The 143418-nt window shown below is 49.6% G+C and overlaps 1 long non-coding RNA gene and 1 other non-coding gene across 5 annotated transcripts; one reads left to right on the top strand and one right to left on the bottom strand.

Annotated features, from left to right (window-relative positions):
* The first annotated feature begins 41293 nt into the window (after positions 1–41293).
* On the top strand, positions 41294–142844 carry LOC132665262 (uncharacterized). Of its 4 annotated transcripts, none has more exons than XR_009604036.2 (4): positions 41294–41390; positions 44104–44425; positions 132788–133026; positions 142734–142842. It is a non-coding gene; the product is annotated as an uncharacterized LOC132665262 (long non-coding RNA). The 4 variants fall into 4 exon arrangements; XR_013551407.2 differs by lacking the exon at positions 142734–142842 and adding an exon at positions 134103–134742; XR_009604037.3 differs by lacking the exon at positions 132788–133026 and having other exon boundaries at positions 142734–142844.
* TRNAP-UGG (transfer RNA proline (anticodon UGG)) lies at positions 80155–80239 on the bottom strand. The gene has a single exon. It is a non-coding gene; the product is annotated as a tRNA-Pro (tRNA).
* Positions 142845–143418: the final 574 nt, after the last annotated feature.

Below are 143418 nucleotides of genomic sequence, written 5' to 3'. Positions count from 1 at the left end.
AGCAGACCACGCTGGCGCAGAAATTGCTTTGTCCCGAAACCCGACGACAGTAGCGACACAGAAGGTAGTTACCAACATGCTGCCTTCCTAAAAACCAACGATCCTTGTAAAGTCGGCCATTAGCTGATTGATTTATTGCAACGAAGGAGACCTTGTCAACAGGCTTTATCTCTGTACCTCCCGATTAAGAAACAGAAGACAATAATTCCGCATCGTTCCGGATAATTTGCTCGAATCCGGTAGCTACCGTGGTAGTTTACAGTTAACTCTACTTAGGTTTGGGGGAAAGCATCTTAGTGCAGGGGGGCATCACAGCTTTGTCACCCTGCACTGGCGGGCGGGGGGTGGGGGGTGGGGTGCGGTGAGACTCAGAAGCCAGAGGACCTGTGTTCAAATTCTGGCTCTGTCACTTAGGGGGCACCTGGGTGGCTCTGTCAGTTGAGCGTCGAGTTCGATTCGAGCTCAGGTCGTGATTCCAGGGTCGTGAGATCGAGCCCTGCGTCCAGTTATGTGCTGGTGTGGAGCCTGCTTGAGATTCTCTCTCTCTTTCTCTCTCTAAAATAAAATAGAAACAGAATATGAAGAACTTAGAATAATGCCCAGCACATGGCACATGCTACCCCGTGCTGGCTTTCATTATGCCCTAAGGACCAGCCTAGTATAAATCAAGTGGCCCCAAGTGCTTCTGTTTTCCACTAGCCCCCTTCCTCCATGAGGCCACGAACAAAGGGCTGACTCTGCTGGACAGGAAAATGAGACAAAAAGGGGGAGACAGGAGAAGATCATTGAAAAACGGTAGTATCTCAGGAAGCTATTTTAGCCACAAAATAATGTGATGAAATTCCAAGGGAATGTTCATACTCTGTGCTCGCCTTACTGTGACTTCAATGAACTTTTATGTGAAGAGTTACGTATGTGGCTTTTTTTTTTTTTTCCATATAAGAAAGGAAGTAAGCAAATTTTCGACTACTTGGGTGTCCAGAGGTTACGGGCCACTCTGAGGGCTTTCTGTCTTGCTCTTTCTTTTTTCCTTCTTTCCCCGCTCTTCCCTCGTCTCTCCCTTTCTTTGTTCTTCCTTTTGTCCCTCCTTTTCATCCTCCCTCCCTCCCTTCCTCCCTCCCTCCCTCCCTCCCTTCCTTTCCTTCTTCCTTCCTCCCTCTCTCCCTCCTCCCTCCCTCCCTCTTCCTTCCTTCCTTCCTTCCTTCCTTCCTTCCTTCCTTCCCTCCCTCCTTCCCTCCCTCTCTTCCTTCCTTCCTTCCTCCCTCCCTCCCTCCTCCCTCCCTCTTCCTTCCCTTCCTTCCCTTCTTCCTTCCTCCCTCCCTCCCTCCTCCCTCCCTCCCTCTTCCTTCCTTCCTTCCTTCCTTCCTTCCTTCCCTCCCTCCCTCCCTCCCTCCCTCTCTTCCTTCCTTCCTTCCTCCCTCCCTCCCTCCTCCCTCCCTCTTCCTTCCTTCCTTCCTTCCTTCCTTCCCTCCCTCCCTCCCTCCCTCCCTCCCTTCCTTCCTTCCTCCCTCCCTCCTCCCTCCCTCTTCCTTCCTTCCTTCCTTCCTTCCCTCCCTCCCTCCCTCCCTCCCTTCCTTCCTTCCTCCCTCCCTCCCTCCTCCCTCCCTCCTCCCTCCCTCTTCCTTCTTTCATTCCTTCCTTCCTTCCCTCCCTCCCTCCCTCTCTCCTTCCTTCTTTCCTTCCTTTCTTCCCTCCCTCCCTCCTCCCTTCCTCCCTCCATTCCTCCCTTCCTTCCCTCCTTCCTTCCTTCTTTCCTCCCTCCCTCCCACTATCATTATCTGATATTCATCAAGAACCAGCAGTCCTGTTTGGAATGTACCAAAATAGCTTCCTCCAAGTGGCTTTTTCCCCCTAAGGGATGATAGATTGCTTTTCTCCCCTCAGTACAAGCCAGAAATTGAAACAGATGAAGCATGGCTTCCACGGTGGCAGGCAAGGGAGTGTGGCCTGTGGAGAGTCTGAGCCCGGACATATCTGGCAAGCAGGGAGGGGAGAAGTGATCCCTGTCCACGACTGGGGGTGGGGCTGGGGGAGTCTGCTCTCTCCAGGGCTGCGAAAGATGCGGGCGCCTTCTCCCAACAGCATCCTCACTGCGCCATGTGCCTTTTTATGGATTTTGCACATTCTTCCCAAGATAGCGACAGTGTGACTGTTCAGCGGTAAATAAATCAATTAGGTGGATTTAGGAAATTTATTATCAATACTCGTGGCACATTCACAGTTACTCGAGGACACGTGTGGCGTGGAGAAAACATCGAAGTGGCCCATGTGGATGTTCCCAGCTGAGGGCGAGCAAGGCCACCCTCAGCCTTTGGCTTCAACTCTCGGACTGTCAACACCGTGCTCTTTCCACGATCTGCTTAGTGCCAAGCTTTGGTTCTGGTTTATTTATTTTTTTGTTTTTTGCCTTTTTATGCCGTTGGGGATGTCTTGTGCAGCTAGTGTTGACGTGTTGCCTAGTGACCCTGCACGCAAGAAAGCTGCCAGGCGCCTCCCAGAGAAGGTTCTCTAGAAAAACTCCCTCAAGTGCTAGCTTTAACGTTGGCCCTGAGTTCCGCGTTCATGAATCAGCAATATACATTAAATAACGCGTCTTTAATCATAAAGGAACATTAAAAAAAGGTCATTTTGATCAGCTAATAAAACTCAATAAGAGACACCCAGAAATCTCTATCTGTATTTCCCCTAGAAAAAATCGCTAAGTATTTGCTAATTCAGTGCTGGTCATGACTGCCTAGAACGTAACTACCGTGGACCATGAGAGTTGCCTTCGACTTGGGGAAATAGCAGTCTAGATTATTTTTCTTTCTCCATCCTTGTGTAACTTTTTTTCATGCCAAGAAACAGAATGTCATTTCAGGCTTAACGTTTGCCCCCACCTTCTATGGCGGACCCATCCTTTTCAAATACACTGACTTTTATTTCAGAGCTGGCTTAACTGAAACGATAACGATGAGGTTAGGAAAGGAAATGGTATTTCCAGGTCTGTGCATATGGTAACCTGCCTCGTTCTCGGCTGCTTGTGATATTTATTGTTCTTGGTCGGTTGGCACGTTTACGGTGCTGAGTCAAATTTTATAGCTGTTTTACTGGGCTAATTTTTCACACTGCGTTTGGTCAGCCCTTTCCAGACACCCAACGAGTTAACTCTGAATCACTTGCTGCTGTGGATTTCATCCCCCCCTCCCCACCCCCCAACCATCTAGAAAACCTCTAGTGCTCTGCGCTCTCCAGCAGCCTGGAAACAGGGGTCAAGGAGGAGAGAAAAAGGTACCGTAAAAAAGATCCCCTAAACCTTTCCTCGGATAACTGTTAGGTGATGAGGATCCTCCCTTTTCCCTGTAATATTTCTAAGGGTTGTTGACAGCTGTAAAGAACGGCCATGAAACGGATGGGGTCAACGTTGGATTGTGTACCAGATCTCCGCCACAATTAGTTAACATGGTTGAATTAATATTCTTCACTGTCTTGACAACAGTCCTCGGTGCAATCTCACTGCAATGTGGCTCAGATGGGGTACGATTTCATTTTCAGCTAGGGCAACGGCAAAAGGGCTGTGGTACGTAGTTCCAAAACTCACCTCTCGCCTGGAAGGCTGGTGACCACGTCTCCCTCAACGACCCCGACCCAACTGCCGTGGGCGCCTGTTTGCGTCGCAACAGTGGCTTTGCACAAAAGCAGGTCGGGCTCTGTCCTGCGAACATCTCACGTTCCATCCTCTTGGTCTTCCAGTCCTTCGGGAGGGGAATTGTAAGCAGGGAACATTACCTCTCTGTGTCCGGCTGTGTGAAAGCTGAAACAGAAGTATTCTAAACCTATGGGGACCGAGCACCCGGTGTGCTTGAGACCGTGGTGTTTCCCGGGGACACGGGGCCGTCGGTGCCAACCCTGGGAGGTCCCAGACAAACACAGGAGTTAGATCCTGGATGCAGCGAGATTATTTGCAAATCAGATGTGCCCTGCCTTCCTTTGGGTGTTTCCATAATAGAAGCCATCAAAGGAGCTCCAGACCATGGAGAGAAGGCCAAAGGGGAACACTGAACGGGGGGCCCTTGTGTCTGTGAACTCACTCAGAGCGATGTGTCAAAGAAGTCCTCCGCCTCAGCCATGGTTTATCGCCCCGGACACAGCGGCTGAGGGCAGCAAGGGACGTTGGATGGCCACTGCCCATCCAGTATTGAAGTCCCCCCACTGTAGAGGCTTCGAACAGAATTGGAAGAAATAAGAAATGCAAAAAAAAAAAAAAAAAAAGGGGGGGGGGTTGCATTTTAATCTATGTTCTTGGTTTTTTGTTTTTGTTTTTTTCGATTAAATTTATTGGGCATTTATACACACAAAAGAAGGCAAGGAGGACATCGGGGCTCCCAGCTGGGGGCTGCCCTCACTGGTCTCAAGGACTGTCCAGGCGCCGGCCACCCCATCCCCCCGCCAGGAAAGGAAGGTCTGCGCCAGAATTTCTGGCTGACGAGTTATTAATTCACGACTCGACACCTGCGAAGCCTGTTCTCATTAGTGGCCACATCTGAACAGACCCAGATCGGCACACTCTTATGATTATGCTTGCTCACATACACGGGTTTTAAATAATAGATGGTCTTGAACGTTTCCCAGGTAGTTTTATTTTGTATCATATATTTTATCCAAACGTCTTTGAATTATTTAGTTAGAATTTAAAAAGGCAGTAATCACGCCATTTACCTCGTCTGATGTCGCTAAGCAGGGTTTTGAAGGAGGGTCAGGAAATTAAGACACTACGACTGTTACTAATCATGTTGGTAATAGGAGTTCCGTTGGGTTGAAGACGATGGGGGCGGGGGGACTTCTTCCTGCCCCCAAATCTTGAGACTGTGAGATTCGACAGCCCCGAATGGGAGCACGAAAGTGGCATGAATGGAGAGATCCTCACTGTCAGTGAATCTCAGCATGCAGGGTAGATTTTTGTTTTACATGAGCTCCATTGCCTTGACCTCCATGGGTCAGTAGTTCAGACTTTAAGGATCATGGTTCATAGAAACTGCTGTCCGCTTTTATCTGTTGATTGAATTTCTTGTAAGTTTGACTGAAATAAAGCAAAACTTTCTGTCCACCAGCCCTGACAAGTGGAAGCTTCTCACCCTGTCGATGCCCAGGGTACACCTCACAGATTCTTATCGAATTGCACAGGGGTGGGGTCTGGGTATGGGGGAATTTTCCAAGTTCCTCAGATAGTTCTCACATATGCCCTGGGCTGAAAACCACTTCCAAAGAGAAAGACCCTGGGTGCTGACATGACTCGGTCAAGAAAATGACTGTGCCTTCTTTTCTAGCAGAAGGTTGATCCCCAGAGGGTGGGACGTGCGATTTTATTCCTTTCTCAAGGTAAAAAAGTTCACACTGTGGGCTTCTCTTCCTAGAGATCTACATTTTCCTGGGCTCAGAGAAGAGATAAGGAAGTTTGACTTTCTGGGGTGCCTGGGTGGCTCAGTCGGTTGAGCGTCCGACTTCGGCTCAGGTCATGATCTCCCGGTTTGTGAGTTCGAGCCCTGCCTCGGGCTCTGTGCTGACAGCTTGGAGCCTGGAGCCTGTTTCCGATTCTGTGTCTCCCTCTCTCTCTGCCCCTCTCCCACTTGTACTCTGTCTCTCTCTCTCTCTCTCTCTCTCTCTCAAAAACAAATAAACATTAAAAAAATTAAAAAAAAGAAAGTTTGACTTTCAAAAGTCTGGGTGTTTGGTGGTGGGCATTTTCAACTGGATTTTCCTGGTTGAAGGGTGTAGCCCAGTTAATGGGTTTCTAAAGTAAGTCACCCAATGTGGAGCAGAATGCAGGAGCTGTGGTTAGGTTGACCAGTTGTCCTGATTTACCCAGAACTAGAGGGTTGCTGGAAAGTGGGGCTTTCTGATGTTCTATGCTAAAATAGGAGTGTCCAAGGCAAACTGGGATGATTGGTCGTCCCATCTTGTCACTCAAGGATAGCACTCAAAAGGGCCAGAATGTCAAGCGGAGGCAGTTGGGAAACCTTCCCAGGCACGGCGAGCATCACATCTCCAGCCCCAGTGTGGCTCAAAGGTGGGAAGCTGACGTCTCTGAGTGGGTCGTATGGACATAGGTCGGGGGACCCCCAAGAGTGGCAGCCATGAGGGACGGAGGCCCAGAGGATTTCCTCAATTCTGGGTTGATCAAGCTCCAGGAATCTAGACAGTTCCATGACAGAAGGGGAAAGAGTCCCTTGAAAATGACCAGGATTGATTCCTGCCAAACCAGACAGATGGAGCAGAGCCCAGCCTGGACTCGAGCCCTCTGAAGACTCTGCTCTAATTTCCTACATATTTAAAAATTTTTTTAAATGTTTATTTATTTTTGAGAGAAAGAGAGACAGAGTGTGAGCAGGGGAGGGGCAGAGAGAGAGGGAGACACAGAATCCGAAGCAGGCTCCAGGCTCTGAGCCGTCAGCACAGAGCCCGACGTGGGGCTAGAGCCCAACTCGGGGCTTAAGCTCACGAACAGTGAGATCGTGACCTGAGCCAAAGTCAGACGTTTAACGAACTGAGCCACTCAGATGCCCTTTTCCATATATTTTTTTTTAATTTAAAATGTAAAATTTTTATTTGAGAGAGGGAGCACGCACGTGTGCGTGAGCTGGGGAGAGGGGCAGAGAGGAAGAGAGAGAGAGGGAGGGAAAGAGAATTTAAGCAGGTTCCACACTCAACATGGAGCCCAACGTGGGGCTGCATCTAACAACCCTGGGATCATGACCTGAGCTGAAATGGAGAGTTGGACACTCAACTGAATGAACTGCCCCCAGGAGTTCTAATTTCCCATTTTTTAATCCTACCAAGACCATCTAGATGCTGTCCTGGCTGCAAAATACTTAACTGCACTTGTCGACACATTTTTCTGTCAGTCCCGTCGTGTTGACATTGATAAACAAGGAAATCTTTCTCTGCTCCAAAGTCTTTAAAGGCTTGAGATCACATAATGCCAGTCCACAGAGAGGTTTTAAAAGAACACAAGGACAGTTGTCCTAAAGGAAGGAGGAGGAACAGGCAGACTCCTGGCATCTGGGATGTTTGGATTTTAATGACCATGAGGGTGGAAATCTATGACCACAAGTATAACCAGTAAAACCCAGTGAGATGGGAAATGATCGCCATTAACGTTCTCTTCACTTGGCTGGAAGTTGGGGAGAAAAAGAGTCCCATTGGACTCAACTGTTTCTTGGAAGACCTCGTTTCACTTTTGTAACTTCAAAAGAAGTTACAAAAATTAACCTTCATTTTGAGATAACATGACAAGGACATCTGTAAAGGGGAATTTACTGGGAATTATATAAGAACGTGGAAATCATTTCTTCTTGTAGTCAGGACCCGAGTTATTTTCTATTTATATGCAAATGTCAGATTCGTGAGCTTATTTTATTTTTTACAATGCTGAAATGGTATTTATTTCCTAAAATTTACATGAGTGGAGTCCTGATACGATAGCAGAGCCACTCTGATAGCAGATTTAGGAAATGCACAGGGAGTCAACATTGCTCATTTTAATTTTCCGATATGATAAATTATTCTATTTGTCACAAGAGCATAATGATTTATTGATTTTTAAAATCGGCACTGAATTTTGAAAAGAAGTACTCACCTCTTAGAAGCAAAGCCGATGACCAGAAACACCGGCTTTCTCTTTAATTACCTGCAACCCGCTCTCTGTATAATGACTTCTGGGTGGGGGGGGGGGACCCTTTCTTCATTGCTTTGTGTTTCCCTGGCAATCTGCGTATCTGAGTGCTTCCATTTTAACTGTATCTTAAGTCCTTTCTGGGAGAGCAACTTATAATTAAAATGATTGCTAATTGTGTGCTTTTAATTAGCTGACGCCTAATGAGAAGTGACAAAACAATTTGGTCCCTGCAGGGAGCTGAGTGACCAGAGAACAATTGCTATTTAGGGACAGTGTTCTTTGTGAGTAGCCTCCCTTCTGCGGACGAGAGCTCCAACGATTATAGCGTATTTAGAGCATGGTGGAGTATAAATAGGAGAGAAAACTAGGCAGTCAGACTTACCCTGCCTTTTCTCATAGTCTTTCACATGCACACAAGGCCAGGAAAATCAGGAGGGGTCTGAGACGTCTGCTTAGGACCAGCCCAAATTCAGCCTGGCCAGGCAACAGCTTCGAGAGGTTCTGCAGAACCAGAGCCCCCGCGGCCACCTGGTGATGATGTCAACACCAGCCTCAAAGGAAAGCTGACACTGGGAGGCGATGATCAGACCCTGTTGTTTTCTGGACTGTTAGTAGCAGGGCAAAGCACTTGCTTTATTCCCCCTCTCTTTCCCAGGCAGCCCCAGTCCTCATCAGCCAGGCTCCTTCCTACAAGATGAGAGATGAGAAGACAATCCACTTGCAATGAATGAACGTTATCAAGACAGGCGTGCCTAGCGACTTGCCTGCGACTGTCATGTCTGTGTGTGCAAGGGATTCACCAAAGCACCTGTGTCAACTTAGTCTGATCAATGCGGGGGACTCACCTTGACACACAAAAGCAGAAGGAGATCCCAGCTAGAGATAACAGTGCCCCTGACGTCACCAGAGTGTGATCACTCCCAAGGCTGCCATCTTGGAACTTGCATAGAGATGCTTTTGTGAAGGAGCAACCCATAACATGCTTTCAAGCATGCTGTTATTTTAACACCCCCCCCCCCCCTTGGGAAGGTATCGTAGGTCAGTGGTTACCAACATCAGAATTACCTGGAAGGGTTGTTTGTGCAAACAGACAGCTCGGCCCCCACCCCCGGAGTTTCTGACCGGGTGGGTCTGGGACCTGAGAATTTTTACTTCCAACAAGATGCTGGAAGTAAAGAGACCACTCTGAAAACAGCTGCCTGGGTTACGAAGGATGTGGCTGGAGACAGAATAATTCCATCTGGAAGATACGGGAAATTAACGTGGGGCTTGGAAACAAAAGAGGTGTTGCAGAAGAATGGAGTGAAGCCGACATAAGGAGGGAGGACACTAAGGGACATTTAATTATGGCAATCATGCTCACTCTTTTGACGGTGACTTGAAAAATAAATAAGCAGAATTAGAAACACATCAGCCTAGACGGGACAGTCGAATTATCTCAGGATCCTGGTGCCATGACTCAAGGGGCCCTGTAAACGTGGTCAAGGCTCTTTGGAAGTTTAAGCCATAGTTCTCTCTCTGTAAAATGGCATAACAATACCACTCACGTTGCGGAGGCATCATGGCGAGTGAGTGGAACACTGCTTAGCTCAGGTAAGCAGGTAATCTTGGGAATTAGGAAGCCTTTCTAATACCAGTAAGAGAAAACTGCTATCGATGGGAGGAAGTCTATTCTGGAATAGAAAGAAAAGTAGTGTCCGTGTAGGCTTTTACTCAGTTGTAAAATATGCTATTTATTTACTTATGATTTATTAACAATTATTTATTAATCAAATAATCATGCTAATGAGTGAATAAATATAAAAAGAGAGGTGTTTTCTGAAGGCAAAAGAAAGAACTGAGGTGGTTTGTGCAGTTATAACATGGGGAAAATGGCCCACACCAAGGGTTATAAAGTGGTATTTCATGACCTGGGAGTTAGGAGAGAAATCAGGAGAGTAGAAAAATAAATGACCACCCCACTATCCAAGGCTCCCGTAAGAGTGGGCTCCAACCTTCCTTTTGCCCCCGTCCGTATGCTTCTCACTCACCTGCATTAAAAAAGTTTGCTCGTTGGGGCGCCTGGGTGGCTCAGTCGGTTGAGCGTCCGACTTCGGCTCAGGTCACGGTCTCACGGTCTGTGAGTTCGAGCCCCGCGTCGGGCTCTGGGCTGATGGCTCGGAGCCTGGAGCCTGCTTCCGATTCTGTGTCTCCCTCTCTCTCTGCCCCTCCCCTGTTCATGCTCTGTCTCTCTCTGTCTCAAAAATAAATAAAAACGTTAAAAAAAAATTTTTTTTTAAATAAAAAAAAAAGTTTGCTCGTGGGGCGCCCGGGTGGCTCAGTCGGTGGAGCGTCTGACTCCGGCTCAGGTCATGATCTTGCGGTTCGTGGGTCTGAGCCCCGCGTCGGGCTCTGTGCTGACAGCTCAGAGCCTGGAGCACGCTTGGGAGTCTGTGTCTCCCTTCTCTCTCCGCCCCTCCCCTGCTCACGGTCTGTCTCTCTCTGTCTCTCAATAATAAATAAGCTTTAAAAAAAAAAAAAAGTTTGCTCATCTGGTCTCAAGCTCCCTGAATATCCTGATCTCAGCACCTTATTTTGTTCCACATCTTTCTAACTTGAACAATCTTTACTGTGCCTCGATTTGTTCATCTGTAACGTGCAGATAATAATACCTTCCCCAATAGAGTATTTGAACCGCCCTGGTTTTGCAGTCAGCGTGATATGAATGCTTCCTGCTGCTATTATCATTATTATTATTGTTACTTTCTCTGTGATTCTTCAAATGCCACTTCCTCGTGAGCTTTCCACAGTGGTCCCAGCTGAGTAGCCATCTCCTCTGTGGTCTGACGGGATCACTGACCAGAAGGACAATGGGCTGGATTGAAACAGAGGAAGTGTATTGTCACACAGAATGAACCTATAAAACGTGCTGGGTTATCATCTTTCTAAAAGTATAACTGAATAGAGGGCATTTCCAGTTTTGTTGTAAACTGAGGAGTGTTACATCAGGGGACACAGAAAACACACGTGCCCCACAAGAAGACGTGGGGAGGGGTCTGCAGAAGAAAACAGAGGGCTGGCATTGGTACATTCTCTCAACCCCAGAGCCAAGAGTCTGGGCTGAGACACAGCACGAAGCATCACGTGCATGGGGTTGTCCTGGCGACAGGCGTCTCCTGTTCTCACAGGGATGATGCTAGAAGGAGAAAGGAATACACAGAAGAAATGACAGTAATCAGAGACCACAGCAGTACGTGGTCTGTGAGCTCCTTTACAGGGATAATTTGAAAGGGAGTTCAAATTCGTTTTCAGAGATGATGAGAAGTAAAGTTTCTGCGGAACAATGAAAATGCTTCATGGCATTTCTGCACTGCCACCCGCTCCCCAGATCTCTGGACCACTGAGGGTGAGCCTTGCCGCTCCCCCGATCTTGCCTACACATCTGTAGAAGTAGGTACCTTTGGCTCTGAGTAATGACATTTGCGGAGGGCGTTTGAATTATGAAACCCAACCCTTTCTTGATGGGCACTACATAGCATAATGGAAAAGTTTTTAATTGTTCCATTGATTGCCTAGTTATTTAATTCTTTGGCTTCCTAATGGAGCCAGTGTAGAATTTTATTGCCTGCACTTCTGTATTAGATAATAAAAGGAGAGGAGCCTTTAATGACCACATTAGATTAAGTTAAAACAGATTGATTTCTCCATATCTATTAGCTCTTTTTAATGAAAGACTGAATGTCTGCACTCAACAGGTGACCGCCTTTCCACAGCTGAGCTCCAGGAGCTCAGCATAAACTTGTATGGATTAGATCAGTGGTCAATAAACTGGTCTATAAGCTGGTCACTAAAAGGGCCAATCTGGTCTGCTACCTAGTTTTGTATCACCCAGAAACCGAGAATGATTTTTACGTTATTAAATGGTTGAAAGTAAGTCAAAAGAAGGTATCTTGACATTTGAGTGTAATGTGACATTGACATTCTGGTGTTGTCCCTTCCCGTGTGGAACCTGTAGTCAACTGGGCAGTCCAGGGTTGCAAAATTGAGATAAGTAAACACAAGACCATTGGGCAATCAAGGGTTTAATCAGGTCTTTATAATGAGCAAGAAAAGTGTAAAACTCATGACTGAGCCACTAAGCGTTCACAAAATTAAAGAACTGTTAGATGGTTAAATGCTGCGGTCTCCTGAAGTAGCCATGATCTTTCCCTTCCCTACATGTGGACTGGGGCCCTAACTTCTCTGCCTGGACCATTTCTTCTCATTACAGGCATCACTTACCTAAGAATTTCCCCCTGACCAACACAGCCTGTGTTAAGACCCCCTTTTTCTTCAGGCTGTGCAGCCATTTCTGTATGAGACACATATCGCTTCATTGGAACTGATTATTTGCTGTATTTGTCTGTGGTTGACTCTTTTCTTTCAGGGAAAGAGCAAATTCCCTTCATTTCTTCATTTCTGGGGCTCAGCACCATAAGCTTGGGACATAATAGATGATTAAATATTGTTGATAAGTGAACACGAGAAGGGGTCGCACATGGAAAGGCTTTCAGGGACTAAGCCTGTCATGTACTGAGCAGTCTGGGCATGAGAGACAAGACGGGGTGTTGGGGCTGTTGAGTGGGGAACCCCATTGAGAGGGGCAACAGATCTTCTGTTCCAGGTGATTGCTGCCATGGGGGCAGGTGGGGGCCAGTAGGGTCAGACTTTCCAATTTTTCAAGGGAAACAGTAAATTTTCTTTGTATGTCAACAACTATTTCAAAAATTCCACAAACAAACCAACAAACAAACACAAAATTAGACACAGATCAGGCCAAGAATTCAAAGAAACTTTTCTGTGAGGTGTTTCTGGCCAATGAGAAGCCATATTGCTATCTCTGCCTTCAACCTGGGGCATGCCAGCTTTGAAATATACTCGGACAACGAGGAAAAAGCCTGGGTCCCTACTCGTTCACTGTAAGCCGTACGAGCTCCAGATGGCCTGGTTCTGGACTTCTTGTTGGAGGAGAAAAATGTGCCACTGCTGGTTTAAGCCAAGGTTATTTGGGTGCTGTAGGCAAATAATTTCTAACTGATCCATTGGAGTTCCCTGTATCTCTTCAAAATCGGAACCCCATGATACCCAGGGATCATTTTGTCAATGCCAGGCTTTTGTCAAGGAAAAAACAAAAACAGAACAATCTAATTTTTTTTGTTTCAAAAGGAAATATTCTTTCTCCCAATACCTTCCCATCCCTCTTCAGCACTCCTGTTTTGTGCAGACCCACCTGCCTAAAAGCTCATCTCTGGAATTGTCCCAATGGTGGGCTCTCGTGTTACATGAGTCTCTTGGTATAGATCTCCTAAGGGACAGTATACCTGGGAAATCAGTCCATCTTGGAACTGGTGATAACATACAGGATGGAATTGGGAAGGTCGATCACTAACCATCCTATTGTGGTCACTTCCTCCAGAAGAGCACAGAGAGAGGAGATACACCTTACCAGCATAGCATCTTGAGAAAAATTTCCCCTGACTCTTTTGAACTGAAGTTGTTGCCTCTAACCACACCTGACCTCTCTGTTCATGCCTCTGTGAAACTAGGAGTATAATTTATCACGTAAGAGTGTAATTAACTGCACATAAGGCAGCCTTACTAAGGAGCTCTTTGAGGTTAGGCTCATCCCACTATTTCCCAGAGAAGGCAAGTGACAAAGGCACTTGGAAGGGGACTGTTGGAATGATAAATGGATGTATGTATGTATGGATGGATGGATGGATGGATGAGTGGATGGATGGACAGATGGATAGATGATTGGGTGGGTGGATGGATGGATGGATAGATAAATGGATAAATGGATGGATGGATGCATGGAAGGATGGATGGATGGATGGATGGATAGATGGATATGTGGATGGATGGATAGATGGATGGATGGATGGATGGATGGATGGATGGGAGAGTGGATGGATGGACAGATGGATAGATAGTTGGGTGGGTGGATAGATGGATGGATAGATAAATGGATAAATGGATGGATGGATGGATGGATGGATGGGGGAGTGGATGGATGGACAGATGGATAGATGGTTGGGTGGGTGGATGGATGGATGGATAGATAAATGGATAAATGGATGGATGGATGGATAGATGCATGGATGGATGGATGGATTGTTGGATAAATGGATGGGTGGATGGATACAAAGAAGAATAAAAAATGAAAAAAGAATAAATTAAATGAAAACTCATAGTAGGTGTTAAAATATTTTTTGAAGTTAAATTTGAGCCATGAATAAGTTGACATTTAGCAAAAGGCAGGGGACCTCATAACTTAAGTAACAACATTGTAGCAGGAGCTCAAATGGATGAGTCTTAAATGTCAAATGAACCATTTAAACCAATCTGGTCACTGTTCTAAGTCCAATGACGCTTTTTCAGTGGTCACTCCCTGGTCTGGTTCCAGACAACTGAGCAACACTTGTGAGGATGTCACATACAAAATACCCAGCTGGCCAACCGGAGTGAAGTGCCCAAAATACTTCTAAAATAAAGGAAATGCTAATGGCCCCTTTGACGGGTGGCAATTGAGTCGTGTCATTTATCTTCCTGAGCTAATGGAAGGGGGATCTCACATTAAGCCATCTTCTTGACTACGCTTGCCCTTATCCATCTGCAGAGATATTAAGGTTCTGGTATGCTGAACTTCTAAAGGCCAAGATGTGCATTTGGCTTAATGGTGTGACACCAACCAAGGAAAACAAGGCCATAAAGATAAAGAGAGACACTGCTCCCCTAATTCATGTCCTGAGGGTCAGGAATTAACGGACTAGGAAAGAAGAGGGAGCAATTAGGATAATGCGGATGGACCCTAGCTTGGTCTTCCCTCTCTTGGCACAACTGGTTTGTGGTGGGTAACCAACCGCACAAGTGCCCCTGAGTCTGTGTGGATGGGACCCTCGCTCCACCTGAATAACAATGATAATAGTAATAAATACAAAAACGGCATTTGCACATGCCGATACCACCACAGGGGTTGTTCTCCATTCGTTAGCTCGTTTGATCCCCACACTGGCCCAATTTGGTAGAAAATACTATGATCGTCCCCATCTTCCAGACGGAAGAACTGAAATCTAGACAAGCTAAGCAACTCGCTCAAAGTCATCCAACCAGGAGGCGCTTGGACCCACCTCACCCCACCTGCTGAGGACGGTCCTCTCCTGGGACCAGAGAGGGACCTCGACCCACGGGGGCAGCACTGAGCTGTCAATATAATTGTCCTCGCCATCTCTCTACTCTCCATGTCCAAACAGAAAGTTCACATAGGTTCTGGGCAAACACAGTTATTTATTTGTATTGATTCATTTCACTTGCCTCAGAAGTGCTGTTAAAGTGACAGCCACTTTATAAAATCACCTTATAAAGCAAATGGGAAGCGGCACAAACCTGCAAGGACAAAGCAAAGGAAGTTGACAGATATCAGACTTGGAAGTGGAAAAACAGACGGATACCCCTTCTTTGCTCCAGTGGCTGAAGGTCACATGTGAATGACCAGAACATGACATTAAAGTCCTCAACGCATCCACTAAGTGGATTTCAGGAAATTAAAATGCATAATGAGAGAGAAAGGATCATTTTTCTAAGGACTCCAGTAACCCAAACATTACCTTTCACCTTTTCTGTTGTTCCGTATGAACAGCTCTTAGCCGTGGTCAGAGAGGATGAAGTTACAAGAAGGAAACACGCACACACACACGCGCACACACACACACACACACACACACACACACACACGGATTGCACTGGTTCTAGAAGCCTTGGGAACCATGCTGTTCATACACAGACAGCCCAAAGCATATAATGACATAAAGACATCTCTGCCACGATCTGCCACGAATGCTGATTGTTCAGCGAGACCAGTCTCATTAAGCATGCTGTGTTTCATTTGGATGTGCCTCTTGACTTGTTTCCTGGCAAAGAAAATTACCAGGGACTGGGCAGGAGAATATTAGTGTTAATAGAAAAGTTTATTCCATTGCCATCTGCTGACTTCAAAAAAGGAAGCTGGCGAATGACAACTACTTCCCTCGGTCAGGTGGAGAGGAATGAGCACAGTGGGTCATGGAGGGAACTTCAGATGCAGGCCAGCTGGACACATGCTTGCTTGTTTCTTGTTAAAACTCCTTCCAACCCAAGCGGCCGTATTTTCAGCAGAAGGTAGGCTGGCGTGGTCGATATCTGCTCTCTTTGCCTCCCCATCATCAATTTCTCTTCCTCTGTGGCACTCCTCTCCCAGGATATCCCCAACAGGAGAGGTGGGGACAGCAGTGAGGAAGGGAACGCGTGTCCCATCCAAAGGAGACAGCTGCTACTCAGTAGGCATGAGATCCCAGTGGTGCACGGCTCTGATTTTCCAAAGGAGAGATCCTGAGACGGAAGCCAAATCGTAGGAAGACAGAGCCAAGAGTTAATGAGAAAGAGAGATGCCAGTCTTTGAGTCCCTTGATCAAGCAGTGCCTAAACCAATACTCAGAAGTTTGCAGTCATATGGGCTGTTTAATGTCTTCATTATTTTTTTTTTTTATTAAGTTGATTGGAGTTGGCACTAGCAACAGAAAGGGGATCAAAGTCAACAAAGTCAACTCTGGTATCAAAAGGGTTGGGCAAGTTGAAGAACCAGACCAGACATCACTAGACCCACACCAACCGGGGACCAGGAGTCCTTATGAAAAGGGTGGTATTGGGCCTGGATGGGACATAATCACAGAAAGAGGAGAGGCATCCATGGAGAATGGATCGTAAGAGCTAAGGCGGGGGGGTTCAGAAACACTGCCGAGTAGGATGTCCACACATTTCGTTTTGCCCTGGACAGTCTTGACCCGTGCCCGCTGTCCTAAGATGGGGTCACACTCTCAGTGCTGTCCTGGATTGGCTGTAATTATATGGTCACCCTTTGTTTAGTGAACTCAAAGAACCCAGGTTTCTGATACCCTAACTCCCAGATGCCCCATATATCCGATTCAGCCTTCTCCACATAGCCACCAGTGCTGTGACCGTCCGCCCCATCCAGGGAAGCAACATGGAGTCAGAGAGAGAGCGCGGCATCCTTAAAGCGGGCCAGGAATGAGCTCATTTTGGAAGCAGATGAAGGAAGTTTGCCTTCCTGGAAACAGCGGTGCCTGGAGGACAGGCTGTCGGTGGGAAGGATGACTCAGTTGTGAGTTGATGCTTGCCAGAAGTCTGCCTCTTTGAACGAATTATTGTCTTCCCACAACTGACAGGCATTTTAAAATAATGAAAAAAAAACCCCTCGATTCAAGGACACATGTCAACTTGGGGCAATTAACATTCTGAAAGGTCCATTAGTGCAGGAGGCTTGGGAAACATCTTTTCTTATAAACTCCTAATCGTATTAGGCATTTCAGAAACAAGAGTTAGGAGGAAAGGAGTCGTATGTTGGTTAAATAGCACTTCCTGAATAAAGGGTGTCCCCGGAGACCAGGGTCAGAGCTGGGGAGAGTATTTGGTTTTGCAAAATATATGCTTTTCTCAACTTGCTGGTGTGTGTGTGTGTGTGTGTGTGTGTGTGTGTGTGTGTGTGAGAGACAGACAGATGGAGGCAAGGAGAATCATTATTTGTCTCCGTGTGTGGACATATGTCATTTCGTGCATGTGCTATCTCTTTCCTAAAGCTATGTTGTGCTGTGCAGGATAAATGTATGCAAGTTATTTTTTCAATCTAACGATGATGTTATATTTTAGTCTAGCATGTACTGGGAACACCCAGAAAGTAGGTTCTAAGGATTAGGAGGTGCTCCTGAGAATCTGGGAATATTTGCAGGCACGCTACACCCTGTGTAATTGAAGTGATTTATTTATTTTTTCTCCCCTGGGTTCCTATGCCCTGGTTCTGGAAATATCTCCCTGATTTTCCATGATCAGACCACCCCCATCTCAGTGACTGCAACCGCCCTCCAGGGTGGGAACCTGACCCCAGGTCCAGCCAACCAGTCGATTCTATCCAGCTGGCATCGGTGATTGGCTTGGCATGGTCATGTGACCCAGCAGCATCCCACGCTGCATCCTGCCGAGGGACAAAGGCAATGGGAAGTAAAACCTCTCTGCACACCCACGGGCTTCCACATGGTGATGTCAACCTGCCCTTGGCATTTGCCCCAGCCCAGCACTCGGGAGCCTAGCCTGTCTCAGGCTTTGAGATTTGGGTTAGAAGCCAGGTCCTGATGTGGTCGGTCGGGGAGGCTCCACGTCTGACGGCGTGCCGCCCTGTTTCCTCATGAAGGCTTAATTAATTGCACCAACATTTCCAGCATTGATTTTTTCCTATTCAGTTTTAGCTGTGAAGTAGCAATTCCTTCCCAGGCAGCCTGGAAGGCAATGTCTCAAGCAGTCACATGTCCAATCAAGCTGTTTACTCCGGTCCCTTCTGGTCCGAGCTCGCACCTGCATGTGCTCCTGTCTGATGGATGCTCGTTACATCTGGAAGAGGGAGGAGGCACCCTTGTCACTCTTACTGAAGCCCCTGTTTAGGGTCGTTCTGTGCTGGAGACTGGCTCAGTAGCCAGGGGGAGCTGATGAGGTCCCTCACAGTGGCCCTGAAAGGAACCTCAGCATCCAGAGGTGGCCTGGGGCTGCTTTCCCCCTTAAGGCAAGGCGAAGAGCCTTCAGCCCCGAGCTTTGGCTAGACTAGAGCAGTCGCCTATTCCTTGGGCACCCTGAGACAGGAAATGACTTCTGGGCATAGGGGCCCGGATCTTTGACAGGTCTCAGGTACATATACAGTGAATCAGCAGTGAACGCTTCAAATCTAAGTCTCCCACCTGAATGGTCCTAGAAAGCTCAGGACAGTGATAATTCACAAAAGGAGAGAAGAGAAGGTGGCTAGATCTGATGTGTGTCTAAACTATAAAATATTCCACTTCCAAATTCAGTGGCTGTTCTTTATCTTAGGTCTAAACGGGGGGTCAACTCTTAGCCATGACATTAATTTAAGGGACCTCATCTATCATTTTTTTAAATACGTGGGCCAGGATAAGAAAATATCAGGGTACATGCTTGGAACAAACTTACACATTCTTTTTTTTTTAAGTTTATTTATTTATTTTGAGGAAGAGAGAGAGTGAGCCAGCAGGGGAAGGGCAGAGAGAGAGGGGGGGAGAGAGAGAATCTCAAGCGGGCTCCGTGCTGTCAGCACAGAGCCCAACGTGGGGCTCGAACTCAAGAACCGTGAGATCGTGACCTGAGCGGAAATCAAGAGTGAGATGGTCAACCAACTGAACATATTCTTTCTAATGAAATTTGCATTTTTAAATTAAAAAAAATTTTTTTAATCCTTATTTATTTTTGAGACAGAGAGAGTGTAAGCATTGGGGCAGAGAGAGAGGGAGACACAGAATCCAAAGCAGGTTCCAGGCTCTGAGCTGTCAGCACAGGGCCCAACGCGGGGCTGGAACTCAAGAACCGTGAGATCATGACCTGAGCTGAAGTCAGACACTTCACCGACTGAGCCACCCAGGCGCCCCTAAGAAAATGTTCATTTAAACTGTGTATGCGTGTGTATGTGGAGTGTTCCAGCAAAGATGCCTTTCTGGTTGTGCCTTATGAAAAAGAAGCTGGGAAGGCACGAGACTAAGCCACTGCTCCCAACCCAGTCTTGCGGCTCCTTCGAGGCCATTTAGATAAAGTCTCACCATTTCCAGCAGGTTCCTCACTTGCCTCCAGCCTCCTCTGAACGTTCTCAACCGGCCGATTCCAAGCCTGATTTTATAGTTCCCTGTATTGACCTTTATTACTCTGCAAAAACCTTCCATCGACCGGTCAGCTGGTGTGCCTTCCCCCGCATAGCTGTTCCCCCTGACCTCATACAGCGCCTTCTAGCAGGAGCCCAGGCAGAAACCACTCAAGGCCAGGCTGGCGGGTGAGTGAGTAGAACAGAACACGCCTCTCGTGGCACAGACACCACGGGCACAGGGGACAGGAAGGAGGAGTTATCTGCTCCTTTCCGTTGCACCTGAAACGCAGGGGCCCCTCCCTTGTCTTATTCTCTCCTGAGGATAGGGCCATTGGCACAAGATGTATTTTAGCATTCTCGTAGCTCTGCCGTGCGGGAATAACAGCAATCGTAAATGGCCCGGATGCCCAGCTCCTGTGACAGGGACAGCGGGGAGAATTGCGGACAGCAGGGAGGCAGAGGGCGCACGACCGTTGCTATTCAGTGGGCTTGGAGGGCCACGGGAGCCACAACATCGGCTTTCCCGAGGGAATCCAGGAACCTCTGTGCAGAGGCCACCACGCTTGCGTGTGCCCTGGGGGAACTTCCCCGTGTTGGGGACACGAATGACAGATGCCGCTTGATGGGGCTGCACGACACTCAGGGACAGCCCGGGGGGTCAGGCAACCTCTGAGCTCTTGTCGGGGGTGAAAACTCTGGCTAAGGAGCCTCCGTGGATGAGGCACACACACCCACATTTTGCTACAGATATGAAACCGCACAAGAAAAGCAGACTCGCCGATTTGGGGCGGCGACCCTCCTGAGCATCCAGCTGTTTTCTCAGTGTTTTCTCCGTCTTCTGGGTACGTGGGCCCCTTTTATGGCGAACGTGACAATTCTCCCCCTCTCGTCTAGCTCTGTTCTAAGCAAGTCCTGGGAGGAACCTCAGCTCCCTTCCTGTGTGTGGTTAACCGGGGCTCGGCCCCTCTCTGTGGTCTTGGACCTCAATCCAAACTCTTCAGGCTGGATCAACACCACCGGGTTCTCAGCAGGTGCACCTGTCTCCCTCTGACGGGGGGAGGGGTTTGTGTCCGTGGAGTGTCCGTCCTGCAGGGAGCCCGCCCCGGGGTCCCCACCCCTCCTCTGGCGCCTGGTGGGTGTTGACATCATTCTTCCCAGCTGCTGCCTGCGTTTCTTCCCCCGTGGCATTCGTCACCGCTCACCCATCTCCGGCTCTCGCAGAAGCCGGAGGGGACATGCTGTTTCCTGGGCAGAATAACTGAGAAAATAACTATCATTTGGGGGGACGTCCTCGGAGCCCATCAGGGCCTCCTCCTGGAGAATCGATCTGGACGTCCGAGCTCCAGTGTGGGGAGCAGCTGGCAGGACCGCTTACGTGGGAGGCTGGTTGGGGTCATAACTGTGAAATATGGCCCAAGAGAGGGGTTTCCGGTGATCGCACTCGGAAACCAGGCGCTCTGCTTTTGCTGTCGGAGGAACAGCCCCCGGGACAGGCAGCACTCAAGAAGCAACGTGCGTTCTGTCCTGCTTCCTTCACCCTGAGTCCTCTCAGGGCTCCTGGCAGGCATCGGGGCTTGGGGCCTGCGGAGCAAAGGTCCCTGCAGGGCCAAAGTGGGTCACCTGAGGATCCGTATCTCCTCTGTTCTTTGCCACTTGTCACTTAGGCTGTGGTATCTCCTTTGATTAATTCAGTGGGCATTATAGTTAAATTGTAAAATCGTGGGGCGCCTGGGGGCTCAGTCGACGAAGCGTCCGACTTCAGCTCAGGTCATGATCTCGCATTTCGTGGGTTCGAGTCCCACGTAGGGCTGTGTGCTGACAGCTGGGAGCCTGGAGCCTGCTTCAGAGTCTGTGTCTCCCTCTCTCTCTCTGCCCCTCCCCTGCTCATGCTCTCTCTCTCTCTCAAAAATAAGTAATCATTAAAAAAATTTAAATTATAAAATTGTATCTACTCATTGTAAAAAGATAAAAACACCTAAAACTATACTACTTAAAGATAGCAGACTTGGGGCGCCTGGGTGGCTCGGTCGGTTAAGCGTCCGACTTCGGCTCAGGTCATGATCTCACAGTCTGTGGGTTCGAGCCCCGCGTCAGGCTCTGAGCTGACAGCTCAGAGCCTGGAGCCCGTTTCAGATTCTGTGTCTCCCTCTCTCTGTGACCCTCCCCCGTTCATGCTCTGTCTCTCTCTGTCTCAAAAATAAATAAACGTTAAAAAAAAAAATTATAAAAAAAAAAAAAAAAAAAAAGATAGCAGACTTATGTTTTAATTGACACACCCCAGGCCTGTCCTCTTTCTACACGCACACACACGTGCGCACACACACACACACACACACACACACACACACACACACATCCCCCTCAGCTAAAGTCAGTGTGACCCTCAGAACTTAGCTAGCTAACCAACATGCCCTTCCTCCTCCGCATCTTTGGGGGGGTGCCCTATGTTCACCCTGCATTTCTGCCGAGGGAATTAAAATTCGTTCTGGGAATTGTGCGGGTCCCATGCCCGGCCCCCGGGGTGCGCATGGCAGGCAGAAGGGCCCCTGCCCCGTGGGCTGCTGCTGCAGAGCAGACCCCCAGCTCTGTGTCTGGGTGGATTCGTGCCTTCTCCTCAAGCTTCTCCTGCTGTTTTCTGCTCCACCGATGCTCACGGGGACAGCCCCGTGCCGATCCCAAACGCATTTCCTCTCAGCTCTAAATTCACCTTTTTGGCCTGGTCTGTTTCATGGTTCCTTTTATGTGTCACCTTGACCGGGCTAAGGGACACCCAGATAGCCGGGGGACGTTACCTGTGATGTGTCTGTGAAGTGGTTTCTGGAGGAGATTAGGGTTTGATTCAGGAGACTGAGGGACGAAGATCATCGTCACCAGTGTGGACCGACATCGCCCAGTCCTCTGACGGCTCAAACGGGGCAGAGTGGAAGAAGAGTGAGCTCTGTGTCTCTGCTAGAGCTGGGGTGCCCATCCCCCGTCTTTGGACACCTGCTGGGGTGCCCATCCCCCAGTGTCTCTGTTAGAGCTGGGGTGCCCATCCCCCACCCTTGGACGCCTGCTGGGGTACCCATTCTCCGCCCTTAGACACCTGCTGGGGTGCCCATCCCCCGCCTTTGGACACCTGCTGGGGTGCCCATCCCCCACCCTTGGACACCTGCTGGGGTGCCCATCCCCTGCCCTTGGACACCTGCTGGGGCGCCCATCCCCTGCCCTTGGACACCTGCTGGGGCGCCCATCCCCCGCCCTTGGACACCTGCTGGGGTGCCCATCCCCCGCCCTTGGACACCTGCTGGGGTGCCCATCCCCCGCCCTTGGACACCTGCTGGGGCGCCCATCCCTTGCCCTTGGACACCTGCTGGGGCGCCCATCCCCTGCCCTTGGACACCTGCTGGGGCGCCCATCCCCCGCCCTTGGACACCTGCTGGGGTGCCCATACCCCGCCCTTGGACACCCCAGCGCCTGGCTCTCAAGCTTGTACCACCTGCTCTCTGGTTCTGCTGCTTACAGATTTCTCAGCGCCTGCGACCACCTCCATAACCAGGAGAGCCAGTTTATATACTAAATCTCCTAAAAAAGCAAGCAAGGGAGGGGCAGACAGAGGTGGTGTCAGAGGATCTGAAGCAGGCTCTGCTCTGACAGCACAGAGCCGGACGTGGGGCTCGAACTCACCAACCGTGAGATCATGACCTGAGCCGAAGTCGGACGCTTCCCCGACCGAGCCACCCAGGCGCCCCTAAATCTCCTCTTACGTATGTCCGCATGTCCAATAGGTTCTGTCTCTCCGGAGCCCCCGCTATAGCACAGCCTGTGAAAATGGATCTCAGCCCTTTGTGTTTTGCTTTGTTTTTTCCTTTATCAGCTGACACGGAAGCTTTTGCAGCAGAGGGCGCTAGAGGGACATTGAGGAAGAAATGTATGGGGCCAGGGTCCACTGAGTGCAGTTCATGGTGGCCGGCAGCGGCCCCGAAGCTCCTTCAGCCAGGTTTGCTGTGAGGCGCCTCTAACCCCTGAAGCAGCAGGCTCCCGGGGCGGCTGCTGGCCCATGGTCACCGTGGTGAAAGTTCCAGCAGCTTCCCTGTCCTGTGCTTTTGTAGGGGATCACCTCTGGTGAGTAGCTTTCCCTGGCATCCTAGAGGACAGTTTTCCCAAGAAATCCAGGGGGTAGATTTCCAGCAAATTCCACCAGCAGGATACCGTCTGGCTGTGCCCTCTCCAGCGAGACCTCATCTGCAGCAGTGGTGATGAGTGGGTTCTATCTCAGCCCTGAGGGTAGTGACGCTATTCTTACATTCCTCACAATTCCCTGTCCTCGTTCCTAGCCAACCCACCATGACCCCCATCTTCCCACCATTTCCCATCTCCTGTTATAGTTAAGAAATCTTTTTTTAGGTGTATTCATTGATTTTGAAAGAGAGGGAGAGAGAGAATCCCAAGCAGTCTCCAGAATGTCAGCACAGAGCCCGATGTGGGGCTTGAACCCACGAAACCTTGAGATCATGACCTGAGCCGAGACCGTGCCCTGAGCTGAAACCAAGAGTCGGATGCTTAACTGACAGAGCCACCCAGGCATCCCTATAGTTAATACATCTTTATATTAAACATTTCCTCTTCAAGGTTCCTTCCAGGTTGCAGCCGAACAGATACAAATTCTATTTAAGGCAAAGATGAAAAAGAAAGAAAAACAACTATCGTCATTTGTATGCATAGTATATTTCCCTGAGTATTTGGAGAGAAGTGGAATTTCCATCACATCATGGCCAACAAACCAACCTCGTCTTTCCTCCTTCCTCTCTAACCCAGCCCCTGCCTGCTGGCTGGCTACGTCTCCCTCTTGTTTCCCTCCCCCATTCCCCTCTTCTCTCCTCCTCCAAGGCCAATTTGTTTACAGAGCAATTAAACGGTTTCTTGGTTGCAAGTCACGGCTTCAAAACGTTCACATTCTACCTGAGAGAGGTCACTTTCCTAATGCATCCCTCACGCTCACAGAAGTGCATGCACACACACACGGACAGAAACACAGGCACAGGCACACACACATACACACACACACACACATCTGCTCACACCCATTCTGAGGGTACCTTTGGGTGTCCCTACCCCCTCCCCCGCCCCCCAACCCAGGACAAGAGCAGTGTGGAGCTGCGAGGTGACTGTCAGAGCCCTGGTGGTCCGCTGGCTCCTCACAGGGGGATGGGCACCTGCGCGGCCAAGGGGGATTATCTGCTTTGTGTGTTTCAAGGGTTTTCTTTAATGTTCTACTGGGTTTATTTGTCTTTGGGGGAAAGAGATGACCTGAGAGCTTGAAGCATACGAACGTTGCGTATGATGTTTATGTTTTGATCGTGAACATAGACTTAAATATATAATCACTCTAAAGTACTTAAAGAGATAATGGAGACAATTACAGAGTCATTATGGAAGGAAAAGTGCCTTGTGTTAACTGTTTATGGTAATCAGTAGCTACTAATTGTGGTATTTGGAATGGGTTCCAAAATCTTCCCATCGACATTAAGGGCACCTCGGTGTTTAACACACGGTCGTTGGAATAGCAGGGGTATTTCAGGAGAGTAACACACAGGTGAGGTAAGGTGGGGGGTCCTGGACTCTATGTATCTGGAGTTGCTTTCCAATGAATCTCGAGCACCCAGATTCAGGTCAGACATGTGGTAGATACTCAACGGATGTTTGTTGCATTAATTCGCTGCTGTTATTCATGCTTTTCTGGAGTTCCTTTATAGTCTCCACTCAACAGTGGGGAGGGAGTGAGATGGTCTTGGGGACTGGACCGCCTCAAAGGCAAAGGGAAGGCAGGTGGCTTTACCCTGAAAGCAGACTGTGAGCTGTTGAAGGGTTTCCGGCAAGAGAGCAAGCGATGGGATCTTGCTGTGTTCCTCCAGTCCCTCTTCCGTAATGTGAGGGGAATCGATGAACGGAAGCAGGAGTGGGTTTGGTTCCAGTAGCTGGGACTAGAGACAGTGAGGTGGGGAGATTTGAATGATGTCGTCAGGGTAGAGCCAGCAGGGTGTGGTTGGACTGGGCGAGGAAGGGGATCCGTGAGTGGATTCCAGAGTGATGGCTTGAGTGCTGAGTGGAGAGCGACGCAGTTAGCACCACAGGAAACCCTGGAGGAGGGGAAGGATGTGGAACCCAGGAAGAGATACTCTTAGATCAGCTCTTAGATCCTCTTATGACGTAATTCCCCTAAGAGATGTGCACTAAAACCAACGCGCATGGGCTCAAAGAACATTTCTGAAAACTTCCTGTGTCCAGAGAGCTCTCTCCCTGCTGCTTTTGGGAGATGCTAAGTCATGAAACTGGCCTTTAAGAAATACGAGGACAAATGAAACGCAAATGGCATTTATGTAATAAGGGAAATAATTATTTTCATGAAAACGAATAAGAGAATTATGAAAGAGAGAAATGAAGTCCATATAATCATTAAATAAATTTGTCTGTATTGCAAGAAAATCATTTGCCTTTCTATAATAGAAACACACTCGGATTGGGGAGCCTGGGGGGCTCAGTCGTGAAGCGTCCGACTTCGGCTCAGGTCATGATCTCACGGTTCGTGGGTTCGAGCCCCGCGTCAGGCTCTGTGCTGACAGCTCAGAGCCTGGAGCTGCTTCCAATTCTGTTTCTCCCTCTGCCCCTCCCCTGTTCGTGCTCTGTCTCTCAAAAGTAAATAAACGTTAAAAATTTAAAAAAAAAGAAACTCGGATTAATGATGACATGATACAGATGAGTCTAATTTATAAAAAAGAAATTTAATCTGACTTCAATGGTAATGGAGTATAAATATTTGCTTGCTTTTCCCTTTACTTATCTAAATAGTCACGTCCATAGCCTCGTAACGTTGCTTTCAGAGTTGTTAGAAATTGTTGTGATTTTGTCCGTAATTTTAACTAGGGCCGACTTAAGAAATCGGTGGTTAATTTATAATCCTTATTGTTGCGTCTACGTTTTGTCTTTGATCAACCCGATAATAAGAACTGGGATGCCCAGACGGTTAGAGATGAGGTTTGGGTCACTACCCGTACCCGTTTGATTTATAACTATTCCACAATCTTCCACCGTGTATGCCTCAAATAATAATGGAAGTTGCAGTGAGTTCTTGATCGAGTTAGTTTCCCCAAGATTCCATTCATTTTCTCCCTTGTTTTTTCTCTACTAATTGTCAGCAAAATATTCTTTTCTGCGGGCATGAGTCTAGCATTGGAATTTCATCAAGTTTGTTTTGTTTTCCTCTGTGTATTCTTCTGTTTTTGCCGAAATATTTGTTTTGTCTACATTAATCTGACAACCTGGGTGGGAATGGATTCAAATTTATATTTTTGCTGTTTTTGTTGCTTCACTTACCCTGACTGCAAATGCAGTATAGGAATTCACGCTACTGTCATTTATTTCATATGGTACCTTGCTTTCTGGCCACCGATATTCTATGAACTACCAGACTAGCATTTGTCCTCATAATAATAAAGATAAGGAATAGACCCAATTTATGAGCACATTTGTGGTATTTCTGGTGCCGTATTCCGGTTTATTCATTCACTGATGCCAATATATTTCTTTTGACTATGTGATTTTATAATTTCTCCGCACTAGCGGACTATTATTTCAAATCCAGAACTGTTCCCTTATATACGATATATAGCATATTGTATTTACATAAGCAACGCTGTACATTTCCCCTACAATCCCATTTTAAAATCATTTTCCATCCACGTGTGATATAAAATATATGGATTCCCCACCCCCCCCCCCCCCGTAAATATCTCCTTAAAGAAATACGACTGTGTTTTCTACTCTATTATGTCTTATAGACTAGGAAATAAACTTCCAGATTGTCCTGCAAGGGATACTAAATGGATGAAAAGAAACTAGCATTTACTAAGCACACATGTTTGTCAACTCCTTAGTTAACCCTCAGTAGGATTGTTAGGCACACTATAGCACACCTAGTTAAATTTGAATTTCATATAAACAACAAAGACTTTTGTTTAGTATAAGTATACCCCAAATGTCGCATGGGATATACTTACACTAAAATCATTTGTTGTTCCACTGAAACTCAAAATGATCTGAGTGCCTTGTATTATATTTTCTAAATCTGGCAACCCTCTCCTCAGACGACCCTGGACGGCTCCTACTTGCATAGCTTTGTCTACTCTCCTTTTATTTCCACGTCCCCCAGTCTAGAAGAGAGTTCTTTGGGAGTGTGTGGGAAACTTGAAATAGCTTCCACAATGGAGACTTGGATGCTTAACATTTTTAAATAAGGTTATTTTTATAGTCTTTCCTCCCGTGCCTGAATATATAGCAAAATGAAGACTATCCTCACTTCATACGGCATCAGATTACGGTTTAGAAGGGACAATCATGGCACGATCGTGCTGGAAGCCACGTTGGCGGTCCCCTTACCCGCTGAGTGTGTTGTGCCAATGGAGGGCACGTGCCCTCTTCGGGAGGCCTTTCGGTCATCTCCAGCATGGGGGACATTTCTACTACAGTGATTTTTGCTGACATGTGATTCGTGGACGATGTGTGAAATAATACGTAAATGGCATCCTGACCAAAGGAAAAGCGATACAGGTTGAGGATCAGACAGGGGGTCGGACTGAGGGAAGAGGGGAGAGGAGGCAAAAGGATGGAGGGGGAGGGGCTTGCGGAGCCACACCCTATATGCTGTCTGTGCTCCTAGACCCTTGTGGAAGGTTCCCCAGGCTCTCCACCCGTTTCTCCGTTTTGGGGGGTGGGCAACAACGAAAAATGCCCAGAGACAGACCTCCTTTGAATATCCTCCCAAAAAAAGCCCAAAGGCATGTTATGCCACAGACACAGCTCTGGGACATAATTCTGATAAATCCCATTCCTTTCTTTTCACGTTAGCAGACAATGTGGCCTCTGTCTTTGAATCTCCAACGCAAACTTAACACGTTAGCTTTGTATTTGCCATATGCTCCCACAACCTGGCTTTTAAATTCCATTCAGCACCACTTGAGCATCCGCATCGGGCCGGACTTTTGTAGCTCATGATCTGTAAGGAAATACAATGCTGCGGACCAGGAGGGCTCACCCTGAAAGAAAGAAAGGGAGTCTCTTTTGGAATGTGAATAAACCATCACCGTCTTTATTAATTCTCCGAATGCAAGCTTCCACGCTGAAAGTCTTTTCAAAGTTGGACCCAGCTGGGGACTCATTCATCTTACTGCGCATACGCTCATTCCAGACTAAAATGATATCTCTGATTCAAGGATAATTACAATTGGACACGGCACCAAATAGCTCCCTAACCGTGCGTGCTGAAATTCAGGAAAGGAGTATCTGAAGCCATGAGGGCTTTCTGAGTTGATGGAATAATTCTTTTTTGAAATAAATTAAAACTAGGGAGAATATGGGTGACCCAGAGTCTGATCCCTGCATTTATGAAAACATTTGGAGATTTCAAACTAGCTTCCCAGCCCATGCCCTGCTGATGCGAGTATTAGAGATCTCTCTTCTCATTGCTTTCAACAGGGACGTGGGCCTGATTATCAGTGTTTTTGTTGCAAACATCTCTTTTTTAAAGAGCGCTGTCTAGGAAAATGCTTTCTAATCAGGCATTTGTTTGATTTAGTCTGCTGAATTAAAACTCAAAACCCCAAGACATTCTGTAAAGAAACACTAAGCATAGAGAGGCCGGCATGCCATAGGTTTTGTCTTTCTTCCTTTCCTTCTTTCTTTCCTTCTTTTCTTTCTTTCTTTCTTTCTTTCTTTCTTTCTTTCTTTCTTCCTTTTCTTTCTTTCTTTCTTTCTTTCTTTCTTTCTTTCTTATGATTATTTTTTGAGAGAGAGAGACAGAAAGAGACAGAGCACAAGCAGGGGAGGGGCAGAGAGACAGAGAGAGAAAGAGAGAGAGAGTGCAACTAGGGGTGGGGCAGAGAGAGAGGGAGACACAGAATCCAAAGCGGGCTCCAGGCTCTGAGCTGTCAGCACAGAGCCCGACGTGGGGCTCGAACCCATGAACCCTGAGATCAGGACCTGAGCCGAGGTCAGAGGCTCAACCGACTGAGCCACCCAGGCGCCCTGTTCGTGTGTATTTTTTAAAGGCGTACACTAGATATTTCAAAATCCAGATTTGGGATCATAAAAAAGTATGACCAAAATACGTCAGTCAGAATAATTTAGGGAGGAAAGCAAAGATCGACCTTTTGGGAGTCATGTGATTTTTATTTTCCGAGTGTGTCTGGTGCAGGAGAGACGCGCTGAGGTGGAGGTGGGTCTGGGTGCAGGGGTATCACCTGACCCTGGACGACAGGGGGGCTCTGTTCTCTCCCCAGGAGCCCTGACTTCCAGCCATGCTCACGGCGAAGCTTGGATGGTTCCGCCTCTCATGCCAGTGAATGATGGCCAGGCCGCCGGGATTGGTGTCTCCAGTTTGCTCCGTTCAGGTCAAGGGGGGCATTCCGTGTCCCTCTACCAAAGGCCAGAGCTGCTGTCAGATGGCCTCACCCCTGCAGCCACCACTTCCTGGTTCTAGAAACTCCTCCTCCTCCCTCCTCCTCTTCTCGAGACACAGGAGGTACATACGCTCTCCACTCTCACTAGCCCTGTAGTCGGTATTTATTCGGTTGTAATAAACACTGCTCCTGGGGCGCCGGGGTGGCTCAGTCAGTTGAGCATCCGACTCTTGATTTCGGCTCAGGTCGTGATCTCAGTTTGTGAGTTCGAGCCCCAGGTCGGGCTCCGTGCTGACAACGCAGAGCCTGCTTGGGATTTTCTGTCTCCCTCTCTCTCTGCCCCTCCCCTGCTCTCTCTCTCTCTCTCTCTCTCTCTCTCAAAATAAATATGTAAACATAAAAAAGTAAGTAAACACTGCTCCTGCCTTGATTTAACTGTCTTCAAAGTAGCCGGTTGGATGGTGCACCTGTTTCCTACTAGGACCCCAGCTTATAACGTTTCTTTTATACTTCATGCATTTCTGCGATAGGGGAGCAGCCCGAGACTCTGGCCTGAGGGGCTCCAGTCCCTTGGAGGGGGACACCGGGACACTGGCAGGGAGGCCCCAATAACTCCATTGCTTCTGTTTCTCCCTGGTTCCAGTGTCATTTGATTGTTTTTCATCTGCTACGAAATCTCAGGCAACCACGCTTCCTTGCAGTGGCCAAGTGAACCCATCCTCCTCCGAGTGTGACCTTCCAGCTCTGTCTCGAGCCAAGTTTTAATTGTACATGGCTGTTGGCAAGTCCCTACCGGCTGTTGGCCAGAGACATCAGTGGCTTGCGACGGGAGCTTTATCCCTGGGCAGCTTAGGAACTGGAAGCTTGCTTTTTCTCAGAGCAGAACTCTAGCGAGAGAGCAGACCTTTCATCCAGTCCAGAGGTGATTGAATCCTGGACCGCGGCTTGATTACACCCTTGTCACAGACCTCAGTCACAGGCCACCAATTAAGCTGTCTCACAGAAATCAAGAGATGATAAATGGTTGCCATCTTAAGCTATTATAATTTGAGGTAATTTCCCTCCATCTTGATCCAAGTGTAATTAACAAAAATTGTACATATTTAAGCCGTACAACTTGATGTTTTGATATACACGTACATTGTGAAATAATCACCAGAATCCAGCTAACGAACGTATCCGTTCACCTCACATGGTTGTCATTTACTTTTCCTTTCCTCCTCTTGTTGTGTGTGTGTGTGTGTGTTGAGAACATTTAAGATCTACTCTCAGCAAATTTCAAGTGTACAATACAGTACCATTAACTATAGTCACACTGCGGGACGTCAGATCTCAGACACTGGTTCATCTTATAACTGAAATGCTGTACCCTTGACCAACATCTTCCTACTTCCTGCCCCCCCCCCCGGACCCCACACCCCATTCTGTGCTCTGCCTCTACGAAACAATCACGAAATGAATATTTTAGTACTTGTAAGTGTAGTACTGTCCCCACCGAAACCTACGAATTCAGGGGTGGGTTGGAGCCAGGCGGTGGGCAGGGTCTGTGAACATAAGAAGCCTGTCAGAGAAAGCTCACATCGCCTGAGTAGATGACCGCAGAAATCTGGTTCTGGATGCTGAGGACGATGGCAGGGAAGGTTCCCGCTGGGTGAGGAACATACTAAAAAACGAGAACAGAGAGGGTCTTGTTATGTAGAGGCAGAAGCCTCACGGCACCTGCAATACTCTGGAAAGTAGAGAGTGTGTCCGACGAACTTGGAGATTTAGCCTAGGACGTTCTCTAGCAAAACGCTGAAAGTACTGTTTATAGTATAGTGTGTGATGAAAAAGACTAATAACAAAAGAGACAGTCAGTGGTTTTGAAAATTCTCAGCTTCTCTCAATGGCAAACGACGCTAAAATTAAGAAATGATTCCCAAGCAAGGAAGAAATCCAGAGCACTAGCAGGAAAATGTTGTCTTGAAATGAAAGTGAGGGTTTGATCGTAAGATATTTGTTAAAATCTTAGGAAGTTCAAAGAGGGTGCCTTGGAGAATTATTCAATCGTTCAGAAAAGGCTCTGTAGAGAGACTTCACATCTGCCTCTAAATAGAACAATCAAAGTGTGTAAGATTATATCATATCAAAGAGGCTCACTGTTGTGGCTTTTATCAAATGGCGTGAGCCCCAGTGTGATTCACAGGAGGTCCACAAAGAGTTTGAGAGAATTTTATCAGCAGGAAAAACCACTCGCTTGAACTTAAAGAAATACAGACAATAATATGCAAGAAAGCATATGGATCCCCCAAATTCTACAGGTAGGAAACCAGCCAAGAAAAAAAAATTCAGCAGCAAATAACATGTCTGGTTTTTGTTTTGTTTTGTTTTGTTTTGTTTTGTTTTCATGTATTCTCCACTCAGAGAGTGAAACTGAGAGTCGTGAGAGAATTATTCCCAGGCCTTTGAGCTCTAATATCAAGAAACTTCCAGTGTTTTCCTGGCTCTATTTTTGAGTTACTACAGTAGATCAGGGACTCTCGGTTTCCTTCCTTTTGAAGAGAAGTGTCTACAGTGATCATCCTATGTCTGTTCACACTTTGTACAGTGGTCTGTGGGAGGGAGCAGGTAACTTGCCCCTTTAGTGTCAAAAGTCTCCATATGGAAGGAACACACAGCTGCCTGCCTTTATGGCATCGTTTTGTGGGGCTCTCTTAGACGACGGGCTTCTGGACTGAGAGCCGATGTCACAGGGTGGAAGGAGACGGGACTTGGGGGCAGCAATTTGTTATGAATCGGTGCTACCTCATAAAGTTGCCAAGGTCTCAGCATCAGACAAAAGAGAGAGTATTCACCACCCGCAACGCCAATTCAAAGACTAAGAATGGTCAAATCTATTTTCATGGCGGTTGTGTTTCCGTTTTGGGGAGCGGAGAAGGAATCTGCAGTCAGGCCAGAAAGTTACTCTGCCATTTTGGTTGTCTTTGACATTATTACCAGTGTCAAGAATGCTAATTCACCTGCTTGATTTCCCACCTTCCTTCTGCGCCTCTGGACCTCCCGGAGAGCCCACATCTGACAGCCCAGGATGATCACTGTCCTAGAATACTGATACACATTTTGAACCTTTTCCCGTTAATTAAAATTCTCATCCGGTAAGAATTACTTACCCAGATCCCAGGGATTACACACTGGAATCGTTATTTCTTGTACAACCGGAGGGTTTTCTAAAGACGGAGTAAGATTTTATGAAAGCCATTTGACCTACTTGAGTGAACAGGCTCTGTTTAGGATGAATTAATGGTGATTTGTAATCACTGTTCCCTAAAGTCAGCACGATCTTCTCAGAACCACTTCATCAACCTCTGTCGACAGTAAGGAAGAACCAGATTTTTTTTTTTAAGTTTATTTATTTTTGAGACAGAGAGAGAGAGAGAGAGAGAGAGAGAGAGAGAATCCCAAGCCGGTACCACACTGATAGTGAGGAGACCAATGTGGGGCTTGAACTCACCAACCATAAGATCATGACCTGAGCTGAAATCAAGAGCCAGAAGCTTAACTGACTAAGCCACCCAGGCAACCCGGAACCAGCTTTTTCTTTCTTTTTTCTTTTTTTAAATTTCCTTAATGGACACCTTCTGTTTGAACAGCACTTGTGACTTTTCTGTGAACTTTGGCTTTTCTCTTCCTTCAAAACCACCCTGTGACGATAACCGTGGTAACTGACATCGCCATTGTTCAGGGCAGGTGAAATCTCCCTGCAAAGTACACGTAACTGTGGAGGTGCCCCCCCGCCCTGTCCAGGCTCAGGTAAAATTTCCACTTTGGTCAGTGGGTGAGGTGTTTTTCTCTTCTCACCCCCAGCATGTCCCCAAGATTGCCCAGACCCTGCACTCTGTTTCCGGTGTCTGTTTGCGTCTGTGTGGGGTGACATCCACAGAAAGTCCCCTACTCAAGGGAAGTCCAGAATGGAACGGTCGATGTGCAGCAGATGACTTAGGGCTCATCCCCAGTGCCCCCCACCATCCCTCCCCTTCTAGTCTCAGCCCCTGTCCTTCCTTCTGACCCCCTTTCCTCCACCCAGTCTTTCCTAGTCTTTGGGATCAAAAACTGACTTCACAAGTAAGCACTGGGAGTTTTTGTGTCAAACGCCTGTGTTCTCGATCTACTTCCTCCTGGATGTGGGCTCCTGCAGAGGCAGGCTTGCTGCCCTCTGGCCCCTTCTACCTGCACGGGCCACGGGCGTCACCCCTGGAGGTGCAACAGCCACGTTGCCACCAGGATGCAACGGCCCTGATGGCGATGGGAACACAAAATGGACCGGCCCTGGGTCCTGCGATAAAACTGGGACACGACACACATCCTGGGCTCCCTACCTCCACCGCCCTTGTTATGTGAGTCGAGCAGCCCTTCTTTGTTCAAGCTAACTCTAGTGAACGGTTCTGCTCGTTCTGCCAAATCCCACCTGATACCCTGGATGTGGCTCTTTCCGATCTTCCACGGATGTTTTAATCCCTCCCAAGTGCACCCATGATTCCTCAATCGGAGGGAGACCAGGCAGCCAGAGGTGATTTCTCCTGGGCTCCAGGGTTCTCAGCATCGAAGGGCACAACCCAGGAGAAGTGAGAAGGAGGATGCCTTTCTCACCGGCGTCAGGGGCTCCAGCTTCACCACCCAGCTCCCTCTCGCCCGTGGTAATGATGCCTCTCCATGTCTCCTCTTCCGCTTCCCGCGTGCATGTGAATTCAGAGCACCGACCCTCACAGCAAAAGGCGTCACCTTATTCTGTCCCTTCGCCAGCGAGGAGCCTAATGAGATCGTACAGGTGATAGAGTTTCCTCCTGCCCCTGACCTGTCAGGGCAAGTTGAGTCTGATCTGATTCTCATTTCATTAAAGCAGGCTCCGGAGGGTGACGAGATCTAATGATTTCCCTTTGTGTTCGAGAAAGGGCCCTCGGGTTTTGTTTTGGTGGTGAAATTGAAGAGGCATCTCCGGACCTTTCTGCAGAACCTGGGACCTTCAACTCTGAAGTTTCTGCTGTATTCCGCAGTATTGGAGAAAACATCTTCTGAGTGGTCTATGGGTTCCTACTTCGTATCTATGCAAGTCGAAGCCAGATGTCCCGGATTCCCAGAACCGGAGCCAAAGGAGACATGACTCTCAGGATCCAGCTCACGTCTGTGATAAGGTTCCTGGCAAATGAGCGGGTGAATCGAAGAAGATGAAGTCATGACTTAGGAGTTCAAACACATATTTAAAATTACTTAGACACTTCTATCTGAGCCTTATACCTCTTTTTATTATGGAAAAGCCAAACACAATGGATCCCGCTTACAAAGGCACTGAGACAGTGTGATTTATTCACCGGATGAAATCAATCAAGTCCTGAGTCACCTCTCCAGAGCTTATGAATTGCGTCTTCTGGCAATATTATCAGGAGGCTGAACAGCCTGATTGAATTTAGTGCTGGTGAGAATTATTATATCGAGTCCAATCTCTGAAGAGGAGGGAGTGGATGCCGTGTAGACAGGCTGAGTGTCTCATAGTGACTCAGTCTCCTTGCAAGAATGTACGTTTCACACGGGGACTAGGAATCTTCCTAGATGTCAAAGGCTCTTTTTCTTTAATTCTCTGTCATCCCAAACATCTGGGTGTTCAAAAACTTTACAAATACAGTGAAATCTGAAAATGGCTACAGTGTAAAAAAACAAGTCTCACTAAGGTCTTAGAGAAAGGCGATCCCTTTCCTGCTCTCCCAGGGAGGGAAACAGGAGTTTCCTACAGGTGTTGGGATTCAGTCAGACCTGGGTTCCAAGTCCTGCTCTGTCCAGCGGGGTGCCCTGTGACAATTGACTAACCCTCTCTGGGCCTTGATGATAATGTCTGTAAAATGGGACATGCCGTAACACCTGCTGGGGTTACTCCGATGGGTTAAGTGAGGCATCTTGTTTAAAGGGCCCGGAGAATGACAGCTGCTCCTTCTTGCACCTCGACTCCCTCCAAATTGGGTCCTGCTGACAGAAAAATCCAGTGTGCTTTAATCCTGGAGACGGAATGAGTTAAACTCTGAGAGCTTAAAATGTTAGAACTCACACGGTGCTTAGAAGTTGTCTGGGGTTAGACAGCCACTTTACAGACACAAGGGAAAGAGAGCCAGTGTGGACTCGTGACCCGCTCAAACTCACACGCACGGTGAGCCGCGGAGCTGGGCTGAGCCTAGGTCTAAACAGTCCTGCGTCTGCGGACTGGGCTCCATCACAGAAAAGTCAGGGACGTGGCTTAAAGGATGATATTTAGTATCTCGGATAACAAGGGGGGCAGACGCACGGCTGATGAAATAGCTCTGTGTTACTATCACAACCCATGTCTCCCCCTGTCATTTGGTTGTATCGTCCCAAATACCAGCAGTGTCATCAACCAAGCTCAAGTTCAAGGACCTGCATCCACCCTGGCCATGCGCACAGGAAGAAGACCAACCCAGGCATGCTTAGGCTCAAGATAGAACAGAACGGCTACTCTTGGGGCACACAGGAAATCCTGGAGGGTCTGGAATGTACTACGTGAAGTTAAGGGATCAAGGAGGCAGAACTTTGACTCCCCAGGGCATCGCGATGCTGGCTGCCCTTTTACTTGAAAGCCCAGCTCCTGGGCACCTGGGTGGCTCAGTCAGTTAAATGTCCGACTTCGGCCCAGGTCATAGTCTTGCAGTTCATGAGTTCGAGCCCCGCAACAGGCTCTGTGCTGACAGCTTGGAGCCTGGAGCCTGCTTCGGATTCTGTGTCTCCCTCTCTCTTTGCCCCTCCCTACTCACCCTCTGTCTCTCTCTCCTTCAAAAATAAATAAAGATTAAAAAAAAACCCAGCTCCAAACGCTTTATCCAAGAGGGTGCCTGTTACTTCTCTCAAGCCTCTGCGATCACTCCAGCGGGACAGAGAGGACAGTAACCAGGATGACATAGTATGTGTGCAATTCTCTCCCTCCTAGCACGTGCTCAATGACAAACGCGTGCAGAGTGATCTTAACAACATTTGAGTATTCTCTGTGCCACATCTGTTGGCCAAAGAAATGTGAGTGGAAACCATGTGGGTCCCATCAGGGCAGAAGCTCCAATGGCCAGCGCGTGATGTCCTCTCCTCCTGGCACATTCTCTGCTCCATCCGCCTGGGTTCCAGAGAGGAGGACGCAGGGCAGAGCGTTCAGCTGATGTGCAGGGGACACGAAGCAAAAGCGAGGACCGAACTGTGTTCCTTTACGCCACTGAGATGGTTGGGTCGTTTCTCGTCCCGGGGTGACCCAGCCTGTCCTGGGTAATAAAGACAGTGCGTTGGGACAAGGGGGTTTTGTGTTCTGTTGTTGCTAAAGCAGATTGCTACCCACTCAGGTGCTGAAAACAACACAGACTCATTGTCACGCAGCTTTGTAAGTTCAGAAGTCTGCTGGGCTCGGCTGTTCCCCCGCCGGGAGTCTCGTGAGGCTGAAAGCCAGGCGTCATTGGGACTGTGTTCTTTTCCGGAGGCTCTGCGGAAACTGCGTTTCCTCGCTAGTTCACATGGTTGTTTGTCTCTTGTTCCTTGTGGTTTAGGACTGAAGTCGCCATATCTTTGCTGAAGGAAGGCTGGTCCCAGGTCTTAGAGGTCTCCACGTTCCTTGGCCTGTGTCCCCCTCTCCCCCCCCTCCCCTGTTCCGTTTTCAAAGCCACCAACTGTGCCTCAAGCCTTCACACTTAGAGTCTTTCCTGGATGGATCCTCTCCTGTCACGGTGTCACTCCGCACTCTTACTCTCCTGCCCTCCTCTGTCAACTTGCAACTGCCTGTGTGATAATCCGGGACCACGTCTCTGCTTTCAAGTCCTCAATCTTAATTTCCTGTGCAGATCCTTTTAGCCAAGAGAAGAACCATATTCTCTAGCTTCAGGGATCAGGACAGGGACACCTTTGGGGGACATTATTCTGTCTACTACCCTTGGGGTTACACTAGGTCCATCATGACACGATCTCCTTTTTGTGTTTCCACCTGCAAATTTGGGATTCTGTGTGTGATATATACTAAACAGGTATCATCGTTTGATTGCAAAATCAGTAAGGTGGTTGTAACAAAGCACCGTGGTTGTGCTAAGGCACTGAGGTGCATTAAATGCAAGGGTGTGAGAGAGAAAAAATGGGCTTACAAAAGCAGTACTTTTGGATAGATTAGGATTGTTTCCTGTGATACTGAGATATAATTAGATATATAAATTTTTGGGTCTTTGTCCCCAGTTCCTGACTCCCTCTTCCTAAATCCCTGGGAATTTCCTGCTGGGTACGAATGTCTTTTCTTCTAATGAGGTGACTCTTGGTGAGCCCCTGGATGGGGGCTGGTCACCAGAGACACCAAGCCATGATTAGAACCCTAGAAATTTCCGCCCCAGAGAGGGGAGAGGGGCTGGAAATTGAGTTGATGGTCTATCATGCCTGTGGGAAGAAGCCTGTATAAAAACCCCTAGAACAAAGGGTTCTGAGAGCTTCTGGGTTGGTGAACACACAGAGGGGCTGGGATTTCAGCACGCCTGGGAGGTCGTGGAAACTCTTCATCCTCTCCCACCTACCTTGCCCTCTGTGTCTCTTCCAGCCGGTCGCCCTGCGTTCTGGCCTTTTGTGATGGACTGGTAACCTAGTAAGTTACTGTCTTCCTGAGTTCTGGGAGCTCAGGGAAATTATCGACTCCCCGGAGAGGGTAGCAGGAACCACTGAGGAGGAACTGGTTGGCCAGTAGCACAGGTGACAATCGGGACTTGTGATGGGCGTCTTGACGGGGGTGGTCTTGTGGGACTGAGCCCTTGCCGTGCGGGACCGGACGCACATCCACCTGGGTCAACAGAGAATTGGAGAATTGCTTGGTGGGAGAAACACGCACGCCCTTGGCAGCCAGAGGCGTTTGGGGAGTGCGGAAGTGAAGGGAAACACGAAAGAGAGGTTTTCCCAGCTCAGGTGCCTGGCCTGAAGGAAGAACTTTAGAGACGCAGGCCAGTGGGGTGGTTTCACACGCGGACTCTGCAACCAAATTGCCAGGGTTTGAACTCCGTGCCTTCTCATTGCCGGTTTTTATAAATAAGACTCCTGTCTCTACATTCTTTCCCCTTCAAAAAAAGATGAGGAAAAACAGTAACCTGGTGGGGTTGTTGTGAGGTTTCGATGAATTAATGTATTGAAGAGCAGTTCATCAGAAGGGCCTCGCTGTCATGAATGTCGGCTCTCACGATACGGGGAACGTCGGGGTGATGACTCAACTCCATTGTCACAGAAGCTCTATTGCACAATCTTTGACACTAGATGGGTGATTTCCTGACCTGGAACCCAGAATGGAAGGTCGTGGGTAGACATCTGGTGCTCTGAAACTGGCAAAACCCTGAGCTTTAAGCAGTCACCCAGCGGAGACAGGCTGAGGAATGGGAGGGCATTTGGTTGGCGATCATAAAAAGCTGATTGCTCAGACAAAAGCTGCCCGAGTCTTACTCAGAGAAGCCAAGTGAGCTTCCCTTGTGGGGACAGGGATGTCCACAAGGACTGATGTCAGGATAGGCTTCAACCCCTGAGAACAAACTGCTTGGGGATGCCTTCCCGCGCTGCACAGTAGGAGTGAGAAACCAACGTTTCTCCTTTTCTTCAAGGCAGAAAAATCTGGCTGAAAAGACCCGACACAGAGGGGTGACCCAGGAAGGGAGAGTCGACACAGGTCATGAAGATACTTGGTGCAAAGGATTTTGTGGGATTTCTAGGCACTTCCTAGCACAAAGGAGCCTATGAAGGGGTTACCAACGTGGGCTCTGAAGGTAGGCTAGCTCTGTCTGAAGCCCAGCTCCCACACACGCAAGCATTACCCTTGGGCAATTTATTGAACCTCCTTAAATCTCAGTTCCTTGCCTGTGAAATGGGTATAACAAGAGCCCACGCACGCAGGTGTTCATGAAGACGGGCTTCACCCAAATATTACACTTAGAATAATGTTGTACTTGAAGCCAGTGCTCAGTAAATATTACCGTTAGGTGATTTCCACTTGCCATTTCTTCGTCTAGATTCCCTCATTGGTAGAATGGGCCCTGATGCTATGTATGCAAATGCACAAGATTCATCCATTTGACGATTGTTTACTTGAGACACACTGTGTAAGTTGCTGAGAATTCGGGGAGGGGGACAAATACGAAGGTATCCACGTTGAGCTTACATTTGGGATGGGAGGAAAGGCAGCAACAGGAGTTGAAGACAGACTATACGCAATGCCCAAATAAATAAGCAGGATGACAGACAGCGAATTGCCTATTCAACAAATGCTCTGTAAACAGGGGTTACGTTCTCTGTATCTAAATTCCCTGACCTTTTGAAAGGGATAATAAAAACAGCAAACCCCAGGGTTGCCCGTGAGCATGAAATGGATTTAATAGATGTAATACCAGCTCCTAGGGGATAGATGGCTGGGGGATAGAAGTCTTTACCTACAGGGGAGGGAGTGGGCTTCTCTCAGTCAGTCACTCCCCCGCTGCCCGCGGGGACCTCCGGGATTACTCCCTCCTGGTAGTGGATCTGGGATCTGCATTTGGCTCTCCAGCTGGGAGGGGGATACTCTCCCCGGAGAGGAAAGAAATGATGAGTGTGGGGAACTGCAAATCATAAACCTGCAAAAATACGGCACTTCAGGGAGTGACAGTGAAGGGGACACATTTTCTGGCTTTTAAAATATTACCTTTTCGGACAGGAGGGACGGTGAAGCAGGCCCCGAGCCCTCAGCCAGGAATAATGGGATCTATTTTATTTCCCACTGATCGTGAGAGGCCAAAAATATTGCCTATGATTAAACAACAACAACAAAAATCCTCCAGCCCTTTAGGCTGCAAAAATAAGCGTCCCTGTCGCTATAGGGCGCCACAGGCAATAGGCCTCCCGGACTTCTCCCCTGGGTCCTGTCTTCAGCAGACATTAAAGTGGACAACGGGGAATTAGCATCATTCCTTCAAGACAGTAATTCTCTGCTATCATCGGAAACTGCGCCCGGCCTAGAGGAATTCTCCCCGCCGCGCCTCGCGCCTGGAGGGCTCGCGTTCTCTGCCTTCACTTCGCGTGGGGCCGGACTAGGGACTGGGCACAGGGGACAGGGGCGCGGGGAGAGATCTGGGACCCGGATGGGACCAGGGTCCCCTTGTTGTGGCGCGGGTGGGCGGGGCGAGATCGGGGCCCGGGGCGGGTCGGAACGCAGGTGGGCGGGGCCGAGGGGCGGGGCGCCCCGCAGGTGGGCGGGGTGAAATCTGAAGCAGGGGCGGGGCCGGGGCTGGGACCGGGGCGGGTCGGAACGCAGGTGGGCGGGGCCGAGGGGCGGGGCGCCCCGCAGGTGGGCGGGGTGAAACCTGAGGCAGGGGCGGGGCCGGGGCTACGGCGCAGGCGGGCGGGGCGGGGGCTGGGACCGGGGCCGGGCCGGGCCGCGGGTGGGCGGGGTCGGGGTGGGACCCGGGCGGGGCCGGGGCGGGGCGCAGGTGGGCGGGGCGGAGGCGGGAGGCGGGGCGGCCCCGGAAGCTGGAGAAAAGTTGCAGGGATCCGAGCGCCAGCAGCTGCTGGAGCTGGAGCCGCTGGAGCGAGGACCACCCCGCAGGTACAGAGCGGGCGGCGAAAACTTGGGGTCTGAGGGAGCGCTCCAGACCCACCTCCCGGGGATGTGCGGGGCGCGGAGCCTGGCGCTGGCGCGCTGCTGGGCACAGATGAAGCTGGAGCGGGCGTCTGTCGCGCGGCCCTGCGGCGGGCGGGGCAGCCCCAATTTGGGGGTTTGTTGGGGAACTCTGGCGGGGGCGCTGATGCCACCAGCAGTGCCTCTGCGGGGCTCAGGGCGGCCCTTCCCCTGGGTGGGGACAGGGGTTTGGGACAAATTAGTCCGTTCCGGGATCTTCAGAACCCTTACCCGGAACCTTGGGAAGCACCTGGAACCAGACCAGCTTCTGTTCCCAGAAGTGAGGAGGGGGCATGACTCAGGGGAAGGGTTTACTGTCCCCCCCAAGCGGTTTCCATGGGGTCTACCCCCACTCCACACCGACCACATTGTGGCATTTAGGCTCCAGGAAGTGGGGCAAGTTACGTGAACCTCCGTCCGCAAAGCACAGGATCACATCCTGACCCCGCATTCGTACCGCAGCTCGTCACACTGGGACTGGGGAGCCCCCGCGGATCGCGGGTTTTTGCATCTGTTCCCTCCACGCCAGGTCCTAGAGCTGAGCTTGGACCACCGAAGAAGAAGGCGCGCTCGCAAGGCAGCTCACAGCTAACTCTGGCTTGGCAGAAATCTGGGACCCAACCCCCGACACCCCAGATTGAGTCCGATGTGATTTGGGGGTGTCTTGCAGTACAGCTGGTCGCGCTCAGAGACGCTGGGGTCTGGGGCGAGCAGGTGTGAGTACAGGACTGGGCTTCCAGAAGTCCCATACCTGAGGCTGTCCCGTCCTCCACGGAGGGAATGAGCCTTTTGGAGTTGAGGGGATTTTAGAGGCACGTTGGGCACATAGCAAGGACCTGGAGCGTTCCAGAGATCAGCTGGCATTATAAGTCTTGCTATTTTTATTCTGCGCACGTGGGGCCAGGGTCAATGCCCCCGCCTGGCGGGAGGGGCGGGAGAGGTGGTCTCTCAGCCCCAGGAGCACCCCGGCCCTTTCCCCGCACAGGTGCCAGTGGTCTGGGGGCGGGCAGCAGTGAGGTCTCACCTCCTCAAGGATGGTGCCTGCTCCTACAGCTTATGCCAGGGTCCTGGGGTGCACATCCAGGAGGAGAAAAAGCAAGAATACCTCTTTCTTGCTGCCTCGCAGGGGTGAGGGTTTGCAGGACCTCATGGATTCAACTGTCCGCAAGGTGAACACAGTTCTGTGTCTTGCTTGTGGGGCCACTGGTTCCACCCCCAGCCTCTGGACTCGGTTGCCAAAAGCCAAATCCACCTTAGTGGAGATCATTTTTTCTCTTCTTCCTGAAACTGTTTGAGCTGGGCTAGAGCACTTGGTAGAACGCTGGGACGTGTCGCCAACCGATGTTGAAAAGTTGCATTTGCTTCTCAGAAGTCTGCGTGCACAGCCCGGAATTCCAGAGAAATCCACCCTCCTTGCCAGGTTCCTTGACAGCTTCATACCCTCAGTTCTCTCCAATAGTGTTCCCTAAAGCTTATAATCGTGCCCCTTGCCACAAACTCCAGAAAAAATACGGCCTCACATACGCAGAGGTGTGGTAGTGTGTAAGGGGGTTATGTTTCTGGTCTGTTTCATTTGAGTATATGTGTGTGCCTGGAGTGAGCCCAGCCCATCTCTCTCCTCCTCTGTTGGTTTTGATTATTACCCTAGTCTTTAGAGACAAGATTTAGTGTGTGTGTCTGTGCGTGTGTATTTGTGCACACACATTCACTTGTGTATTTATGTTTTTTATTGTATAAAAAAGTTGCCTAAACTAAGTTCGTCTAGAGATGGGTCAAAGAAACAGCGGTCTGGCACGACACTAGCAAAAAAAACTGGTTATGCTGGATGTATTAAGAGTTGAAATTGTTTTGTCCTTAATGGGAGATTTAAGATACTTTTCGAGAGTAACTTTGATCCCCTACTTGCAGACTTTAGAAATTGAGCCCCACATCACATGAGAAGAACGGGCTTTGAAAGCTGTTTCAACAAAGTGCAGCTTATAATGTCTGGGTAACTTATCCTCTGTGAAGCAGGCTTCTCCATATACCTTATTATTAAAAAAAAATAAGTTGCCAGGGTCAGGTGCAAAACAAATCTTTCATATCTATGACTCAAAAAAGCCATTGCACCACTGGGTCGACGCTTAGTGTGTAAAACCATCCTTATTTTGGAAATTCTTTCTTTATAACGGTCTTATACTCCCCTCCCACTCATACATGCAAATAGCTCATCTTGTTCAAGGAGACTGTATAGAAAAAAGAAACACCTTTTGAGAGGTTCCATTTTAAGTCAGCGAGGAGGCCAGATCAGAGAAAGTGCTTGTAGCATTGGAAAAATAATGCCAAGTGCAGTTGTCACATGGGAGCAGGACAAAGAACCCGCGTGGAGTGCAAGTATTGCTAAGTTCTCTCAGCTCACGGGACTATACGCAGTTTATTAAGAACCAAACATCCGGCATCCAGAAAGGCATATAACGAAAAGCGAAATTGTCCTTGTCGGTTTCTCCTTAATCCCAGCCTTGCTCCTAAAGGGGAGCCATTTTAAACCCTATCGGTTTTGTTTTTTATTTCTTTCGGTGATTACCTCCTCGGAGGGCTATTTACTGACGTGACTGACGCTCAGCTCCTTTGTCAGTAAGTCGTCTCCCTTCTTCACTTCCAGCCTCCGGACTTTGTTTGCAGAGCAGCGTGCCACGCTTAAGGGGGAACACGGTTCCCAGCTACCCTTGCAGCTCGCGGTGGTCACGTGACACGGATCTGCCCAATGGGATGCTAATGAAGGTCTGGAGGCGGGGCTTCTAGGGAAGACCAAGGCCCCGGATCTAAGACGGCAGCCCAGGAGAGCCGCTGGCCCCCGGGTTCTTGGTGGCTCGGCTTCTCGCATGAGCATGAAGGTTCCAACCGAGAGCAAGCTTCCGTTGCCCGCGGGTCCCCTGCGGAGTCCCCGAATTAACTTCCGTGACCAACTCCCCGCCGACTTCAAGGTGACATTGGTAGACACGTAACACCCACTGCCAAATGTGGGGGAGAACGCGGAGAAACCGGATCCGTCCCGCATTGCTGGGCGGAATGTAAAATGGAAAGACCAGTCTGGGAAAAGTTGGCAGGTTCTGAAAAATTCAGATCGTCTACCAGGCGGGCCAGCTACTGCGGTCCTGGGCGATGGGCACAGATGCAGACTTACGCCCACACCCAGACCTGTCTGTGAATATTCACAGCAACTTTATTGGCAGTCACCCCACACCGGAAACAACCCGTGCGCGGTCTCTAACGGGTGAACGATTGATGTGTAGAACATTCCTACGGTGGGATGCGGGCTCTAGCTCTCTTTTGGAACCTCTGAACTTAATTTTTATGTTTATTTTAAGTGCGTTTATTTATTTTGAGAGAATGCGTGTGCAAAGCGGGGGAGGGGCAGAGAGAGAGAGAGAGGGAGGGAGAGAATCCGAAGCAGTCTCCGTGCTCAGCGTGGAGCCCAACAACGCAGGGCTCGATCTCACAAACCACGGGATCATGACCTGACCTGAAGCAAGATTCGGATGCTCAAACGCAGAGCCCCCCGGGCACCCTTGAACTTATTTTTGTTTAAATCAGAGGTATCAGTACGAATCACTCTGGTGATAGATGGGCAGATAGATAAATGGGCGGATGGTTGTGTATGCACATAGATGCATGGGTTGATATGCACCTGCACATTTCCCAGCTCATGGCTCGTAAGGAGGGCAGTGACAAGGCCCGCTGGTAGCCGGGCCTCACGAAGGCTCTGTCACGCTCTCCTCTAAGGACATGCCTCCTGCAGCGGAGTGGTGCAGGCAGTCTCAGAAGACGCTGGAGCAAATACAGCTTCATTTCTCATTCAGTATGTGGACAAGCAGCCGCGGCACCTATTAATGGAAAAAAGACTGATGGTGCGGTAGCGGGTTTTGAGATTAAACAGAGGGATGATGGCTTGTCCGGGCATGAGGCGTTCTATCAATACACGTCCCTGTGGCTTCATAACATGTTCCTAAATCCTGATGGAACATTTTGTGGTCAGCTGGTTCTGGGACAAAACGAGGACCTGCCACCTGATGTTTATGACTTTCCATATAAGCTCTCGGACAAAATTTGTCTTACGTTATGCTTGAGGCAGAGCGAAACAGAAGTATAAACCGCCTCCAATTCCCAGGGGGATGGGCCACAGTCCTCAAGAAAGAGAAGGCGCCTGAAGCTTGTTGTAAATTGACCTCTGGGAGGTGTAATGAACCTGGCCGTGTAGTTAAAGAAAACTTTACGTAAGGTTCGTATTTCCTTGCGTTAACTTTTCTGCATATGAGACCCCCGGAGGTTTTAAAGGTTTACTTAGAAGATCCAATCTGAACCTTTTACCCTCAAATCTGGCTGGCTGTGTGTCCACTTACTTTAAATGGAGAACATTCTTACGCTGTGCCAGGGGTTTTAAGGAGTGTGGTCCAGCACTGCATTTCACTGGGCTCAGCGCTAGGCTCCCTGGGTGTGCCTAAGCCCACTCTGTAGAGGGCGCTAGGAAATGTATGTGTGCACGTATCCCTACACACACACGTCTGTCTGTCTATCTATCCTTTTTGAGAGAGAGAGAGAGGGAGAGACAGACGCAGAGCATGAGCAGGGGAGGGGCAGAGAGAGAGGGAGACACAGAATCCCAGGCAGGCTCCAGGCTCCGAGCTGTCAGCCCAGAGCGCGACGTGGGGCTCGAACTCATGATCCGCGAGATCATGACCTGAGCCGAGGTCGGACGCTCAACCGACTGAGCCACCCAGGCGCCCCTACATCCTGACTTTGGAAAATGGTGTATGTATTTATTTTTAGGATATCTGAAGTTCTGAGTCAAAGCTACCCACGACGTCTGCTCAGGGGGGATGTGCCTTCCGTTTCATCTCCACCCCCTGCTCCCCCCACCCCCTTCTTTCCCCACCTCTCCACACCACCCGAATCCCCTTCATTTCTGGTTTATCCTTCCTATGAGCATTTTGCACCACTGAGCAGATGCGTGTGCGGGAGTGTATTATAGACAGCATGTCCTGGAAATTACTCCCAATTCAGTTCCTTGTTCCTTCCCCTCTTCCTTTTAAACAGAGTTTGGTCTTTAGAGCAGTGTTAGGCTCACGGCCAAACTGAGTGGGAAGTACAGAGACTTCTCATATGCGCCAGCTCCTGACGGGCACAGCCTCCCCCAATTCCACCCCCCCACCCCCCCCCATCCTCTGCTGTAGCTGCCTAGTACTTCGCTTGAGGATGTACCACAGGTTATTCCAGCACTCCCTTTTGTCTGGAGATTTTTCATGATCTCCGGTAATTTGCGGCTACAAACAGTGCCATAAGGAGTCAGCTTGTGTGCACGTATTTTTATATGTTTGGGGGAATATCTTGAGGCGGCTTCCTGGCAGTGGGGTCTCTGGGTCGAGACATCAGTGCATGAGCAGTTTACCTAAGACTTGCCACGTCGTTTCCCTCCAGAAGGGCTGGGCCAGTCTCCCCTCACCATCCACATACGAGAGTGCCCGTTTCCCAACAGCCTCACCAGCAACGTGTGTTCGCGTGCTTTGTGATTTTTGCCTGTTCGTTAGGTGAGAAATGGGATCTCCGTGTTGTTTTAATTTTCACCTAACTGTGAGTGCGTTTGGATACTTTTTTGCATGTTTAAGAGCCATTTTCCTATCTTTTCTTGTGAATTTTCTCCTCACACGTCACGTTCTATTTCAGTCTGAATTCGAGATATTTCAGTCTGAATTTGAGAAGCCCCAATTTCAGCAAGAATTGAATTTCTTTTTTAGTGACGTGTAATTAGGTTCAGGTTCAGTATTGGTATCTAACTCTGACAGTGCCTTGAGAAACTTCCAGCAGTGGGGGTAACGCACTGTTTGGAGGGTGTGTGGTGCTGGGGGCTGGGCGCTGTTGTATTAGAATTGGGTTGATCGTGGTACTAAGAGAGTTTGAAGGAGGCCTGGGAAAATTAATTCCTGGATCCTAGTAACAGCCCTTTCCCCTGTCATAGAGGCCGCTCAGATCTGTGAGAGCTCGTGGGACAGGGGCAGGGGGGCTAAGAGTGAGGACTGACTTTGGGTGCATGCGAGTGAATCCCAGTCACCTGCCGAAGCACGTGGGCTGAGGCCTGTTCTCTCTCCATTGGAAAGGAGAGGAACCAATGCAGGTTAGCCCTGAACCGAGATTCTCCTTGAGGTCCAGATCAGAGGGGCTGCGGGAGAACTTGGGCATGATTGTCTCACTCTGTGACTCGGTGGAATTTAAGGTCGCGTCTGTGCACCGCCAGAAGCACATGTGGATCCGGAAGCCACATCAGGCCGTGGAAGAACCGGCCCACGATGTTTGCATCATCAGAGATTAGAATCATCCAGGCGCAGACATACCCACGGTGGCCCCTTGCTGGCCAGCCCCAGTTGCCCAAGGTCCCGGCTGCTGACTCCAGAAACCCCATCCAGTGCTGTGGCGTTTGTGCCCCTGTGTGCATAGTTCCTACGGGCTGCTAGAATATACTTTCCATCATACGGGTATCTCTGGCCATGTCTTATGTGCAAATCCGGGTTAGATTTTTCCTCCCTTCCTCGCTCCTTCCCTCCTCCCTTCACCCTTTTCTCCACTCTCTCTCTCCTCCCCACTTCTCTCTCTCTCTCTCTCTCTCTCTCTCTCTCTCTTTTTCTGAGAAATAGTCCTGGCCCTCATGGAACTCACAGTCTCTATGGAAGGAGAGAGAAGGCCAATGCATACGTTAACAGGTACTTTTCCCCAGGCCAAAGTGCAACTTTTGAGTAAATGAGTCTAGAAACAGCACTCCGTTTCAGTAGTTCTGTTTTAGGAATTAGAGAATGAAGTGAAGCAATAGTAATGAGATCCCATAGAAGGCACCAGAACTGTCTAGCTGGGTGCCTCATTGGAGGAGACTGTCCGTCGGCATGATTTAGCTGAGCATCTACTATGGAGGCCTGTGTGGCGGGCTTCAAGGGACATAGACCCTCTGAGCGAAGGACCATCTCAATATGCACACTGCTGTTCAAGTCCCGGAGGAACAGGATGCAGACAGGAAATGACCTGAGAGAAGAGAGAGGGCCGTGCAGTCCCGACGGCTACCCAGAGGAGCCTTCCTGGAGGAGGAGGCTTGGCAGATGAGTAGGGCTGGCTTGATGAATGCAACCAGGTGAAGGTCCACTGCTTTTCATGGGGCATTCGGACATGGGGATTGGACATTCCAGTCCCTGGAATTTCAACTCTGTCCTGTTTCAGCATTTTGAAGACTTGGGACTGCTTTTCACCCAGCCGTATTACTTAATTCCTCACCCCAGCCCTTGTGGTTATGATCCCCATTTTCTGGATGAGCAAACAGAGGCTCAGAAAGGCGATGCGGCTTTCACAAGGGAGCCAAGCTAAGGAAGGCGAGTCTGAGCCGAGCCTTTTCATCCCCAGAATGTGACTTCCCACCAGTCCGCCGTGCTCAGAGAGGCAATATCTCCAGGCACGTGAGCCGCAAATGAGAGGCAGACACACATTCCTGGCTGGATTCATACAGGGAAACACCAACCAGCCTTGAGCATTAGTTGGTGCTGCGCGTTTTAACGTGGATAAGTCTTTAAAACTTAAAAAGGAATAAGAAACTTAAAAAGCAAGTTGCCAGGGCATGTCTAGAACAAGGCATCATTGTATGCAGCCTAAAACACGGAGCACAATGTCGTACATTTTTGTGAACACGCAGTTAGGCAGTGACAGTATGAAACAAAATATAAACGTGGAAATCGTACACGCGTCGGGATAGCGGCTATCTCTGGGGAGGGCAGGAGGTGGGTGGGATGAGGTGGGGGTTCCCAGGAACTTCAGCACATCTGCGTCTTATTTCCGAGCTGGGTGGGGACATGGGTGTTGTGTTTTTCTGCACTCTTTAGCTGCCTGGTGTATATAGTAATTAAAATGGTAATTAGGTGATGGGTTACAGTGCTCAGTCTGGTACATTTTTCTCTCAGAATTATCATCTCTCTAAGTTTGCTTGTCTGTTGGGAAAAGGGGGGCATTTCCCTTGAGGGGAAACGAGACAAGAAGCTTTTCCTGAAGCGATCAGAGACATAGATGGTCTAACGCATGCTGTGGCTCAGCTTAGCGTGTGATGCACGTTACCTGTTTGGTCCACTGACCCGAATCTTGCATCAGTGGCCCCCACCAGCTGGCTAGGGCTTTCTCAGAGGCCGAAGAGTTGTTGTTGGCACCTGCTTCTGGTTCCGTGAGACTGAGAGTGTTGTACTGTTCCCCAGTCAAAGCATCAGAGTCTGAACTAAATTCCCAGACAACTCCAAACGTAAAATCCAGGGAGAGCAACAGTACTGAGGCCAGGAATAGAGAGCGCCATTCATTCATTCCATGAGCGTCTCCTGCACCTACAGTCTTCCAGGAATTCTAGATACTGGGGCTACGGCAGGAAGCAACAGAAATATCACGCTTGTCCTGGTAGAAACATTCGCTCCCTCAAGGGAAACATCCTGTGTTTCCAAAAAACAAGTAAGTACGTACAGCGATAGTGATTCCAAACATTACTTAAACCATTGCCAACATAAGAGCCTACATTTGGAAAGTTTGATTTGCTTGCAACTGAACAGCAGCGCACATTAATTTTCATTCATGTGTTAAATGCCGTTTATTGCGCACCTACTACGTGCCAGCTGCTGTCCTAAACACCGAGGATGCGGCGAAGATCCCAGGACTGCCTGTCATTGGTCTGATCTGAGCCAGAGGCGCACCCCTGAACCAATGACTGTAACCCAGAGGACGGGATATTCTGATTGGCTATGCCCGGTCACGTGTCCACCCCTGGACCGTTTGGGCTCCGTCCGAACCACACAGACCAAATCGAAACAGATCGGTTTCCGAGAAAGAAAGCAGAGGGCTCTTCCATGGGGTTTCTCTCGATGCCCCTGTTGGTCACACAGGTGCCCGTGGCTGGGTGCGTCTCCGCGGCTGACGGCCACAGTGCGCCGAGCTGAGGTTGAAGCCAGGGCGCTGTCTGCCGTCCCTGCTCCTGCCAATCGAGGTGCGTCTGATTGACGAGGACACCCGACGCAGCCTCTGCTGCTGCCTTTGCCAACGTGAGCCGATCCATTCGTGGGACTCCTTGTCGGGTAAGCAAAACATTGTTTTCTGCCTCAGTCTGCATTGCCGTTCGGTCGCAAAGTTAGCGCCTGCAAACAGCAGAAGTTGTTTGGGAAGCTGAAGTCGGTGAAAAGCTGCACCGGGTTGAAGGCAAGGTCTCTGCGCGGCTGCGTTTCCTCTGGAGGCTCCGGAGAATTGCATTTTGTCGCGCATTGGGGTTGTTTCTGACGGTGGCGGGCTGGGGTCCCGGCTCCCTTGCTGGCGGTCCACTGAGGGTCGTGCCCAGCTTGCAGAGGAGGCCCTCGTTCCTGGGTCCGTGGTCCCCTTCCTCTCAAAGCAGCAATGGCAGGTGAGTCCCCGTCGTGCTTCCCGCCTCTCCTGCCATTACCCGTCTCCGGCCGACTCTCTTGCCGCCTTCTTGCACTTTTAAGGGCTCATGTGATGGGGCCCCCCCGGGATAGTCCAGAACAGGCTGCCTGTCTCCAGCCCCTGACCTTAGTGCCACGTGCAAGACTTCCTCTGCCAGGCAGGGTAACGGCCTCACAGGTCGCAGGGATTAGGTCACGGACATCGTGCGGGGTATTGCCGGTCACAAGGGCTAATCAGAGTGTTGAAGCCCTGTGCGTGGCTAGGGTGAAGGGAAAATTGAGGTCCTCCGACCTCTGACCGGAGCTCCTGACCGTCCCCGTGCAGACGGATAGCCTGCTGCTAGCACAGCACGTGTGTGTCTGTCCCCTCCCCCCCCCCCCCCCAGGGGACAGAAGAAGCCCCCCCTGGCTCAGCGAGGCTGGTGGCCTAACTTCTCCATGAGCTGCTTCCCCCGGGTGTGAGTGGGGGGGCAGTGGGGCCTCCTGGCTAGGACCGTCTGGGCTGGGATCCCCAGCTCCCCTGGCTCCCCAGCTCTGGATGAGTCGCTAGTTGGGGACTCGGCCTTAGTTTCTTCTCCTGCCGCGTCCGGAGGCTCAGGTCTCCCACGGCACAAGGCTCACTTCTAGGCCACAAGGGACCCAGCAGAACCAGGGCCGACCACATCCTGCTCCCGAGGTGTCTGCACTGTAGCGGGAAAGTCGCTGCATAGGCGGTGCAGGATGTGAACCCTGGGAATAAGCGAGCGTTGTCAGCAGGACGTAGGTGGTGAGGAGAGCTCGTCAGAAATCGTGCTTTAGGAAGGAAGGCTTTGCGGAGACATCTGGACAAGGAGCAGGAGCCAGCCGCCGAGTCCGAGGGAGAGCAGTATGGGTGGATGAGGCCGACAGGTGTAAAGGCCCTGGGGCAGAGCAGTTGACAGGCCATCCGTGTGAGGGGGTATCTGAAGGAGCCTCGGAGCCCAGAGAGACACCCAGGAGCCCTGCCGAGCCACACGGGGCCACCTGTCTAACTCAAGTCTCCTCGCGTCAGAAATGCTGACAGAAGCCTGACCGTGTGCAAAGGCAGAAGTGTAGCTTGGGCTCTTTCTCGAGGGTCTAAAGGATCTCTCAGTTTTCCCTGTGGGGCTTTGCTCACTTGAGAGGTGTTTGTGTTTGCTTTTGTTTTTTACTTAAAGTAATAGTAACAACAAACCGACTTGTCTGCCAAGTAGATCTGTTCTATTTTTTTTTTTTAGTAAAAAACCTCATTACTAGGTAGCTGGTTCAGTTTACCTATTCCACATTTTATAGTTGGATAGTTTCTTTGCCGTGACCCTGTGCAGTAAGCAATTCTTTAAAAAAAAAAAAAAAAAAATCCAAAGGGCCAGCTCGAAGCAGGCATACGGGTGCATTTCGCGATTTCACCGCAACCCGAGGCGTGTTGTTTGGGGATCTGCTCACAGCGGATCCCTTCTAAATGGGCTGTGCCTTTATCTCCAGCAAATTCCAGCTTAAAAATACTTGTGTCGTGGGTTAGGTTGACTCCTGTTCACTGTCATTTAGACAGATGACTTCAGGGATCACTTCATAAGAGAAAGGAAGAAGAGAATGTATTTCATGCCATTATAATTTATAATCCCTAATTATAGAATGAGGTACTTTAATTATGCAAAAGTGCATGCGTTTTCATCCACACGGTCTAGGTCCGTGCAGCTCTTTGCAAATGTTTATCACACCCTTCTCTTTGCTGCCTGCATTTTGTTCACAACGCCAGAACTTACTGTCTGAAAATGTGTCTGTCACTTTGATTACACGCTGCTTGCCGAGCGTTGCTGACTGGGGCTCTCCGCATCCCCAGCACAGAACTGGCAGCTTGTTAGAGCTCATTAAATATTTGTTGAATTGAATTACATTTGAAATACTATATTAAAAATCTTGCACCAACCTGCAGAGTCCTTAGCGGTGAGTTTTGTTCTTACCATGGCAATACATTTGCATTCATATTTAATAAATACATTGCAGCTTTCCCCTCTAAGTGGCAATAAAAACTTTTATGCAGTATTTGGGCTCCACTGGGTTTAGCTAAAGGAGCTTTCTACCCGCCCTTGGGGTCGGGGCGTCAGGATCAATGTTAGGAGCTGTTTGTCTGGAGGAAAGAGAAGTTTCACTGAGCCAGCAAAGTGACCGTTTTGAATTGCTTGGGATCTGATTTAATGCTGATTCGAGGATTTGAAATTTTGCTTGGGCATAAAGTAGAAAGGGCCAGTTCTTCTCTCTGCGAATTTGAGAAGGATTTGATTTGGAATGGATGAGTCATGGCAGACTGCGAGGAAATCCAAACTCAGCGCCCCCAGACTCAGGCTCTTCTCCGAAACCTCACCATCCTCTCCGACCTCCTCTGGCAACGTCCCTGCCCCTGCCGTCCAGCCACGTGGACTTCCGGGGGATTCCGTGAATCTCCACGCTGGTTCCCGTCTCAAGGTGGTTTGTGATCGTTCTGCCGTCTGCTGGGAGCGCTGTGCGCCTGGACTTCTGCGGAGCTGGCTTCTCCTCCTCAGAGGGTTACAAGCCCCGACACCCCCCCCCCTTTTTTTAAACGTTTATTTATTTTTGAGACAGAGAGAGACAGAGCGTGAGCATGGGAGGGGCAGAGAGAGAGGGAGACACAGAATCCCAAGCAGGTTCCAGGCTCCGAGCTGTTAGCACAGAGCCCGACGTGGGGCTCGAACTCACAAACCGTGAGACCATGACCTGAGTCAAAGTCGGAAGCTTAACCGACTGAGCCACCCGGCCGCCCCTCGACACCCCCTTTCTTTAAGAGCCCTGTTGTTCCAGGCCAAAGAGGCCCCATGCGAGGCAGTCTCTCCCACGACCCAGCTTCGTTTTCTGCACTGTATTTATTATCCCGTGGGGTCATCTTATTGCTTATTTATTTAGCATCCGTGACCCTCACTAGAACATCAGCGTCATGCAGGCAGGGACGTGCCTGAGTTCCTCAGCTTTACCCAAGACCAAGGACAGGGCTTACCATGTAAATATTTGTGGGACAAACACCCCTTCAGCTTTCAGAGCCAGCAGTGAACTCGTGTGCTGTGGGACCTCGTGGTAGGAAGTAATAACGTGGGATCTGACGAGCCCCATCAAACCTGAGATGCTGAGGTCAGGACTCCCATTCTGTGTCCCACCTGTAGGACTCTCCTGTCTTTCGTTTGTGCTCGTTTATCGCCAACGTGAAGATTTCGGGAGGGCAGATGTCGTGGTGGGACGGATCGGTTTGTGGTGCCAGGGGACCCCGCTCTGGACTTTGGGTTTCCTCATCAGGGACTTTCCTTTAGGATCTCTGCGGAAGAAATGGCTAGCAAGGAAAGAGAGGCGTATGCAGACCCTCTGACTCCCCGAGACTCCTCTCTCTGGAATATCTTCTCCCTTAAAGTCTGACATCCCGGGATCCCTCAGTCCATTGGGGAAGACGGAGCAGATTAACATATGAGCCGTAGATCTGGTTCATCCAAACCATCACGAAGGCACTTGAGGGCTGGGGACTCGTCCGTGATCACCTTCCTTGACTTTACAGCCTGTCTTCTGGTCCCACTCACCAGGGCTTAGATTTGGGGACGTAACATGATTTCTTTGGGCCTCAGTTTCTACGTCTTCCTACACGAAGGTTTGGTGGAACCAATTTAGAGATACTAAAAATGGGCCACTTCCCTCTTTCGGCAGAGTTTCCAGAGGACTGGGTGAAAGGTACGTGGCGGAGGGTGTGATGGGAACCTGAGCCAGAGCCTCTCGGGAAGGGCTTTCCAACCCAGTGGACGTCAGACTGCTGGTAACTGACGTTTTGGGCCCAAGGGATGCCGCTCATCCATGAAATGTTGTTGATCTAAAGCAGTGGTTCTCAAAGTGGGGCTCCAGGGACCCCTGGGGTTCCTAAGACTCTTTGACCATCACCGTTATTATCAGCAGCCGCATGTTACTTGCTTTCTCTTTTCTGGGTTATTCATATGTATACGGTGGAATTTTCCAGAAGCTGCGTGATGTGTGGTATTGCAACAGACTGAATGCAGAAACTTGTGTGAGAATCCAATTGTCTTCTCCTGAGTCAGACATCAGAGAGTTGCAAAAAATGTGAAACTGTGCCCCCCTTGGCACAGATTTTTTTATTAAAAAAAAAACAAAACAGTTATTTTCTGTAAATATGTCACTTATGTTAACACCTCCTGGGTTTATTGTTGTTATTTTTTTAATGCGTTAATAGTTCTTTTTTAATTCTCAAAAAAAAAAAAAATCGGAAATCTGAAATAACTTCTTAAATTTGAACTCCACAGAGGCACACGGGAGTTTTCCAGTATTTGAGTTATTTTTAGGGTTTGTAGGGTGCACACCTCAGTTCACCTCCTCTCAACACAGGATTTTTCCTTCCTTGTCTAGAAACGGAAGGCAGCCGGTCGTGACGGGTAGCAGTAACCGGGGACTGCTTGTCATTTGTTGGTTCTGCGACTCTGACCTGCTTCTTGCCGAGATCCAGCCTGAAAGTGGGAGAGAGGGAGCCTCCGTCCCTAAGGACGTTCTGTGGGGCTTTCTTGCCCGGCTTCCTGATGCGACTGCTCCTGCAGACCCCTTCCCTTTCCTCTGGCTCGGCCTTACGGCCGCTTGCAGAATTTCCAGGTCTTAATTGGTCAACTCGTATACCTTCGTGCTGGCTAGCCAGTTCTAATTATGTGCTGGAATGGAGGGAAGAAAGGAGAACATTTGCAGCCTAATGAGGAATGAGATTGGGCAGATATTCCTAGCTCTGCTTACAGCGTAAATTCAATAACTCAATTTTGGTGCCTTTGTGCTGGAGGGAAAAAAAAAAAAGCCATAGGAGTTAGATTCCATTTTGCAGCTGGGCCGGATTGCACAGCTCAAGTCACAGGATCAGAAACAGCATTTCCCTCGCCAAGCAGGCTCATGAAGCCCCTAATAGGATTTACTGACCAGAAGAACCACAGACCAAGAAACAGCAGCCAGGTTCTACTGACTTGCCATTTGTATGTAAATTTCACATATAAAGGATGTCGTGTCAGAAATTTTATTGCAGAAAAAATAAAACCCAACCCGAGAGGTTGGGATGTGGGGAATGAACTTTGAGTGGAGCGAAAACGGCCAAGTCTTGCCTTCTTAATAGCTCTTGGAATGTGATGCCAATGTGTACTTTACCAGTGACGCCTCCAATGACTGTAAAAAGTGCTCTGTGCCCATTCCTTCACTGGTTTATTTGTTTTTCGGGTGTGGAGTTTGGGGAGTGCTTTATGGATTTTGGATACTAGCCCTTTTGTCTCCTATGTCATTTGCAAATATCTTTTCCCAGTCCGTCGGTTGCCTTTTAGTTTTGTTGATTGTTTCCTTTGCGGTGCAGAAGCTTTTTATGTTCATGAGGTCCCAATAGTTCATTTTTGCTTTTAATTCCCTTGCCTTTGGGGATGTGTCAAGTAAGAAATTGCTGCGGCTGAGGTCAGAGAGGTTTTTTCCTGCTTTCTCCTCTAGGGTTTTGATGGTTTCCTGTCTCACATTCAGGTCCTTTATCCATTTTGAGTTTATTTTTGTGAATGGTGTGAGAAAGTGGTCTAGTTTCAACCTTCTGCATGTTGTTGTCCAGTTCTGCCAGCACCATTTGTTAAAGAGACTGTTTTTTTCTGCTGGATACGCTTTCCTGCTTTGTCAAAGATTAGTTGGCCACACTTTTGTGGGTCCAATTCTGGAGTCTCTATTCCGTTGGTCTATGTGTCTGGTTTTGTGCCAATGCCATGCTGTCTTGATGATTACAGCTCGCAAACTGGTACAGCCATTCTGGAAAACAGTGTGGAGGTTCCTCAAAAAATTAAAAATCGACCTACCCTATGACCCATCAATAGCACTGCTAGGAATTTACCCAAGGGAGACAGGAGTGCTGATACATAGGGGCACTCATACCTCAATGTTTATAGCAGCACTCTCAACAATAGCCAAATTATGGAAAGAGCCTAAATGTCCATCAACTGATGAACGGATAAAGAAATTGTGGTTTATATACACAATGGAGAACTACGTGGCAATGAGAAAGAATGAAATCTGGCCCTTTGTAGCAACGTGGATGGAACTGGAGAGTGTGATGCTAAGTGAAATAAGCCATACAGAGAAAGACAGATACCATATGGTTTCACTCTTATGTGGATCCTGAGAAACGTAACAGAAACCCATGGGGGAGGGGAAGGAAAAAAAAAAGAGGTTAGAGTGGGAGAGAGCCAAAGCCTAAGAGACTCTTAAAAACTGAGAACAAACTGAAGGTTGACGGGGGTCGGAGGGAGGGGAGAGTGGGTGATGGGCATGGAGGAGGGCACCTGTCGGGATGAGCACTGGGTGTTGTGTGGAAACCAGTTTGACAATAAATTTCATATTAAAAAAAAAAAAAAGTGCTCCGTGTGACTGAAGGACGGATATTTTTGGAGTTAAATATAGCTAGTCGTAGATTAGAGAAACATTGTTCTTTGACTTTTGTTTTTTTTAATGCTAAAGAAAACGAACAGACGTGAGGAAATCAAAAGATCCAGGTTCAAATACGTGGATGGCTATTGTTTACGTAATTACTTGCGTAATTAACATCAGGGAATAAAGGAGCCGCAGGTGGCTGCTTTAAAAACTATACATCACTCGCTGTACCTCATGGTTAGTAGGTTTTGCTTGTTGTGGGTGAACTACTCGTAGTCCTGTTGGAGGCAGAGGAAGGGAGATCCCGCCTTTCAGTGAGACCAGCATATAAATTAAAGCGCCTTCTTTGTAACTGTGTGTTTTTCAACTCTTCTCTCTCTACCAGTTATCAGATTGTGGATTGCCTTAGAATCAGTTTCAGTGGTACCGAGTGTGAGAGATATCGGATCTCCTTTTTAATTTCAGGTGATTAAACCTCGGGGCGTTGAGATATCTTAACCCAACACATACTGCTGTCTGTTAGAGGTGCTTTCACTGCAAGTAATAGGAAACTCAGGTAACTTAACCCCCTTGAGATAGTGCTTTGTTTCGCTTACTCAGCAAGATGTCCGGATCTAGGCAGCTGCTGGCATCAGTTTGGGTTTTCAAAAATAGTAGGCCCTCGTACCATATGATCGTCCCTGACTTTCCCTCGTGGTCACAGCATGGCTGCCTAATGCCAAGCATCACAGCCGTGTTCAAGGCAGGAAGTAGGGTGGAAGGTGCTGAACCCAGCGATGCTGGTCTCTTATCAGGACAGTCAAGCGGTTCCAGAAGCCCCCAGCTAATACCTGGTTGTGTCTCACTGGTCAGGCACCTGGAAAAGTGAGCATTTACTTTCCCAACAGCCTGTGGGACTCACTCCCTGGATAATCAAATAAACTCTTACTGGCAGTATAGCTCCAGTTGCCAAGGGCTTACAGTAACGATCAAGATAAACATCCTTAATGTTAGAGGAATTACGGAGTTTTGAGGGGAGGGGTGTTAAGTAACCAATTAAGTGATTAAGTATTGAACTCCAGTTTGCTATTAAATGCACACCGACACGAAAGAGGTAGGCCAGAGCTCTGTGGACACATGGGAGTCCATGCTTCTTGGAGTCTAACCCTTGAGCTGGGTCTGAAAGGATGAACACCAGTACACTGAGTGAAGAGAAGGAAATGACTGTTTTCGGAAGGACAGTGTGGACAGACAGAGCTGTGTGGCCAACCAGCGCCGAGGTCAAAGCACAGGCAAGGAGGGGCCTCCGTTCCCATAGGGCAGGATGTCGGTGTCATTTCCGAACACCCTCCAGAGCCGCTGCTGCGTGCTGGGAAGGGCCGTCCTCCGTCCACGCCGGAATGGTCGCTTTGGGGCACGCGAGTCGCCTTTGCTGCCTTCTGTCTTCTGCAGGTGGTAACCGCGAGCGTTTGCTGTACAAATGATTGAGTCCTGCTGCATCTTCATTGTTTGTACTTTGCTTGGACCCCAGGAATTCTCCGCTCCCCCTTGAGCTTGTCTCAGGAAATCTTGGCTCAGTGTCACCGAGTCACTCTGCTATCGTTCCCCCCCCCCCACCCCCAAGTTGGCTGCAGTCTGCCCACGAAGGCATCGAAGATGTCGACGTGACTGGTGACGGTGGCTGTCGCTCCTTCCCGTGAGACTAGCTTATTGGCTAGTCATAATCATGAATTTAGGAGTAGCAGTAAAAATCAGCGATGTGAATGTTGTTTTAGGATCAGGGCAAGACGTGAGCAGCCCGGGCTCTGAGCTCCCCTGTGCGTCTGTTCCCAGTGGCAGGAGCCTCCAGCTACTTGGAATCGTCCTCAGGAAGTGAGCTTTGAAAAACCTCGCACCGCTTTTCATTCAGCTTCAGTCCATTCAGCTCAGGTCTTGATCTCGCGGTCCGTGGGTTCGAGCCCCACGTCGGGCTCTGTGCCGACAGCTCGGAGCCTGGAGCCTGCTTCCGATTCTGTGTCTCCCTCTCTCTCTGCCCCTCCCCAGCTCATGCTCTGTCTGTCTCTCTCTTAAAAATAAATAAACATAAACAAATTCTAAATAAATAACAAAAGAAAGAAAACCTTACGCCGAGCAGGGGTGGGCCGTGTCTGGTTCCTCCTGAGGACTGTGTGCCCCCTCCTGCCCTCCTCCCAGTGTGGCCAGGACTGCTCACTTCCTCCTGGGTCCCCTGGGCTTCCCCAGCCCCCTCCACCTCGTGGGGACCCCTCCCCACGTCCAGGTCCCATCCACACCTGCCCGGACACATCTGCCCCGTTTCCATCACTCGCGGTCCCCGCAGCAGACAGCACCCTGGTTCCCAGCATGTCCGTGAAACAGAGAAGTAACACGCGCTTGGCAAAATGCACGTTAGAGCTCCTTCTGGGTGTGGTAAAAGCACCTTAGTTTTCAAAGGCAAAGCCATTCACTGCTCCCCTCCCCGTATCTCCCGGAGGAAAGGGGACATGTGAGGATCGCCTTTCGCCAGTGACCAGCTCTCCTCTGATCGTACCTTTTTAGGAACAAAATGATTTTATGGATACGTCCAATTAGCATAAGGAAGACAGTCGCTGGAGCAAAAACAACGGCGTGAGGACCTGTGGGAAGCCCCGGGGGAAACAGAAAGTAGCAGCACGTCCACAGCCCCTTTTAAGCCTCACCCATGGGGGCCATCACCCCAACACCCAGACGCAGGCGATCACCCGGGCGCTCATGCAGCAGGAGCCCGTATGTTTGTGGTGATGAACGAGTGTGCACTTGGGAAGCGGTGACTGTCTGCTGACTGGGTAACACGGGGCTCCGTCACTGGCTTCCGGATTGTTCCATTACCGGGCTGCACTGCTGCGGGAGGCTTTGATTCTCTGTGCCTTTTTATCCAGGAATGACCTAATTCTATTTAAGGTGGCGAAAGTTACTTGAGCTCATGGTTGCCATAAAGATTTCGACAACATTTTTCAAATTGGTTATTATTGTGCTCATGCTTTTCAGTGCAGATTTGAAGACTGCAATGGAGAAAATAGAAATGATTCATGAGGCAAGTGCGAGACATGCATTTTATGTGCAAGGCCAGCGTGGCACCCGCTAGGCAGCAGTCCTTTGATTTTTAAACGCTTATTTATTTTTGAGAGACAGAGACAGAGCACAAGCACAAGGGGGGCAGAGAGAGAGGGAGACACAGAATGCGAAGCAGGCTCTGGGCTCCGAGCTGTCAGCACAGAGCCCGACGTGGGGCTTGAACCCACGAGCTGTGAGATCATGACCTGAGCCAGAAGTCGGACACTTAACTGACTGAGCCACCCAGGTCCCCTCGATTATAAATCTTTTTAAAAAAATTTTTTTAACATTTATTCATTTTTTGATACAGCACAAGTGGGGGAGGGGCAGAGAGAGAGGGAGACACAGAATCCAAAACAGGCTCCAGGCTTCCAGCTGTCAGCACAGAGCCCGACGCGGGGCTCGAACCCACGAACCGCGAGATCATGACCTGAGCCGAAGTTGGACACCTAACTGGTTGAGCCGCCAGGCGCCCCTCTGTCCACCCGTCCTAATGAGCACGTATCTTCCAGGGCTGCAGAAGTGGTCCGGCCAATGTGCATCTCTGGACCAGGCCCTCCCCTCTCAGCGCCCTCTGTTTGGGGTACGGTGCTGGTCGCATATACTTTGCTGCCGTCTCTGTTCTCCGTTCTCTCTGCCACAAACACCTTTAAATCCACAGTGCTGGAAAGAAAGCCATTGTGGGAACGAGTGAGTGAGTGAATGAAGAATCGCACGGTAGGGGGGGGCTTGCCTTCACCCCTGCTGGGACACAGGGGTGATGCCTTCCTGGAAGCCCGGATGAGCCAGACTTCGTCCGGAACTGGCTCCTGCCTCTTCCTCAAGGGTTCCTCCAAAGGGAAAAAGTTGGGCGAGCAGACTGGCGGTGCCCATTCCAAGATCCCCGTCCGTCACAGCCGTTGGGAGAGACTCTCAGTCGGCCAGCTCACGTCAACCGCAGGGCGTCTGGAAATCTCTGTCCTGGAGCACGTTCAAACCTCAAGTGAAAAATACGGGGGACAGAGCCTGTAGTTCTGTCGTTTGCTTTCAGCCCCGTGAGGGAGAGCATCTGATTCACCGTGGCTGAAGCAACGTGGGTTGTTCTCTCTTACCGTAGGACGTCCAGAGGTAGGTGGTTCCACTGGTGGTGGGGGAGGGGGGACTCTGCAGCAAAATCATGACATCCAGAGGCTTCCCTGGGTCTTCCCCTTCAACCACGTCAGGGAACCGACTCCCTCACGATCCCGGTGTGACCGCAGAGCCCCCAGACATCACTGGGACACACAGCTCTAGCAGCAGGAGGGGACGTCGTGCTCACACATCTTGTTTAGACCGTGGAGGAAAACCTTTCCCCCGGCATGAAAATTACCCTGAACCACACCCCCCCTCCCCCACCAAGATGCTCTTCGGTTATCTTACGTCATAATTTGCTGCCTCAGTGATCGACATCTCTGTTCCTGCACAGAATACATACTTGTAAAATGAAAAAAAAAAAACCCGTACTTTGTTGGACCCCATGACTGAGTGAGCTGTGATGTTTTTTAAAAAAAGAGAGAACAGCACGAATCGTGGTCCTTTTGGCTCGTGAGGACGGATGCTTCCTTTTCCGTGAATGGGATCAAGGGTTACGGGAGGAAGTCGGCAAACGGGAGCCATCGGTATGAGACACGCTTACGTGTCGGTGTCCTGGGCCTACCAGGTGGCACGGACAGGGGCTTGCTCCTTGACTGATTCCCGCCTGTGTCACCCGGAAGCAGTTCTCAGAGGGAGCGAGCTACATCTGCGTGGCCAGAAGCCACCGCGCGGAGCCTGCCTCCACCTCCCCGTGGACCGGGCGCGGAGTGAACAGCTCAGTGGTCCTCCCCGGAAAGCGGAGCTCGAGCGTCTCTCGGGCTCGGGAGAAGAGCAGAGCCCTGAGATCTGTTTGTTCAAAGCTCCCACCCACTTTGTCCTGTTAAACTCGCGGATACCGAGTTTAACCTGAAGGCTGAGAGTGTGCAGGCCGTGTGAAGCCTGGGGAGCCGGGAGAGGGACGGCAGGAGCTCGGGGCCTAGGTGTTCCCTGGGGCCTGCCCCGTGAGGTGGCCGTCCACACGGACAGTGTCAAGGCCACCTGACTCCTGAGTTCCCGTGAAGGCCGAGTGACCAGTCCGGGGAGGTCAGTCCGCGGGACGCGTGAGGCTCCCCCGGAATCCTGGTGTTATTTTCTGCAGCATGAGGGCTCTCTCCTCATCTTCTGTCCTTTCTCCCGCCGACCAGATGCAGAGGCCTTGTGCACGGGTCTCCCGCTCCCCCTGAACCTCCAGGCCTCCACATAGCTCGGATCGGCTCACCGGGACAGGGGCAGCCTCGTTCCTCCGCCTGGGGGCTGTCTCTGCACCGCCCGGAGTGCGGTGTGCCCGGTCCCGACCTCTGGCAGAGAGGGGGCGCAGAGGAGTCCCCTGCTACGCGCACTGAGCACACACAAGGTCACCTTGAAGCACTTGTGGAAAAGAGGGAGGCTGAAATCATAATTTAAATATAATCCTGCCTGTGTTCCACTCCAGAGGCACCTGCTGCGGGGCGTGGGGGGTGGCGGTAGGGTGAAGCCATTCTTCTGGGTTCGTCACCGTTTGCTCGGGAAGCTCAGGGCCCAGGCATCCCCCTCACGTGAGGCTATGTATTAGGTGCCTTATGTCTGGCTTAAGGGATCTTCAAAGGTGCTTTTTAATAATGGCTTTTTTTTTTTTTTTTACCTTGTGCATACTGAGCCCTAAACTCTCCTGTAAGATTCAACTCCATTCACCCTTGGTAAGGCTCTCTAAGAATTTAATATATTTTTAAGACTTCAGGAGGTGATGCCGTTTCACGGAAGCTGATGCGTATGCGTTTCCAGCAACGGGTCGATAGGAAACTTGGCAAGGATTCGTGGAGATAGGGACACGCCATGCATCCAGTCTTGAACGGGTGCTATCCTTGGAGAGCCAGGGAGGCAAACAAAACCATCCACTGCTAAGACACAAAGCAAAATGGGAGGCCAACAGAGAAAAACTAAAAACAAAAAAGATAGCTCCTTCCAACCCTGCTGTGGGTTCAACGGCATGTCCTGCATCATCTTGCAAGCAAAAGGCCTTCTCCTCGCCCCAAATTTTGTTTTCATTTTATTTTTTAAATTATGAATTAACTTCACGTGCACTTAAATATGCAGAAGTTATCGTGCACCTGTCCGTTTATCTCACATCCGGCTTTGTTACAGATTAACATTCTGCCATTATGGCTTTGGAAAAATTTTTGAGCGGGGGGGCAGGGGGGGCATCACAGACATGGTGTACCTTTCACTCCCTTCCTGGAAGGAGCTGAGCCCCCCGTGGCTGGGCTGTATGAAGGGCCTTTCTGGACACCCGTTGGGGGATTATCCAGAGTTTTCAGACCCTCTGGTTTTCACTTCCCGCCCTGTAGTCTGAGAGCTGGGGGAGGGGGTTGCTCTAGGATAGGTCCCTCCTTCTCAGCTCTGACTGGTGGGGGGGCGGGGAGGGGGCTCCGTGCTCGGGTGAGCTCCTCCCAGGCCCCCCCTCTCCCCCAGCACTTCCCTGGCTCCCCTACCTTCCCTCCGGCCTCTGGAAGGTCTCAGGCTGTGAGGGACCTGTCCACATGCAATCCTGTCCCAGCTGCTCCCGAAGGGACTCCTTGTGTAGCACTGCCACCTGGTGGCCCTGTGGTTTACTTGTCAGCCCCAGGTCCCTGGAACTTGCCGCCTGGACGGATGCTGAGTTACAGAGCTAGCACACGAACCCGGCCAGACCGGCCTTCCGGGGAGGGTTTATTCTTTGTCCATCAACCTCCACCTCTGTTCGTTTCGTGCCCACGGGAGGCTGGTGAAGACCTAAGGGGTCTCCATGCACTGACCCTTGGACATTGCAGGGGGGTGGCGTGCAGAGTACCAGCCCCCTGCACAGTCAACAATTTGAGTACAGCCTTGGGCTTTGCAGAAACTGAACTACTTCTGGGCTGCTGTTGACGGGAAGCCTTCCCGGTAACAGCAACCGTGGACGAACACATATTTCGTATGCTGTGTGTAGCAGGTGGTGCACCCTTCCGATAAAGCAAGCCAGGGGAAGTTGAGAAATTTATAAGGGGGAGAACATGCGTTTACAGCACAGTAGCGTGTTTATGGAGAAAGCCCCGCACGTGAGTGGATCCGCGCGGTTCAAAGCCGTGCCGTTCGGGGGGTCAGCTGTACCTCCTTCGCACGTGACCGTGCAGGGCAGCAGCGTTAGCTGGAGGACGTGTGTAAAGCTGGGGCACGATGATGAGTCTGCAGCTGAGACGGACCAAGCTTTCTCCTGCACACGGCACACCATCGGCACGGTTCCCAGCTCCGATCTCTCCGGAGCTCGGAGGAGAGCAGACACGCGTAGCTTCCGCTTGTCATCGTGTGTGCCCTTCCTGCGTCTTACTGGCCGAGAGCTGACCTGCAAAATTGACTGACCACCTGTTGTTTTCTCTTATTAAATCAATCCGCCCCCCCCCCCCCCCCCCCCGAGTATAACACAGCTCGTTGTTGGGCAGGACTCAACCACGCCTCCGTGTCCACACCTCTCAGCCCGCAGCCCTGACTTATTGGGGGGATAGCAGCTGCCAGGTGGCCACAGAGCTTCTGGGGACCCCGCTTTTGCTCGGTTATCATTGGCCCCGGGTTTGAAGGACACTCCTCCCTTTGGGGTCAATCTACAGGCTGCTCGGCCCAAGTTATTCACTACAATTAATACAATCCAGTCTTGCTGTCTCGCTGGCGACGTTGTCATGGTTCCAGGCTGATGTTGTGACTTTCTCGTAAATGCCACAGACAGCGTACTTCCCAGAGCAGGGACTATTCCTTCCGTCTAACCCAGAGCCTGGCGTGCTCGGGATGCTCGGCGGCCACTGCTGAATCAACAACACTCCGTGTTTAAGAAACCAGTGCAGTCTCGGTGTATATCAGTCGTCCTTCGTGCCTTATGGCCTGCGGCACACTGGGTAATTTTGCTTTTGCTCTAATATCTCCTTGTATAAAGCAGTCAGTTGCCTTGAGCGTGGCTCAGAATATATTTCTCGTTAAATTGAGTTCCAGACAAGTCTGCAAGGGTATTCGCCTGATGTTCCAAAGGAGCAGTGAGCCTCAAGGGCATAGTGTAATTATTCATTTGCTAAATAACACAGACACACAATGGCTTAATTACAGTATTTTGCTGTGAAAAAGAATTGTAGTGATTTCCACATCAGAGTATCTCATTAATGAGATTTGCTAACTGTTATTGGCAATATTCGGAAATGCCCTTTTATTTTAAATCATTTTCTAAATTGCTAATGTCGTTTGTGGGAGAGGAGAGCTCCTCATACCTCTTGTGGAGGTGAAATGTTAGCGATTCAGAAAATCCTCAATGTTAATTTCTTCCCAGGTGGCAAGACTTGATGGTGTGAAAAAAAAAAAAAGCATTTTTGACATCTCTCTATGTCTCCACATCATCAGTATTCAGGTTATTACAAGCATCAAGAATTCAAATGTAAAAAAAAAAAAATTCCAAATATGAGGGTTATTTCCCCAAAAGTGCACACGTTCCAGAACGTTAACTGTCAATGTCATACCTTTGGGTCCCAGCCCTGCCACTAGTGACCTTTGTGGCCAGGTTAAGACACTTATCATTCGTGGGCCCCCATCTCCTCATCCGTGACATAAACCGGTTTGTTCACTGATTCAACAGATCTGTCTGGGTGGTCCGGGCTCTCTTCTCAGCACTGGGAGTTCAGCAGCAAAACGGGGTAGACGAGGCCCCTGATCTACAGGAGGTTCCCTCCTAGTAGGAAAAAACAGACCATATGCCTAAGATAGCTCAAGCTGCTTATATATTTACATATATATAAATATGTAAGTATTTATGTGTTATATATATATTTATATATTTTTATATTAAATATAAAATAAATTTTATATATTATATATACTTATATATATTATATTATATATAATATAATATATAATATATATTTTTATATTATTATTATAAATATATATATTTAATATAAATTGTATATTTATATTAAGTATAAAATATATTTTATATATATTATATAATATATAATATATAATATATAAATATATACTATATTATATAAATATATAAATATATATTATATTATATATAAGTATATATATACTTATATATTATATAATATAAAATATATATTTTTATATAAATATTTAAATATTTATATATAAATATATAAGTGTGTGCGTATACATACACACACACACACACACACACACACACACTCATGCAAATGAGTTTGGGTGATTTGGTTGAGAAATACTTGGGAGCTCCCACTACAGGAAGGATGGCCAGGGGAAGCTTCCTGAGCATGCCGACATATTAACAGACACTTGAATAAGAAGGGAGTCAGCTTTAGACATTTTGGAAGAAGAACATTCCAGAAGCAGGGAGTAATGAGTACAGAACCTGGGATAAAAGTTCATTGATCTCTTACAGGGACATCAAGCAATTGAATTCAATGATTTCTACATGGGGCACTTGAAAATAGTGTCTCATATTTTCCCCACGCTGGGCAGTGATAGCCCAGATTATCCATTTTCATGGGTTTCATTTTCTTGTCCTTACCTGGCCTTAGTTTTCCTCCCAAGTGCTTCATCCCTAAGTAGGCATGTGTGTGAGTGCACGCCCAGGAGCGTGTGCGAGTGTACAGGTATTTTTAAGCCCCGTTTCTTGGACTGCATTTCCATCCTTCCTTATCTGACCACACACACCCCACCCCTCTCAGTTACCCAGCGTGACCAGCCACTGGACAATAGAACAAGAAAATTCTTCCGGTCGAACCTTCTTAAAGATCCTTGTGTGTTGTTTCTCCTTATAATTAGGGATTGCCAAAAAAAATGGGTGGAACTTGAAGGATATCATTTACCTATTATTTTTTTGTCAGTTCGGAATATGAAAAGTGCAGAACTTAGATTCTGGTCCCCATCGTTTCAGACCCTGTCGCCAACCGAGGGGCTCTTTCATGAAATGGTGCCGGCGCCTTGGCGGCCCGCGGTGGTTCAGTCCGCGGATTCACGCACGCCTGTATTTGCCTGGTCTTTGGAAGAATGTGGGAGGGGGTGTGGAGCGTTGTGTGGAGGGGCTGTCCCCTCTCATCTCGGCCGTCCCAAGTTCCACGACCGTCTAGCTGCTCACACTGTTCCTTCCTCATGGCGTTGGTCACCGCCACACGTTGTGGATACCGGGGTGTAGGTCTCACTGCAAAGAAGACAGTGTCCGTAAGAGCGGCCACCGCTGTCTTCAAGGCCGTGTCTCCACGGTCTGGAGCCCGAGTCAGCTGTTGGACAAGTGGGTCTCGTCATCCTACCCTGCGACATCTCACCGTGATGTGGCTAGGAGGCCATGCGGGAACGTGTGAACCGGGTAGAGAATTCAGAACCATAATTTCAAGTGGTGCCCCATACGTAATTGACATTCTGCTTTTTTTATTCTGCTTTGTATTGTAGCTTTATTGAGCTATAGTTGACATGTAATATTGTGTAAGCTTAAGGTATAAACCATAGCGATTTTATATACGTACATACAGTAGACCCTTCCCCCCTCCCCCCATCTGCAGTTTTACTTCCCACAGTGTCGGTCGCCTGGGGTCGACCGTGGTCTGGAAGCTGATGATCTCCTTCTGATGCATCAAGGGGTCAGTGGCCGCCTAGCGCTATGTCACATGCCGGCATCATTCACCTTGCTGCTTGTCACATGGGCATTTGGTCATCCACACCGTCATTGTAGGAAGAAGGGTGAGTGCACAATAATAAGATATTTCGAGCAAGAGAGAGAGAACGTGTATGCGTAGGAAAAACCATAGTACCTGTAGAGTTCGGTTCCCCCTTGTGTTCAGGCATCTGCTGGGGGTCTGGGAACAGACCCTGCACAGGTAAAGTGGGGGGGGGGCACCGTATGGCAAAATGATTACCGCGGTGAGGTTAACACATCCATCACCTTTATCCTTACAATTTGTGTGTGTGTGTGTGTATGTGTGTGTGCGCTGAAAACTGTTAAAATCTACTCTCTCAGCAGCTTTCAAATACCTAAGAAAGTGTTGTGACCTGTGGTCACCATGCTGAATGGTCACACCCCCAGCATGCATTCATTACCCCTGTAACTGGAAGGTGCCCTCTGATCGCATTCACCCACCCCTCCACCGCCTCTGGGGACCCCCAGTTTACTCCCTGTTTCTGTGGCTTTGTTTGTTTAGAGCCCACGAGTGAGGGCAATTATTCACCCGCCAGAGAGTCGAGGTCCTGCCGTTTGACGCCTCTTGGGTGAAATCTGCCTTGTTGTTCCTCTTCCTTGTCACCGGCATCGCCGAGGAAGTCAAGTCAGGCGTGCAGACGGGAGACAGGAGCCTCACTGAACTGCGTGGAAACTACTGCCTACACTTAATAAAGTCACATCTCTGATAAATGGGTGTATTAACAACTTCCATAAACATGAATGAGTTTAATTGCTTCAGCTTAAAAGGGGACAATTTAAGGGACTATGATCTAATACATCTGCACTAATTTATTTCTGTTTTGTGAATTAGGAGCAGAAAGCAAGTAGCGAGATAAACCCTCGGCAGACGAATAAATGAGAACCGGGTTTTTATTTTTATTTTTTTTATTTTTTTATTTTTTCAATATATGAAGTTTATTGTCAAACTGGTTTCCATACAACACCCAGTGCTCATCCCAAAAGGTGCCCTCGTCAATACCCCTCACCCACCCTCCCCTCCCTCCCACCCCCCATCAACCCTGTTTGTTCTCAGTTTTTAACAGTCTCTTATGCTTTGGCTCTCTCCCACTCTAACCTCTTTTTTTTTTTTTCCTTCCCTTCCCCCATGGGTTTCTGTTAAGTTTCTCAGGATCCACATAAGAGTGAAACCATATGGTATCTGTCTTTCTCTGTATGGCTTATTTCACTTAGCATCACACTCTCCAGTTCCATCCACGTTGCTACAAAGGGCCAGATTTCATTCTTTCTCATTGCCACGTAGTTCTCCATTGTGTATATAAACCACAATTTCTTTATCCATTCATCAGTTGATGGACATTTGGGCTCTTTCCATAATTTGGCTATTGTTGAGAGTGCCGCTATAAACATTGGGGTACAGGTGCCCCTATGCATCAGTACTCCTGTCTCCCTTGGGTAAATTCCTAGCAGTGCTATTGCTGGGTCATAGGGTAGGTCTATTTTTAATTTTGTGAGGAACCTCCACACTGTTTTCCAGAGTGGCTGCACCAATTTGCATTCCCACCAACAGTGCAAGAGGGTTCCAATGAGAACCGGGTTTTTAAAACAAAGTTGAGGGGCGCCTGGGTGGCTTGGTCGGTTGAGCGTCCAACTTCGGCTCAGGTCATGATCTCGCGGTCCGTGAGTTCGAGTCCCGCTGACAGCTCAGAGCCTGGAGCTTTTTTCAGATTCTGTGTCTCCCTCTCTCTCTGCTCCTCCCCTGTTCACGCTCTGTCTCTCTCTGTCTCAAAAATAAATAAATGTTAAAAAAAATTAAAAAAAAAAAAAAAGAAACCCCAGAAAGTTGATATCATTAGAACGCGATTAACTTTTTCTCCTGCTCCAGCATCATGGACCAAGCAAGCCCCGGGGGACCTGTCCTTCAAAATAAGTAAATTTCTGGCTGAGGAATGACATGATTTAATCATTTTGTTAAGTTGAAGTGCGTCACTGTGACTATTTGGAGGCTGGTTCCTGGTTTTTGTTGTTGTTGTTGTTGTTTGTTTTGTTTTCCTCCCCGTAATTTTGGGAGCTTCAGAGCACGCACACGGGGCTCGCTCTGTGTCGATCAGGTGCCTCTTGCACATGGAGTTTTTTGATCAGCCCAACACTGTGACAAGGTGGGGAGTAGTATTACCCCCATTTACAGGTAGGGAGACTGAGGTGCAGAAAGTTGAAGTTAACTGACCACCCTGGGGGTCTTTGGTGCGTCCTTCTCGAAGGAGGTTCTTCCTAAAAAGAGCTTTTCATATTTGCTCATCTCGCTTGTCCCAGAGGGAAGCTCCGTAAGAGTGCTCGTGACCGGGGGAGGGGACCGCACCAGTTTCAGGGGCCCCAGGAATGTCTCCAGGATTCTGGCTCTCTGCGGCCCTCTGGGCTGGCTTCCCTTAAAGGCGGTTTCTCCGTGTCTGGAAAGACACAGCCACCAGCACCTGTGGGTTATTTATCCTCCTGCAGCTTAGCATCCAGGAGAGAGAATATACCAGAAATCCTAGTAACTAACCCATTGGCCAGCGTTAGGTCACTCTTGCTCCTGGGCTCACGTGTGTGCAGGGGTCCCCAGTGCTGACCACCCCAGCCAAATTCAGAATCCTTATAGCTGTTCATAGTCATGTAGGATTTTCTCTCTTCTCACATAACGTCCCTCATTGTAGAGGTGCACAGATGCCTCCTTATAGCCGAGTGAGTGCTGGTCCCTAACGGGTAGTAGTTTATGCCAATATTTAAGAACCTTCCACTCGGTGCTGTCCGCCCTTCACAACACCTCGGGGCACAGTGTCACCTGCCATTCAGAGGCTCTCGTGAGGGGGACGCATGGATGTGTCAATGCCCTCTTCTGCCGTAAGACGTCACCACCAGCTTAGAGGCTTAAAGCAACGCACATTTACTACCGTGCGATTTTGGAGGACGGGCTCTAATAGGGGTCTCGTTGGCCTAAACTCAAGGTGTTAGCACGGCTGTGTCCTTCCGGAGGCTCTGGGAGGGGGGCACATTTCTCTGCCCTTCCGTCCTCCAGAAGGAGGACGCCCACATTCTCCCAACTTCTTCATCTTCAAAGCTGGCGTCTTGGGTCGTGGGTCTAGCCCTTGTCAAACTGCATCACTGTGACTTCACTTCTGTCTCCCCCACATTCAAGGACCTTAGGACGACATTGGGATCACCTGGGTGATCCAGGGTCATCTCCCCATCTCAAGGTCATCTGATTGGTAACCTTAATTCCCTCTGCAACCTTCCTTCCGTTTTGCCATGTCACCTGTCACGTCCATAGCTCCGGGGACCGCGGCAGGGACCTTTTAGGTGTTGTTCTGCTGGCCAGAGCGGGACAGGGGTTCCCTCTCCACGAGAAGCCACGGGAAAACATCACGACCTGCACGAGGGCACGCGAGTCGGGACTGAATCTCACCAACGCTGCTGTCCCTGTTTTGTCTCCGCTGTATTTTTCCTTCGAAATGCTAAGATTTGTGGGGCTTGCTTTCATTGCCTGTCACTTTTTAGCAGAAATGAACTGCAACTGTTTAATGAAACAGCTGTCTGGAAGCCGAGGAGTTTGTGCAGAAGTAAAGGGCACGTTATTCCTTCTGTTATTTCCGTGCGGGCATCGCGTGTCACTGTGCCAGTACCAAGAACTCAGTGTCGTCTTCCCTGCCTCCCACCGTGAACTTGGATCCACGTTCCCCATAAGGCTTTCTCTGTGCTCGGCGAGGCCAAGTTGGCTCTGGGAAACATTTTCCAGCAGTAGTTAGTAAGCCGAGACAGGGATGGCTTCCTGAGCCCCCAGCATTAAAGTACAATTTATTTTATCTTTCAATCACCGTTCCTGGAAGGCAAGCCCAAGTTAAAAATCCCGGTTTGCTGGTTAGAGCTAGGGACGCCCCGCGGCACGGTTAAGAGCCCCACGTGATGGATGGCATAAATGGATCTAAATGCAAATTTCTTTGTTTCTCATTCTCTGGACACGGGCGACTGCACCAAGGCTCTTTATGAGTTCTATCTTAAGGGCATCTTTAAGTGTTATTAAAGTTTGGAGAGCAAGAAACAGCCCAGAGGCATTGTAGCTGGAAATCCATGGGTTGTGTGTTGTGAAGACGGGCCCCCCCGGGGGTGGATCTCACGGGGGTGGGGGGGTGGGGTGGGGGGACGGCTAGAAACAAAATGATTTGTGTCCTTCGACACCTGTTAAGTTTGCGTTTTCCTCTGAGAACCTTCTTTTGCTTCTGCAAGTCAGTTTCTCTTATGCTTACGGTTGTTTTCCCTAAATGCCCCTTGTCGTGGAGACTGAATTTGGTGGAAGCGGAGTCACGTTCTCGCCCAAACATACACAAAATTGCACGGGAGGCCCTCCTTCTACCCGGTTCCGCTGCCTATTCTCCTTGTTGGGAGAACCCTCCAGGGTGTGGCTGGCAAACTCCTGCACGGCTGGGTCATGTAAAACACTTTGGTCTGTCTCGCTACTTAGGGATGAGGTCGAGCGGCGGCACAGTCAGTGTCTCCAAATGACGCTAGGTCCTCTGTCCGTCCTTCCTCTCCCGGAGTCTTTGCATTCGGGGATCTTTCCGAGACGGAGTGTCTCTGTGGGACAGATGGAGCATCCTCCTCCGGTGCCGAGAGTAAACGTGGCGGCCACAGCCCCGGGCCGTGACCTGGGGTGGAGTTTGTCGTGCACGCTTGGCCGTGAGCCTCCGAGGCTGATTTGGGCCTCTCAGGGTAGTTAGTTGCAAGAGCCGTCATGAGATCTTTGGCTGAACCAAATGATCTCTTCGAGGCAACCAGTTCAGGGGCGAGAGCGGAGACTCGCCTGTGTCATTTCAGCAATGAGTGTGCTGATGTCTTCTCTTTGATAGAAGGCGTGAAGACGATTTAAAACTTTTTTTTCATTTGTTTATTTTTGAGAGACAGAGAGAGCACAAGTGGGGAGGGGCGGAGAGAGAAGGAGACAGAATCCGAAGCAGGCTCCAGGCTCCGAGCCGTCCGCACAGAGCCCGACGGCGGGGCTCGAACTCACAAACCGCGTGATCGTGACCTGAGCCGAAGTCGGACGTTTAACCGACGGAGCCACCCAGGCGCCCCATGATGATTTTAGAGCTATAATTGTGTCTGCATTTTCTGCCTCATAGCATAGTTATAATTCAGACATTTCTGTTCCGTGCACCCTGGGCTGTGGTGCGTTCCACGGACAGCAGTTGTCATACGAGCTGTAGCCCGTCTGTCGCACTGGGAAACGGTACCTGCACGGGCCTGAATCACTAAGCTCGTTCCCCAAGCTTGAGGGGAACAACACACGCCTGGTGCCTCACTTTGGGTAGAAATCATCCGAACTCCTACTGCTGGGAATCGCCACCACGGGTGGATTTATCCTTTAGACTCCTGGGTTGTTAGGCGTCATCCGGCCCGGCTGAAAGTCGCACGGCAGATCTTATGTCTGCAGCTGCTCTCATAAGCTGAAACGTGTGCCCACCGGGGAAAGTGCCACCGTGTGGAATTTTCAGAGGGTGTGCCGTCTGGTCTGCCCTTTGCCCACGTACATGATCCCACGTAATCCCCGCAACTACCTGCCGAGGCGGGCTTTACTCTTATTTCCCGTTTCCACATGGGGTAACTTTTCCAAGACCACACGGGGACTGGGTGATGGAGGCAGGATTCAAACCCGAGTCTTATTCCAAACTTCATGCTTTTTGCCACACCTCTGTGCTTCCTCCAGAAGCTTCCAGGGAGGTGGCACTCTCCAGGGCAGGGGATATATAGATAATACAGATATATAGATAATATAATCTATAGATATATAGATAATACACATACAAAAGTGTATGTGTATATGTGTACGTGTGTGTGTGTGTGTTTATATGTGTATGTGTGTGTATATATGTATGTGAATCTATGTGTATGTGTGTATACATTTGTGCGTATATATGTGTGCATGTGTGTTTATATATGTGCACGTGTCTGTGTATATATGTGTGTATCGTGTGAGTATATATGTATGTGTGTGTGTACGTGTGTATATGTGTGTGTGTGCGTGTATAATATATGTAACTGGGTCCAGCCTACTCTCCTGCTGCAAACAGTGAGAAACTTCAACAGCATGAGATATTAGGAAAATGTGAATTAAAACCACAGCGAGGATCACTGCACACGCATTACGGTGCCTGAACGAACAGACTGGCCGGACCAAGTGTTGGCCAGTGCGTGGAGGTGCTAGAATTCTCCAGAATATTCTCCCTCATTCAGTGTTTCTGGGAATGTAAAATGGCACAGCCACTTCCTAAAAATGGTCTGGTGTTTTCCTAAAATGCTAAACCTAATGGATCCCGTAACATTAAGAACATTTTTCTACTTCACAAAGGATCTATTTTTAAAAAATTAGTGATCTTATCATATCCTCGGTTACAAGACCAAAGGAGAAAACCACAGTCCAGAAATTCGTGCAAGTGTTTCCACAGACCTTGAGTCAACAGCCAGGGATTAAGGAATATTCGGGAAGACGACACCACGAAAGAGAGGGTGAGTACGCCAGCGGGTGGGTGCATTACGGTCTTGCGTGAAAAGCTCCACAAGTAGCTCGGAGACCGATGGACCCCTGCTCGCGAGTCCGTATCCAGGGGCGGCGTCTGGCCCATTGGTCTCCACCTCTGTGTGCCAGTTCACAGAGAAATTGGTCACAAAGGCCCACGCCAGCGTCGCAACACCTCGCAGACAGGATCATGCATCGGGCTGGTGGAGCAGAGACGGTGCCCCAGCGTCTCACACAAATCAAGTCCTTCGCCATCAAGTCCCCCCGCCCCGCCCCAAGCCCAGAGTTTCCTCGAAAGGTGGAAGACAGGTTCGAAGAGACGAATTCACACTTGTTCCTAATTAGCTGTCTGGAAGGCAGAAGACAGCATTGGAGGCCGCTCGCGGGCACTAACGAACATTTAAACGGCAGCCGTCGGAGGGGACGCGGGCAGATGACGGAGGCAGCTGCCACGAAACCGTGGCAGGGGGGCAAGTGACAGTCTGACACGTGCACCCGGGAGAACCAGCCCCCCCAGTTCTGGGTGGGAGGAGAGAGATGCGGGGCCGGGAGACCTCAGCGCTCGAACACCAGCGGCTAAGTGAAGAGATTACTGCTCCTTCTTGACTTTGCACCCGTTTCGTACAGGGTTCCTGCGCTCAGACCTCTTAACTCGGCGGCGTAACTGCCATCCCAGCAGCTGCCGTTAGAGCTTTCCCTTTAGCGCAACTGTTTGCTGGAGAGAAAACCTTCCCATTTTAGCAAATGAAAAGAGTTCCGCTTTAAGCATTGTCTTTATTTGACCCAAACTGGTCTCAGGGAAATAAGAATCAATCGGAATCTTTCTCTCTCAGCAACCTGAGGGGCCCCTGGCTGGCTCAGTCAGTAGAGGGCATGACTCTTGATCGCAGGGTCACAAGTTCAAGCCCCATGTTAGGTGTGGAGCCTACCGAAAAAAAGAATTGAGGGCACCTGGTAGGCTCAGTCAGTTGAACATCCAACTCTTGGTTTTGGCTCAGGTTGTGATCCCAGTGTCGTGGGATCAAGCTCCATATCGGGATTCTCTCTCCCTCTGCCTCTGTCCCACACTAGCTCGCTCTCTCTCTCTAAAGAAAAAAAAAAAAAGAATTTGATTGGAGGCATATAGACTCTAGTTGAAAACCCAGGTCAAGGAATTCTGCCCTCTTAGATTCTGGAGCTCAGTGTGCTTTTGGCCTTACTATGAAAACGTTTGATTTCATGAAGGAGTCCGGCATACTGCCCATAAACTCTATGCTTTTAGATTTGGATTAGCAGTTTGGCAGTTCTGAAAAATCCACCCTATCCCCTTAGAAAGAACTAAAATCCAGAGTACCTAGTGAATTACACTTGTGGATCGACAGGTGTTGATCAGTATTGACCGAAACACTGGAAGAATTCACGTTTCTCAAAGCTAAATGCAGTGTATTTCAGGAAGAAGCATAATTAAGGTTCTAGAAAAAAAAAATTATGTTTTACTGAGAAAGAAAAAGAAAATGAACAGAGACTTCTCTTCCCAGAAGAGGACCAGAGGGCAGGTGGAGAGAGACAGGGACACTCAGCCACCCCCCAGGACAGTAGTTGAGCCACCTTGCTATCTGGAGGGCTCACCCAGTTTTCGTTTTCTGATAAACTTTGAAAACTAGGACACGATTGCTTTTGAGTCTTGAAGCTTTTCATAATGTATTCGGGCACCTCCAAGTGAAAGTCGAACGTGCCGTATTCTGAAAAGAGGGGTATGAACTTGGACGCGATCGGCACCAGCGTGGGAGGTAAGGCAACTCTGGCCGCGAAGACACACGGGTCCGGGTGGGCACGGCGTGGAGGAGACCCCGGTTCTCACAGAGCCGGGTTTGGATCAGAACCGGTCTGATGGCAAAGTGTCCAGGGACCCTGGCCCGGGGCTCACCCACCCCGCACGCGTGGTGAGTGCCCATCCGCCTGCAGGCACGACACCGTGTGATGCGAGAGACAGGCTTTATGGGGTCCCACGCGATGTCTCAACCCGCTTTGTGAAGCGAGGCTCCACGTTGAGATCCCTTCCCGCAGAGTCGTATGTGCGAGAAAAGTCCAGCCGTCAGCGGCAGCGGTTCCCGCGAGGTGCGTGTTCCAGCTTGCCTCCAGCCTCTGCCGGAAGCTGGCTCCTCTGTGAACTGCCGTAGAAAGCCTCCTCTTTCGTTCTTTTATGCCACTCGTCGTGATGTTTCCTGACTCGTCACCCCTTGCGTGGCCGTTTCCTTCCTCCGGTATTAGGAGAAACACGCTGTGGTGTGGTTGCCACGCGCGCAGGGCCGACGACCACGTCCCGTTAACCGTGGGTGCCCCCTGAACAGCCGGCACCGAATTGAACAACAGCTCTATGCCCGCAGGCGTGAAGTAGCGAGAGAAGCTTGGTCGGTGTCGCACAGGGGACACCGTCAGGCTCGAGAGCAGCCCTGACCGCTAGGACTTTCTGCCATGACGGTAACCGTCTGTATCCGTGCTAGTCAACGTGGCAGTCACTGGCTCAGGGAGCTTTAGCAAGAGGGGACCTAACTCGTGATCATCTGGCCTGCCCCCCCCCCCCACCCCCGCCCCACTCCCAGCTGGTTTTAGGCTGGTCTGGTATACCAGAAGTCTGGTTCGTCGTGGACCATGTGACAGGCCTCAATCCAGATGCCCAGACCCCTCGAGTGGACCTGGGAGTGACGGAGAGGGCACGTCTGCCCGTGTGCCATCTGGGCTCAGGGCTGGGGTGCAGATGGGCGGGGCCTGTTTCACCTCTGGGGTGCTGCCTGCTGAGAGCGTCACGTGCTGACACGGTCCCCTGGTCACCAAGGTTAACGATGCTGTGCTATGCCGAGCGAGGGTACTCTTAGGCCTCCTTAAAGAGGACGAAACCAGGCGGAGTGAGGTTTAGCGACTCACCTGAGGCCACACAGGTTGTTTCTGACGGAATCACATATAATCTGGAAAGTAGTGATGGAATCGGGACGCCTGTCTTTACAAACGACACGGGATTCACCTTAATGGCTTGGCTGATAAAGACAAGTACAAGCTCACGGAACTAAAAATCCCGGGCACCCAAGGAGCCGAAAACATATCCACGCAAAAACCTGCAGGTGGATGTTTATAGCAGCTTTGTTCGTAATTGCCCAAACTTGGAAGCAACCACGTAGGTGGATGCATAAACATACTGTGGTCCATGTGGACGATGGAATGTTATTCAGGGATACCAAGAAATGAGCCATCAAGCCATAGAAAGACAGCGAGGAAGCTTAAATGCCTATTACAAAGTGGAAGAAGCCAATATGGAAAGGCTACGTACCCAATGGTTCCAATTCTATGACATTCTGGAAAAGGGATGACTGGAGACAGGAAAAGGTTCAGTGGTTGCCGGGGCTTAGTGGGGAGGGATGAAACTAGCTGTCAGGGCAATGAAACTAGACGTATGACCTTATAACGGCAGACCTGTGTCATTACACATTTGCCCAAACTCACAGAACATACAAGCGTGAGCCTTGTTGGGTGACAACAGTCGTGTGTCACTGTGGGTTCCTTGATTGCGGCAGATGTCCCACTGTGGCGGGGCTGTGTCGGACTGGGGGCAGAGGGAACGTGGGAAATCTCTGTTTCTGCTCAATTCTGGGGTGACCCTAAAACTTCTCTAAAAAATAAAGCCTATTAAACAAGCAAAACAGAGGCATCACTGGATCCAGGCTCTGTAAAACGTGTGCATCAGGACCAGCTTTTTGACCATCTTTGGGCTCTGCTCCCTGTATTGGCTTCATCTCTGGCACTTTCTTCATGTACCAACACCTACAAGCCTCAGCTCCCTGTAGCTCCAAATCCCAGTGGAACAGAGAGATGCTCTTTACCTACAATTCCTGAAAGTGCTTTTTTTTTTCTTCGTAACATCCTGCCCATACCTCCCTGCCCCATGGGGTCTGCTGGGCATCTCTGCCCACATGGGTAGAATGTTCTGGTGGCCAGGGTGGAGGCCACGTGCCCCTCCTGCACTTGGGGGGCGGGCTCAGCCCCGCCCACACTGTGTGGAAGAGGGGAGGGCTGGGATTTGAGGTAGTCAGGCGCCAGCTCACGTACCCAGCACCTGTGCCTGAGCCACGGTTTGTAAATGGAATATACTTCCGTGTGGAGTAGTTTCAGTACTGGTACCTGCTTCCAAGGCTGGAAGAATTTGGCTCTGGGCGCTCAGGAACTGTGTGCGTATCGCGAATGAGTCCAAACTGATTTCTAGAGAGTTACACGGGGAGATCACAGTGGTGAGCTTTATTACGTGAAGCTGGACAGGGGCCCAGGCGCCCCTCTGAATGCATTTTCGAAGCGTGATCTGGGAAAGGAAGCAAAATGTAGGCTGTAGCAAGAAGTCTACGGCCAGGCTCCCTACGGCAATCATTTTGAGTTTGCAAGGGCCAGAGTATTTTAATTATCCGTGGGGCAGGGAGCTAGGGTCACCGGCTCACTATCGTGTAGGGAAGCGTCTTGCTTCAGATGGCTGGGAAAATAATTAGAGGGGCAATAAATACAAATGTCATTCAGATGAGGCTATTAAGAGTTGAAGCTTGACATTTCAGTATTTAGCATTATTAGTTATATGTGTAACAAGCCGTTGCACCGAAAACAAAATGATGGTAGATGAGTTGGTGTAAATTAAAGCATCCCATTTACCCCGCATGTAGTTTGAAGCTCCCCTTCCTTGCTAATCAGTCTGTTGCGCATAATGGCCGTTCTTGGCTGGGGGTGTTTCATCATGTTTTGCGCGTGGTCGTCCGCAAGTATTAGCAATAAATGGCATGACTGTCCCGCACGGAGATAACCGAGACTAGGCCGTATGCCCGCGGATGATTTGAACACCAGCCTGGTTGGTCTTGGGCAGAGGAGCTCAGAGGACAGCGTTCAGGGTTCAGAGGAGTTCACACGGATTCTGGCTGCTAAGACTTGACTCCCCTTAGGAGGGGGAGGAGTCCTTAGGAGGGCCCTCTTCCCCGCAGAAGTGCAAGGTGTTCAGGGACTGCTTGACTTTGAGGTCCCGTCTCGATGCTCTGAGTACTTGTTCTGCGAAGACGTTCAGTGCTGTCCCCTGACTGGATTAGCTCCAGAGGAGGCTTGAGAGCAAAGCCTGGACTTTCCAGCGCGTTCCTGGGAAGGTAAACACTGTCCTTGGCTTTACGCTCCCCCCAAATGTATTGTTTACATTTGGAGACTATTCTCTGGGCCCTTACCTGTCCTCACCACTTTGGGTTGAGATCTCTTTTATTCTGCATGAATAAGAACAAATAAATATGTTCCTGGAATTTATTAATATACCTGATATATTTGTGATATAATTATACTGGAATTAAGTAATTGAGATCCTCTATGTTTTATTTAAAAAATTATTTTAATGTTTATTCATTTTTGAGAGACAGAGCATGAGCGGGAGAGGGGCAGAAAGAGAAGGAGACACAGAATCCGAAGCAGGTTCCAGGCTCTGAGCTGTCCGCACAGAGCCTGACGTGGGGCTTGAACCCACAAACCGCGAGATCATGACCTGAGCCCAAGTCAGACGCTTAACCGACTGAGCCACCCAGGCACCCCTCTGTATGTTTTCTTTTCATTAGTCCACCCACATACGAACCACAGTGACAAGAGTTTGGGAAGTGAGCCACCCAAAGAGACACGCGATCAAAGTCATCTTGTCCTACACTTGGGACACGTCTTCAGTGATAACCCTGTGACCCCGGTCAAAATACCCGATGAATGGGGTGGTCTGGGGAGGAATTCAAGGTCAAAATACTTGGGGATGTTTTACGGAGATTTGAGTTTTTTCCTCCTCTTTTAACTTGAACCTGGAACTTGCAGATTCGCTTGGGCCAGAGAATTGTAAATACCCAAGGTAGCGCTCTGCCTGAAGGGGACGGCAATGCTCTTGAAACTTTGGACCAGGGGCACGATAGTTTCCCCTACTCCTGGTTGCTAGGGATTCCTGGAGCGCTGGCAAATGGCTCCAGCAGAGGCAAGGGGTGGCGAGTTGAATCACGGCCGGGGGAAGGATGTCGTGCCCCTGCGTGCTAACGCCTGCTTTTGAGGGCTGATCCATCTGAAAGTATACGGAGTCTCTGTTTCTTTCTGTGCTGGCAGAAAAGCAAGCCCCAGACTGGATGCAGTTCCAATCCAGAGGAAGCATGGTCCGTGCACAGAGGCCAGGAAGTCCACTCCTGTCGTGTGCCGGGAAGGCTAAGCGCTGGAGATGTCTGGCGAGGGGCACTCACGACGGTCACAGTCACTATCTATGAATTACCTTCCCTCACTGAAATAGAAGGAGCAGGGGCCACCCTTGCCTTAGTCACTGCTGTTTACCAGTGCCCGGAACAAAGCTGGCACAGGGTCCCTCCTCATTCGTTGCCGACCACGTGTCCGTGGGATGTATGTCCGCCCTGAGCGCATGCTCGTATGGGTCCAGCACTGGCGATCGTGTGTCTTCGGTATCTTGTCTCATCATCGGCGTCCTGACCTGGAGTTTCTAGGACCGCCCTGACTTCAAACATTATGCTCCCTTCATAAGGTGACACCTAATAGACTACGTGTTTGGATTCTGTATTCGAAGAGCGTGGTCTCTGGACTCTGACCCCTTTCTTTGGGGCAAGTCAATCTGCCTAGATCAGAGAGAGGACACGTCTTTGCTCTGGGGCCCAGCAGAGTTTTTAAAGACGCTAGCTCCCGGGGCTCTGACCTTGAATGTTCCGAGCTGAATTAGAAATTGACTCTTTGTTGCGATATTGGCCTCAGATAATAACCTCCCCCCCCCGCCCCCCACCAGGAGACTCTGCTTGTTTTCCAGTGTGTTTTTGGCCTTCCCCTGTGGTGGCAAATGGTGAGGAGAGTGGGGCCTGCTCGTAATGGCAGAGGTCAGTCTCCCCAGTGGCCATTAAATGGCCCACAGCCCCTCCCTCATTAGTGCAGAGTGGAGGGAGTCAGGCCAGCTCAGCCATCAGAAGGGACATCACCTTTCATTCTGGGACTCATTAGTGGCCTTCATCCTCTGGGGCCTGGTACCGACTCCCATCTAGACTTTGTCACCACCTGGCATCTCTGTCATGTCTGGAAATGCGCTACTGATGCTGTGTCTGAAAGCCGCATTTCTAGTGTTCCAGAACACTGAGTGAGCTCATTTTCAAATCCCTGTCCCGGAGCCCAGAGAAACAGCTCCTCAAGTCATGGGCATACCCCAAACCACTTCGGTTTCCATGTCCCATAACCGGACCCGTGAGTAGGTCTCCAGGGACAGAAGCCACAGATACCATTCTTTGCCACCGTTTGCTGTCACCTCATACGTGCATTTCACTCTTAATTACCCCGTTGGGCGGGGTGCCTGGGTGGCTCAGTCGGTTAAGCGTCCGACTTCGGCTCAGGTCATGATCTCGTGGTCCGTGAGTTCGAGCCCCGCGTCGGGCTCTGTGCTGACAGCTCGGAGCCCGGAGCCTGCTTCCGATTCTGTGTCTCCCTCTCTCTCTGACCCTCCCCCGTTCATGCTCTGTCTCTCTCTGTCTCAAAAATAAATAAACGTTAAAAAAAAATTAAAAAAAAAATTACCCCGTTGGGGGAAAAAATGAGTGTTTCCTAATCAAACTATTGCCAGGGAGGATACGGGCACATTTCCACATAAAATATTGCAGGAGTGCTGGAACGGGTCCCATCGGCAAAGGAAAAGTAAGATAAGAGAGTCACAGACACATAGTTCTTTCTAACCACATGGTTAGACCGAATTGCCTTAGAGTAATTATCCTTGGCCAGTGGTTTGACACTGGGGGCATTTTGTCCCCAAGAGGACGTTGGGTGATGCATGGATACACTGTTGGTTGTCACACTGGGATGTTACCGGCATCTAGTGGGTAGAAGCCAGGAAAGCTGCTGTGCATCCTACGGTGCCCCTGGACAGCCCTCACCCCCCGCTTTGCAAAAAATAATTATCTGGTCCATCATATCAGTAATGCCCAGGTTGAGAAACCCTGTCCTCTAAAAATGAGTTTGAGGCTTTTGTAATTAACACAATGAACCCGGTAGGAGATGTGACTGAAATATTGGATTTTCATTAATTGGAGACAGAGTATTTCATTTCTTCTGAAGGAGAGCTCATCACCTAGGACTATTTACACACTTTGGGTTTACAAGAGCCCGCAAATCCCTTCCATTGAATTTCTGCCCAGATGAGAAGTGTTGGAGAGACCCCAGGTTAATTGAACATTATACGAATTCTGATTTGATTTTTTTACTCAAATGGCATTCAGAATGCCATGCCACCTGTGGGCTAATTGTGACGCCCTCACTAAATCCTTCAGCTTCCTGGAGCTGGAGGCACCATTTAGGTTATCTGTGTCGCCCCAGTGTCTTTGCACTTGGGGCATGCACGGGACGTGTGCTTTCTTCGAACTACAGGTTTTGAATAGTTCGCTTGTGTTCTTTCTCCCGACTAGGTGTGTATATGTAAGTATGTGTGTATGCATGTGTGTGTGTGGGCATGAATATATGTCTGTGCGTGTATATACACGTAGGCACACGTACGCACATGTTCGGTCTTATATTTGATTTCTTTCTTTGCTCTAGTGGCATTTAAATAATCACCAGCGATCACTGGTATTTCTGCAGTGCTGTGAGCCCTGGTTTTTTGGGAGAGAGCTGGGCCTTCCTGCCACTTGCGATGCCCCCAGGGAAAGGTCATTTTTACTCTCCTTACCAGTACTGAGTCTGTTGTCACAAGACCTGCCTTCAAAACGTTAACATATCATTGCTGGCTTTGCTGGCGGCCATTAGGCCATTTTTTCTCTCTGGTGTGATGATGCTTCCCATACGGTTATCCTAAATGGATTTCTCTAAATTTTGAAGGTAACCGGTAGTTACCGAGCTCTAATTGCCTCCCAACCCTGTGGGGGATTTGGCCATGAGCTTGGTCTAGTCCTTGCTTTCAATAAGTTGAACACACAGCCTCAGAAGGCTCTCAGACCTCAGTATATCCACACCTCACACCCTGGCGAGTACGCTGATTCCAGGACAGGGCCCAGGTCCTACGGCCCTCCTCTGTGCTGGTGATGCTACTCCGTGGGTGCTTAATAATTGCTCTAGAAGGTTGTTGCATGGGAGGCATGGATACCAGTTAAATGCAGGGACCAAACCTCATACTTGGCTGCTTGAGATGTGAGTATCCTGGTTCTACCATTGTCTACTTCTGGACATTGGAAGTCTCTGTCTCTGTTAAGGGACAGTGGCATTAACTTGCCTGCCAAGAGCCTGAAATTTAAATGAAAGATCGTGGGGGCAGGGGCGCCTGGGTGGCTCAGTCAGCTAAGCATCTGACTTCGGCTCAGGTCACGATCTCACAGTTTGTGGGTTCGAGCCCCGCGTCGGGCTCTGTGCCGACAGCTCGGAGCCTGGAGCCTGCTTCTGATCTGTGTCTTTCTCACTCTCTCTCTGCCCCTCCCCTGCTTGCGCTCTGTCTCTCTGTCTCTCTCAAAAATAAGTAAACGTTAAAAAAAAAAAAAACAAAAAGGAAGATCTCACTTAGAAAGGGTCATCTGACCCTTCCAGAAGGGAAACCACAGTGTGGTCCTCTGTGCGTGAAGGCGTCGCTCCTGAGAAGCCGCTCCTGAGAAGTCAGCTGCTGTTTGGTCCCCCGCTGACCGCCTGGCTTGGAGTTTCGGTTGCCTTCCGCGGGCTCTGTGGCGAAGCCAGCCGGCCTGCAGACGCGGGGGGTGCGCCCTGGCTCCCCTAAGCCTTGACTTCCTCCTGTTCGCAAGGCTGTGCGCCCCACCATCGCTGGTGCTTTGACATGCGGGCAGGCGGTAGGATCGCATTGCTGGCCCCCTGTGGTCCGATGAGACAGCGACGTGCGCTGGCCGGTGACTCTGCAGCGGACGTGTCGCACGTCACTTCCGGGCCGGGGTTGCCCTTGGCCGTCCGAGAACCGCCAGAGCGCTGGCTGTGCACAGGGGACACCACCTGTGCGAAAATGGGACGAGGAGAAGCACACACATTTATTCATCTTGGATGCACTGAGTATCTTTGCCGGATTGATAAGGAAATAGAATAACATTGTTGACCTGCATCTGGGGTGGAGGGGTGCTGGGGTACCGCAGGGAGACAGGGTTTTCACCGTTTTACCACGGTATGCTTTTGGAAACGCTAGTTGTGTGGGAATGCGTTACTTATTCAAAATATCTTTAAATTAAACACATCGTAATGCAGGTTCTCTAGTTCGTGGCTCAGACAAACCCAAAACCATCCACCCCGAGGGGCAATGAGGAGAACTATTAACGGACTAACACCCATTCATAGCGAACACCGTCAGGGTCTGTCACCTGCTTTGTTAAGTTGCTAAGCACGGATTTAAGGTTAGGGGGCCCAGAAATAGCTACGCTTACAAAGGATATTTAAATTATTAGGCACGATAAGAGCTTTCGTTCTGGACAGTAATGGGGGAAACAGAGAGAGGGACGAGTCCTCAAGGCTGCCTTTAGAGAATCAGTGTAGGATGAGTTCTGTGCCTCCCTTTCCTGGAAGGGTTTTGGGATGTTGCCAGAGACAGAGACAGAAAGAAAAAAATGTAACTGGGTCAACTGTCTTAGCGGTACCCAGGCTTGTCACGGTGATTTCTACAACATCCAGTGAGCCTATTAGTGTGAGAAATGGCTTTGGGTTTGGCAGCTGAGGAAACTGACGCTCCCGAGCATTTGCTCGTTATTGAGTTATTGTTTTTGGCTCCGGAGAAGTGTTAGCTAAGCAAAAACGAGGTCACTCGAGCCAACCCGCAAGGTAGATCCTGCTTTAATGGAGAGAAGGAGAAAAACAGAAGGAACCCCAAATAATTTTCCTGGGGTTGTAAAATAGAGGGTTGGTGGAGGGTTGGTCCAGATGTTAGGAGATGAATTAAGACTCTGGGGGTTTCTTGGAGTGTTTCTGAGGAGACCATGTGAAGATCCAAAAAGAACAGCAGCGGCATCCGTGACGAGATAAGAGTCGGGATGACAGCGTTTTACTTTTATTTATTAAGCTATTTATTTATTTTAAAGCTCATTTTTGAGAGAGAGAGAGAGAGAGAGAGAGAGAGAGAGAGAGCGTGAGCAGGGGAGGAACAGAGAGAGAAGGAGACAGAGAACCCAAAGCAGGTTCCAAGCTCCGAGCTGTCAGCACAGAGCCTGACGCGGGGCTCGAACCTACGAACCGCGAGATCATGACCCGGCTGAAGGCGGACACTCAATTGACTAAGCCACCCAGGCGCCCCAACAGCGTTTTCCTTTTAAACACACTGTTTCCTGTGTACAGACATCCATATGCTGGGTATAGCAAACACCTGTGCACCTGCCACTCTGTTTATCGAGGCCTCACATCTTGCCAAATTTCCTGTACTTTCTTTAGTGCTGCGTGTTAAAGACCGTCATGTTTAAAACATCCCAGAAGCCATTTGAGCCTTAAGGTCTCAATTCTCAGACTGCATTCCGGTCTCCTCCTCCCCAGAGGTAGCTCTTCTCCTCAGTGTGGTCATTCTGATTATATTATAGATATTTAAGTCTATATTATATATATATATATGTTTACATTCTGGGAATGCTGTGTTTATAAATAGAAAGTTAACTCCTGTGGTTCAGGGGACGTATGTCATATATTGCATGATACAATGGTATATGATATACGATAGTATGATACGATGTGATGGTGTTATCACATGTATTTGTCACATATAATTGCAAACTTAGTTGTATAATTGCAAACTTAATTGCAAAAGTTTATTTGCAATTAGCTGTCTCTTTCAAGTTTATGTCTTCTGTGTGTGTGTGCTTGCCTGCACACCATCGGTATACACATGCACGCGTTCGGGAGACTAGTTAGCTTTTCCTGGAATTTTATGCAGAGGGTCATCCTGGAATCTCATTTACAAGCCTTCTTATGCTCACTGTAACGGCTTTGAGGCTCATGCACAGTGTTCTTTTTTTTTAATTTTTATTTATTTTTATTTTTTAACGTTTATTCATTTTTGAGAGACAGAGAGACACAGAGCATGAACGGGGGAGGGTCAGAGAGAGGGGGAGACACAGAATCGGAAGCAGGCTCCAGGCTCCGAGCTGTCAGCACAGAGCCCGATGCGGGGCTTGAACTCACGGACCGCGAGATCATGACCTGAGCCGAAATCGGATGCTTAACCGACTGAGCCACCCAGGCGCCCCTCATGCACAGTGAGTGTTCTTTCTTGCTGATTATGCTCCCTATTTGGACATCCAAAAACTTGTTTTTTTGTTTTTTGTTTTTTTTTTTTTTTTGTTTTTTATTCACCTGCCAATAGACATTTGAATTGGTTCTAGTTTTTGGTTTTATAAATAAAGCTGCCGCGAACAGAATATCCAGGCACAAGACTTTGTGAGCATGTGTGGTTTTTTTGGGTTTTTTGCTTTGTTTTGTTTTTGCTTTTGCTTTTGTTTTTTGCTCTTAGGTAAGTATCTAGAAGAGGTCTTTACAGCTGGTCGGATGCTTTATACGCACTTAACATTAGAAGCATGCTAACCTGTTTTCCACGGGTGTTGTGCCACCCACTGTTCCCTCGGCAATGCCTGAGAAACTTGCTTGTGATTTCACTTTGCCAACAGATGCCATGGTCAGTTTATCTTGCCTGTAAATTTAGCCACTGTGATGGGTTTGCCATTTTTGTACTGATTTGCATTTCTCTATTGTCCAAAGATTTTGAGCATCTCTCCCTGTGCTCATTGACAACTCATGTTTCCTTTTTTTTTGTAAAACATCCTCTCAAATTGTTTGTCCATTTTCATAGTGAACTGCTTGGGGGTTTTTTGTTGTTGTTAGGTTATAGGAACTCTTTATAGAGGGTCTCTATCTGGTGTGTGTGTTGTGAACATTTTCTCTAAGCTTGTGGTTGGCCTTTTTGTTGTAATGTTTATTTATTTATTTTGGGGAGAAGGAGAGGGAGAGCATGAGCAGGGGAGGAGCAGAGAGAGAGGGAGAGACAGAATCCCAAGCAGGCCCCACGCTGTCAACGCAGAGCCTGACGCAGGGCTTGAACTCCTGAACCGCGAAATCATGACCTGAGCCTAAACCAAGAGTTGGACGCTTAACCGACTGAGCCACCCAGGCACCCCTCCCTTTTTGTTTCCTTAGTGGTGTTTTTCAAGGAGCAGAAGTTTTAAATTTTGATGAAGTCCAAGATGTTTGTGTTTCGTGATTCACACTTTGATTGTTTCTTCTAAGAAACATTTACCCTAGTCAACTTTGCTAAAATCTGTCGTACGTTTTCTTACAGAAATTTTATAAACTTACAAGATTGTATTTAGTTATGTGATACAGTGGGTGTAGTTTTTTTATCTACAGTGTGAGATAAGGAGGGCGTTCGCTTTTGAATAGATATCCACTTGAGTATTGACGTCTGTTGACAAAGCTTTTCTTTCCCCATTGAATCGTCTAGTCCCGGTTGTCAAACATCAACAGCATTTACAAAGTGGTTCCACTTCTGAATACCATCCCACGCTACTGATGATCACGTCTACGTTTTGCAAACAAACCTGTCTTGAGTATTGTAACTTCACGGTAAGTTTTGAAATCAGATCTGTTAAGTCCTCCAGTTAAAAAAAAAATACTTGGGTTATTCTGGGTTGTTTGAATTTCTGCACAAACCGTGGATGGCACTGGTGTGTCAGTTTCTACCAAAGTCCTCTGCGATCTTGATGTGGGTTACATTGACTTTAGATCAATACAGCGAGGACGAACACTGTAATCATTCCGAGGCTTTCCATCTGTGAACAATGGTATAACTTTTTACTTACGTAAAGCTTATTTCCTTTCTCTCAGCAGCGTTCTGTAGTGTCCAAATCTTAAATGTGTCTGTTAGATTTATCCCTAGGTATTTTATGGTTGGGATTCACTGTAGCTTTTTTCAAACTTTATTTTCCAATTGGCTGCTGTTCGTAAATCCAACTGATTATTTTGAAATTTTGTATCCATACCCTGGCAAAAATCTTGCAAAATTTGTAGATTCCCTGAGATTTTTCTGTCGCCTGTAAGTAGGGACAATTTCACGCCTTCTGACCTCCAGACCTATTTTCCTTATTTGATGTTATGCTTTCTATTCTATTCTAATTTTATTTTTTTCAGGGCTGAGATCCCCAGAACAGTTTTGAATAACAGCAGTGAGAGTGGACATCCTTGCCTTGTTTCCGATCTCAGGAGGAAACAACTCTGTCTTTCATCACGGAGTGTGTGTGATGCTTGCTAAAGTTTCACGTAGGTGTCCTTTCCCATCTTGGAGGTCCCTTCATTCCCCTGTTTCCTTGGAGCTTTTATTATGGATGGCACCAGGAGCAGGGACGCTGCCAAGAAACTGAGAGATGCAGGCACGCTTCTCAGTCTCCCCACTTTCCCCTGAACCATCTCTGGCCCTGGAAGAATTCCACTCTTGGCCGATAAAGCGAATCATTCTAAGCAGTGACTGATTAGAAGGTCCTGCTTTCTCTCCACGAGGGGAGGGGAGTTCACAGAAGGAAGCAGTAAATTTAAATTAGCACGAGGAGCAGCCCAGGCGGTAGGAAACCTAATGGGACAGAACCCAGTCTGAGCTCAGAGGGAACGTGCCTGCCCACTGTGATTTCACGGCCACGGCACAGTTTCCCTTTGTCTCTCACTCGTGAGCCTCGTTAATGTGTCCGTTTTGGACGCAGCCGTGTAAAAGCAGCAGCATCTCTTCTGGGTGGTGGGTCTGGCTAGACGGAGCATGATCAGGCCGTCCTTGTTGCAAAAGCAAGCTGGCTTTGACTTTTCTGTTTTTCTGGCCCACCAAGTCTTAAGGAAGCAGGGACCCGGAGCCCGGCCCCCGAGTGTGCTGAATCAGACACGGTCTTTATGACGATGTGCTGACAGACCCCTGCACGGAGGAGCGACGTGTCTGTGGTGGAAGGAAGCCGCTCCTGACTCAGGAGAGAGAGGGTCTCCAGGGGGCCGTCACCATTCTGACCTTCCAGACTGCGGAGGGACAGGAAAACTCACCCAGTGGGCATGCTGCCTGTTTATTACTCCTGATTTCTGGGGGGATCATTTTGTCTTCTGCGTCGTCCGCCCTTGGGGGCACGGCCAGAGGGGCCCACGTTTGTGAGACACGGGGCTCAGCGCAGGGCCTCAGACGCCGTCTGTCCAGGAGTCTTCAGCGGTCATTTCCCGAGACGCGGGTGCGTATTGTGGGCGAATGGGCGAGAAGGGGTGTAGGAGAAACAGGGGAGGAGCAGAGACTGGCTGACTAAGGAACACGGCCCTGTGTAAATAAAAGGGGCGTCAGCTCTGGCTCCGGCTGACTGCCTCCGTGTGAGGATGGGACTCCAGCACGGCCAGAGCCTCCGATGTTTTCAAAAACACACCCACGTTGCCTGGCTTTTTAAAAATGCGTTTATTTTATTTTATTGACGTTGGAACAGGACCCCTGAGCTGACCCCAGTCCGCCGAAAGGTCGATGTGAAACGGTCTCCGAATCCCAGGAGGTGCGGCACGGGCCTGGGAGGTCACGGTCGCCAGTGCCGGCAGCTGTGAGCGGCCCCCTTCCTGCTCAGCACCCGTGTGGCTCACCTTGGAGGAGAGTTGCCCGGAGATCACGAGAGGGGCCTGAGATCCTGAGAGGGGCTGGCAGATGGAGAACTGACTTCCCCTGGCAGTGGTCGGCAGTCATTCTTGTAGAGCCCCGGGTGCCTTCTGATAACGGTCTGCAGCCTGAAGCAGTCTTTGTCTGGGTGATTCGGTCCCTGGAGACATTAGCCATCTCGAGACCCTTTCTGTCCCCTCCCTGAGGGCGGGGACTGTTGCTGCTCTGATTGATTTGCCTGCAGTGGCCTCCTAATTGTTTATTTAGCTTTTCAGCCAGAGCTCGGTACAGGCACCCAGCTAAATCCTGTGATGGGAGGTGTGGGTGCTCCCTGGATCATCTGCCTGTGCCGCTCCGCCCTCTCCCTCACCCGGCCGGAAGGTACCGGAAGCATCTCACGCACGGCGACCGTAAGTCTTCACGGAGCTCCGGCGCTCAGCCTGTCCCGGGACAGTGGACACCGGTGGCCTGGCCTTGGTCTTGGCGGTCGTCTCTGCTCCAGCAAAGCCCGGGGCCTCTCTTGGGCCGTTAGAGGCTCAGGCCCCGAAAGCAGGCTAACTGGCCTCGAACACCAGCTCTGCCTCCTGCCAGGTTTCTAGCCTTGGAGAGGCTGCCCGACGTCGGCGTGTCAGCTTTGCCGGTGTTAGTTCCCAGTTCCCGTGTGGATTGCCACGCTTGCAGCGCCCCATCCACGTAGGTGGTTAGGACACTGCCGACACACGCCGTCTGGACGCCGGCCGCTCATCGTCAGCGGTATCTTCTGGAGAAAGGTGCCCTCACGGGGGTTTGCTTGCGAACAGTCAAACCACATCGCTGCTGAAGTCGTCCTATTTTGTTGAATTCCTCGGCCGTCTGTGGGCAGGGCCTCAGACGTCTTCCAGCGTGAAGGGACAGGTGCACGGACTCTGCGTTTGGCACAGGGGACGGCCAGCTTTGCAGAGTGCCCTAAGGAAGGCCATTCCCTCTGGACACAAGCTGGAGTCTGGGCGGGGCGAGGGGGCGTTTCTTCCTTCTCCCACTGACTCTATCACCTCCTCCTGAACAGCGTGGACTCAGGACAGAGCTTTAGGAAAAAGTTCTTTGAAGAAATAGACGACTCTGAAAAGCCAGTTAATACTTTTAATCCTTTAACTAAGTTTTTGCAAGTCAAGGAGGTTTGTAATAAATGCCTTTTAATCCTTTAAGTTTTTACAAGTCAAGGAGGTTTGTAATAAACGCCTGGGAGGAATGACGAAGAGGGACACGGTGCCCTTTCTGCCTTCAGTCTGGTAGGTGCTGCCCACGTGCGCAGAACGGTTGGAGAATAGCCAGCCGCAGGAACACGGAGAACGAGAGCCCTCTTATCGTGTCTTCCTCTCTGGGGCTGAACTCCACTCTGTGACCGACAGACGGCTTAGGATGAGTCTTGGAAAGCTTCTGGTCTCAACAGAGAAGTTCCACATGTCACCGTGCGTCCACTGCTTCCCGGCTCCCTTTCATTCTCCCTCCAGGTGACTCCGAAGATAAAAGCAGTCGCATTTCCAGGTGGCAGGCACCCAGCAGGGCAGGACGATCCCCGTACGTGACCGTGCACCCTTGCCGGTGAGACCCGAAGGCAGCGTGCCAGGCTTTTTCCTGGCGAAGCCGTTACTGGAGATAAGTGATAAGTGATGGGAGTTTCTGGAGACGTTACGAGAGCCCGCGATGCCTGTGTTGCTCCCGGTTCTTTCTGTGAAGGAAGGAGGGATGGGAGGAGAGAGAGAGAAGACGGCCTTGCCTCCCGGACAGAGGGCCCGGATCCGCGCTGGCCCGCGCCTTCCCGGGGGCTCCCTCGGGAAGGCGGGCGAGGGTGACGCTCTGTGTGCCGTGAGCCAGCCCGCCGTGTTTAATTAAACACGATCTCTGACTGCGGCAGGCGGATGTATACACCCCCAAACAGAGACGTCTGGAGGGGAAACAGCAGCTTTCACTTAACACGGAGCAGGTGCGTTGCCAGCACGTCGGCTGTGGCCCTGTCGTATTCTGTCACTGGCGGTGTCTGTGCGCTCACGGCACAGGGAGGCAGGTGAGGAGCAGGGACGCCTGCCGGCACCTGCCGAAGGCTCGACGGAGCCATCGGGTCCAGTCGCCCCTTTGGCTGTCGTCTTGTCTCTGAGCAGGTGAGGTTGAGGAGTTAACCTGCGGGAGCAGAAGCGGGAGGAGGCGACACGGGCAGCACCACTGCTCGGACAGCCGGGTCCGGATTCAGGAAAATGCAGATTCCCACCTCTGCTTTGCCCCCCACGGGCCGGGAGCACCAGGCAGGTCTCCCTGAGCCTCACTATTGCCGTCTGGTTATGGGGTGGTGCTGCCCCAGAGGGCACCGCCGAGTGCCTGGTGCGCAGTGAGCAGCATCACTTGCACAGGGCACCACGTCGTGGACCACGGAGCGCTGAGCCAATGCACCTGCCCCACCGCGCGTGACGTGCGTTTCGGGGTCTCGGACGCACGTGGCCCACGGGCATGTTTTATTTGGTCGTCCGAAATATTTGCGTCTCGTGCATGCATTTTCAAAACCGAAGCGTCCGAAATATTTGCGTCTCGTGCATGCATTTTCAAGACCGACGTTTAGGAATTTCACGTGATGTTGAGGTTTCTGGCTTGAGATATTTGGAACACCTGGCACCTCTGAACCAATGGCCTTGTAGCAGGTGGAGTCACGAGATACGTGCGTATGCTCTTGGAAGGGTGTCTTTCCCTCCACATCGCCCTGAACACGCAGGCGTCTCGATTCACAACGCCTGACTTCCTGCGAGGGGCATTAATTTTGGCCCTCGTTCCAGAACCGAAAAGGCCAATGCTCCCCCCTGGCTCGGGGAGCTTTCTAATTCTGTCATTTGTCTAAATTCCTTCTGGACGGTTTTGTTTGGTGTTCGGCGGGTGCTGTTCATCACAAGGGCAGAGCTTAAGGGGCGGCTTCTGATCTCCGGTGAACGCGGTGTAGGCGGCCGGCTGAGAGTACCAACTCCGCGTGACTGTGGCGGTTCGTAATTCCCAAGCGCGTCCTTGCGCGTGCCCTGACTTGACTTTCACCTGTGAGCCGCGTAGGGAAGAAATGACGGTCCTTTGCCCCGAGCGTTTGACGACTCTGACCACTGGGTCTCCTTCTTGAGATGCCTTGCTCACTTGCGATCTGGGCCAGTGCCCTCCCCCTCAGCTCTCTTTAAGAAATGTCGTGGGGATCGGGGCGCCTGGGGGGCTCAGTTGGTGAAGCAGCCAACTCTTAATTTCGGCTGAGGTCATGATCTCATAGTTCATGAGTCTGAGCCCCACGCTGGCCTCTGCACTGGTGGTGTGGAGCCTGCTTGGGATCCTCTCTCTCTCTCTCTCTCTCTCTCCCTCTCTCTGCCTCTCCTCTGCTTGTTTGAGCGCTCCCAATAAATAAACCTAAAAAAAAGAAAAGAACAGAAATGCTCTGGGGTCAGGCAGAGCCGGAAGACCGCCGATGTAAGGGGCTGGGCCCGTCCCTTCTTGCTGCTATAACAGATCAGCACAGACCGCGGCATAAAACGGGGCAATTCTGCCTCACCGTACGCGGAGGGGCCACACGGGTCTCGCTGGGCTCACATGAAGGTGTGCACAGGGCCGCGTTCCTTCTCAGGCTCCGGCACAGAATCCCTTTTCTGGCCTTTTCCAACCTCCGGAGGCCGCCCGCGTTCCGGGCTGGTGACGCCCTCCATCTTCCAGCCGCAGTGGCTGTTCAAGGACTTCTCAAGCCATGTCCCCCTGACACTGGCATTCGTGTCTCCCTCTTCCGTGGACGGGGACCCTTGTGGTTCCACTGGGCGACTGAGGCACAGGTTCCGGGGGTAAGACGTGGACATGTTGGGGGGCGTTATTCTGTTTGTCACGGGCACTTGAACAGGTGTCATTACTGGTGATCTACTCAGAGCCTGTCATATGCAGAAGGCATGTGATAACCCTTCTGCAAAGGGAAGCGAGTCACTGTCCCCAGGCGCCGTCCCCCTCACAATGCTGTCTCGTGCCCCATCCTGCCTGGAGCCCCATCCTTTCTCCCGTCTGCCTGGCCCGTGGGGACCATTACATTGACACAGGCCGCCTGGTCTCCTGCCAAGCGTTAGAAGGCACTGGCTTTCTGCCCCTCTGCTGTGCACACCCCAGGCTCGGGGCTGGCAGACCGTGCCACTAGCTGGTCCCTGGGAGAGCCTCCTCCCGAAGGGACTCTCCAGGTCGGCTTGTCTGCCCATTTAGGCCTCGGCTCGGGGTCACCTTCCTCTCAGAGGGGCCCCACGGACCCTTCTCGAGAGTCCCCGACCCCGCGAGAGGCTGGCGGCAGGAAGAGCTCAAGGGTGCATAGAGCCAAAGCCCTGAGCTTGTTTAGGTGAGCGCCCTGAGCAGCCCGGATTCCCAGCCCCGTCACTCTGAGCCCCCCTGAATCAGTGAGATCTTTAGAGGAGAATCGAGATGCAGCGCGCCCACGCTTTCAGCGAGAAATTAATTTGGGATCGATGTGAAGCTGACTTTTTAATGATTTCGTACGCGTTTATTTGCTTGTCCTTCAAGCGGGGAGTGAGTGCCTCCTATAGACCCAAGTCAGCCACTTAGTATGTGTCGATCGATCGATTCGTGTTTGCCAGGACCAGTCTCTCGGCCGTGCGTCGACAAGGGGAGCTGGTGGTCCTGGACTTCGGGAGTGCCGCAGTGACATTCGTGGTGACAGCTTCGCTTTGCTCTCCCTTTGGTTTTTGTTTTGCAGCGTTTTCCCGTCAAGATGCATATCACCCGCGCTAGGCGATGGGCTCCGGGGGCTTCCGTGAGACTGTCTGGGAAGGCACTCACGAATCACAGAGCCGTGCCGCACAGGGGGAGTGTAGGGATTTCGCCTCCCAGGTTCTGTGTGGTGTTCGAGGCCGGCCTAGTTAGGGCTTCCCCTCCCCCGGCCTGCCCTGTACCCTCTTGCGGGAGGCCTTGACACCCTTTGTCTGTACCTGTGTGCACCGAGGAGAGGGGGGACTCTACATCTCGAGAAGCTCCCGTTGGTGCTGAAAGCAGGGTCTTAAATCTGCATAAGGACCCTTCCCTTGCTCAGTGTGTTCCCCTACCTCCCCGCCCCCCCCCCCCAATTGGCTCCTCCCTGCAAACCCAGCCTCTTCTGTCTTTAGCAGCAAATGGCATTGGAGGTGATGGCTTGGGCCATTTCTGGGAGTTACTCCCTTTTCCTGGGTCTCTCCTTCTCCGCGAGGCATGTGTGTGATTAAACTTCTGTTTGCTTTTTTCCGCTAACCTTTTCTTTCATGAGGGTTTTGGCCAAGAACCTAGAAGGGCAGGGGGAAATTATTTTTCCTCCCCTACGTGGTCATTGGTGCTGTGGACGATGTTTCCGGCTTTGGGGGTCACAGGGGTCCTACTGTACCGGGCAGCGTAACCGGTGATTGAAGTGTGACCAGACGGCAGCCGTCTCACTCTGGGGGAGACCCCTTGAGATCTCGGTTTTATTGGGCACAGCTGTGGCAGCAGGGGTTCAAGGGGGCGGGGTCTGCCCCCGGGGGTGTCTGGACCACAGCCTTCCGGCACGGATGTGCTCCCGCCAGCAGACCAGCCTCTCTGCCTTCCCGGGCGTGGCTCCGTGGACGCTGTAGCTCGATTTGAGGCGGGGGCAGAATACGTGACCCCGAAATGTGCCACTTTGGCATGTGGATTATTTTGAGCTGCAAGCAATTAAGCCCCTGCAGACTCAGAACAACTTCTCCCTCCCCCTCAACTACCTACAGGAATACGGGCCCGGCCCAGAAAGAGAGAGACGCCCGGAGACAACCTTTTCTCTGGAAGTCGGATCTGGGCGGCGTGCAAACACCTAATCGCTACACACGTGCTCCGCCTTGTCCTGCCAGCCTCCCTCCTGCCCCACGAAGCCCAGACCTTCTCCATTCCTCTGCTCAGGATGCAACGTGAGCCCCAACTGCCCGACTGGCCCTCAGTGTCCTATCTTTCACAAATCTCCCATACAGATGAAATTAAATTTGTTCTTCTTCTGTTAATCTGCCTCATGTCAATTTAATTATTAGGCCAGCCGGGGAACCCAGAAGGGAGGAAGGAAAATTCGCCGCCGCCCCGGCAGATGACGAGGGGGCGTGTTGACCGAGGTGCCCGCTGGGGCTGGGAGAGTGCACACGCGCGTGGGGCTGCGTTACCTCCGGCTGTCCCGCCTCCTCCGAGCCAGCTTCCGTTTCCTCATCCACAGAAGTTCTTAAGTCAGTTGACTCAGTGGACTCTTTCTGGATTCCTAGGCTGTGCCAAGCACTGCTCCAGGCACGGGAATAAGGCAATACGCACGACATGGCCCCGGTCCCCCTGGAACTTTCAGCGGAGTGAGAGCTGCCGTGCCCCGTCTGGTGTGCGCCTTAGACCCCTTCGGCTGTGTGGCGTAGCCTGTAGTCTCAACTCCCGTCAACGCTTTTAGGTAAAAACTTAAAATACGTAGCATTGTGAAGGCAGTGAATTACGCGGGGATGTAGTTCTGAAAAACCACGAAATAGGAACGTAGGCACGTCTTTATTGCTACCTTCGTAACAAGATCAAGCGGCAGGTCCGATAGCCGCTATAATTTTGCAGCCGTGCTGGGTATAATTGACATTTGGAAACATCTGCTGTGACTTGAACATGAGGTGAAAATATCCGTAATTTCCACCGGTGATAACGTCGCAGATCCTGCTAATGCCACTATGGTTTGTTGCCTATATTTATAATAGAATCCTTGAAGGAAATGTCGAATTGACATTAGAAGTTTGTGAGCATAAGAATATGATTCTTACGGCACCCAAGATTATGAAATTTATCTCTGGACTCCCCAGTGTCTTCCGATCAATAACGCTTAGAGTGGGGAGGGGCAAGGTAGAAAGAACCAAAAATACATACACGCAGTGACAGGATATTTTAAGTACTGTAAGTCAGAACGAAGCAGGGGGTGTGGGAGACAGGGCTGGGGTGAGGGTGCCGTTCTGGGGGAGCCATCACGGATCATGGAGAGCCTTGTAGGAAAGTGGCGTCTGAGCAGAGAGCTGAAGGAAGTCAAAGAGTGAGTCCTCGTGTGTACCGGGAAGGAGGTGCAAAGGCCCTGAGGTGGGGGTGTGTTTGGTGCATCCGGGGAGCTGTAAAGTGTCTGTGTTCACGGTGGGGCAAGTGGCAGGGGTAGGGGGTGTGCTGAGACAGTTCCCGCGGGGGTGGCACACAGGATGGGCTTACACAGTGGGGACCCTTGTGTCCCCATCAGCGTGCTGCTGAAGGAACCGAATATGCTGAGGACGCACGGCCTTTGAGGTTTCTGCGGGGGCCAAGACCACCGTGAGAGGGTGCCGGATGGTGTCCTAAGTAGGACAGCAAAGTGGTTGCACTGAATCAGGGTCTGCATGACGGTTCCCCCTTTCAGGACTCTCTCTCTCTCTCTCTCTCTAATAGATTTTAATTTTTAGAGCAATTTTAGGGTCACAGAAAAATGAGTGGAAAGTACAGAGCTCCCCCCACCCCTACCCCCGATCTCTCTTTTTCATCCCAGACGAGCCGGAGCCACAGACTCTGCCTTCAATTCACAGGGCCGTTTTTCTTTCGCGATACCGTCTCCAGGTTTCCTTCTATTGGATGCCGACGTCTCCCACTTAACGTAACAGGACGCTGTATTTGAGAATATGTACTCTTATTTAAATTAGAAACCCGCAAATCAGTTGGAAGGAAAATGCGAGGTGAGCAACGGAGGCCGCGCGGGGCGTGAACGACGGCGGCCCGGGCCGTGCTGCTGCGGGTGAGGGCACTAGGGAGCCAGTGCAGGCTGCGGAACGTGGGGGTGCAGGCTCCTCAGAGTGGTCCCTGCTCTGGAAAGCGCGGGCCTCCACCAAGCGCTTCGGCCCCGGCCGCGGCCTCCTGCTCTCGGAAGGAGGCTCACGCGGGGACCATCGCTGCCCTTCGTCCAGCCGTGGGGTCCGTTCCCGGCTCCGGGTACGTCGTCCAGCTCCGGGAAGGTCCCTTGAAGACGGAAGTTCCCCTGCTCAAGTGCTGTGGTCGCCACCTGCCGGGGGCGAGAGGTCTTGTCTTGGGAAGGGGCGCGTTGCTTAGCAGAGGCGAGGCGTTCGGAAGGTCTGAGGACCAGGGTGACGCCCACGGACGGCTGGCGGCTTCCGACCCCCCCTGAGGGAGGACGTCCTCCTCTGTCGCCCAGAGCCACTGGCGGCATTCTTCCACGCCCCCGCCCCCCACCAGCCCTGGACTCAGGTTGCCTTGCTGCATGACCTTGGCAGAACCCCTCCCTGTCTCTGGGCCTCAGTTTCCCCTCTGTGAAAGGGGAGTGTGGACCAGGTGGTTTGTTTCTTTTCATATGTTGTTTTTATTCTTTCCATTTTTTTTTTTTTTTTAAACAAATTTTATTTATTTTTGGGACAGAGAGAGACAGAGCATGAACGGGGGAGGGGCAGAGAGAGAGGGAGACACAGAATCGGAAACAGGCTCCAGGCTCCGAGCCATCAGCCCAGAGCCTGACGCGGGGCTCGAACTCACGGACCGCGAGATCGTGACCTGGCTGAAGTCGGACGCTTAACCGACTGCGCCACCCAGGCGCCCCTATTCTTTCCATTTTTTGTGTCTCCAAAATATTCAGTATGTCCCCACTTTGTATGTATCCTCTGTAGCTTTCTTTAGGTCACACACGTCCAGGCACACAGTCACAGGGTGGCATTGTTTCTCTGGTCTGTCATTTTGTGTCTTTACAAAAATGGGCTCGTTCTGTACACATTTCTTTACAACTTACCATTTTCCATTTACATTGCAAGAATCCCCCTGGAGGTGAGTAGAACAGACGCGAAACATTCTGCCTATAATATTCCATTTTTTCAGTAAGTGCAATTTACTCAGCCTTCCGTTTCATTTGGGTGTTCGAGCTATTTGCAGGTTTTGGTTTTATTTTGCTTGCCTGTGGTGGTCCCCAAACAATGACGCAATAAACAACCTTTTACACAGTTCCTCATTACTTGTGCCCATAATTGTATCACACCTAGAAATCGGACAGCAGGATCAAAAAGCATGTGTCCAAATTTCCTTTGATTTTTGCCGGATTAGTGTTCCCACGAGCAGCACGTAGAACGCAGACTCCTTCCCATCCCTGAGAGGGGGTTGTCACTCTGTGAAACCCTTGCCAACCTGGTGAGGGGGCTGCCCCGGAAAGCTCCTTCCTCGGGCATCTGACAGCTCCCTGTTGCGGGGTCCTTCGGGGGGAATTCAGTCTGAAATTCCCCCACAGGGTTGATTGTGCTCCATTGAAGAAAGACACTTTCCTCCTTCAGACTTTTCAGCCTCGGACTCTTAAGTAGCAACCGCCCTGGGGCATGCAAGCATTTATGAACTTGCTCATAATGTATCTAACTTGGCTTCTGAAGGAAGAAGGGAGCCCCTCTCCCTCCCAAAACACAGCTAAAAGAACCAAAAAAATGTTTAAGATCAAGGTCATGGAACAGCAGCAGCTTAACCCTGTGATGGCCCATTAAAGCCACTTGTGGGGACCAGGGGTCAGGGTGCAGGGAAGCCCCAACTTAGGACCCAGATGGCGGGGTGCCTGGCAGCCCAGCTTGGCCCTGAGCCCTGTAACGAGAGGACAGAGCCATGCCTTGGAGACCTGGGGGTGGTGTGCAGGGTGGGGACAGCCCGGGTCTGGCACACGGCCCCGCCCCGGTGTTCTGAGCCTGGAGATTGGGGTGCAGCGGCCCTGGGGCCCCCAGGGGGCAGGTCTCATTGCAGCGACGGCTCCAGGCGGGGAGGACTGCAGGCGGGGAGGACTCTAGGCAGCTGGGCTCGGTGTGGGTGAACACTGCAGGGTTCTCAGTAGCAGAGGGGCAAACACATGGGTGGGGGCGATGGCTGGCGGGGGTCTCCTGCTGTCTTCCCTGGGCAGTGAAATCCCTCCCGGGGGGGGGGGGCCGTCGTGGCGCTGTCGCCGAGGACGGGGGGATGGGGTGCCTTCACTTTTCCTCGCGGCCATCCTCCGATTTTGAGCTCTGCTGCTTCTGTGCTGCTTCCCAGAGCTTTCCCAGCGCGCTTTGCGTGGGTTGTAGCCGCGTCGTCCGTATGGACAGATCACCCGGCTCTCTACCTTGCTGATGCCTCCCACGGGCCCTACGTTCCCCTCAAGGAGGGTGACGATCCCGGGCCTTACGTTTACGTCCTGCACCCGTTTTGAATTGACTGTGTGCTGTGTTCCATAGGCGCCCAGCGCTGTTCTTTTGCGCGTGGGATCCAGGTTTCCCGGCGGCGTCGGTTGAAGAGACTGTGCCTGCCCCACCGTGTGCTCCCGCCCACCTTGTAGAAGATCGGCTGACCGTGTATCCACTTATGTCGGGGCCGTCTGGTTTTTCTGTCGCGCTACGTCTGTCCTTATGCCAGGACCATGCCGTTTTGACTATTACAGCTTTGTGATCTAGCTTGAAACCGGGGAGTATGAAGCCCCCATAGTCTTTCTCTGGACAGTTTTTTTTTTTTTTAATGTTTATTTTTGAGAGCGAGAGCGTGAGCAGAGGAGGGGCAGAGAGAGAGGGAGACAGAAGATCCGAAGCCGGCTCTGAGCTGCCGGCGTAGACCCTGGGGTGGGTTTCTTGAAGCCCCAAACTACAAGCTCGTGACCTGAGCTGAAGTTGGACACTCAACCGAATGAGCCAGCCAGGCGTCCCCAGATAGTGTTTTCTTTTTTAAAGGCAGTTAGAGCCCACGCGAGGGGCGGCAGCGTGAACACGAGGCAAGTGGACATCAGACGCTCTAAGTCATTCGATCTGGCAGCCACATCTGCCCTTGAGCTGTGCCTCACCTGCCTCCCGGTGTTGAACACAAGCCCTTACATTGAAGTGTCAATTGAGAGGGGCGCCTGGGGGCTCAGTCGGTTGAGCGTCCGAATTCGGCTCAGGTCACGATCTCGTGGTTCGTGGGTTCGAGCCCCGCGTCGGGCTCTGTGCTGACGGCTCGGAGCCTGGCGCCTGTTTCATATTCTGTGTCTCCCTCTCTCTCTGCTCCTCCCCTGCTTGTGCTCTGTCTCTCTCTCCCTCTCTCTCTCTCTCTCTCTCTCGCTCAAAAGTATATAATCTTAGAAAAAAAGTGTCAAGTGAGAACATGCATTGTCTTGTCTGTCCAGTAACAAGACGGGCTTCCAACAAGTAACTAAAATTGCCCGCCTGGGGGGGCCCCCTTTCAAATGGAGTTGACAAGAGTTGGTGTCCGTGAGGTACGCGCTTAGCAGAAACCGCCAGCCGTGCTCACTTCACGGTCTCCTCTCATTGTCGGTCTCGAGCGGCGGCTGGCACAGTGGGGCATCCACCCCGTGGGGAGCTCCGGGGGGCGACCTCTCAAGGACGGCGAGGAGCAGGGTTATCATAAACAAAGGTATTTCAGACCTTCGACTTCTGTTCCCCTTCACATCCCAGAGGGTGGCATCTCTTCGGGAAGAGCGTGTGGCGTGTGTGATTGTCCGCTTCGAACGGGAAAAAGGCGCTTCTTGGACAAGGCTCAGCTGAAGGTCCTTTTCTCGTGTAAAAGTACACACGCGCCCTAATCCAAGGACGACCCCGGGAAAGCAGTCGTGCCCCCTTTAAGATCGCCACGGGTTTGTAGATTGCTAAATACTGTGACTTCCGTAAACAGAGGAAGAGACGTCTGCATTGGACAGTCCTTCCTTCTGCATTTTAAGAGTCCTTTGTAAAATCAGAAAGGCAAATAAAACGCCAGAACCAGTGGTTTCCTCCTGTTTGGTTAAAGGATAAGAAAGACGAAGCTTTTCTTTCTATACGCTGTAAGTGACATCTTTGCGTTTTTCTAACGAGGAACGGGACCGTTCACTTTCTGTGTCGCTTTACGAAACAAACGGACACAAATACCACTGTGCCACGCAGGGCGACAGCCACACGTGGCTGCCCGAACTTCAGTAACTTCAGAATTCAGGTTCTCCGTCCCGCCAGCCACATGTTCAGTGCCGCAGGAGCCACAGCTCTGCCTTGAGAAGCACGGGTGACAGAGCCCTTTCGTCCCCGCAAGAAAGTCTGTTGCGGAGGCTCGGGTAGAGACACGATGCGTTTGGATTTGACCTGGTGCAGGAAGTGAGAGCAACCTTGCAGGAAGCACTTCTGTGCCGTGCGCCTGCGTCCCGACGTATCAGGTGCGTGTATGCCGAAGGCACAGGAGAATCTCTTCGGATCGTAATAATTTAGCAAAGCACCTGCCTGACACAGTAAGCTGCTTCAGTTAGTTGATCTTGCTTACTGAAGGAGAAGAAACAAAAGAAAAATCCTTGTCCTAACTGTCCTCGTCGTTTTTTTTTTTTTGTTTTTTTTTTTAAGCAAGGCATCAGAAGAAATCCTTCTTTAGCTTCTTCTGACATGAATTCTCTCGGGCTCCTTCTAAAACCGCCTGTTTCCTTTTGGCGAGTACAACATGGAGAAAATAGTTCCACGACTTACAATGGAATTGGATGTAATTCATGTCTGGAAACATAATTGTCAAAGCGTCTTATTCCTTGTCACGTTCGCGTTTAAAAGAGATTAAGGGGCGCCTGGGTGGCTCAGTCGGTTAAGCGTCCAACCAACTCTGGACTTCGGCCCGGGTCATGATCTCACGGTTCGTGAGTTCGAGCCCCGCATCGGGCTCTGTGCTGACAGTGTGGAGCCTGCTGGGGATTCTCTCTCCCTACCCCTCTCTCTGCCCCTCGCCCCTCAAACAAATAAATACACTTAAAAGAGGTCAAGTTGATTTGGGGGAAGGGAACGGATAAAAATTCCCCATTACATTTTCCCAAAAGGATAGGGTTCTCCCTTTCTTCCCCCCTCGTTTTTAAACAGTACTCCGCAAATGGGCGTTAACTGTTGGTACGCTTCTGCGATGCATCTCGGATGTTGGGTCTTGGGTCACCGTGGAAGGTCGGGGGCCAAGGAGGGGACTTGTGCTCTGCCCTCCCCCACACCCCCTGTGCTGGACCCCCCCCACCCCAGGCGTGAGTCCACGAGAGGGGAGAGGTTGCCATGAAGTTCTGTGCTCTGTTTGCAGGCACCTTCTGTGTTTCAGACCCTCTCCCGCACTTGGGCACACAGAATTCGTTTACACTCCTTCTAAACCTCACCAGAGCTCCCAGCACCGCCAGGAGACAGGCCGAACTGGAGACCGGACAAGGAGCAGGAAGTCAACCCAAGACCAGCCCTCGATGATCCCGCGTGGCCCCGGCCGATTTGCACTTTCTACTACCTATTAAAGTCTTTATTTCAGGCTTGATTTTTAAACAGTTTTATGCTTTCCCTCTGGAGTGTTTCCCTCAGTGGTGCCATCTAATCAAGTTTTAAGTTTTAATTAAACAGCTGTCATCTGCTTGTTAGTCCTGTGGCTACCTGATGTTTTATTAAATTTTAATCCAGCCCAAGCTGGGCGAGAATTCCTCAGATAACAAAGGGAGGCCGTTAACCGGGCGCCGTGGAGACAAAGCACAGCTAGCTGACAGGCACCGCGGGCGCACGAAAGGAAGTGGAAATGAACCTGGAAGGAAGGAGAGACCGTGAGGCCGGGGGGGTGGGGGGGGGGGCATGTGGCAGGGACAGCACAGGTGGCCTAGACCACAGGTGACCCTTGCCTGTTCTCTGCCTCCCTTCCCATCCCCCTGCCCCCGGCTTCCCTCCCCCTCAGGTTTCTGCCTTTCCCTCCCTCTCGGCCTTCGAGTCCCAGCCTCTCCCCCCGCAACAGTCTGTAGCTGTCTATCTCTGTTGCCTGTACATCTTCCCTTCTCTCCCTTCTGTTGCCCCCCCTTCTGTCCCAGGATGAGCACACTGGGGATGGGTGATTGACAGCGGGGACCCTTCCGGGTTCCAGAGGGAGCCTTCTCTTCTCCTGGGATAAACCCCTTGCTCACCTGCAGAAATAACCCTCCCAGGAGAGATTTTTCCCGAAGTGTGTTCACAGGCCATCTTCACAGTTTGGCCAACTGCACACAACACTGTGTCTTTATACACGCTAGTTTTTCTTTAAATTAATTCATCCTTTAGACTTAAAAAACAACAACACCCGGGGCGTCTGGGTGGCTTTGTCGGTGAAGCATCTGACTTTGGCTCAGGTCATGATCTCATGGTTCATGAGTTCGAGCCCCGTGTTGGGCTCTGTGCTGCCAGCTCAGAGCCTGGAGCCTGCTTCGGATTCTGTGTCTCCCTCTTTGTGCCCCTCCCCAGCTTGCACTCTGCCTCTCTCTCTCTCTCTCTCTCTCTCTCAAAAATAAATAAAACATTAAAAAAAAGTTTTAAAAACCAACACTCTAAATTTGGCCACGATCTGAGTCTACAATCCAGAAACATGAGTTTTGTGTGTGTTACATATTTTAATATATGTCAAAATGTTAAAGGTAAAAAAAAAATGGGGCGCCTGGGTGACTCAGTTGGTTGAGTGCTCAACTCTTGGTTTTGGCTCAGGTCACAATCTCATGATCCATGAGATCGAGCCCATGCTCAGCACAGAGCCTGCTTGAGATTCTCTCTCTCCCTCTCTCTCTGCCCCTCCCCTCTCAAAATAAATAAACATTAAAAAATTAAAAAATAAAACCCCAAGGCAAAGATAAATTCATGTAAAATAATTTTAAGAATTACCAGTGTTAAACAATTCCATAGTTGGCCAACTTCTTTTTTTTTTTTTTTAATTTTTTTTTTTTCAACATTTTTTATTTATTTTTGGGACAGAGAGAGACAGAGCATGAACGGGGGAGGGGCAGAGAGAGAGGGAGACACAGAATCGGAAACAGGCTCCAGGCTCCGAGCCATCGGCCCAGAGCCTGACGCGGGGCTCGAACTCACGGACCGCGAGATCGTGACCTGGCTGAAGTCGGAGGCTTAACCGACTGCGCCACCCAGGCGCCCCTAGTTGGCCAACTTCTTACAGAGTGCTTTTCCTGCTTTTTGTTTGCTTACTTTTTACTTTTCAATAAATAAAATCATTTAAATCATTGTGTTTGACCAGGACCCCAATTGCCAGAATCCAGCCCCTGCCTCTGATGTATTAGTTACAGAGAGATCTGAGCTCCAGATCTGCTTTTCTGCGTGTATGTAACACAGCGATGGGGTTTTCCATTTGTAGGAGAGCCCTTGAAAGATCCTGTGGGGGGCGCCTGGGTGGGTCAGTGGGTTAAGCCTCCGACTTCGATCAGGTCATGATCTCGGCGTCTGTGAGTTCGAGCCCCGCGTCGGGCTCTGTGCTGACAGCTCAGAGCCTGGAGCCTGCTTCCGATTCTGTGTCTCCCTGTCTCTCTCTGCCTCTCCCCTGCTCGTGCTCTGTCTCTCTCTTTCTCAAAAATAAATAAACACTAAAAATTTTTTAAAAAGCAGGCAACGATGATAGACCTCACTCTCCCTCTGTCCTAGAATTGTGTCATTCCAGCTTCTAAAAGTAACACCAGCCAGTTGGAACGCACTCCTCCAGAGGGAGTTCAGGCTGCTGAGGGTCCTGGAAATCAGATCGCTGAAGAAATAATTGAAGGATACGAGAGCTTAGCCATATGAGGAGGGAGGAAAGGGCCCCCGGGGAGGTGGGGGGAGGGGCATTGGGGGCTTTTATGCATGCAAAGGGCCACTGTGGGGATGATGGAGTAGATTTGTTCTTTCGTTCTGAGTCTTTAAGTGGAAACTAAAAGGAAACACGTTTTAGCTCATTATAAAGGACTAGACGTTTCAGAATCAGTGTCTCACGACGGCTCCGTTTTTCTGTGAAGTGTGGTTGACACTCAAGGTCACGTTAGTTTCAGGTGTACAACATAGTGATTTGCCACACTCTCGCCCCACCACCGACTGTGTTCTGGCTGCACACCTTTCGTCCCTGTGACGTATCCTGTGGCTAGAGTTTTAGCAGCCGTTTCCAGTAGGACTTCGTCACTTTCTAGCTCTTCAAACGTGGGCAAGTTCTGCTAACTCGTGATGCCTTGACATCCCTTGTGCAGCCTGGAGATGATCGTGGACCGGTGGAATCCCACCTGCGCAGACATTAGCCCGACCTCCGAGCCTGTAAGGCAAACCTGCCAGTGTTGGAAAAGAACCTTTGAGATCCCCTGAAGGAAATTTCGATCACAAGGATTGGGGCTCTTTGAAACTCATAAACCCAGGAGTTAATTTTCTTTCTTTTCTCCTTGCATTTGGCCGTTGCTAATCTCTTTGGGTTCTTAACGGGTCAAGGTCTGGCTTAAAGGGGCATACGGGGAGCCACAGATAGGTTTTATTTTCCTCTCTCTTTTTTTTCTGAGCATATATAATTGAATTGCCACGTGTTACGTAAGTAACGCAGTCCCAGGTAGGGGAGAATAAAGTTAAGACTGCATTTGTAAAAGGACCTCGCAAATGGACCTCCATGACCTGCCGTATGGATTTGTGGGTCTTGACGTGTATATATGTTTTAACGTCCACCTGATTGTAAACTTCGTGGGCTCTTGGGCCGTGTCGCATGAAATAGTGGATTCCCCATTGGCAGAGCAGAGCACCCGGAACACTGCAGGTATTCGGTGAAAATAGCCGGAGAAAAGAAGGAAGGGAGGGAGGGAGGGAAGAGGGAAGGAAGGAAGGAGGGAGGGAGACCCAGGGGTGCAGTGAGCCGCTGTATGAGCTGTCCCGTGCCTGGTGTTTGCTGGAACGTCTATGAATTCCTTTTCCCTGGAGGTCATCATAGACATGTGGAGCCTCTGCGGTCAAGTGGGTTTTCGCCGGGTGGGGGCTTGGACGTCACTGCTTAGGTACCATGATCCAAGTTCTCTCTGGTTCTCGTGCGGTGCGTGCCTTCCCACAGGTGCTGAGCATCCCGCCGTGCGCAGCGTAATGCTCCGGGAACCCGGGGCGCTACGGCAGCGGAACCCGTCTGGTTTCAGCCCTTGGCGGTAGGACGTCGATAACGGGTGTTACGGCAAAGCTTTATTGTCGGCCCAGCACTGTTCTGAGCACGTTAGCAGCGTCCATTTATTTATGCCTCAAGCGGGACTTCAGGATGAGGAATGCCACTACCTAAATTTTGTAGATGAGGAATCAGGGGCCTTAAGGACGTAAGATACGTTGTCCCAGGTCATCCAGCCAGTGGGCCCTAGAGCTAGGCGTCCCCCCTCACCATGCTGGCTCTGAGCCTGCACATCACAGCCTCCTCCCGCTTTGGGGTCGCAGAGGACGTGCTGAGAGGGGCTGTTCCCACTCCTCCCCCACCACAGGGGACACTCGGCTGCTAATGAGCTTTGCCGAATTTTGTAACACGCTTGTGTGCAGCCACATCCCCTCGGAGGCATGCTCCCTTTTGGTTGCCAAGGTTCTTTGAAGATCTTCGCAGGAAGGATGAAAAATGTATTTCCAGAGTGGTAATCTTTTTAGGCCTCTTTTTCCAGCGGCGTGATGGGTTTTTACTTTCATGGGCTAGTAATTACATTACTGTAGATCCCAGGAACCCCCCCCCTCCCCCCCAAGCCAGCCACACATCATTAGCAGGCCCTTAACTCTTTTCCTTCTTGAAAAGGATATATAAGCAAACCCATAGTGGCACAGAGATAGTGCCGGCCAACTTGTCCCTGTGATAATTGCGGCCGGGCCTGTGGTTTCCACTGGACTAGGCACTGATGAGATGCTAAAGATGTGATAAAAAGACCTTAATATATTTAAAGCTCCACTGCCCGAGGAAGGCGCTTGGTTTTTGAGTCTGTCTTGTGAGTGCTTAAGGCAATAGTGTCTTCTGGATGAGCTGTCCCGTGGAGAATCACAATCGCCCCGCTATTTGCTTCGAGATGTGCGGGAAGCTGGGTTCTAAAGAGAGAAAGACTTTGGCTCTGAAATAGCGTCTGCTTCACATGGGTTCAGGCCCAGCTCCTGGAGGTTGGGGGTAAAGAGGGTGGGATGCCAGCGGTGTGTTTTCTGAATGGGGCCCCCCTAGAGAGAGGATACTCTGAGACAAAGGCATCACTAAAGGCGGAGAAGATGCGGACAGGTGTGGGCGGGAGATCTGGAAGCTCTCATACACGTCCCTGCACCATTTAGACTTTTTTTCCTTACAGACAATGAAAACTCATATCAAATTTGGTTATGCTAAAAAGGAAACTGGTTGGATCTTGTAGCCTACAAGGGCTCATAAGATTCTTTAAAAATGTTTATTTATTTTGAGAGAGAGAGGAGAAAGAGAGAGCATGCAAGCAGGGGAGGGGCAGAATAGGAGAATCCCAAGCAGGCTCCGTCCTGTCAGTGCAGAGCCTGATGCAGGGATCCATCTCACGAACCATGACACAAGGTGGAGTATGCTAGCTGGCCACACCCAGGCTGTGTGGCCCGACACGGGACCGGGGGGAGGGGTCAGCCCTGACTACTTTATCCTGGGCTCAGGTGCAGAAGACAGCCAGTGAGGGTGCCAGGCCGTGCAGGTTCCCCGCGAAGAGTGCCCGTGGGTATTCTTCTTTCAGGAAGAACGCAGTCAGCGGGCGTTGCTAGAAAGCCTTCCACGTGGAGGCTCCGTGGCAGATCTCCAGAGGCTTTTGCAAGGTCCTGGAGAAATATGTGACACCACCAAATACTTACTGAGTACCTAACTGCATAGAAAATCACCCAAAACTTAGCTACTCGGGGGAAAAACATGCAGGTGTTAAAACAGACTTCCGGTGGGTCCGGAGTCTGGGAATGACTTCACTGCCCCGGGCAGCTCACCTGACCGGACGGACCTCTTCACAAGGGCCGCCTAAATGTTCTCGTGACCTGACAGCTGGATTTTCCCAGAGTGCGTGATCTGAGAGAGACAGGGAGGCAGAAACAGAGGTAGAGACAGAGAGGGAGGAAGGGGGCATTCACAAGACTCCCATGTCTTAATTTCATGGACACTCACTGTCACTTCTGACATATTGTATTCCAAGACAAACGACTCACTCAATCCAGCCCACCCTCAGTGAGAGGGGAACTGTTCCCCACCTGCTAGAGGGAGAAGTGTCGAAGATCTGTGTCCCAGTTTACCCTCCGACCCCAGATTATACTCCTCCCCTATGCAAACAAAATACACCGACCCCTCTCAAGACCTGAAAACTCACCTTTCCAGAGCATCAACTCCAAATCCAGGACGCTGGGATCTCTGTATCACTTCCAGTGATGATGCCCTTGACCCTGAGGGGTTCGGCGTAACCTCGTAGGGAGGCGTACGTATTCCAGATCGTGATGCATCTGGTTCTGAGATCAGGGTAGGGGGCTGGAGTTTGGGTGACTTCAGTTCTGTTCTTGGCTCAGTTATCAGTAGTGAGGAGTATTATGCGATTGGCTGGGCACAGGTGGCCACAGAGACTACCCGTGTAAGTAACGGTGTGCACGGATTAGGCACTCAATGTATGCCGGCATGCCCAACGCCACGCTCCGTGTTTCATGTTTTAACTCATTTAGTCCTCAGACAACACCGTGGGGAAGATACTCTTGTGAATCCTGTTTCCTGGTTGGGGAAATTGGTGCCCAGAGAAGGTAAGGAGGTTTGCCCCAGGTGACCCGGATGGCGGGGGGCCCAGTTGAGTCGTGAGCTCCAGAGCAGGGACACTTCTGTTTTGTTTATTCTCTTGCTCTTGAGTCGTCCACAAAATGACTTGTTTTAAGGAAGGTCTGAGAGTTTAAAGTTACTGCTTGTCAGAGATGAAAATGTGTCCTGTTCTTTCTCGAGCCTGGCAGACGACTGAATATATATTGGCGTAGGTTAGGAGCTGAGGAATGCGTGGGATACCACCGAGGAGATCCTGAAAGCCTGCCGAGTCAAAAAGCATTTGCACCGATGTAGGCAGAGACGGGAGAGAACACCTCTCCCTCCTCCTCAAATAGGCAGGGAATTTAGCGACCTGGTGGCTCCTTATTGACGCATATCACCTAGATAGTATGGATGCTCGGAAGGTATTTCTGGCTTTAGGAGCTGAAGGAAATAGAAATCGTAGCTGAGCCGAGAACCTCCTGAAATTATACAAGCAAGAGGAGATTTCAGATTCATACAGCTCAGCCATTCAATGGGGAAGAAATTCTCTCTTCTGGTTCCTGTCGGGGGGGAGAAGCAGCGGGCAGCAAATGGTCATTCCAATCCGTATCCTTTATTCCTTCTTTTTGAATGCCGTCTCCTACACTGCTCTTTGGGTCGAATTTGCCACTGAAGTAGCATGGCCGCTAATGGCCCGGGCCACCCCGGGGAGGGCTGTGTGCCTCCGTTTGAAACAAGTCTGTCCTGCTCACGGCTTGAGTCAGCCTTCTGGAAGGTCGCACGTCCCCCAGACCAGTAAGTGTGCCGACGAATCACATGTCTCTATGTTATTGACCTTTGCTAAAGCCACGCTGTCCAGTCCCTACGTGATCGTTTTGTTTTGTTTTGTTTTGTTTTTTTCCGGATTGAAGCACTGACCTGTGATCTGCTGAACGAAGGCCACATCTACACTTTCTCTGGCCAGCAGCCATTCTTGTCAACCGAGGGTCTCAACCTTGCAGTTTCCCAGTAGACAGGTTGCCACACACGGCAAATAAATCAAATATCGCCGAACATCCTTTGAGCGTACCCTTCCGTGATTATGGGGGCTACACTCCTGATTCGTTCCCTTTCGAGTACAGTTGTGCACAGACACACTGAACACTCGTCCTCTGAGAAGCCACTGTGGGGCGTGCCTTTCACATACTCCCCATCGGCAGCCCTGCGTGCCAGTGGTCACGATGCTATGGGCTAGCTACGGTTCTCCAGTCTTTTACCAGAGCTGCAACTGGGCAGAGGGAACCTTTGGTCGAGCGCATCGGGTCTGTACCAGGAATTTGTGACCCTGAACCAAACAGCTATGTCAGGGTTCCCCAGGCAAACAGAACCAAGAGGGTATGTGTAGTTATATAGAGATTGGCTTGGAGAGATTGATTCATAACATCACGGAGGCTGAGAAGTTCTCTGATCTGCCCCGTGCAAGCCAGAGGCCTGGGAAACGCTACCAATTGAAATGTTAATCTCATCCACGAGGGCCCTCACAGACGCACCGATAAATAATGTTTCACCAGCTGTCTGGGCGTCCCTTAGCCCAGTCTGGTTGACGCATGAAATTAACCATTGCCATAGTATATTAAAAATACCTCTTACGGAGTCTGGCATATGGTAAGCCATTCATAACTGTTAATAATCATCACTGTGATTACACGGTCTTCTCATACGGATGTATTTAATTTATAAAGGGATGGATGGTAGAGAAGAACCAATAGATCACGGTGTCAGGAGACGATGCTTCACCTCCTGCTTTGCCCTGTTGATGCCCCCTCCCTGCCGTTAGCAAACCACTGAATTTCTCTGCCTGCACTTCGCTCTTCTGCTAAAACGTGGTGGCTGTATTTGGATCAGCTAACCTCACGCAGAAGAGTTCGTATGGCCCAAAGCATCTTGAGAACGCAAGGAAGGTTCATCTCCCCCATAAGCGGATGCCATCCCGTGATCTTAGGAAGACAGACCATTACACTTGTGCGTATCCCGTCAGCCTTCTGCGGTTGGACAGACGCCCAGCACCTTCTCTGTTGTCTGGAGTGAATGATCTAGGTCCCCATCACACATTCAGAAACTTAATAAACTCAAATGAATATTTGTCAGTTTTCTTCTTTTTTTCTTTTTTCTTTTCTTTTTTTTAACATGAAATTTTTGTCAAATTGGTTTCCATACAACACCCAGTGGTCCTTCCAACAGGCGCCCTCCTCAATGCCCATCACTCACCCTCCCCTCCCTCCTACTCCCCGTCAACTGTCAGTTTTCTTATTAAGAATTATTTGGAGGCACCTGGGGGGCTCAGTCAGTTGAGCGTCTGACTTCAGCTCAGGTCATGATCTTGTAGTTCGTGGTTTCGAGCCCCACTTTGAATTCTGTGTCTCCCTCTCTCTCTCTCTCTCTCTCTCTCTCTCTCTGCCCGCCCCACCTCGTGCTCTGTCTCTCTCTCTCTCTCAAAAATAAATAAACGTTGAAAAATTTTTTTAAAAAAGAACTATTTGTTTAAAAATTTCTAGCCCCTCCCCCCTTCATTCTGAAGCAGGACAGAAGGGAGACTCAAATGTATTGAACGTCTTCCAGGTGCCTGACACTCTTCTAGAACACTCTGGGGGGCCACAACACTAGCTCTTTATACTGTGAGAGTGTCTCGCGTTTCTGGACGAGGAGACAAAGGCTCAGAGAGGCTGCATGTCTAATGGAAATGGATCTTGGTTTGGGATTTCCCTTACTCCAGGATCCGTGTTCTGTTGGGAGCGTGGTGCAGGCCACGATAGATTCTGTAGCATTCCTGAAAGCTGTTTTCAGTGGCCTGAAGCCGGGCTCTTTGTGGCGTGGAGATGATGGGACGTGGCCAGCATTTTGGGCTGAACAAGTTTTGCCCTGCAGGCTGAAGGACTGGGGTAGCCACGAATGTTGTGGTTCGCCAGGGCTCTGGAATGAGACTTTGATTCCCTCGAAAAGACTAGGAAAGAGCAAATGCTTTCCTCGTGGACCACCCCAACGCACGTAGGGTCATTCCCACAGAGCACTTGCATTTTACTGTAGGCTGAAACGAGACAAACGGACAAAAATGTCAGAGGCTAACAAAGACATCCCTTTTGTCCGGATCAGTGGGAATCTACCTGTGCCCTGCTCTGTTCACTGGTCCACTAAAAAATCGGTGATTTGCACTAATCTAGAGAATTTTAGTGACCGATGCCTGTTAGACAACACAAAGCCCAGAACGCTGCCGAAAAGTAAACACGCACTGTCATCAAAGAATGTGATATTTAGAGTTAAATCAATAAGCCCCCATTTCTAGTCTGAATAGAACACGCATCCTTAATAGAGTTATTTCAGAAAGTCAAGTGTGGTGGGCCCTGTAGTTGCAAGATTTAACCACAGAGATAAGGCTGTAATGATTACAAGACTAGCGACCAATAGCGGATGGAAGAAATTCATCTGGCATTTGCCCCAGTGCAGGCCGTGTGCAAATGAGAATCAATTTACTTGAAGCAAAACCCTCTCCCTTCGTACTGCCAACATCTGTTCCTCACAGTGTTTATTCTCCTCAACGGGGAGGGCGGAGCATCGGAATAGCCTTCGGAATGAGAAGGACACGTGAATGAGTCCAGCTTCCCAGTAAAAAGTGGCAAGAGCGGTCTGGCCGACTTCCTAAAACAAACGGGCAAGGAGGGGTTTCTCCACCCTCAGACAGGGGAGACTGGGGTCCTCGTGATGACAGAAGAAAATGACCCATGTCAGGGTCCTTTCTGTCTTGTGGGTGCATTTTATTTCCCCCAACAAGCTCCTCCGCAAGGAAGGCGTTGAGGCCAAACGCACAACTAGACTCATATTTGCACAGACTTGTAATCAGAGGAAAAAAGACATTTTCTGGCGAGTTTCAGTTTGCAGCTTCCTAGGGAAGAGCTCTTGAGCCGCGTGGACCACTGGGCCGGTTGCTGGAGGGGAGGACTGCCCAGGGCTGGGCTCATGTACCCGCTCTTCTTCTGTGCAGTGGTCCACGGCCAGAAGAAAGTGGGGGCGTCGGCAGGCAGCCATCGAAAATGACTTTGGCTTCAGAGAAACAAGTTGAAGATGTGACGCTGTTTCCAAGCTTAGCCACTGATTTGGGAAATTTAGACACGCAGGCATTGACTCTTAAGTTAACCGACCCGTCTTTGAGAATTCAGAGGTGGAAGAAAAGGAAAACAAGAATTGGTTGGTCCCAAACTGTATCCTGGTGACTTGGAGAAAGGTTGAACTTGGTATTAATGGTTATAGGAGAGTTAAATAGGTAGTTAGTGAAAAAAAAAAAGTCTCTTTTTTGAATAAAATCTTGCCTCCTTGGCAGGGGTGCACAGATTATAGGGGTGGGTCAGGAGGTGAGACGGGGAGGGCATACGGGCCAGGTTGGGATGGTCACGTCAGCCAAGGTGAGGGGGCGGGCTCTATCCTGTCACCACTGGGGAAGCGCTGGAGAATTTTAAGGGGGAGAAGATTTTAAGAAAATCCCTGAAACAAATGAAATGGATTAGAGAGAAGAAGAAATCCTTGAAAGGTTTCTTTCTTCTCTCTAAGGAAGAGGAACCCATTGGAACACTTAAGTGGGGGGATGAAAAGGTGTTGATGGGATCATTACCCTGAAAGGTTAAAGACCCAGCAGAATGGGAACCAGTCATCATGGGTTCATGCTGGCCTTCCCCACGCCAGGCCAAGAAGCCCCAGAAGACCTTCCTCTGTAAACATTGCCCTCATTAGACTCTCTCCATCCTCCTGTCAAGAATCACAACGCATCTGAGACTCCAGTGTACTGATTCTATAGCAATTTATCTTCCCCAATTTCATAAATGCCCACAGAAGACATGAGATTCTAGGGCCAGAGACAAAAGACTATGCATCCCAACACACATTGTGTTTGCTGCCATTCTCCCTGAGCACCGCCCCCCCCCCCCACACCCTGTGACTCCCACAGGGGTGATGCAGAAGGGCCTCTGTTTATGTCAAGGAGCAGAGCTCATCCCCCCCCATAACGCCTTTCTAGTCACACTAGACAAAGCTTCTCGCTGTGCCTGCTAGCGATAGAAACATATTTATAGGACCTATATCCACTTTTCTGATGCAATGATAAAGGGTGAGTTTGGCAATGATGGGAAATAAATTAATGGCTAACACGCTTCTCAAAAGACTTCCTGATAGTCAAATGAAATAACTTAATGTTCTCTAAAGTGAGCTGAAAATGATTTTAGAGGATGCCACGATCCTTTTTAACAATAATACTCGGGTAGTTGTTTCAATATAGACATTCACCGATAAGTGCTTTAGCATTTGCTTAAATAAAAAAAGAACAAAGTCAATTTAAAGGGAATTCTTAAAAAGCATTAAGTAATAAAAGGTAGTATCCGGGTATGGAAAAGTTCTTGAGAACAGCACACAAATAAGGTTTAGGAATAACCACAGTGGTTAAGCGAACTCACCTTAAAACATAATAGGTTGTATCGATGATGGTGTTTTGCTTTTATTTTAGTTATAATAATTATTAGGATAAAGGGAGACAGGAAGAGACCAAGCAGCTGAGAATGTAGCACCAGGTAGCCAGCCCCGGGTTTCGGGGTGGAATGAGGTCGGCGCCATGAATCTGGAGAATGCCTGCATTCCCTGGGTGCGTTTCCTTGGCGTCCTTTGGGAACGCCTGGATGGATTCTTGCTGGACAAAGGGAGAAGCCCTCGGATGCGTACACAGGATCTCGATACACAGAATCACCCAAAGCACCAGCACCCATTGCCCCGAGGAAACCCTATCCCTGTGCGTTCTGCAGGCTATTCTGGGCCCTGACGTCACCTCGCCTGCCTGCCTAGCATAGCATTTCGCCGGCCAGCTGGCTTCTTTGTGGCAGGCAGGGCCGATGACCTCCTTCAACAAGGATGCCCAGGGACCATGAGGCATGGGTGTCTATACACTAGAAACAACGACTGTGATCTTAAACTGTACGTCTCTGTGATAAAAGGGAGAATCAATAACTAATTCCATTTGTAAGGGAAGGAAAGAGGACGATGCAGGCTGCCGTTTTGTTAAAACGGAACTGCTATGCACCGGCTGTTAAGTGGCTGGTATTTAGGGTATAAGGATTGTGTGCCACACCATCTGTCTGAGCTATCTTCGCGATTCCCACCAAGGAGGAAATGCTGCATTCCTGTGGCTTCTGCTTAATTGTCCATAAAGAAGATATCCCCAAGTCAATGGCGTCTTCAGAATGATGGATGGATCATCCATGTGATGTGTCAGATGGTGTGCTTTGGGGAACAAAGCACTTAAATCATTGTTTCCCCAAGCATGGTGCGTGTGCCCCTGGAGGTATATAATGTGGTTTTTGGTGCTTTAGGGACACGCTTGTGTTGTATTCCTTAATGTTTATTTGGATATGTGTCACAAATTAGTGTAAGTACAACATGAAATCAATGACGAAGGGAAATGATTGCTGGAATTATAGGTATGTGGGCAGGTGTGCCCATGGGTGTAAAACTTCAGCGTGTAAGCGTGGCCTTCTAGCACAGCAGATGGAAGGATAGAGAGATCGGGTCACACAAATCACCCACAGAGTTCCTCACTATTCAGACTTAAATCACCACGCTGTGCTGTATTCTTTTCAGTGTCACATAAAAATCGTGAGTAATTTCTAGAATGTGGACGTGACAGAAATTGTGAAAGTACCGCATGAATAACCGACTTGGGAAAATTTGACCTAAAAATATGCCATTTGATTTGCATTTCTGTGTAGTGCAGGGTAATTGCTTCATCCACCCATCCACCCACCCATCCACCCATCCATCCATCCACCCACCCATCCATTTACCCATCCACCCACCCATCCACCCATCCATCCATCCACCCACCCATCTACCCACCCATCCATTTACCCATCCATCCATCCATCCATCCATCCATCCATCCATCCATCCAAGCACAGGATCTGTTGCTGCCTAGATGCTATGAAAATATAGGTAATTAAGACATGATTTATGACCTTGAATGGCTCACGCCGTATTAGGAGAGACATAGGGCCATTTGAAAAGCTTCCCTATAAACATGGGCACAAAGCATAATGGGACATAGAAGAATTGAGACGAGAGAGCTAGAGAAGGTTTGCAAAGGAGGTGCTGTCTGAATTGCATGGTGAATTTGAGTGGGACTTGACCAGACAAACGAGCGTAAGAGTGGATGGCATTTCAGACAACAGAACTCACATCAAAAGTTGGAGGCATGTAGGAACATGGTTTGTAATACATCTTTTTGCTACTTGTGTGCAGGGAAGGGACGTTGTATAAGGTACACACTGGGGAAAGAGGCATTTGTATAAGGCTATACATGTAAGTGAGGTCTTCGAAAACTTGGAAATGTGTGTCGGAATTTTGACCTGGTTTGTGAGCCCAGGATGATAGATATGAGACATGCATGCCACCGAATTCTCTAGCACGTCCTCGTGGCAGACATAACGAATCAGCCCGGGGTTGCTTCCTATGAGAGCGAGTTCCTTCTCGAGACAGAGCTCGCTGTAGCTGCCTCTTGCAACTGCCTTGAAATGGCAAGTGGGATGAAACCCATCTCCCATTTCTGGCGGAGAATAGAGCTGGAAAGAGCTTTTAATACGGGTTGTGGCACGATGCAAACGAGGCCAAGATGTGCGCCCCAACTTTTACATATATAAGACAATCAGATGGACAAACTAGTAGAAAAAAATGAAACACATCCACTCCCATGCTTTTCCGGTGGAATCAGAATTACATGATCGGGGTTACAAAATCATGGTTCTTGAAGCAAATACAGCAGAAGATTTGCACTGTTTGCTTTAAAAACCTTTGGTTATTTTTTTACCGGTCATGAAAAATGAGGAGATTCTCAATTTCTTGTTTTGTTTTGTTTTTCTTGAAAACTCTGAAGATTCACAAACACTCTGTCAGCATTCTCATCTGGCAACAGTTGGGTCCCTCCGATCAGTGGCCGCCCTCCTGGTAGGAGTTTGCTCACTCCCGCTAGCCACAGTGGATGGCATATCTCTAATATCGACACCAGACCTACTCCACTGATCTCTGTTACCTGCCTGGACCCTACAGGGATTTTTTTTTTTTTATTTTGGTTCCTGCTTATGTGTCCAATGGTATCTCATAAAATATTCCTAGACAGTGATCCTGAAAAAATTATGGATAAATGGCATTTTGTAAATTGAATTCTGAATTCTGTTACGGATAGATTAAATTGAGGTTTTTGGATTTTTGGTGTGTTTTTTTTTTTTTGTGCTCATGCAAATTCAGGTTTTCCCATATCATAGCTTTGCAAAGGAAGGGATTCTTTTTTTTAAATTTATTTTTATTTTTTAATTCACATCCAAGTTAGTTAGCCTGTAGTGCAACAATGATTTCAGGAGGAGATTCCTTAATGCCCATTTAGTCCATCCCCCCACCCACGACCCTTCCAGCAACCCTCAGTTTGTTCTCTGTATTTAAGAGTCTCTTGTGTTTTGTCCCTCTCCCTGTTTTTATATTATTTTTTCTTCCCTTCTTCTATGTTCATCTGTTTTGTATCTTCCGAAGTCACATGATATTCTCTGCTAATTTTGCTTAGCGTAATACCTTCTAGTTCCAGCCACGTAGTTGCAAATGGCAAGATTTCATCCTTTTTGTTCGCCGAGTAATACTCCATTATATGTATATACCACATCTTCTTTATCCATTCATCCATCGATGGACATTTGGGCTCTTTCCATACTTTGGCTGTTGTCGATAGCGCTGCGGTAAATGTTGGGGTGCATGTACCCCTTCGAACCAGCACACCTGTGCCCTTTGGATAAAGACCTTGTAGTACAATTGCTGGGTCGTAGGGTAGTTGTGTTTTTAATTTTGTGAGGAACCTCCACACTGTTTCCCAGAGCGGCTGCACCAGTTTGCATTCCCACCAACAATGCAGAAGAGATTCTCTTTCTCTGCATCCTCGCCAACATCTGTTGTTGTCTGAGTTGTTAATGTGAGCCATTCTGACAGGGGTGAGATGGCATCTCATTGTGGTTTTGATTTGTGTTTCCCTGATGATGAGTGATGTTGAGCGTTTTTTCATGTGTCTGTTAGCCATCTGGATGTCTTCAGATGAAGGGATTCTTAAATTTTATTCTGAGAGGATAACTTCTTAGGCTGTGCACAACAACACAGTCATGGATTGTAACCAGCCCGTCTCATAGTAACACAATCGAATGCAACATCTTATAATAAGACTTTCATTGCTTTTGTATAAAAAGAGCCTTAAGGTTTCCAAAGCTAGTTCTGATCCTGTGCTAAAAAATGGGGTATATTTGGAGTTCCATGACTGGCTCAGTCAGTAGAGCATCGACTCTTGATCTCAGGGTCATGAGTTCAAGCCCCAAGTTGGGTGTAGAGATTGCTACCAAAGAAAAAAAAAGAAAAGAAAAAAATGGGGTGTAATGAAAATGCCTTGAGATGTTGGCAAAGGTACAAATTTTCAGTTACAAGACGAGGAAGCTTTCGGAACCTGATGTGTAGCACGATGACTACGCTTACCAACACTGCACGGGGTGTTTGCATCTGGCCAAGAGAGTAGATTCGTGTTCCCACCACGCACACACACACATACACGCACGTGCACGCACGCACAAGCTATATGAGGTCTTGGACACGTTAACTAGCTGGATTGTGGTGATCATTTCACAACATATGCATATATCAAATCATCGCGCTGTGTACCTTAAATATACAGGCTTTTTATTTGTCGGTTGTCCCTCAGTCAAGGTGGAAGAAATGTGTTGAATCAACAACTTGGCGGGGAAGTGAGCCTATATGGAACATGTCGGGGGTGAGCGAGAATCAGAAATCCCTTCAAATAAAGTGACTTGAATGTATCACTGTCTGCTGCAGGAAGAAGAACGTTCTAGAAACGGCTGATGCAACTCTGGGACACAGGGAAGGCACGGGGCAGAACTCCCGTGATACAGTTCCCTCCGGTGTTTTCATCAACGCAAAACCTTTCTTGCTCTTAGGCGAGCGCGCACGGTGCTGGCGAGATGAAACTCTGAGTCCTGGCGTCTGGGACGGGTTCCCGTGACCCCTGACTACTCCCAGCACCGTGCTCTGGGTCGGGGGGCGAGTGGTTCCTCACTGGGGGTGTCCACGGCCCCCCACCTGAGGCCGTGGCAAGTGGGCACGGCGTTATCAGCATCAGACGCTTTTAATACATCGGGAAAACGGTGAGCTACTCAGCTCTCGGTTCCTAGTGAAAGTCCTGTTATCGTTTGCTCTTTACAATCCTGGATACAGTAATGAGGTTTTAAATCCTTCAAACGCGCGCTAAAAGGCAGTTCCCGGCTCTGTTAGTGTGACCTTTTCAGCGCCACATGATTTACGTGGCTGGTGATGTGTCTCCCTCCTTCTGAAATAACTGCCATCAAAGGAAGGGATGGGGGAGTCAGGAGGGTGGTCTAGCGGGGACACGGACGGTTTACGAATGGTCTTCCGCGGCCGCCCGACAGCCTTTGGCATTTGAAAGGCCTGATGAGGTGTAATTGGGCTGTGGGTTGTTTCCTGGAAACCTAGGAACGCACGCATCACCTCCCGCGCCTGTGTGGTCCACCCCTGACCTTGGCGGGCGTCACCGCAGAGCCTCCTGGTCAAATCACGAACGATCTCAGGGGCCGTGCGGTTCTCCGCGAAAGCCACAAGGCCCTTCTGATCTTCATGTGAGTTGTTTGGGTGATTTCTTTACCATCATTGTTTATCTCGGTAACAGATTGGATCATTGTATTTATTTTCTTTGTAAGTCTACTTATTTACTTTGAGAGAGACAGAGAGTGCGAGCAGGAGAGGGCCAGAGAGAGGGAGGGCGAGAGAGAATCTCTTCCGATGTGGGGCTGGAACCCAGGAACCACGAGATCGTGGCCTGAGCCGAAACCAAGAGTCGGTTGCTTCACCGACGGAGCCCCCCAGGGATCCCAGAAATTGGATCATTTAAAAATTTCAAGAAGCTTCGGACGGTGCCGATAGATTTTCGTGCTTGATGGCATAGATCGTGCTACCTGGACTGTTTCTGTAATTGTAGTAATTCGCTGTGTGATCTTCTTCTCCATTCTTCCACATCTCTTTGTCACTAACGCCTCAAAGAGGACGGCCAGATGCTAACTTTCCTCAGTGCCTGGTCCGCTGTCCCAGGTCCCGGCAGGCGAGTACTGAGCAGAGATCACAAAACCTGTGGCCGACGGGAGGAGGCAAGGAGCACTCGTAGATGAACGGACCATTTTGTAGTGATTTGATTTTTGTGTATTAAACCTGTAGACCTATTATTGACTTCTTCAGAGTTCTGTGTCAGCCCTACTTTTTTCCTTCTCAATCACATTCCTGTAAGGCTACCTGTCATCCCGCACACGTGAGGGGGCGCGGAAACAAGAGCAAGCTGGGTGACAAACAGCAGACAGTCCACTCAGGGGTGAAGATTTTCTAGAGCCCAGGGGCCCGAATGTATAAACGGAGACGCGTGCCTACTCCCAGCCGGCTGGTGCCATGCAGGGTTGCTGAGTTCATTTCCCGTTATTCTGTATTTTTCAAGAGAGAGCTAGCATCTTGAATCTTTTTTTTTTTAATGTTTATTTATTTTTGAGAGAGAGAGACTGAGCACCAGTGGGGGAGGGGCAGAGAGAGAGGGAGACAGAGAATCCAAAGAGGCTCCAGGGTCCGAGCTGTCAGCACAGAGCTCGACTCAGAGCTTGAACTCACAAACCATGAGATCATGACCCGAGACGAAGTCGGACGCTTAACTGACTGAGCCACCCAGGCACCCCATTATTTATTTCTGAGGGAGAGAGAGCAGGGGAGGGGCAGAGAGAGAATCCCAAGCAGGCTCTGTGCTGTCAGCACAGAGCCCAATGCGAGGCTCGATCTCATAAACTGTGAGATCATGACGTAAACCGAAATCAAGAGTCAGATGCTTAACCCACTGAGCCACCCAGTCGTCCCATCATTGTCTTTTTGATTATAGCCCACAGGGTAAGGCTGGAATGGTATCTCACTGTGTTCTTTCCTCCCTTTCTTTCTTTCTTTCTTTCAGATTTTATTTTTAATTTTTTTTAACATTTATTCATTTTTGAGAGACAGAGAGACAGAGCACAAGTGGGGGAGGGGCAGAGAGAGAGGGAGACTCAGAATCCCAAGCAGGCTCCAGGCTCCGAGCCATTAGCACAGAGCCCGACATGGGGCTCGAACCCACGAACCGTGAGATCGTGACCTGAGCTGAAGTCGGATGCCCAACTGACCTTAAGTGTTTTTAAGTGAAAGCTGCCAGTTGAAAAATATTGGCTCTACCTGTAAATACGAACCCGTATTTATTGCATACAGAGTTGAGATTTAAAGCGTGAGCTACTGAGCCATACTGGTGACTCAGAACCTGAGCCTGAGGACGAGGTACATAACTCCCCTTATCCCTCGGTTTCCCCATCTACGAATGGGGGATGGCAGTTCCACGTGGAGCTTTCCTGAAATTTTAACGTAATAATGTGAGCGGCACCCTTAAAGCAACGCCTGGCCCGCGGTGGACGTGTGATGAGTGTTGGGTGCTTTCACCGCATCACTTCAAACAGCGTGTTGGTTAAACTCGTGCTGTAAGAAATAGAACCTGGGGGGCATCGTGGTTCAAGCACAGCAGCAGCGAACTTGCTCCCGCCACGGCTCTGGACTGTGGGCGCCTCGCCAGCACGTAGGGATTGGAGCCCTCGCCTGGGCCATTTCTCTGGAATCTCAGCATCGCCTGCTGCGTCCGGCTGGCAGAGAGGACAGAGCACAAAGGAGACAAGGCGCGTCTCAAATGGCACGTACCACGTTGTCTCACACGTCACCAGCTAGACTTATGCGCCCAGGCCAACGCGTGGGGGGCTGGGAAACGGAAGGGCTGTCTGGTCCCCCCAGCCGCTGTAGCGGAGGAGTGATTCTGGTGGAGCGCTGGCTGGCTCCCTGTGATTCCCCCCCCCCAACCTTTTTATTTAAGTTTCTTTATTTCTGAGAGAGAAAGAGAGCGGCAGAGAGATCGGGGGACAGAGCATCCAAAGTGGGCTCTGCACCGACAGCCCAGAGCCCGACGCGGGGCTCGAACTCATGAACGGCGAGATCAAGACCTGAGCCGAAGTCGGACGCTTAACCGACAGAGCCCCCTTCCCCCGCCCCCGGGGCCCCCCTCGTGATCCCCTTTATAAGCACATGCAAGTCCAAGATGTGGTCCTCGTTTGAAAGCGGAAACATGTTCTGTCGCATGTTGGCTCACCGGAAACTGACCTCTTCTCCAGGGTCACTTGGGGGCTCTGCGGGCTGCCGGGAAAGTACACGGTGACCCAGCTCTTGTAGTTAACTGGCCAGGGTACATTAAACGGTCACGCACAGCTTCGAGCATTTGGATCGTCCTGCCTTTCAGTTTCTGCTCGGACCGTGTCTTTAAGCCACATTTTTTTTTTTTTTTTCCCTGCAGAGACAGGAGCCAGAAGCAAACGTGTATGGTCTAAATACAGCTGTTTTCCTCGGGGCTTAGTGGGTCGACATGCGTGACTGCGGGACTCGGGGCCAGGGGGGCGGGGAAGCGATAAGACAAGACACAAATGACAGGGTGATATATATTCACAGCGCTTGGAATTATTCAGCAATTTTGCTTTGCACACCTGAGAAAATAGTTTTATTACTTGAACTGAGGAGACGTTTTCTCCCTAAGGGGAAAATTTTAAAGATGTTACGAGAGGAATACACTCCAGCCACAGTAGGAAGAGAACCCTGAGTGAGTCTATGTAGGAAAAGTATCGTGTTTTCTGTCCCGACACTGCCACGTTTAAGAGTGTGATCTGTGCCCTTAAGGCGGGAAGATTGAAAAACTGAGCTTCTTTCAGGCTTAATTTAAAATCTCTGGCTCAGACTAAAATAAAAACGCACATTGCAAACATCTCATTTTTACCCCATTTATCTCTATCTCGTGCCCTCCCACCTGAAGGGAAATTGTTTCTATTAATTTATACATAGTCCTCTTGTTTGATTATGTGAATAGAGGAAAACATTTATCCTTCTAGCCCCAGGCCCTGGTTCTTACGCAGAATGTAGCGTCCTTTCTGCAGTTTGCTGATTTCACTTCGTAACACAGCCTGGAGCCCTTTCCATGTCTGTATATAGTGACCTCGTTCTCTGTCACAGCTCCCTATGTCCAGGGTGGGGCAGGCCAGACTTGGCTTCTGGGTTTTTGGGTTTTTTAATTTGTTTTGAGGTCGGGGGGGGGCAGAGAGAGAGGGACAGAGGATCTAAAGTGGGCTCTGTGCTGACAGTCTGGCAGCTGTGAGGCTCGAACTCACAAACCGCAAGATCGTCGTCTGGCTCCTGGTTTTCCAGTGCCCTGTGTCGGTCGAGCCTGCTGGCTGCATTCTTGGCTCCGAGCAGCACGTGGCCCGGTGGTGGTTCGGCACCATTGCCTAGTCCCCTCCCCCCAGTCAGAAGCTTCCAGCAGCTGCAAAGGGAAGCCCCGATGCCTGCGTTCACACCCGTAACTGAGGTTGCACACCCCGATACCACCTGTGGGGCCCCCGTGTCCCCACAGCCATGGCTGCCACTTCGGTTCTCAGGGGCGCCGTGGGAGGGTTTCCGCACCTGGGGGTCCGCTGGGGCACCTCGCCGTTGCCCCCCGCCCCCGCCACTCCTGAACTTGGCTCGTCACTTGCCTTGACGTCTCCAACTCTCCTGAGCCGCATTTTGGTCTCCGGAATCCAAGATGTCCCTGTTAACAGATAGGTGGCCATGAAACCTCCCAGCCCTCGACATTGAAATATTCCTTAAGAACGGGAAAGAGAAGTCAACTGATGTTTTTAAAAAAAAAAATTAAGGAAACAGGACGGACCGTTGGAAGCCAGAGGACCAGGCTGGGCTGCACCCCGGTGGGGCTGCGGGGGTCGCCGCCGAAGCCCGTATGGCAGGTGTTCCACTAGGGGGACGGGAGCTCACGGGGTCACGCGCCCTGGGACCTGGGCAGCCCCACCCTCGATGCCTCGATGCCCGGCTGTGCGGAGCAGAGACACTGCCGCCGGGTGCGGGGTGCCAGAGGGAAGCCCGTGGCCCCTCCAGACTGTCCAGCTGGAAGTCAAAGAAGATGGTCGAAAGTGATTGAGTCGGAAAGAATAAGCCAGAGGGCGTCGCGAGAGGAGGCTGAGTGCCCACGGGATGCAGGTGCCGGGATCGCAGGGGTGGTGACCGTCAGGACAGCTGCAGACTTAAAGGGGTTGGTTGGAATTAACCCAGTGCTTCCCGGCGTGGGGTCTCCCTTTCCTCTTTGGTTTTCTCCCTCTACTTCCTCATGTCCACACCCTCCTGGGACGCAAAGATGGGGCCCTGGCCCCCGACAAAAGGGATCGGGGTGACGCTTAGCTCGTGGGAAAGGGCTGATTGCCTGCAGTCAGTTACCACAGCAGCCTTCCTCTGTACCTCTCTGCACTCGATGAGGAAGACTTCGCACACTGACTCCTTCCATCCTGATGTCACGGATGCGACAGAAGCGAGGGGCCGTCACTGTTGTGTTTCACAAGCCACGGAGAAGGGATTGTTTCAGAGGGCAGCTAGTCGGTGATGGGAACGAGCATCCAGCCCGGTTGTCCGTCTTCAGAACTGTGGTTCCAGCAACTAGGCCAGGGTTTCTGCGTGGCTTGCCACCTGCAAAGGCTTATTTTATTTTTAATGGAAGTTCCATGGCCTCATCCCTTCACGACTCTAATTTAGCCAACAGTCAGTATGAGGTGGGGCCCTGGAAACGATGGAGTTTTAGAAAACTCCCCCGGTAAGGATAAGATTTGGAAATCTCTGGGCTGTCCTCAACTTGGCACGTAGCTGTACCCTCCTCAACCCCAGAACGATGCCGCTGCGGCTGACGTTGCCCTTGGCGGCATTTAGAGAAGAAATCCTGTTTTCGTGATTTCTCTCTGTTGTTTCTCCTGCAGCCGTCACGCGTGTGCGGATTCACTGAGTCTCCGTCTTTCCTTTCTGTTCTGTGACATTCATCGCTTCCTTTATTCAGCAATGACTACTTTGTCTGCTTTAAAAAAAAAATTTAATGTTTATTTATTTTGGAGAGAGAGAGACAGAGCAGGGGAGAAGGGCAGAGAGAGAGGGAGACACAGAATCTGAAGCAGCTCCAGGCTCCGAGCTGTCAGCGCAGAGCCCGACGCGGGGCTCGAACCCACGAACTGTGAGATCATGACCTGAGCTGAAGTCAGACAATTAACCGACTGAGCCCCCCAGGCGCCCCTACTTTGTCTGCTTCTAAGAGCAAACCACCGAGGCATGCCCCAAGAGGGATCAACCAACGAGCAAGTCACAGTTCCTCTACTCCCGGGATACGTGCATCAGGTCTGTATCTTCTAGAACAGACGTCGATGGTTAATAAAGGCCTCGCCAGTGTCGAAAACACTGATTTACTTGCCAATACACCTTTAATGCTGGGAGTGAACTTGCTGAAGGCCCCTCCCATCCCTGCATTTGAGGCAGGCTCTGACCAGTTTGTCCAAAGGCGCAGAAGTTGGCAGGCTGGGGAGTGTGAGTCAGAAAAAGGCGTAGAGCCAGAGGGACGTGGACACAGCCGCAGAGACGGCACTCAGTGGCCACCGTGTCCCCACCGGTGGAAGCGGTTCAGCCGTACAAGGTGGTTCTATCTTGGGGCGCCTGGGTGGCTCAGTCTGCTAAGCGTCTGACTCTTGATTTGGATCAGGTCGTGATCTCACGGCTCGTGGATCTGAGCCCCGTGTCGTGTTCTGTGCTGACAGCACTGAGCCTGCTTGGGATTCTGTCCCCTTCTCTCTCTCTCTCTCTCTCTCTCTCTGCCCCTCCTCCTGCTCGTGCTGTCTGTCTCTCGAAATAAACAAATGAAACAGAAAAATTGGTTCTATCTGGGGGAAAAAGGGTGAGCTGGAAATAGAGGCAGGCATGGGCTTGGAATACACCCAGGCTATGTGCCCGTCCCGCTGTCACTTCTGTGTCGCTAGTAAGTGATGCTGCACGTCCTGAGAAAAGAGGGGGCGGACTCGAGCCCGGAATCACTTGCAGAGGGTGAATGCCGCGCTCCCGGCCTATTTAGAGCCGGTGGCACTGTCGGGGGAGGGGCGGGGCGAGATAGATGTGTATCTGTGTCTTTGTTTAACGATGAGGGGGTCCGCGAGTGGGAGGTCCGGCCTCACAGAGCGGCAGAGTCAGGCGAAGGAGGAACAAGGTGTTGGCGGGACACGGGATTCGGGCCGGTGACCCAGGCCGTCCCATTCAGAGGCTCTTCTCCTGTTTATTCCCTTTGCCCAGACAACTCGCCAGGAGCACTGAGAGCCTTGGCTGTAACCCAGATCTCACCGCGGGACATCAAGTCAGAGAGGGGTGGTCCCCCACGCGGGGAGGCTGGCTCAGGTCGACTACCGCGTTTCTGAGTTTGCGGTGTTCTCTGCCTTTGCCGTGAAACGCTTTGCAGCAAGCACAGGTCCCTTTCACAACGGCGTCTCCACAACCAGTGTGTCAGAGAACCCACGGAAGAGGGGTGCCTTGTAAACACTCTAGGAGTAAAAGCAGCAGCCTTCCGCGAACACCGTCGCAGGTAAGCGCTCCCTTCTCCCTAGTTTTGGGAATCACTGTCGGCTCAGGAAATCAAGCGTCTGGAAGCAGCGAATCCCCCAGCACGGGGGGCATAATGACAGACACGAGGAGCGCCTCGGGAACAGTATCGGATTTTCAAGGCAGGAGAAAAAGCCGGATGGAGGGCAGAATATGGTCTCCCGCAGTGCGAACACAGAGCGAATTAAACGGGGAAGGCTTTATGTGAAGAGTGCCTTCCGGCTCCTCGTGGGGAAGGTGCTGTCTGGGAAGGCGGGGGAGGCCGAAACGATCATCCCTGGGCTTGGCAGTGGCTCAGATTGGGAACGGAGGGAGTGGGGAGCCTCACTTCTGATCAGGCCCAGCCTGAGGCCCTAGGGATAGGCCACCTGCCTTCTGGAGGCGGTGTGTCAAGTGAGAAGGCAGGAGGCGAGGACACTTGTCACAGAGGCTGGGCGTCCCCAGGAGCTGGCCGTGAGCCTCTGTCTGTGTGATCTCTTCGTGTAAATTCCTTAACCACCGCACCGATCTCAGGCAACAGGTGTTTCACTAGCCCCGTTTCACAGATGGGGGTCTGGGGGCGGCGAGCCGGAATGTTCTGCCCAAGCGCCTCTGTCGAAAGGTGTGAAGACGGGGTGTGAAGTCAGGCAGCTTGGCCTCGAATCGTTCTGTCCCTCGCATGAGCTCCTGGTTCTGCGTGGCGGGGGTTTCCGTCTCCATTCCCAGCTCTGACGTTTCTCTGCCCACAGCTTGGCCGCTGGCCTCAGTTCCCCAGCCACGTGTGGAAGTGTCACCGGCATTTACTTCAGCCTTTCGCTCAGCATACTCAGCGGGGAGCAGTCAGGGTACCTGCAGCCCCCCGCAGGAGGCACGGGGTCCCACAGTGAGGCTTAGTCACCTTTACACTGGGGAGGGGACATGCTCAGCGTCCCCATCTGTCACTGTAACACGGTTTAGTTCCGACTCTGATCGGGACTCAAGGAAATCCAGCCCAAACCAGCACAAGGGGCATAGCTTCATTTAACCACACTAGAGTCAGGGCAGGCAGGGTGTGAGATCAGCTGGACCCCGGGGCTCGGGCAGCACTTGGAACCCTTTTCCTCCTCCTCGTCCTCTTCCTTTTCTTCACATCTAGCAACTCTGACTCTAGGCTGCAGACGGGCTTTTCCTAAGCCATAGGAGATACACTTTTGGACGATTCTAGACCCGCACAGGGAAAGCCGCACCTGCCCGGAGTTCGGCCCCAAACAGAACAGCCCGGGGAAGGACGCTGATTGGCTCATGTTCCCACCTTTGGACCAATCACTGCGTTTGGAGGAGAGAATTCTACAGACGTATCTGCTTAGCGGCTGTTGGCGATGGGGGCACTGGACCCGCACGTTAGTGTTCTATTGCTGCTGTAATAAATCGCCACAGATTCAAGGGCTTAAAACATCAAAACTCTGTCCTCTTCCAGTTCTGGAGCTTGGAAGTCCAAAATGGCAGCTACTGGCGTAAAATCAAGGTTATGAGCAGGGCTGCACTCCTTCCGGAGGCGCCACGGGCAATCTGTTCGCCTGCACTGCCCAGCTGCGAGACCACTTGCACTTGGCCCCTTGTTCCATGTCCGAGGCCAGGAGCACAGCATTCTCCAGTCTCTCTGACATCATCTGCTTCTATCCACACACCTCATTCTTCGGCTTTCCTGCCCGGCGGCCCTGCTCAAGGTGACCCTCGTTCTCGTCTCCTCCGTGGGTTTCATCGTGTTCCCCCAAGACTCATAGTTGAGGCTCTAATGTCCAGTTCCTCAGATGTGACGTATGTGGAGACAGGGCCTCAAATAAAAATCAGGCCGTTGGGGTGGGAATGAATTCAGTCTGACTGGTGGCCTTCTAAGAAGAGGACATTGGACACACAGACACCAAGGGGACTTAGGCACAGAGGAGACACCAGGTGAGGACCCAGTGGGAAGACAGCCATCTGTGACCCAGGAGAGAGGCCTCCAGCCCTGCCGACCAGGGCGGGCAGCTGGTGGCTGGCTTGTCTCTGCCTTGCAGCCTCACAGAGCAGACAAACGAGCCATCGTCTCGAGAGATGGTGGCTGCCCAGGACATTCTCCAAGCCCCCCGGCAGGTGGGATCCCAGCGTCCCTTTGTCCCTGATCCGTTGAGATCATTCTTGGCTATTGCATCCTGCAAAGGAGGTCAGTGGAGCACTCGCGTCCAGGACCGGTGATTCCTGAAGCTTCTGGCAGCTTCTTCCCCAGTCTGTCGTGTCTCCGCGAGACATGCCTGTCACAGGTCCATGTGTCGTCTGCTTTCTGGGGGGCGGATCTGCACCAGGCCCAGGCTCCTGCTAGACCAGGCCTGAAGGATTGGATTTTCCCCATTTTGTCTAAGCAGGTGTTTCCGATACCAGGAAATGTGGTTTTCACCTACTTGCACAAGCATGACCGACAGGCTCCAGATTGCCGTACTCATCGTCCACGCTAACATTTCTCACCATTTGTAAAACTTAAGCAAATGATTATAAAAAGGCCACCACGTCTTTCGGGCTCCCCTGGGGCATCCTTTCTGGGTGCTTCAGGCGGGCACGCGCATTGTTTCCCCCGGAGAACATGGGGTTCTCCCGGCCTTTGGCGTTCTTACTCACGCATCAAGGTAGAAGTGTTCAGCTTTCCTTAGAGCTGTTCGATTTACATACATAGTTTATTTGGTGGAGTTTGCCATAGAGGGAGTCTATGTTGATTTAGTTTGCTGCAAGCTTTACACTCCAGTGTTTAGAGAAAGTAGCCAAAAAAGCCTGACTTGCCTTCTTTTCCTCTTTAAAGTCTCTTATCCTTGGACAATGGTATTTTGAAAAATTCATCCTTATATTATAAACACAATTGGCCGTCACATCAAGGACAGAATTGATGTTCTTTTTGTTTTTAAGGATTTGATTTTTTTTAAATGTTATTTTATTTATTTTCAGGGAGAGAGAGAGGGAGAGAGCCAGCGAGCGTGAGCAAGGTAGACAGAGAGAGAGACAGAGAGAGAATCCCAAGCAGGCTCCACACTGTCAGTGCAGTGAACTGTGAGATCGTGACCTGAAGCCAGAGTCAAGAGTTGGACGCTTAACCGACTGAGCCAGCCAGGCGCCCCCAGAATCGACGTTCTAAGAAAAGAATACATATACCGTGGCTAGATACACAGATTTCACAGTGTGTAACCAGATTGTGTCTAAAATCTGTCCCTGTGTCAAACTCAGAAGCACATAAAATTCTTTCAACATATCTATGCAACTTCAAGTTCAAGAGGGATGTAATTTTAAATGTCTCTTATAGAAATTCCAAAAAGTAACGCGAAACAGACTTCACACGAAAACTCAGGAACGCGTACGGATTCTCAGAACCACGTTGCTTGCTTGTCAGTTCCTAGTGTTCTCATTTATAATTAACTGGCACGATTTTCATGCAGTCCCAGGATGCTTGTAGAGCGATCACGGGATAATCACATCCAGTGGAATTCTCATATGTAAACAGAAGATTGCTTTCCAGGGACTCTGGTTCTAACGTCTCAGTGGGGCTTTTTAAACCACTAATTAATCTAACCGGTAATTGTTAATGAGGCTCATCTTTAAGCAACTTTTTTTTTTTTTGCGTGGAAGAAGTATGTGAACTCCTGGCAGGCTTATTTTGTCCTCTGACAGTTGGAAAATTATGGGAAAAGAGCAAAGGACCCTCATGGGAGGGGAATAAAATTCCAATTAAACTGGCTGAATTTATGCAGTCACTTTATAATCAATACATGTTATTATCCAAACTAAATTTGAAAATTACCATTGATGTGCGTGAAAGAGAAATCATCTAGGAAATAAATTCTGATCAAAGTTGTCAATATCCCGGGGGGAAAGGAAAAGAATGATGGTTCTATTTCCCTGCACTTAGAAATCCATCTGTAAAATGATCACAGTCATGAGTCTGGAAAAAAAGAAAACCTTACAGTTTGTGCCTGGAGGGAGAAAAGCGTGGGTATTTTCAAAAAGTACTAAACTTTTTGGTTTCTAACGTGCAAGAGGCAGCTGTTGTGAAGACAGAGGGTAGAAACTCAAAGTGTAAAGAGAACAAAAAATGTGAAGATCTGTGCAAAATTTTTAAATAAAAAATATTTGTGAAAGGATAGCATAAATAATTCTAAGCAAGATAAGGATTCCAGGTTAGGGTTATGGTGCAAAACGGCCATTGCTTAAGACGGGCTGTTAGAGCAGCGTTGGCCTAGCCTGGCTTCGTGGGGGTCTCTGGGGGGGGGCATTGGAATCTCCTAGCAGAAGGGCGCTAAGGAGCAGGGGTCGGCAGGAGCATGGGAAGGTCATCTGAGTCAGTGCCGTGACCCCACATGACAGAGTTATTCAGAGGAGCTCAGTGCCCCCCCATATGTTCACGGGTAGGAACTCTGCGCCCCAGCCTGAGCCTTACCACATTGACAGGCAAGAAGGTGACAAGTTCTTTTCTCTCTCGTTCGTGGGCTACCATGTGTCGGGAACCAGGGACCAGGTACAGTCATGGGTGGCGTGGTCCTGAGTCCCAGAGATCGGCGTTCAGTGGTCCTACTAGGGTTCCACCCTGACGGAGATAGACACTGATCAAGCCAAGGCCCTTTCAAAGTCACTGGAACAACTGGTGGGTGACCCCCGGGGAGGGGGACACTTGGGAGTATCTGGAAACATCTGAGATTGTCAGGACTGGCATGGGAGCAGCTGGCGTGGACTGTGGAAATCTGGATTCCGGGAAGACTGCTAACACCCCACTTCATACGGACCGGCCTCTCTCCCCGCACCCTGCCCCCTCCTAACAGAAATTTAAAAAAATAAATAAAAACATTGTAAAGTAACTTTCTGGGGGCGCCTGGGTGGCTCAGTCGGTTAAGCGTCCGACTCTTGGTTTTGGCTTCAGGTCATGATCTCGTGGTTTGTGAGTTTGAGCCCTGCATCGGGCTCTGTGCTTATAGCACAGAGCCTGCTTGGCATTCTCTCTCTGTCTCTCTCTCTCTCTGTCTCTCAAATAAAATAAAATAAATTAAGCAAATAATAATTTCATGGCCCCAAATGCCAATTGTGTGAGATTGAGAAACTCTGGTCTAGAGAATGAATCCAAGAGACCCACATGCTTTTCCAAAACCAAGCATAGCCCTTAGCCCACCCAGATGGGCCACGAAGTGACACGAAGCGAATATGTACGCTTATCGAAACAGGGTTATGCCACCTGCTCTTTTCAGAAAATGGCTTCAATTTCTCTGCATTCAGGTCTCAGTAACTGGAAAAGGCGTCCCATGACTCTGTTTCTCTGATCGCATCGTCTCAGCAAAGCAGGGGCTGAGTCACACAGCCCCCTCCCCAAGAATGGGGACCGTGGGGGTGGGGGTGGGGAGGGACACGTGGCTGATGCAGAGTGCTCGTGCCTGCATCACAGGTGTGTGATCGCAGGTGTGAGGCCGAGTGTGACCGCGACTCTGGAAGAGCCGGCAGTGCACGGCTTGCACGGACGCCTCGGGAAGGGACCCTGCGGTCCCGGCACCCCCACCTTGTCTGCTGCTAATGCCTGATCCATTCCCAGCGAGGAAAGGAGCCACAGGACTGGAGAGCAAATGAAAGCTCGGTGGGAAAGGAGGGTGGCGTTGAACTGGTCTCCGATCTAGCGTGAGTAACAGTCCAACGGAAAGTCGGTAAATGCTGACCTGCTGTAATGGTTCCATGTGATCCAGTTGGGCAGCAGAGTTGTGTCTGTGTCTCGTATTCTTCTCTTTTCCCAACAAGTCCATTGGAAACCAACAGGCACTGCATCCTGTGATGCGTAAACCGAGGCGCGAGGAAAAGAGCGTATGAGAGCCCTTGCCCGTGGTTCTCTGGGGTCATAGCTCATTTTCCCTGAATTAATCCACCGTTTCAGTGTCTGAGCTGTCAAATTACTGATTGGAAAATGTGTAAGTCAGGTCCCTGTCTTTTCTACAGGGCCGAGTGGCCGGGACTGAGGCAGGGGCTTCAGCTCCCTCGAGAGGACAGCAAGCCTGTGACCTCGTGAGGCCTCATGGTGGGGGTCCAGATCCCCTGTAAGACCTCAGAGCCCAAAAGGTGGGAGTGGATGAGCTCAGATCCCATGGCCCAGAGATACTGCTGTAGAAAGAGATGCTTTGGAAATACATTCAAAATATATGGGTGGAGAGGCCATGGCCATAGAAAGGACTAGAGTTTAGACTCATAGCTGCACAAATTTTGAGAAAAGGTGGAAATGGAAACCCCTTGATGTTTTTCTTTTTTCTCTTTCTTTCCTTTCCTCTTCTCTTTCTTTTCTTTCCTTTCTTTTCCTGTCTTTTTTCTTTCTTTCTTTTCTTTTCTTTTTTTAATCTTCTTTCTTTCCTTTCTTTTCTTTTATTCCTTTTCTTTTCTTTCCTATTTATTTTTTCTTTTATTTCCTTTTTTTCCTTTCTTTTCTTTTCTTTCCTTTCTTTTCTTCCTTTCCTTTCTTTTCTTTTCTTTCCTTTTTGCTCTTTTCTCTTCTTTTCTTTCTTTCCTTTCTTCCCTTTCTTTTCTTTTCTTCCTTCCTTTTCTTTTCCTTCCTTTCCTTTTCTTTCCTTTTCTTTTCTCTTCTTTTCTTTCTTTCCTTTCCTTTCTTTTCTTTCTTTTCGTTTCTTCCTTTTCTCTTCTTTCTTTTCTTTCCTTTTCTTTTCTCTTCTTTTCTTTTCTTTCCTTTTCTTTTCTTTCTTTTCTTTCTTTTCTTTCCTTTTCTCTTCTTTTTTTTCAGGAATGAATAGCATCTTTAGCAATACACAAACATGTGGAAGGCGTCTTTGCATTTTACGTGCAGGATGCTAGGACTACGCTGAAGACTCCAAGAGCAGGAAACACGTGGGCAAATTCATCTGGAATTTTCTTGTAACGGGGATGAGTTTTTTTCCCTCCACTCCGCTAATAATTCTGCTCTTGATTCTCTCTGTAGACGTAGCATCAATGGTTCTTAAACTCAGCAGACTACTTCCCCTGTAAGATCAGCCCCGGATAAAATAGTACGCACTATCTTTTCTGCAAAAGAGCAGTATTTTAAACGGACGGTGAAAAGTTATACAGATTTCATGTGTGCAATGCGGGGAATCTACTGGAACACTGGAAGGCATGTTGCAGTAGGAACATCTTTAAATCCGAGTGTGCCCCGGTAGGGCAGGCTTCATTTCAGGCTGACTCTGTGGCTTGAGGCATTTACGGTGTTTGAAATACAGCGGGTGTGACCTGCGAGGCCATCACCCTGCGGCCAGACAAAATGTCACCTACTATGAAATTCTGTCTTGCCTTCTTACTGTGTTTTAACTACACTGGCCTCTTTCATCAGCGTCTGTTTTCCGTGCTTTATTTGGGGACATGCCAACACCTGGAATCTCTTTGTTTGCCGTTTTATTTGCCTGGAGCAGCTTCTTCCTGAGCTTTGCAGCGCTGGTCCACAATGCCGTTGAGTCCTCAAGCCAGATGCCACGAATCCTAAGGCCTTCCCAGGTAGCACCACTGACTACCACTGGTCACGTTATTCTGTCATCTGGCTTTATTTCCTTCTCATCATGTGACACTTGCTGAAATCATCTTGTTATGTTTCATTTTTAAAAAATGTTTATTTTGGAGAGGGAGAGCAGGGGAGGGGCAGAGAGAGAGAGAGAGGGAGACAGAGGATCTGAATTCGGCTCTGCACTGACAGCAGTGAACCTGACGCGAGGCTCAAATTCACGAACCGCGAGATCATGTGTCACCTGAGCTCAACTGGATGCTCAACCGACCGAGCCACCCAGATGCCCCATTGTTCTATGTTATATTTAATTTTAACATAATATATAACAGGTAACACATTTATATAATATGATATAAAATAATATAAGATAGATTATATATCAATATATAGTTATGCTAAGTAGCATATACTATTTATGTACTCTATATTTTATTTGGAAACCTATAAATACGTTCTTATGCCATATTGATTATTGTATATTAGCACATATATATTACATACCCATCTCATAGCTTGCTATGAGTGAATAAATTTAGCCATTAAGCATCATTGGTTGCTAAGATTAAAAAGCATGTAAACTTGCACCTTGAATTTTGCTAAACATGAACTATACTTATTCCAAATACAGGAAACCCGAGTCTTACCCAGGTGCCAGGCTTCGGGAAATATAAAAAAAAGAGAAAAGGCAGACTGCAGGTCTGGGAAATATCATAGGTCGCGAAGTTCAGATTCTTCAACAGATCAATTTAAGGGAATTTAAAGGGTGGAGAGTAATTCTACAGTTTAAAAGCAATTTGAAGGACATCTAATTTTTTATAAGTAGGCCAGATGAGAGTACTTTGAACAGGGTTACCTAGGGAGCGATAAAATAATGCAAAGAAAGGGAGCTGTCCTTTCAAGCCGTGGATGAGAACTTGCTTGCACACCTACCTCCTTCCAAGAAACCGAGTGGGGGCCAGGCCTCTGTGTCTTTCCACCCACACTCACCCCTGGTGGATGAGAATCTGAGGAAGGGACAGAGTGACAGGGGCTCTGTGTCTTGATGCCTTTTTACTGCAGCAACTAGACCACAGCCGTTGCCCTCCAGAATCTTCTCCGTGTTTCCTGATCGAGACAAGTGCCCTGGGGCCACCCCAAGCCCAGATTTATTTTACGAGGGGTAGTGCTGGGAGGGGCACACGTGGTTAGACCTGAGGGCTTCTGCCCGTGTAGTTCTGTTACTTCTGACAACCTTTGAAAAGGAGGTAAGTACTCTTTCTCAATAAATTATTCTCTTTATCAAACCCATCAAAATCAAAATGCTGTAGAAAGAATGACCTGGTAATATCTACATCTGCATCAGCATCTGAATCTGTAAATCGTCTGTATCTCCCTATATGTCATGTATGTCTAGATCTGTGTGTCTGTATCCAAAAATTGACTTACTGATTGATGCAGATATATTACATATACATATATATATATACATATATATATATATGTATATATATATATATATATATATATTTCAAGGTGGTGTTATTCGTAACCCCAGTGTCCTCACCGTTTGGCAAGAGTCCAGCCACAAAATACTACTGGGTCTGCCGAAAAAGGTGACCCTGGGCACAACTCACACACAACTTCCTTTGTGTAGCAGAGTAAGAGCCCTGAACTGACATCACCAAGGACAGTGTCTGTATGTATAAAATGGTATACAATGGGTCAAGACACTGCAGGCTGACCGAAGACGGGCGGCAAAATCGACAGTTTGCGGTTGAAATTGCTTGTAGGGAATCCATTGCTGTGGTAACCCCGTACCCCCAGCTTCTCACGGAGCCTGCAGCCCCCTTACTTTCATTCAGCTTTCTGGGGAGAAGTGCTCTTAGAAAGGCAACTGATAGTCAAAGGAGGTGATAAATACGATGTTCGTGTCTTTTCTGGAGGCAGCAGAGGGAGAGGAAGGGAGGTCGGCTCAGTCACTGGGGCGTGAGTTGAGTCTCTGTATTAGATGTTCATTAATTTATGCTCTCCTTCCTTCTTACCACAACCAGGTATTGAGTCCCTACCACGTGACGGTCCTTTTCCCAGGAATCAGGACATGTTGGGAAAGATCCTTCCCTCAGGAGTTTATATAGTTACGTGTGTGCACACATGTCGGGGAGGAAAACCATTTCAACAATTAACAAGTAAGTGTTTTAGGTCAGGTGCGGCTAAATATGATGGGAAACAAAGGAGAGGACGGTACAGGGAAGGTTCCTTGCAGTGAAGACACAATCACTGGAGAGGGAATGATCGGGAAACCTCACTGATAAACTGACATTTGAGCATGGACCTCGAAGAAGTGAACTGATAAGCCAGGGGATGTCTGGATGAAAGGACTGCTCTGGAGAGAAGGAAGAAAGAGTTCAAAGGTCCTAAGTGGGGAGCATGACTGCTGGGTTAACAGAACAAGAAGAAATCCATGCCGTCCCAAAGGGGCAGGTTGTGGGATATGAAACCCGTGGTAGGTTGGGTGGTGGTGGTTAACCACATGCCGTAGACGGTTATGTCTGCTACCTTCCCGCCATGGGCCCCCCCACCTTACGACACACATACCACCTGCTCACGATTCATAGGGCAGGAGTAATCACGTGTTGCTGCACAAACAGAGGGTGTCGGGAATTAGCATTTCATCATGTTTCTCCCCAGGGAAGAGTGGATAGTACTAATAACTATCATCACTATCTCGGGAACGCTACACAACTTTTTCACTAACATAGCGGGCAATCCAAAATAATTGGAGACGTTGTGTTATTATTCCAAGAGGACTTCGCAGAGCATTTGCGATAGACATTATTATTTCCCACCGAGTACCGTCTGGCATTCTGATGTGATTGGAGCGGACCTGGTGACTTTTGAAGTGATTCTTGGTAAATTGACTGAGTTGTCAGCACGAAAGATGTGAAAATAATAAAATGATTAAAAATACATCCTAAGAATTTCAGGTCTAGCCAAGAAACAGGATAATAGAATGTAAATTTGAAGAAATGAAAAAAATCAATAATTTAAAATAGACTCCAAATGACAGAATTAGTAGACAGAGATAGTAAAACAATTATTGTAGCTTTATTACATACAACTAAGAAACTATAAGAAAAATTGAACATATTAAGTAAAATTACTTTTGTTTTTCAGATCACATCTGAGGTATGAAAATAACAGTATCTGAGATGAAAAATACATCAGGCAGGGTTTGACATAGATGTTGAGGGAGAATACAAGATTAATGAAAGTGAAGCTATATCAATACAAACTGTTCAAAAATGGAACTCTAAGAGTGAAGAAATCTGAAAACAATATAGAGCATTAGTTAACAGCGAGAAATTCTCAAAAGGCCAAGCATACATATAATTGGAGGCCCTACAACAAAGGAGAGAGAAAAGGGAATATTTTAAAAATGTTTTATTTATTTTGAGAGAGAGAGAGAGACAGAGCGAGAGCAGGGGAGGGGCAGAGAGAGAGGGAGACACAGAATCTGCAGTGGGATCCAGGCTCTAAGCTGTCAGCACAGAGCGCGACTTGGGGCTCGAACCCATGAACTGTGAGATCATGACCTGAGCCAAAATCAGGTCACTTAACCAACTGAGCCATTGAGGGGCCCCAAAAAGGGAATATATTCCCTTATTCCAATATATTGGAATATATTCCCTATATTCCAATAGCCATAATTTGGCTATTGTTGAAATTCATGTAGACACTCTAAGCTCCCAAAATAAAAGCCAGAGATCATCAGATTATCTTAAAAAGGCAGATTCAACTAAAAATATTAGGAAATTAGGAAAATAGTTTCTAAGTTTCTAACTTTTTTAAAAAAAAAGTTGTAGAAATTATAGCCCAAAGTAGTTAGTTAGTATTTACAAATCTGATTTTAGAAGAGAAAAGAAAAGAAAAGAAAGAACAAAACAGTCCCATAACCTAGAGAACTGAAGGGTTCAATGGGCCCATGCAAGAGAAATCCTGAAGAAACTAGACTAAGACAGGTCATAATCGAACTGCTGAAAAGAATGAGCTTTCTGATGAAGAGAAATCCTAAACCAAAAGGATGCTTTTCACGCGGAAGGACACAGAAGTCACAGCAGATTTTTTGCTGGACAGAAGAGGGGCTAAAAGAGTGGAACAGCATCTTTAAGGCAGGGAAAGGAAGCAAAAAACAACTGTCAACCTAGAATTTTTTTCACAATGAAAACATCTTCCAGGGCAAAGGTGAAAATTTGCTTCACCAGAAATATACCACAAAAAACCCCACAAAGTCTTACAAGCAGAGGACAAAGACAACCAGGTGGAAACCTGCAGTTGCCCAAAGAGATTAAGACCATCAGGAATCACGCTTTCATAAGGAAATGTGAAGACATTGGTTTTACTACTTAAATAGCTGAAAACAGATCAACTGTTTAAAGCAACTGTAGTGATAAGACATCATCTGGGGTTCATGGCAGGTGCAGAAGTAAATGTGTTGCAACAATAAAAACAAGAATGAAAAGAAGAAAAGGAAACCTACCAGTTTAATATTCTTATATCAGGTATGAATTAGTGTAAAATAAGAAACATAGAGGTATAGCTAATAAGTCTTCCCCCAGAAGAGATTAAGCTGAATCATACAAATTACACAGTTTTTAAAAGCAGAAATAGAGGGAAGAGGGGGAGACAGATGGGCCAAAGAGAAACCGAATTGCAAGACGGTAGTTTCAATCAACCATATCATGAGTCACTTTTTAAAAAGTATAATTTATCGCCAAGTTGGCTAACTTACAGCGTAGACAGTGTGCTCTTGGTTTTGGGGGTAGATTCCCATGGTTCATCGCTTACGTACAACACCCAGTGCTCATCCCCACAGGTGCCCTCCTCAATGCCCGTCACCCATTTTCCCCTCTCCCCCGCCGCCCCCCATCCACCCGCAGTTTGCTGTCTGTATTGAAGAGTCTCTTGTGGTTTGCCTCCCCACCCCCTGTAAAAATTTTTTTTCCCTTCTCCTCCCCCATGGTCTTCTGTTAAGTTTCTCAAGATGCACATATGAGTGAAAACATACGATATCTGTCTTTCTCTGGCTGACTTATTTCACTCAGCACAATACCTTCCAGGTCCATCCACATTGCTACAAAAGGCCATATTTAATTCTTTCTCATTGCCAAGTAGTATTCCATCGTATATATAAACCACATCTTCTTATCCATTCATCAGTTGATGGACATCTGGGCCCTTTCCATAATTTGGCTATTGTTGAAATTCATGTAGACACTCTAAGCTCCCAAAATAAAAGCCAGAGATCATCAGATTATCTTAAAAAGGCAGATTCAACTAAAAATATTAAGAAAATAGTTTCTAATTTTCTCTGAGACTTACTCTTTAAGCCATCAGCCAATTAGAAGTTTACTGCTTAAATTCTGTATTCGAGGGGCGCCTGGGTGGCTCAGTCGGTTAAGCGTCCGACTTCGGCTCAGGTCATGATCTCGCGGTTCGTGGGTTCGAGCCCCGGGTCGGGCTCTGTGTCGACAGCTCGGAGCCTGGAGTCTGCCTGGGATTCTGTGTCTCCCTCTCTCTCTGTTCCTCTCCCGCTCATGCTCTGTCTCTCTCTGTCCTTCAAAAATAAATAAAAACATCAAAATGTTTTAATTTTAATAATTAATAATTAATATTAGTTAATAATTAACTAATTAATAAATAATTCTGTATTTGATGATTATTGACATGTCACTCTATTATTGATGTTAGTTCATTCTATCATAGTCAGAGAACACACTTTACATGACTTCAGTAATATAGGTCTACATTTGTCACATGGTCAAGATTATGATAGAAATTGACAAATATCCCATGTGCTTTTGAAAATAAAATTATTTTCTGCTGTTTTTGGGTGGAATATTCTAAGACAGCTTTTTGGTTGTGTCTCTATATTGTTTGTTGTTATGGTCCCTTCCCTCATTCTCTTGCTTTGACTGCTTTACTGAGGTATGGTTGCCACACAGTAAGTTGCATATTTTTCAGCGTAAGACCTGAGGTTTTGGTGTACATATGCATCCGCAAAACCTTCGATACAGTACACAAAAATGAACATATCCATCCCAGCACCCTCAAATGTTTCATCATGCACCTTATCCTTCTCATACCCCATCCCCAAGCAAACACTGGATATGATTTGTCTCGAATATTATATAAACTGAATGATAGAATAAAATATATTTTTTTAAATTGTTCTCATCCGGTGTAATTAACGAGCCTGAGATTCACACACGTTGTGCACGTGAACAGTGTGCTTCTATCAGTCGCTGTGTGGTCATCTGTTATGTGAACATAGCAGTTTTTGTCCGTCCGCCTGTTGGGTTGTTTCCACTTTGGGGACGTTAACATTAGCATCTGTGTGCCAGTACTCAGGCGGACAGACGTTCTCATGCTGGATTGTGGGTAGTGGTCCTCTAAGACAATGCAGTTGTCACACCTCACAGAACGATGCACTGAAAGGGGTAAATTTCACTGGGCATAAATTTAGAAAAGGCATCGCAGATGATGCTGTTAAAATCCCCACTTTGCTGCTTCCCCACTCACTTCCCTTATTCATGACAGCTCAGGCATCGAGCAGAAACCCCTCGCTCCCTCCACCCTGCCACGCAGTCTCCTGACACTCAGTGATCAGAAACTACTTTGTTAGTCATCAGGAGTTGTGGTGTTGGAAGAATGTTTCAATAAACAGTACAACTACCTGTACGTAGTTTTTAAAACACAAAATGCAAGCATGATCCCACAGCGCTCACCGTAAGCAGGAAACAAGATCACTAAAAAAAAAATTGATGCTGAAAAAGAACACAGCATGTTAACATGTATGGTGACAAGTATTTGCATTTAAGAAATTATCTTCTGGGGCGCCTGGGTGGCTCAGTCGGTTAACCGTCCGCCTTCGGCTCAGGTCATGATCTCGCGGTCTGTGAGTTCGAGCCCCGTGTCGGGCTCTGTGCTGACAGCTCGGAGCCTGGAGCTGCTTCGGATTCTGTGTCTCCCTCCCTCTCTGCTCCTCCCCTGACCACGCTCTGTCTCTGTCTCTCTATCTCAAAAATAAATAAACACTAAAAAAATTTAAAACCACAGCATACAAAAAGATGATGAATTTAATACTGTAAATAACTCCCTATCTTTGAACGACAAATAAGCTTTTCCGTTTTTCGGGGAATCAACCCACTATTTCTAATTTTGGCCAATGCTCAGCATGTGACGACGTACTGTGATTACTTAGGGTTTGATAGAAAGTAAGGGCTCCCTGCTACCTGCAGGTCCCCCTCGGGTCTTTTAGGCTGATTCAGGTCTCCCAGCTCTAGTGGCTTTCTCCTCACTGCCAGGAAGAGTGTCACAGCACGCTGGGAATGGCAGAATGGCTTCCACAGCTCAAGGTGAGATCTGAGACCTGGGTAATTAGATCAGTAGCCAGGTCTAATTATGAGTGGATAATGGAATAATATTCAGGCTGATTAACTGTGCAAACCCATTATTTGCTCTAATGGAAAGTTCACATTCTTCTTCCTGAGCGGAATCTGACTCACAGATGGGTTTGCATGTGGGAGTGCGTGCCGGGTGCGTGTGTGTGCGTGTGTGTGTGTGTCCTACGGACTCCAGCTCAGCCCCAACCTGCTGTGTTTGGGCTTGTGTGGGGACGAGTATGACCTGGGGGAGGGTGGGGTGGGTGGGGGCGGATGGGGCAGGGGCAGGGTCCCTCTCTGCCTTTGTTTAACTCTTTGATACTTTGTCCCTCCTAGATATGTTTGGGCCAATTTTGGTGATTAAAAAACATTGCCATTAAAAAATATCGCCTTAAAATATTATTTATCTCAATTGCAAGCTGTTTTTTTTTTTTTTTTTTGTTCCTTTTACATTTTGCAGCTTGCCCCGCGCTCCTCCCCGTGGTCCTGGCCTGAGCGCCAGGTGCTGTGCTGTGTGCCACACACCCAGTCCTGCTCCCTGATGCCCGCGCAGGGCCCCCGCCAGCAGCAGGAGGCACGTGAGCTGCTCTGTTGTGCTCCCCCGGCGGGCAGGGCCTCCCGGAGGGGATGCCAGGGGAAGCCATGGCTCAGAGTGGCCCGTGGGGGGAGAGGCAGGAAGGGGACTGACCCCCCCCCCCCGGTTCTTCCCATCTCCCATGTTCCCTTGGACCGAACTCCCTGCATTGTGGTTTCATCGTTTCCCCAGGCTGCCAGACGCAGGTCACCGCAGGAAAGCGTTCTACCGGGGCTGGAGGAGGCTGGAGAGGCCGGAGGCCCAGGGACCACGGCTGTTTGTGAGTTGCTGTCCCGGACAAGGCTGTGACTCCCCGGGCGAGGGGCTGGCGGGGCCCTGCAGTGATGGGGTGAACAGTGACATGTGTTCAGTGCCCAGAGTTCTCTGCTATTTGCTTTTGTTTGTTTTGTTCTTGTCTTCTGTCCTGTTTCTAGTGTAACCGGTGGGAAATTAAGCTGCAACGGACTCTGCCTTCTTCCCCTGAAGTTTAAGTTGCACGGAAACGACGGTCGGCATCTAAATGAACCCAAGTTGGGTCTTCGTTGTAATTGTGAACATAAAGGCCATGGAG

Source organism: Panthera onca, chromosome D3 (assembly GCF_046562875.1).
Source record: "Panthera onca isolate mPanOnc1 chromosome D3, mPanOnc1 haplotype 2, whole genome shotgun sequence".
Taxonomy (NCBI): Eukaryota; Metazoa; Chordata; class Mammalia; order Carnivora; family Felidae; genus Panthera; species Panthera onca.
This window is presented reverse-complemented; position numbering and strand designations above follow the sequence as displayed.